We start from the raw sequence: 123,300 nt of genomic DNA on the forward strand, positions 1-123,300 counted from the left end.
AAGTTAATCCGTCATTTGCACATATTGGTTACTGTAGCACTTATGGCTAATCACGTCCTAATTAGGCTCAAAAGATTCGTCTTGCGATTTACTCCATATCTACGTAATTAGTTTTAATTTTCATGTATATTTGATGCTTATTTAGGTGTCCAAAGATTTAATGTGATGTTCTTGGGAAAAGCTTTTGTAACTAAGGCCTGGTTTAGTTTCCAAAATTTTTTTCCAAAAACATCATATCGAATTTTTGGACACCTAAATAAAACATTAAATATAGATGAACCAAAAAACTAATTGCACAGTTGCAGAAAAAATCTTAAGACGAATATTTTGAGCCTAACTAGTCCATGATTAACCATAGGTGCTACAGTAACCAACATGTGCTAATGACAGATTAATTAGGCTCAAAAGATTCGTCTCGCGGTTTCCAGGCTAGCTGTGAAATTCGTTTTTTATTCGTGTCTAAAAACCCCTTCCAAAGTATATTTGACGTGATACTTCTCCTAAAATTTTCTCAATCTAAACAATCCCGAAGCATGGCCTACGTGTAGAAATAGGCTGGGCTGCAGTCTAGTATGGGCTAGAAGTTTTTTTTTTACTGGTTTGACCAGTCGCTTTTACAATAGTACAAACGGATTTGTGAATTGCAATGGAGGGGATCCATACGAGCCGCGTTTGTCCGGTCAGATAAGTTAACTTAGCTTTCTTATTTTCCGCGCGTACGTTTTTCGCACTGCTAAACGATGTATTTTTTACAAAAAATTTCTATAGAAAAGTTGTCTTAAAAAATCGTATTAATTTATTTTATATTTTTAAATAATTAATTAATCATGTACTAATCTATTACTACGTTTTCTGTGTCAAGTTAACTTACCACGCCCTCTGCCCAACGCGGCCTAAGGCCACCTTCTAGCCGGCACTAAAAACATAGTAATAGATTAATATATAATTAATTAATTATTAATTATTAAAAAATAAATAGATTAATATAATTTTTTAAAATAACTTTTTTTAAAAAAATACACCGTTTAGCAGTTCAAAAAGCATACGCGTGAAAAACAAGAAAATCTGAGGTGAGATATTGTATTGCCGAATGCTGCCTAAGGATGAGTTGGGATGGGCCCGCAGTGTAAATTAACTATAAACTGTTATTGGATTTAACCGGTTTTTAACCACTTCTAAAAAACCAAGATTATGGGGTGGTTCCATGCTTTGTGAGGAGGTGAGGAGTAGGACTTCAGATATAACTTCAGAATGAGCTTAATAACTAACCATTTTTAATTTTTTTAGGTTAATAGAATTATAGTACCTAACGAAACTAGCTTAATCAGGTTGGAGCTTGGTTGCACGTCACTCTTGCAGCAAATGGAAGCCGTTGATTAATTATATATTCAGGCTTGCCTGAACAACAAATTAAGCATGAACATTTGGGGATCAGAGAAGCGATATATCGACCCAAAACACATGAGAACGAAAGGGCAAAAGGTGCGAGGTAACGGTTGATGGAAAATGACGGGTCTGGTACGGAAAGCAGCATAGATGATTTTTTATGGCATCAAAGCCGTACCGTATCTTATAATTTCTGTGTCATATAGCTGAACTGGTGGATAATTAATTTTTCATGGAACTATTCTTTTTTAAATTAAATGCATACAACAGAAGGCCAATAATGAAATACACGTGAGCAATATCTGAAAGTATTCAGCCTGATTTAGCTATTTATTACTTACTCTAAAATTTTGATATATTTTGTAAAACATGCTTAAGAGAAGTATGTCTATGTCTAAACATTTACTTTTGGCTACAGGAAGATTGTGCGTCATGTGTTATGATGAACAGTGTACGTGCATCTCTCCTCCATGCCCCTCCCCCCGCTCTTCCATCTAGACTAGGGCTAGCAACGGGACGGAGAGGGGCTAGATTGGGCAGCAACACCCTTGACCCCGCATACCATGTCGGGGGAAATCATCCCCCAGCCTCAATCCCATAGGGGACCTGACGGGTGAGCGGGAGCCCGCATCCCTGGTGATCTGCAGAAATGGGCAGCATTGGGAGGTGTTTGATGGCGTCGGACAGTGTCGACAGGCTTCATCAGGTGGCGACAGTTACCAGGTGGCAGTGAGCGAAGTCAACCAGTTTCTTCAGGTGGCGGCACATCTAGCTATAGGCGGCGGCACCTGCGTAGGCGTGTAGGGTAGTGTCCCAATTCGGGAATTGCCACCCTAGTCCAGACCTTGCACCTTTCTTAAATAAAAAGAAAATTGCAAACATCCCAAATATTGTTCTTAGTTTGAGATTCCCCCATATAAGTTAATATGTTGCAAAAAAAAACATATTAAGTATCTAGGATATATATTGGGTTGAGGATAGTGCTTATGGTTCGTGTCATCTAGGGTATATATTATGTTTGGTCACACTATCAAGTAGTTTGACGGACATATAACTAAGAGGACCGACGAGCTATCTATTTAAGCATCTCTTTTATTCACTACTTGGCATTCCGATTGTTATACTGAAATATATCAACTGTAATCATAGACAGATTGAGCATGAGTGGCTATTTATGCTTGTATGAATCCCATTCATTCAATAGCACAGGTGGCCGCGTTGGGAATTGAACGGTATAATATTTGAGGTTTCCATTCCACGCTCCTAGATATACAAGTTAACCGAGAGGGGCACTGGTCATTATTCATGCTAGCCAAACCTATTCCAAGTTGAGAATGGGCAACTATAATTATCTTATTAGGTTTTCTCCGACAAATTTAAGGTGAGGAAGATGATGTGACGTTGTGTCCTTATAGAAGATGATGTACTATGGAGGCCATATGTACAAAGGAACATACATGACTTAATTAATTATGTTTATGATCTCAACGAGACAAACTCGACTGATGTAGTAGACTTTGCAACCATGCCAACCATGAGATACACTAGGTCATGTCATATAGAATGTGTAAAAACGGATCACTAGAACGTGCGAGCAATGATGGTAGGGAGAATTTCAAACCAAGTTGAATTAGGAGGAGGTATTTGCAATACATTACTTTATAATAGGGGATATCAATCCAAGAGTAACATTCGAGGGCTTTACAATTTTTCATAAATAAGACCATATGTTCTCCCCACTCTTCCAGGGCCTCAGTAAAACAAATTCCCACCCTTTCTCCTCACCTCTGTCGGCCAGGGCCTCGATAAAAACATTATTGATCACCTCTTCCCCTCATCTCAAACCTAATGGTTCCATCTGGTAGTACAATGTTTTTACTACTAGGTATTTTCATAATGTTTGCTTTAGTGATATTTACTTTGTTTTGCTGGAACAAATGATAATATTTTTTACACCATGATAATATGTTCACCAACAATTGTTTAACCATATGTATTGTTGCATTGAATCATGATACCATGAATAAAAGGAGAATTGTATGACATGCCATTAATGAGCCTGAATTCTATACCTATATCTCATTATATGGAGTGTTTTCCTTTCTTATGTGCCATTGTCAAGAGTTGATAGAGTTGAACTCCACAGTCCCATACGGAATGACCATTTTCTCCCTAAAGTTGTAACACACACTCAGCAAGCTGAGATTTAGTCCCATATTTTTGAAACAATAATAAATTTAATTAAGTTGTTTGCAATTGTAAATGGAAGTAGATATTAAACATCCCTCAAGGATATTTTGAGCATTATAAAAATTAAAGTGCCGGTGAGGTTAACTAACTGCACTGGCAAAATGGAAGGAAAACACATGTATGATTGTAGACCGTAGAAACTGCACTTATGGATGGCAAATAGTATAATAGAGTGCTTGACAATGGCAAATCATAGGATCTCATGAAAAATACGCATTGGAAAAAATATAATGCACACTATAACATGACTAACAAAAGACGGCGGCATTGCAGCAAACAGGTGAGAGTGTTTGTGACTGCAACTAGAAAGAAATCAAGACATAAAGCGAAGTTGATGTGGTGGAGGTAGGGTCGAGGTTAGCCATTGGTGGGGTGGCACTAGATCTATGATGAAACGGAGAGGGTGGAGAAGCACAGGCAACAAGTTTGATGCCCCTCACCTATACTTGATACTGATATTTCTAAGAGGCTAAAATTATAATATGTAATTTTTAATAATATTTTAAGTGGGTGCTTGGTCATTAGCAAATTATTATAATAAGGCTGCCTAATGAGAGCGGTGAAGAAAAAACCCTTTTAAATTAATTTTAAATCAAACTCTAAAATTCAAATAAGCATCAACTTAAAAAAACAGTGACTTATGTGGACAAGACAGAAATAAGGATAGATAGTTTGATATGTGGATTGGAATGTGAATCATGTATGCATGCATTCTTGGAACCTGGCAGCCTTAGGTGATATTTTGTTCCCATATTAGCTAGAGGTGCAAACTAAAAGTGTTTGTAGAACCTATTGAAAGTGAAATTACAATTATTTTATGTGAAACCATGAATTAGATTCAAGTTGCTAGACGACCACCCATGCTACTTGGTGTGTTCTTTTGTGGGGTTAGGAAAAGATTCCTTTGGCTAGAGGAATTAGCATATGATTAATTAAGTATTAACAAAAAACACCTTAAAAATAGATTAATATAATTTTTAAGCAACTTTCTTATATAATAAAAAATACACCATTTAGTAGCTCAGGAAGCATGCACATGAAAAACTGAGGGAAAGAGGTTGAAAAGAAGTAGAAACTAACACATTAAGGTACACCTCAAAGCATGGCCAAGAAAACCACCACCATTTTTGTCCTTTACAGCATTTGTGCCATAGAAGCTAATCCCAAAATAGTCTAAGCAAAAAGTAACATGCTATCTGTATTGAAACTTATGTACAATACTGCCGGTAGCTTCAAATGGCCCTAGACAAGATATTCTTTAATTTAATTTGTCATTTATCTGAATTTTACTAAGAGAGAGGCACATATCAGAAAAATAAATCTAGTACTTTCACCCCTACCTTATTCTTTGTTCCCCCATTTCATGTCCTAATAAATCGATCTTGAGTTATGAACTCCATGCAGTGGCCTCTCCTTTGTTTATGAATGCTTGTTACCAACAAAGCCTTCTCCTCTCACATTGTAGCCAGGTCGAGGCATATCCCTACACACTGGATCCCCCATGGAAAATAAGGGAGAGGGGAGGGGGAACAAGAGGGCGGCTAGAGAAAGAATGAGGTAATTAACCAGCCCCCTAGCCTTCGGATCCTGGATCCACCACTACAGCCAGCGCTAATGATGGTTGTTGCCACCCGAGTCATCTACTTATAGGATGGAGGCAAAAGCTCACCAAATCTATGCACTTGCTCATGGTATTTGGATACAGATTTCACATTTGACCTGATAATCATATTGGTGTTTCTATCTCTCTTTCACGATAGACTATTGCATGACATCATGGTCTGTTCAGTATGACTTATATTAGACCACATGTGGGGAGGTGAGTTTTTTTTTCTCTTCTTGGACGACTATCTCTCCTTAGGCTCCCAGCACTATAGAAAGCACTTTGGCACTACTCGAAACAATCATATCTTCTTTTTTCCCTCTCTTACATATAGCTTATGAGCACACATGTCTTCCTCTAAGGTGGAGTATTGTAAATTTCGTCAGAAAGAAAGGGCTATATTAAAGTGCCTTAATAGTTAATTGCTACTTTAAAATGAAGAACTTTTTTCAATAAAAAATGAATGAACTTAAGATCTGATAAAAAATATTTTGTTTTGAAGAATTCATTAATTATTATAGTACCATACTTTTGCTAGTGCAAAAGAAAAAATTTCCGTCATTCCTCTATAGCACTTCGTTGGAGAAAGTACACTTGTGGTCTCTCAATTATCAAAACAGTCCACATTTATCCTTGTTCCATATTTATCCTTGTTCTAAATTGATCTAAATCGGAGAGTGATTTCAACAACTTGCCACCAACCAGGAGACAAGGTGTATAAAATGTGATGATATCAGAATACCAATAAATAGTAAACAATAACAAAGTAAATATAAAATGAAGAAAGCACTGCAACCTACATGTCAACCTTGTTTTGTATTCATCTTTTATCTCTCTAATCCTATATTCTTTTTTTATTTTACATTGCTAACTAGGATGCCTCGTGGTACCAAGTCAATGAAAACTACCTCAGTTTATGTCAAACGATGTAATATAAACAATCTCAAGAGTTGAGGGATTAATAATTATTATCGGTTTATAGTTGAAGGACTAAAAACTAAACTAACATCATAGATGAAAAAACAAAAGTGAATCTTTCCCTACCTTTAAGTGAAGTGGACAACATTAAATATTGATATATCACAAAACAATTATATAAAAAAACTACCTGTATGTTGAACTTATAAAAAAAATGACGTATGTAAGCAATCTTGTCATAAAATTATTTTTAATCATTTTTTATAAAAGACTTTTATAGGCTCCAACAAAATAATAGCTATAAGCGTTTAAAATACTTACATTTTTAGATAAAGTTATTGCTAAATCTACGTACTACCTTCGATTTTCAAAGTATGACGTCCTATAATACGTACAGTGAAACCTAAAAATCAAATCATTAATAGGAACAAAACCAAGCTGATGCAAAACGTGAAACTTATATCAGTACTTTTTGTCATAAAATTTCTTTCATATAGTTTTATTTTAATATTTTGTAATATATATATTATATATTGATAAAGTGATGATATAACATGTACATTGGAGACTATTGACCAAAGTTTACCAAACTACTACCAAGCCATAAACCTAAGTATCATCAGTTTTTATGGTTTTCGTAAAAACTTTTGACTTCAGGTAAAATTTTGTAATTTTGTATAATTCGATTTTAAAACTTGACTGAAAAACCAAACAGTTTGTGTTATCTGGGCAGTCTGAGAATATCGATTTTCTAAATCCTGGTAATCGCATAAATTAACCTTGTATGGACATAGAAAAACGATACCCTTTGAATGCATTAATTATGATTTCTTTTGTTATGATAAACTTTATGCTAAATATGTCTAATATAATACTCCCTCCTAGTATTTGAAACCATTGAATTTTCGTCTATTTGTCCATTCGTCTCATTCAAAAATGTGTATGATTATTAATTATTTAGTTAAGTTTTGATTTATTACTAAAGAAATTTTAAGAATAACTTATAATTTTGCATATTTACAAAGAAAACATTAAATAAAACTAACGGCCAAATGTAGATGCAAAAGTCTATGTTGTTAAATAAAAAAGGAAAGGGTATTAAACTTACTAGTATTATTAGCAGTTTTAACACAATATCTTCCTCTTTTGAAATTTACCGCTCCTTCAGTTAAAAATATTTTTCGCTTAGTACCAGATTTGATCAAATTTCTAAAATTCCGACCATCGATATTTTTTAAATGCTTAGTGTAAATAGAAAACAATTGATACACATAGATTCTCGTTGAAAAGTATGTCATAAACTTATTATATTTTATAAATTTTATATCGACATAAAGTTACTTGTAGAATTTAAGAAGTTAAACCAAATTTTATCTTATGCGATAAATATTTGGGACAATTTTCTTACATGCCCCTATAATTTCATTTGATCCCTTCTACGCCCAAAGATTTGTTAGATCTCTTTATATACCCCTGAGTTTTTAGGTGGATCTCCTCGCATGCCTATTTTGTTAGTTAAATGTTAGTTAAAAATGACTTTATTGTCCTTAATATATTTCTAAAAGCTAAAAATTGTTTGATGTATAAATTATTTGGGTTGCAAAAATAATAAGGGATAAATTATTAAATATTTGTTTTGATTTTTTAAAAATGAAACATAATTTTATTAAAAATTCAATGAGTCATTGTAAAAAAAATCAAGCTCTGCATAGAATTTTAAATTACTTTTCATCGAACATGTAGTGAAAAGAAAGATTTCTAGTAAAAACAAAGGGTTGGAATTATTTTATCACAAGTTGAAATTTTTAAATAAATTTCAACTCAAATTTAAAGAATTTCTTCCATCTTCCCAAAAAAATTAAACATAAATAGTATAATTTAAGTTTTTCACAACAAAAATTATCGAGTAGGTAGCATATAAGTATGAGAGAGGGTAATACAATCATTTTAGAAATATTCAACTAACGGAAATGGATCACAGAAGATCGACATGAAAATTCGGGGGCATGTAAGCGATTGAGTTAAAATTTAGACGTACCGAAGAAATAAAGCAGATTTGCTTTGCACAGTTAAGTAGGAAATTTCTCCGAATATTTTGACCAGATGGAGTAATTTTCTATGAATTAGCACTGTTCACAACTAAAGCAAATCATCGAAGCAGCCCAGCTCAGCTCAGCCGCAAACCGAGAGAAGAAGGAAGGAGCTTGAGCTTCACCACCTCAAACCACCACCCTCACCTCCCACTCCCACTCCCACTCTCTCTCTACTCTCTCTCCTCACCTCCCCCACTCTTCGGTTCATGTCCTGCTGCTCCCCATGTCGCCCCCACTCGAGCTCGACTACATAGGCCTCTCGCCGCCGGTGCCCGCCGCCGCCGCCGCCGCAGATGGTGACAACGACCTCAAGGGCACCGAGCTCCGCCTCGGCCTGCCCGGCTCCCAGTCGCCGGGCCGCCCGCCCGTCGCCGCCACGCTTGAGCTCCTCCCTGCTGCCAAGGGCGCCAAGCGCGGGTTCTCCGACGAGGCGCGTCCGCTGCCGCCGTCCGCCGCCGCCGCTGCCGAGAAGGGCAAGAAGGTGGCCGACGAGGAGGATGACGGGGAGGAGGAGGAGGACAAGAAGGTCGCCGCCGCGCCGCAGGCTCCGGCTGCCAAGTATGTCGGAGCTGCGGGTTGTGGCAATTGCTTGGGGTTTCTTCTTGGTTCTCGCTGAATTTTTGCTGTGGTTTTGTAAATTGTGTTGCTCTGGGGTGCTTGTAAGGAGAATTTTGGGAGCCCTTGGTGAAATTTTTTTCCTGTGTTTGGTTGTTTGGTAGGATGAAGATGAAACATTTTTTCAGTTTTGTAGAGATATGGTTTTCCATGCTGCTATATTTTGATACGATGATATTGTTTTTCCTTTTTCTTTATGGACAAAGGTTGAATTTTTGTGTCCATAGATCCCTTCCAGTATTCATGGATTCAGTTTAGTTTTGCAAACATTTTGCTATGAATTTTGGCTTCTTTACGTTGTTAGAAGAGGGAAGGAAACAAAAAAAACATTGAGTTGCTGTGTAATTCTTCGTGAATTTCCACTTTTCTCTTTTCTTTAAATTTCTCGCTTTACGAAGTTACCTCCTTTGTCTTTTAACTTGAGCTTTCTTGCAACCTTTTTTCCCCCTCAAATCCTTCTATTACCAACTTTTATCTTTTAAGGTGTTCGTTTCTCCTACATTTTCTTGGCAGCCTTTTGATCTGACTGATATTACTTTGCACGAATTCTCTTGCTCTAGAACCAGAACATGCAGTGATCTAACTCTTCCTTGTGTGTGATGTGTTGTGCAGGGCTCAGGTGGTTGGATGGCCACCAATTCGCAGCTACCGCAAGAACACGATGGCTACCAACCAGCTGAAGAACAGCAAGGAGGATGCGGAGGCCAAGCAGGGCCAGGGGTTCCTGTACGTCAAGGTCAGCATGGATGGTGCACCGTACCTCAGGAAGGTCGACCTCAAGACCTACAAGAACTACAAGGACCTGTCAACTGCGCTCGAGAAGATGTTCATAGGCTTCACAACTGGTGAGATGTCTCGGGTTACCCTTGCTCCTGCAAGCGCGCATTTTGCGTTGTAATTGCATTTCCTGATGTGGATGTGGATGATCTTGGAAGTACATCTTAGATGCATATGACTTTAGGAAACAATATACGCTTGATCTGAAGAAGGAACTATAACCCTTGGCATGGATTTGTTCATAGTAGTTTTAAGATCACAAAGAAACTTATGGTTAACATGGAAATTTTGATATCACAAAAAGCAATTTATGGTTCGCTTAGTAGTTAGTAGTTTTAAGATCACAAAAAGTAATTTAAGGTTTGCTGTTTTTTACAAAAAAAAAATGAAAGGGACTTCATTTATTATTTTTTGATTTTATTTATACACGGCATCTTCCGGAAAAGATTGTATTTTTGAAAGATAAATAAAACTATAATTCTCATCTTTTTAGTTATGAATATTACTCAATGCAGCTCATCTGTAATTTTCAATATCAGTCATGTTCAATTTAGATGGCAAATTATTTTGATTGCCTTGTACAAATTTTATTTGAATTATTCCTTACTGTTCATTATTTTAGTTCATAGAAGTGGTACTTACATTATAGTAGATGTACCGCTTTATTTAGACAATGACTAGATACACCACTTTGCTCATCAATTTTGTAAAATCCCAGAAGCGAGAACAAGCGCAATTTTTTTCAGTAAAAATTTTAGTACAAGGAGAGATTCTCTTCTGTTTGTTTTATTTGGCCTTACAGGTTAGTGTGGATGTATTGCCATATCAGGCAAGGATGGCTTATCTGAGGGCCGCAAGGATGGCGAATATGTGCTGACTTATGAAGACAAGGATGGAGACTGGATGCTTGTTGGCGATGTCCCATGGGAGTAAGTACACTAGTTCTTATCTAGTTATCATCGCAATGAAAGAAGTAATAACACCAATGAGATTGAAGAAATAAAAAATGAGCTCATTAGATCTTTATTTCTGTTACTGAAACCTTTTGACTGAAATTGCAGGATGTTTGCCAACTCTTGTCGCAGACTCAGGATCATGAAAGGTTCAGATGCCATTGGACTTGGTATGTTTGTATGTCTATTCTGTTTAATCCACATTCAGCTCATCTCACATTCTCTAAATGCCCTTTAAATTGCACTTGTAGAATCATGTGTTTTTGACCCAGAGTTTAAATTTATCATGTGATATTAGTCTAGGAATATTGGTTTTCCTGTGCTCTCTTTACGACATAGCGGTTCATGCTCAACAGAATGCTATTGAACCAGGATTGAGGACATAACTCAAATTACTCTAAAATCAAGGAAACCATAACTCATTATGCTATGTCGATGTGCTGGATGCTTGTATTTAAGAGGTAGATACGCAATTACAGTTGAAGGTCTCATGCATGCATCTAACCAACTATGAACAGCTAACTGATTGAGACCCTCCTGTCTTACTATTGAAGTTGTTGTCGTATGGTGATTAGGTGATTATGTAAGATGCATTGCTTCTCCATGGGTTGTTTGTGTAGGATATGTGTACTAATCATGGAACGAATTATTGGATACGAAACTTATTATGTGATTGCTAGCTGTTATCGTTTTTAATTTACGCCGCTTGTTTCTTTCTTATGCAGCTCCAAGGGCAGTTGATAAGTCCAAAAACCGCAACTAGAATGGTTTCTACCCCACAGTCACAAGCAAGTTGGAGATCAAATGACTGTAGGGCTTTTCTGAAAACCAAGAACGTCTAACAATTTTAAGATGGAGTCTGCCTTATGGTCTGTACTACATGGTTTGTTATTGTGAAAGTAAAAAAAAAAAGGGTGTCGTATTATGTTAGCTTCGCAGATCTCCTAGGGACATAAACTCTATTTGATTGTGCCCAAGTCTTTGTACGTGTGTTAATGCTATTCGTGTAAATGGTTTGGTACACCATGTGCTACTGCTATGATTGAGCACTCCTACCTACTTTGCAAAATGTTGTCAATGAACTGTTTGTTCGTCTACATAAATGTTCAATGAAGCTTGCAAATGTATTGTCCATCAAGGCATCAACTGTTCATGCTCTGTTCCATACATTTCTATCCTTGTCTTTTTGCTTCTGCTATGATTATATGCCAAAATTTGAATTTTCAACCTTAATTTAGAGCTGATTTTGGGGTTTATTCACCGAGGTTTATTTTACAGCATTTACTTTTAGATCACTAAGAATACGTATATAAAAGTTTTATTTATAAATTATTTCTTGTTTGCTAATATGTTGTTTGTTTTGTTTTTCATAAAGAAACCCAAACTTCATCTGTTTTGGGGTCTGATGAAGCAACCTCTTTTGAAGCAGTAACTTCCTACAGTTATTTCTTTCAATTTCATTTCCGTGCTTTTCATAGTGAAACTGTGCTTCCTAGCCGGCTTTAGTGTGTAGTTGCTGAGTGGGGGCATGTAGTGTATGCAGTTATTATCTTCCAAGGTAATGATGGTTGTCTCTCAAGTGTCATTTTAAAAGGCTTCCATCTCAACCATCATTCAGGTAGGATATAATATTATCATTTCTAGAGAGATGGCAATGGCTTAATGACCCCTTGGAATCAGGCTTTTTCTTTGCCTTGTGTGTATCTTCCTCCCTAGAAATGATGCTCCACTCGCTTCCTTTTTTTGCTGCCTTCTTTTTCTCCTTGCTAGTGTCTGTTAGTTGGTATGCATGTGGAGTGGTGTCCATTTGTTCCAATGAACACATAAAATTCTGATTCTGTTCTTGTTTCAACTCAAAAAGGGCATCTTTCACTAACCCCAAATGAGCCTTCATCTGCATTTGTTTATCTCTTGTAGCTTGCAGGCTGTCGCATCCCCGGAGCTGAATTTATTCGACTAAGCTGAGGCTGAAAGTGACTGATGGAGTTCACCATTACTGCTGATTGGCAGGGTGTGAAGCAATCCTGGATTACTTTGGTTTAGTTTTCCTAACACTTCATCTTCCATTGTTACCTCCTGTTGTTTTCCAGCTCTGAACTTGCTATATATTTAATTCCAGCAGCATCCAGTGCCTTGTAGGCTATGGATTCCTTTGTTCCCTGGTGGTCCTGCCATGCCCACCAAGTTGGTGATATTTTTACTGAACTTTTGCTTGATCCCTTTATTAACAGATAAAGCCACTCATTAGGGTGATAGCTTAATGCATTGGCTGTTTGCTCCATATACCCCTGTGTTTCATGGCCTGCAGATAATTGTGAATGTCTGCACCTGCAGCATTGCTTTCACTTTCATCTTTTTTTTGGGAAGCATGACCATGCATATGTTCCCTCTAGGTTATTAGATATAGCATGCACTGTGTCATTTGTATTTAAGAGATAAATCTTGCATGTCAAGGAAGGAGAGCATCTTAACAACAACAGCTTCTGTGAATGAATGAAATCAGAATTCTGTTTTTGTCACAACCTTTCAGTCCTTACAGTTCTTGCAATTTGTGAACGATTATTCTTGCAATTACAGCTTGATGTGAACTTTCTACATTTCACTCCCTTAATTCTGCATTTCTCATTAGCATGATCACCAAAAATTTCAACATTTTTTTGTCTTCATAGTTGACAAAAAGGGGCCATGTTTGGTGGTATGAGAGACACTGTCAGCCTTTCTTTGTCATCTGTAAAAGCAACATTTGTGCAGCAAATGCTGAGCATAGCTGTTCGTCTCAGTGAAGCGTTTATCCCCAAACTGCCTGCCTGTCTTTGTGGTAGCTCCAGATTTTAAAAGAAGGATGCTGCAAATTGACAGCATTGGTTGTTCACTGAAAAATCTCTGAGACAAATTCCAACGACGTCACATGATCTTTTGTCTCTTCTAGCAGTGTCTCTCTGAAGATGGAAACATTATTTCTTGTTTTAATGATTGTGAAGCTGAAGCAGCCAATGTTTTCTTTAGATGTAAATCTAATAGCCCACATAGAAAGATAGCCTATAACCTAGACACCAGGTGTTAAAAGTTGCACCCAACTTTTCGCCAAACAAGATTCACATTTATCTAGCACAACGTCTGTACTTGGGCATCCTTTGGAACAGAGGAGTTTCAAAAATTCCGAAAAAACAGTTTAGGGCCCTTTTGAATTACAGGAATAAAAAAAACGGAGGAATAGAAAAAACATAGGATTCTGATAGGAATGTAAGTGTAAAACATAGTATTATAAAACACAGGAAAAATGTAGGAATGACTGTTTAATTAGATCACTAGAAAAACACAGGAATTTGAGCAGAGATAAAAGACTCAAAGGATTTTTTCATGAGGTTCTACCGCTTGTTAAATTTCCTCCAAAACTTGTATGGAAAGAGACATTCCATAGGAATTTCATAAGATTTCATAGGGTTCTTTCCTTTTATTCAAAGGACTTTGTAGGAACAATTCCTATAGGAATAAAATAATCTAAAATTCCTATGAATTTCCTTTGAATCAAATGGGACCTTAATTCTCGTAAAATTTCTATAGATCTGAATTAAAAAGATGGGCTAGTAAACCCACAAGATTATCATCTAAAACATCACTCCCTCTCCCTATAAGAGTTTATAAAACTATGGGGAGTCAGTTGCTGCCTCTAGCGATACCGGCAAAAACCGTGCAATGACAGTTAACACACCAAATTTAATCATTTTTATATTATTTTTGAATTTCATTTATATTTAAGACGATTACCGTGGTTTTATCGCTGTCACCCACCAACGGTAGCACGGTTACCACGTAGTCCTCTCAACCCTACTCCTTGTATCCAACATCAAAGAAGTTATAGCCTACAGATGTTCCATGTGCCTCCCTTGCGACATACGAACCGAACTTACAATATCATGCATACAACAGAGACCATCAAAAAGATGAAGAAATCATGATGGGCATCACCAACACTGGTTGCTGTCCCCATTCATTGCTGTAGAAAATTTGACCATATATATCCAATTCTTAGCATAAAAGCTCCCAACAAAGCATTTTTTTTCCTTCAGCCTAATTACCTAAAGCCATGAATTCCTGCCTGTCAAAAAAACACAAAATTTCCTCAGCCTAATTAATTAAAAGCCATGAAATTTCTGTCTGTCGGCAAAAATAAAAATGAGAGAAAACACGAAAAAAAGAAAAAAAAAACAGAAGAAAAAAATAATAAAAAAGAAAAGAGAGCGCAGAAATCATGAGACGGGCCAGGCCGGGCCCACCACCGGCTGGAAGACACAATTATAGCGAGCGAGCATGATGCATTGCACGTCCCGGAAGCACCCCACCACGCGAAAGCGACGGCGCCCACACGCACACCCCCCTCACCACCCCGCACGCTGACGGGTGGGCCCGGAGACTCCGCTGGGCCCACACGTCGGTGGGGCAGGGCCGGATCCGGATCCGCGGGCGGTGCGGTGCGGTGCGGGAGGAGACGGTGAACGGCGAACCGGGTGGGGGCCCGCCGTGGAGTGGCGCGTGGCTGCGGGTAGGGGGACAGCCCCACGCCCGGTGGGGCCCACCACCACACCGCAGCAACGAGTGAGTGAGAGAGAAGAACGACGGGTGGGGTCATGGGTGCGAGGTGGGGCCGTGGTGTCATTGGGTGTGGGGTGCGGGATTGCAGGTGAGAGAATGGGGAGTGCCAGGTGGGCAAACAGGCGCAGCTGTGCAGACGGCGACGCGGTTGGGTGTGGCCGGGTGGGGCCCACATGGGGAAGGCATTTGTGTGTACGTGCTGTCTCCGTCTCGTAACGTTTTTCGATTTAAGTGTCACATGTTTCGATCATAAGTTTTATTTAAAAAATTTAGAAAAACTTAAAAAAAAAAGTTACATATAAAATATGGTTCAGGTTTTTAATAATAAAACTATTAATCGTAAAATATATTTAATTAAGACAAAAAGTTAAAACATTATATAAAAACTAAAAAATAAAGTTAATATGAGACGGAGACAGTTCCAGGTATGTATACGTATGGATGCTTTGACTGTCGGTTGCCCTGTCTGTCTGTCTGTCAAATGGCTGATACGGTATGGTATTCCGTATTTCCCTAAAGTAAAATAATACTTCGTACCTCCATGCCCAAAATCTATACTCTTGTTTTTTTTAAAAAAAAACTAATCTCTCTGAGGATCCGTCGTATAGATATTCTTGTGTTATTTAGTAAATATTATGGTTGCATAAAAATATACCCTTTTAGGCACTTCTAGATCTACTCCCTCCTTCTTCTTAAATGTTTAAATGTTTGATGTCGTTGACTTTCGTCTTATTAAAAAAACTTAAATAATTATTAATAATTTTTATATCATTTTATTTATTGTTAAATATACTTTTATGCATGTACATAGCTTTACATATTTGACAAAAAAATTGAATAATATGAATAGTCAAACATTTATAAAAAAATCAACGGTATCAAACATTTAGAAACGGAGGTTGTAATTTAAAATTTTAATAGTTTAGACACCATTTCTAAGGTTCTTACATAATTATTGATGTGGTGAGAATAACTGGAATCGACGTAGCAATGTTTATATTAGGGTATAAAATCCAATTTTGTAAAATGCTTATATATTCAAACGGGGTTGAGTAGTTAAGTATCTACTATGCGTTACCGGAATAGTTAAAAGCCTTTGAATATATATTATAGGTATCCACCATAAATTGATTGACAGTGAGAGTAGACAGTGGTAGATTTGCAACTTCATGACCCCACGTGTCAGTCGGTGGATGAGGGTGATTCAACACTCACCACTGAAGGAGTACTAGCATATTGCCCACGTTGCGATGTGATTTTATTAAAATAGTATCATTAATATGGTATTAAAGTGAAGCTAATAAAAATTGTTTGATATATAAGCCTTAGTTATATTTTTTTAAAAAAATAAGAGAGTTGGTGGTGGGTAGATGATAGATTTACCATTGCTCACCACCGCCACTTCTCTTTATAAGAGTATAAATAGATCAGTTGTAAGGCTGAATCTGTTACTCATGTGCTCCCAACGTAATTTTGCAAATCATCCATTGAGCGTCTTAATATTAAAAATATTCGAAATGAATAGTCACATGTGGAATCAAACTAAGGTGAGTTTATATAGCAAAATGACGAGTAAATATATTTTTATTTATTGTAAATAATATTATAGCATTTTTCGTTCATAGAGAAAGCACGAGCACAAAACTAGGATAAGAAAATTGATGCACACCTAGATAAAATATCCGATATAACCTCAAGGTCTATATGTTTTCGGCCTGCTGTTAATTACATTTTTTTGTATGAGTCCACCAATCAGATATTAAGGACTCATTTGAAATAGATGGTTGAAAAAAAGATGAACGGAAGAAACACATGATTTTAATTGGAATGTATGTGGAAAAATAAAGAATTGTACAGAAATGGTCGTCCGAATAAATCATAGAAAAAAGAGAGAATTGCATGTATGCACTGAAATTATACCCGGTTCCTTCTATGCCATATAAAAAAATCAAACTTCTCTCTGTGCCATTCACTTAATTTTTTCTTCCTTACGTGCCACTGCCGTTAACTTTTCTATCCAACTCCGTTAACCTATTTTTGCTTATGTTCCTTCTATATCACTACATGGCAAATGCCCCGAAACATAGAATTAAAATTGATATTTTCAAATAAAATTTGAAATTAAGACTGCAGAATTGAAAATTGATATTTTTGAATAAATTTGAAAATTGATATTTTCGGATAAATTTGAAATGACCCGCAACATAGAATTAAAAATTTGAAAATATCAATTTTCCTACTTTGAAGAGTACTAAAAAGCAATATTTGACCTCAATCTCTAACTATCACAGCCTGGATATCTTTTTTTAAACCTTTTGAAAAATTTCAAAAACTAAAATGGTTTCAAATCTCTGAAAAAATTAAACGAGTAAACAAAGTGATAGAAAATCTCTGAAAAATTCTAAGTAGGGAAATTGATATTTTTCAAATTTTTAATTCTATGTTGCGGGTCATTTCAAATTTATCCGAAAATATCAATTTTCAAATTTTATCCAAAAATATCAATTTTCAAATTTTATTTGAAAATATCAATTTTCAATTATGCTGTCTTAATTTTAAATTTTATTCGAAAATATCAATTTTCAATTCTATGTTTCAGGTCATTTGGCATGTAGTGGCGTAGAAGGATGGGTTAACGGAGTTGGATGGAAAATTTAACCGCAGTGGCATGTAAGGAAGAAAAAATTAAGTTAATGGCCTGGAGGAAAGTTTGATTTTTTGCATGGTATAAAAGGAATTGGGTCTAATTTTAGTGGCATACAAAGAATTCTCTTTAGAAAAAATGTAGGAATCGAGAAATAGACTAAGGCTGTATTATTTTCTACGGCTGTAACTAGACGTATGCAAAAATCAAAAATACAATTAGCATATGATTCATGGAGCATTTGTTATTAAAAACTTAAAAATAGATTTATTTTATTTTTAAAGCAACTTATATTTAGAAAGATTTTGCACAAAACACACCATTTAACAGTTTATAAATGATACTCATGGAGAACGGGAAAGTAGCTAAGCCCTTTAAGTGAAATTTCATAGGATTTGAAAAACTCCAATCCTTTGTTCCAAAGGATTATATAGAAAAACAGCAGGATTCCAACAAATTTCTTACGTAAATTCTTTGAATAAAAGATTATTTAGAAAAAAACGCAGGATTCCTACAAATTTTCTACGTAAATTCATTGATTCAAACGACACTAAACATGTAGACATTATGTTCCTTCTAGATCACTATAGACTGAGTTTAAGTTTATTAACATGCTATCTAAGGTCGGGACTACTGTTAATTAGTACATTTCGTGTATGAGTTCACCAGTTAGATATTAAATCGTGTATCTAGTTGCTCAGCGATGGAGTGTTGACATGATAAGGCCATTTCTTTACGAGTAATGCTATATTTAATTTTTTAAAAAATTACTAAACTCTTGTAAACAAAGATCTTGGCCATTTAATATAGTCAATCATTAGTTATTGAAAGTCAAGATATGTGGTTTACCACATCAGGTTTTATAAAACGTTTATAAGAGCGTTTGTACGTGTGCCATTTTCCTTTATTTCCAAATAATATATACTCCGAAATAAAGATGATAGTAAGTCTACCATTACACCACCCACTCAGTATTTATTCTTACCAATTACTTCATATTATATTAATGTTACAAATAGTCCAATGTATTATTGATATCTAAGTGGCTGTTTGGATCCAGAGATTTTTTTAGTCCCTTGTCACATCGAATCTTTAGACGTTAATTAGGAGTATTAAATATACATTGATAACAAAATTAATTGCATAAACAAAGGCTATTTCATTGGACAAATTTTTTAAGCCTAATTAATCTATGATTAGCAAATATTTACTGTAGCATCACATTCGCTAATCATGGACTAATTAGGCTCGATAGATTCGTCTTGTGAAATAGTCCAGAGTATGAGGTGAGTTTTATTAATAGTCTATATTTAATACTTCTAATTAGTGTCTAAACATTCGACGTGACAGTAACTTAAAAAAGCTGATGGGATCCAAACAGGGTCTAATTTATCTTTAGAATGCATGTTTATCATGCATTGACATCTACTTAGACAAAATTATTTAAAAACATCATGATTAGTTTGTTCCAAACAATACTACTGCGTGCATAATTTAATTTTATCCACAAGAATGTGCATGATATTTATATAGTTTTTAATAAAAGACACCGGCTAGGAACAAGTGTTCAACAGTCTAGATTACACATTTAATTTTATCCACGACAATTAATGTGCATGATATTTATCTAGTTTTTAATAAAAAAAACACTGGTAGGAACAAGTGTTCAACAATCTCTAGATTACACATACAAATCAAGTGAACAAACAACAGTTTGGCCATCCCTCCATATAACTTTGTCTACTGTAAGGAATTAAGGATCCTCTCCATAGTGGCAAACAGAGGAAAAAAATTCGCATTTACATGATGCCCATTGCTACGGCCTAACAGATGAGCTTCTAAAAAAAAGAACTAGGGGGTGGATGTTCAGCCTGATTGGCTTATTAAGGAAAAATTCAAATGACAAATTTACAAATAAAAAATATTTTGAGAATTAAATTATATATATATATATACACGTATTATTACTAATCTAAAAACCAAGATAAAAAATAAATTATAATAAAAACCCTAAATCTACTTTAAATTTAAAGTTAAAAATTTATAGTTTGGCTTATGAACATACGTAAAAGCGAAAAGACGATGCTCCCAATTTTCGATGTCAATGCACTTCATGCAATACGCCGACTGAATTGGTTGAGTTCGACGTGTCCGGTAGCAGGTTGATATTCTTTAGCACAGCATAGACCATGGCAGGTAGCGGCACATATTCAACGAATGTCACCATTATATATGCAGTTTCCCCTTAGTTTATAAGATGCCCATTCCAATTTTTGGTCGGATAAGGGTTATGTGGTCGTGTAATTTCCCCTTAGTTATAGAATTGGGGGATATAAATAAAATTGTCGATGTCTTCAATTTCTTTATCCTCTCCCTGTCTATTTTTTTATAATTCTTGCACCCTTTATATATAACCCTCCTATAACTTATTTAGAAAAGTTGCACCATCTTACCACATTAATCCCGTCAGTGTGATAGCATTGTCTTACTGCTCCAATAGAGGTTTTGTTATGTCAGCAGGCTTGCATGGTCAAAAACAATATAATGCTAGTATATTATAACATAACAGTGCTATATTGGTATGTCAGGTGAGATGGTGTGGCCAAATAGTATAGATATTGAAAATAAGTTTTAGGATAATTTATTTTCAAAAATAAATATTAAAAGTTGTATTTAATAAAAAAATATCCGTCCCTTTTCTCTGTTTCCTTCCTTCTTTTCTTTATTCTCCTCCTTTTGTATAAATCACATCAAGAAAAATCCATGGCTTTACTTGTGTTATATCCATGTAAACAAAGTGACAACGTATGACTACATTAGAACTGTTAATCTGGTTTCGCATGTTTCGATTTTAAATACTTGTGCCGTTTAGATGCATGGTTAAGTTGATTATGTGGACTTTCTAAATAGTTTAACAGCCTGAAATGTTCTTGTAGCTTATTTACCTCCAAGGAAGTGGACCTATTGTTTTGAAATGGAGTGGCACTTTTGTTATTTCGATGGACACACTTCTTTTTATAGTGCAAAGAGGATTGGGCTGTTTAGGTTGGGCCAGCGCACTCAATAATTGGCAAAGTTATAGCAAGAGAAGAAAAAAAATACTCACATCTAAATAAAATGTCCCAAGACAATTCGTATAAATCTGGATGAAACTAAGCTCACATAGTAGCTTTTGCTATATAGCATGCCTTCATATGTTTATTGTTTGCTGCATGGCTAGCGGTACCATATCATTGTAGAAAGAGATCACATGCGACACCAATATGATTAACCATAGTGAAAACAATAATGTTCTGATTGTTGATGGAACAAAATTGCATCTTTTCTCCTTACTTCCAGCCTTCCAGGGTGGCCATGGGTGAAGCACTGACATTTCTATTCAGTTGCCAGTGTTTGTGTTCCTCGCTGACTCCACTCCATGCTTACCACCGATCACAAAGCTTCATATTTCATGCCATACAATACAGATCACAAGAAACATGCCTACAACAGGAATACTACATTGGATGTAAAATGGAACAATTAAGAACAATATTTGTGACTTGGTAAACAAAATTTGTACATATGATTTGATTTTGCTAACAAAATGGATTGCGCATCTACATCATTCGAAATGTTCAAACCAAATGCTCTATTAAACTACCAGCTGTAACATGGTAGATTTGGATGGCCTATCTACAAACCTCAGTTCGAGGTGGTGGCTTTTACAAGAATTCAAGGGCGCAAGATGTCAAATCAAGGGGAAAAACCTCTGAATCCTCTGTACCAAGATGAGATTATTGGCAAAACTCATTCTTCCAACTCCTTGAGAAAATCTACATTATCAACGAACACCTGCAATATGGAGATAATGTATCAGAAGGAACAAACCACAGGTTCCTCATAAAAACAGAGAAATGGTACAAAATATGTAATGCATCTGAATCGTAAGTCATAATAATATGCATAATGCACATCATGCACATATTAACCACAAGACATATTTCGACTACTTAACATACTTTGAAGATGGGAAATATCAGAAAGCTGCAAGTCAGAAGAACAGTTGACCCTGTCTAATTCCTTCTCATTAATTTATTTGACATGTACACAGTACTATAAAATTCCTAGTATTTCTGTTCTCAAATCACACAAAGTATGATGTTTTCCTACACATTTTTTACTGTACACTAGGTAATAAACCAACCGTACATCCTTTCTTTCCCTAATACAACGAAAATGACTACAGATACTATGATACACTAGCTAAATAACCATGCATTACAAGTAGGTTGACATGCATTTTACCTCTTCTCTATATGCATCACAATTTTAATGGTCCCACCTGTTAGCTAATAGTGGGAGTAGTTGCTGAGTGGTGACTTGAATTTTTTAAAATATATATATGTATTAGTATTCAAGATATTCCAACCAGAAATAGTGAAAAATCTCATCAAGTTTGGTTACATTGTAAAACATATATCTGAGCACAGAAGTACTTATGTAAATCGTCCAAGAACATGCGCATATGGAGCAGTTGAAAACATCCAAGAACAACCATAACTTCCTTACACACATGAAGAGAGGGAGTTGTAATACTCAAACAAAAAGAAATAGCACATACTGTTTTCCAGCCATCAGGATCTGTGCAAGCAGTTATCTTTGTATTAATTCCAGGTAAAGGGCCAGGTTCACGAGTTATTTGTCCATCGTTTTGTCTAATGACTTCTGCAGTCTTGTAGACATCGTCTGTGCTGATAGCAATCTGGAAGGATAAAAAAAATTAACATCCACCATTGCAATGTAAATATGAAGCATGAACCCTCGTGAAATGATACTTCTCATAAAGTGGATTTCGACCCAAACACTTCTGGAATGCTTCTAATAACCAAAGAATGGCAAGTGTTCCTTGCTGTCTAGATCATAATTGGCTATTTCAATTAGAACTTTGCACAATACAGAAGAGCAGCTTCCAAATCTAAACACTCAATTGTAATATACCTGTGCATACGCATTTCCTTTGTCGTATTCCTTGACACCATAGTTGTAGGTCAACTCCAATACAGCATTTTTGTCTTCAGGACCATATCCCATCATTGCAATGGTGTACTAGAGAAAAGATAAGAGTTATATTTTTAATAATGTCATAAATCACACAAGGAAGTCATAGACTATGACCAAAAGGGTTAGGAACATGCAGCTTTGGTTGCAAAATATCAACAAATAAAAATGTAATAAAAACTGTTGTGTTGAAAACCAGTAGCAGTTAATACTTTGAAGTCTCATTTTTTTTGTCAATCAGGCATCAATTTGGACATGATTAAAGCCAAGCAGTTGTAGCATATTGCTAAACACATGCCGAGGAACTAATTTTTGGGTTGCTAATTACGAGCTTCATATCATAAATAATTTAACAGTTATCAGGACAAAAGGTGACTCAACTACTTAAAATGAGCTTGTGGTGAGGTCAAAATGGCACATACTCTATACCTGACCCTTCACCTCTTAATATAGTTCATGGATATGTATCATCTATGTAGACATATAAGCTATTTGTAGGACCCTTTTTTCTAGAAGAAAAGTCCATTTTACTCCCTTGAACTATTCCACAAGTTCACTTAACCCCCTCAATTATTCTTTTGGGTATCTTACCCCCTACACTACTGAGATTGGCTCACTATGCTCCGTAATAACATTACTTCTTTTTATTTCTCTTTTTACAAATTATATATTAAGTTGAAATCTTGTAGGATGATTGATAGCATTATACTTATATCTCTTGAAACATTTATCACTATCTGCATAGGTTTAAAGCACATATGACATGTTATATTGAGATCTAAAATCTATGTGAAGTGTCATGAAAAAGAAACAAACAAAATTGTAACATAGGCTGTGTTGTCAAAGGAGAAACAAAGCAACGAAATATTGGTTGAGTAAAGTAGGTAGATTTTAGTAGTTTAGGAGGTAAATGGACTTTTTTTTTGTTAAGGGTTGCATTGTCTGCACATGTGTATCAGTAGTTGCATGCCCATATAAGTTATGCCTGATATTTTCTAGATAAAACAATAGTTATTTCTGCATTTTTAAGTTTAGAAGTTAGGATATTTATTTGAGTTGTTAAAGTGCATCTGCATTATGTCAGTAATATAGGAACAAAGAAAATCTGAAACTTTGTTTCAGAAATGAGTGGCATAACTCAAAAAACCAAGGGACACAGAAGAAAGTTAACAAGCATTTGGACTGTAATAATGTCAGACGCAGGGTTCTAGTAACTTTGGTAGCGAACCTTATCATAGCTTGAATAGCAATGGTGCCAGAGAAGTACACAACAAATCCTCATAAAGAATAGACATAAAGTTTGAGATCATCTACCCTATTCACAAGCTACCGGAAAAATCAGCTCGAGACTAGAAGATTTCAAAAGCATTTAGAAGACTTGCCAACAACAGAAGAATATGCCTAGAAAAAAGTTCTAATCTCTACAAAAAATTATAACAAACAATGCCATGTATAATGAAACTGCCAGTAATTGCACATACGGAACTTGTCATCAGTAAAGTTCTATTGATACCATGCCTACTGCCCAAGTCTGAACCCAGTGTAGGAATGTAGCAAAAATCAGGAAACATGTATAATAGCTCAAGTACCGCTACATAACATATGAAACTAATAAAACAATTTACAAATAAAACATACATTTACATTAACATGTTCTCATATTTAGTAGTAGCGCATGTTGAGCCCTATCTTACATAAGCAAGCATCAGAAAAAAGTCATAGCAATGGAGGCGGTGAGGTAAATTGATGGAGGCTCTTTTGAATGTTTTTCTAGTACTTTGTAATAGAGCATAACATTAAAAAGCTGAGCAAACAGAAGTCAAGACGATCACAGGGTAAATCCATGCAATGGTTTTGAAAAGTACCAACCTTATACTGGGGATTGTCTCGCTTCCGAAGAAGTTCCATGCCAAATCCCTTATCATAAAAATATAGTACAAATTAGTAGCTGAACAAATAATGACGATAAAATACAAATACATGTTAAAGGCAGTAAGTTACCTTCTCATAGAAACTGATAGCACGATCAAGATCTCCCACTCGAAGCATTACCTGGCATAAAGGCTCAGGTGTAGGACCTCTTTCTATAAGCTCAAATTTATAACCATCAGGATCTTCAACAAAAGCAATTACTGAGTTGCCACCTTTTACAGGCCCTGGTTCTCTTGTTACTGTTCCTCCCTTGGCTTTAATGAGATCTACTGTTTTTGCAACCTACAATTTTCTAGTAATTCAACTTATCAACCAACCAAGCACATATTCATCTGTGCGAAGGAATATTAAAAACTAAATAAACAGAAACATTACTAACTGATGGCATGTTTAAAACTCTAGTTGTAATCCAATCCACAAGAATAGAGTTGCACCATGATATGGATGTTTGCATGAATTTTACCATTATTAATGTAAAAGGGAAGATTATCCCTCAATTTTTGGAACAAAAACAAGAGTAAGCAATCCACAATTTACTTTACTAATACATTGGTACATTACAAAAATCTTTTAATCCATCTCCATTGAAGAAAAATAAGGCATTTTAACCTATTTACATAGCTTGGCATTGAGATTAATCATGCCAAAATCCAGTCCTTAAAAGGCTATTTTTCTATTTTTTTTAATTAGCTCCCTACTACATGGTATAATGGAAACTTGGGTGAAGCAATTTAAGCCAGATCCCCTGGCTTAAGGTTGTACAATGCTCATGAATCATGATAACCCCAATGTAACTAAGAAAGTCTATTAGTTGTAGGCATCAAAATATGAGGAGAAAAAACATGTATTGTTAAGTAACAACCTCAGAGAGAAATCTTATCTGGATGATATATGGATAGGTCTGGTAAACACTAAAGCCTCATAATACAATGAGAGATAACTTGAACTTCTAACAGAAAGGGATTATACCTTTTTTATCAGCCAAAACAGAAATACTAGTATGCGCAGTTATGTTGCCTATAACTGATCTTCTGTTGCATTGATGCCTATAAAATTAAACCACATGTATCCCAAGAAAGCGATAAACAAAATGTTCATACACCATTACTTCATTCCCAGTAGAAAGAAAGTGGCAACTATAGTACTATACACACAGGGCTGAATGTGAAACAACTCAATTACTCAAGCAAGGTAACCCAGATAAGCAATAGAGTCTTACGTCCTCAACAGCAATCCCAAAATGACCGAAACCAGTCCCGATGTCATAACTTTCCACACCATAATCTGCCAATACATGCACATCAGGAGGGGCTTTTGCATACATAGATACAAAAGATAATAATGCACATTCTCTGAGATATAAACATATGACAAACCGTAGAAGCTTACTGTAAGTGAGCTCGACAACGAAATGCGAGTCCTCGGGCCCGTACCCAAGAAACGCGTTGGTGTACCTCTCCTCCGGGATGTCCCGCTTGCGCAGCAGCTTCATCCCCAAGCACTCGGTGTAAAACCTGCAGGACAGCAATCCAAAACCAAGGCTAACAAAACACACGGCGCAAAATTTCACCCAGCGAAACTCGGGGTGGGAGTGTTTAGAATATACTTGATCGTCTTGTCGAGGTCGCCGACGCGGTAGACGACGTGCAGCATGCGCCTCCGGTCCTTCCTGACCCACTCCGTCGCCTCCTCCTGGCCGATCACCTGCGCCGCCGCCGCCGCCGCCGACGACGACGACCCGCCCGCCTCCGCCCCGGCGCTCACCCCTTTCCTCGGCAGCCTCGCGGGCGCCCTGGCCGCCACCCTCCCCCCGAACAGCGCCTCACGCCGCGCTACTGCAACGAATCAAAAATAAATAAACAAAATGATAACCCATCGAAGCGTCGCACCAGGGGGGGAGAGGGGGTACCGGAGGAGGAGAGGACGGGGAGGCGGAGGCGGGAGGCGGCGAGGTGGAGGGAGGAGGCGGCGATGGGGAGGGGGAGGAGGAGGCGAGCCATGGGCGAGGAGGGATTTGGGGGGCGGGGGGGGGGGGGGGCGAGAGGCCGCTCGCTCGCTGGCTGGCTCTATCTTCTTCCTCCTCGTGTCCGTCTGCTGCGCTGCGCCGGCTGCTGCGGGTTTGGTTTGGAACTTTGGATCCGTCTGTCTGTCCGGGGGGATGTCTGACAGGTGGGCCCGGCTCCACGTGGTGAAAGCTGAGGCTCTTTGGTTTGATTTGATTTGACTTGATTTGATTTTCGACGGGTTTTTTGGGGCCGTCCGTTTGCTGTCGAAATTTGGAATAAAGGAATGATCAATGGAATTTGCGGTGGAATAAACAACAATTTTCTTTTGCAACAATTTTCTTTTACGTATTTATTATGTGAATTTGTTTCATACACAACATGGCAATTGTCCAACATGATATTTAGGGTTGTTTGGTTGGTTGTCTGCTATTTGGCTATACATAGGGGTAGATTCACCTTCCGGACAGGTAGAGCAGCTTCCCGAGCTTTAGTATTAGCAATTATATGATATGAAACACTGCTGATCAAATAATTAAGAGTATAGATTATATATTTGACCACTGCCCAGGCTTTAAATAATTTCTAGTTCCGGCACTGGCTATAAACCAAAAATTAACAAACTTATAGAGAAAAACATATTTACTATTTGGGTAGCTAAGATCATATCCAGCATGACTCTTAAACAAAACTTATAAACAGGTTTTAGGGACAAAGGAAAAAACAAAAAGAGGTCTAGCGAGACCCTAGAAAGATGGTGTTAACATAAAGGCCTCCAATTCTTCTCTAGTAGACCTCGATCCTAGAGGCTTTAGGCTTAGCCCTTATTTCTTTTTTCACATGGTTTACAATTACATAGTGTGCGATCCTCTCCTCTAAATTGTACCCTCATAGCGTCACCACCCTTTCATCTACTGGGCATATCTCTATTGCAGCTATCACCTTTACCAATGTAGAGGACCCCATGTCAACGGCGCCAATCCAGCAGCAACGATAAGGCTTGTTGTCTGTGTTAACCTTCTCATGCAACTGAGTGCTGAGCACCAACATCGTCCCATCCAGTGGGTCGACCATTACTGTAACGAGTTGCTTGTTTGTTTGAATAACCTGTTTTGAACAAATGCTAAATATGAGTCCATGGTCCATAAATACTCCATGAAAGCGCAAGAATTAAATTCCATTTCATTAGAGATTTCACAGGGGAGGCATGCAACGTATTTTGAATATAAATTTAAATTGTAGTATTTAAAATTATGAATTTGAATATAGTTGAAATCTATTCATTAAAAATATTAAATTATTATGATGCTTAGTTGGCCATAAATATAAAGTTTATGTTGAATGAAGAGAAAAAATGAACAGGGGGTAAGAAATGGGAGTTGTTGCTGGAGTTGGAGGCATGTTTTGGGCTCCTAAAAAATGAGAGTAACTCACATTTAACATTTGAGGACGCTGAAATACGAGGTTATATTGTTGGAGATGCTCTAAGCCATCCGCTAGGCAAATCAAAATACCCCCCTAACCCTTGTTGGCCAAATCTAGCCCACTGAATCTGATGCGTGAACATGTGCATGAGTCATACATAAGGCTAGAAAAAAGGCTTGGGCTTGTGAGCTCGGCTCGGCTCTGGAAAGCTTCACTCGGCACAGGAGCTAAACGAGCCGAGCCCAAGACGCCTCCATGGATTGTTTCCAAATCGAGCCAAGCCCGAGCCAGCTCGCAAGCCGCTCGTTCGGCTTGTCGAGCCAGGACAATTTATGGCTTGGGCCACCTAGCCGATTAATGACCCATGAGATGTAGTAAACCGTAACTTGTGTCCCTCATAGGCTCTCCATCTCTCCCGACTCCCCGTTGCCTGTTAGTTGTCACATGGTGCAAGGCAGGAGAGATGAGTCCACGACCAGGTCAATGTCGGCAGCTCGGCGCGACGGCGTCTAGGTTCCTACGTCCTGGGTGAGACCACGACGGCAAGAGGAGTGACCGCCGCGGCGACGCCTCCCTCCCCTGCACCACCAGGCCACCGCCCGTCGCCTCCCTCCACTATGTCGTGGCATCGCTTCCCCCCGCGCCACCGGTGTGTCGGCCGCACCCGGTGCCTCCTCCCCTCTGCCGCCAGGACGTCGCCCATCGCCTCCCCCTGCACCGCCAAGCAAAACAAGCCAGCTCGAGCTAGCTCGAGCTTTTCAACAAGCCAAGCGGAGTTGGCTTTTTTGCTCGTTTCCATGACCGAGCCGAGCCAAGCCAAGCCTCTTCGTGACCGAGCTTTCACGAGCCGAGCCGAGCTTGGCTCGTTTCCACCTTTAATCATACTCATACATGTGCGAATCAGGCAGAGATAGTACGTGGTGGGTTGTTTCTATTTTTTTTTTCATTGGACCTCTTTTCTTTTATAATGTTTTATCTTGTTGTGTGGGCCTAAGACATATGAAGTTTCTTTATGATGTATAGAATATTTAAATACAAAAAGTTTATATATGACATATTTGTGTATTGAATGTTTATAAGTATAAAGTTTGTAATTATAAAGTTATGGGTATATTTTTTATGTAGGAACCTTATCTATATCATCGTATAAAACATATACCTATAATATTTAGTGTATAAAGTTTAAATGTATAATATTTAAAGTTTATACTTATGAAGTTATATGTAAAGGTTTATTTGTATATTTTTTGTAGGAAAAGTGGACAAGCTAAATATATAAGGGACTTGGGCCTTTTACGTTTGTTATTGGGCTATGCGATTCACTGGTGTGAGAAGCACACGAATGCGCGCACATCAAACCTACCCAATCTAGCCACCTTTCATAGCTAGCTAAAGGTAGGTCCCATGTTCTCTCTCCTCATTGTCCATCTCGTGGCGTTGCTTCAGCCTCTCCTCTTGCTTGTTATCTTCTCAACTCTTGTACTTCTCACCGTCATCGTATTTGGCTGCCTCCTCTCTCCATCGGCATATCTCCTCTCGACCTTCTTCCTCTGCCAGCTTAGATTTGTCGGTAATCCGTTGCGACATTGTCATCTCTAGTGCTATCTTCCCAACTGCTAATCGAGCTCCACCATTGCCTCTGCCACCAGCTAAGCTCTATCATCCTTTTGTACCACCGGTGGTAACTCCATATTTGGAGCTCCGCCACTGCATTCTGTCACTAGTCAAGATTCGTCACTTGCTTCCAAGTTGTTGCACCTCGACCACCCTTCCTTTCGCCCCGAGCACACTTCTACTACCAACTTCCCAGCCTATGTTGGTATTTCTTACTTTCATAGATAAATTCACAAGCGCATGGATACCATTATGGCATTTCACCGATGAGTATTCTAGGTATCGTTATTTATTTTTTTCATAGGGAAGACGACAATTAAAGAGGGGCCAATATGCTCATGATTATATTGTGATTAATAAATTAAAGTCTAAACAAGGGTAAGTAATAATTTGTAGGTAGTGTGACACATATAAGAATGAAGTCTACAGTAGATAAATTATGGTATGTAGAAAGATAAAAGAGAGCTAAGGTTTCTAATATACTTCTATACTTGTGATGCAATGTTTACACATGTGTGTATTCATACTTCAACAAACTTAGAAATTAGTTATATGCAACCAGGCACTCTACTGGTCTGCCAGCGTGTTATGGTTAAGTTACAAACTATTACGTCATGCCTAAACATGAAGGATTACATGTCATGGGGCACACCTGCATCCAAATGGCATTTAACCAACCCAAGCACTATGCTTATGTTGCCAAGCAATACTCTAATTTCCTAGGAATCCAACTCTCTAGATTAACAAGCACATAACTAGAGCAGTCGAAAAAAGAAATCTTTTTGGCAGGTCTATCTCCTTCATCAGGTATAGAGAATGACATTGCTCGAACTAGCTAAGTATTATCACTTGGGACATATGGGTAGGGACTATTCATAGCTAGGGATGGCAATCGGGCATGACGGGCACGGGTAGTAACTACCCATACCCGTACCCGTCAGCCAAAACTATGCCCGCGGGTATACCCGTTACTATATCATGGGTATAAAATCCGCACATACCCGTTACCCGCGGGCGCCGTATAGCCGGGGGCGCCATATACCTGTGGGTGTACCCGTTTACCTGCCTCTACACGGATACAAGATACCCGCAAGTATACCCGTGGGTACAGACAGACAACCACAATTGCATATAACAACCACAAGAGTACAAGACTAAATTTGTATATAACAACCACAACCCACAAGACTAAATGCATATAGTTCAACAATCCAACTTAAATTCAAACGGCATAGTTCAATACAATAAATAGAATTCTCAAACGAAGTACTTGAAATGTTCACACATAGTAATGTTCACCATTCACCAGTCACCACACAGACATAATAGTTCTACAAAGTTTTACAAACAACCATAATACATAAATAATGGTTCAACAATCCAAATTATTTAGAATCAACAGTTAACTGAAGATACTTCATTTCCTCCTCAGCATCATCAAGGCATGTCCAGAAGCTTTGAGCATTAAATTCACGTACAAGCAAACATAGTCACATATTAGTCACTGTCTGCATACAAGACAGTAATTGCAACAAAATTATGGTCACCTTCAAGCTAATAACGAAGCCAATCTTGGGAACACATCAAGGCCTCTAACATTTTTGGAGTGAGACGGCTACGATGTTCACTTAGAACCCTTCCGCTAGTGCTAAAAGCCGACTCTGAAGCAACTGTTGATATTGGAATAGCCAAGATATCACGAGCAACCTTTCTTAATGTTGGAAAGCTAGTGCCAGCAACCTTCCACCAACCAAGTATATCAAATTCCTCATTGGGTGAAGATGGGAGTGTTCCTTCTTCTATGTAGAGATCCAACTCATTTTTTGTTTTGACAATAGAAGAAACTTGCATGATAGCATTGATAGAATCGAATATTGAGAAAACCTCATTTGATGAATTAAGATGTAACAGCAGCAGTAGCAGAGGTACCTTGCCCCTCTTCAAGTAATTGATACTCATTCATCAAACTAGTCAAGAAATCATATCCCTCCCTAACATATTACTCTGAAGTTTCTTTTCCAAACAATGCAATGTAGCAAGCATGTAACATTGTCATTTTATACCTTGGATCAAGCATAAAAGCAATAGCTAAGACACCATGAATGTCCAGCCAATACTTGTTGTATTTCTCTGCCATGGCATCAGACATTCTCCTAACCAATTCATTTTCAGATTTCTGCAACTTCTCATCTTAAGTTTAAATCTTGTTCAAGTGGAGCAGTGTAGTTTTTATGTACTTGTTGGAAGCGATCAAAAGCTTTCCTATATGGTATAGCAACACTAAGCATGTAATAAGTTGAATTCCATCTAGTTTTGCAATCAAGACATAATTTCTTAGTTAATTCAATCTTATGGTGTTGAGTTGTCTTTTCAAATTGTTCATACCTCTTTGGTGTAGCAGTCCAATAAGAAACACTATCCCGAATGCTTACAATTTCATTCTTTATCACATCCATCCCATCATTGACAATCAAATTAAGGATATGTGCACAACATCTCATATGCAACATCTTCCCATCCAAATGAAGATTACCCAACCCAATCTTCTCTTGCTTTTTGTCAACAAGACTATCATTTATGGAGCAATTGTCAAGAGTCATTGATGATATCCTACCATCAATATCCCAACTCTGGAGGCAATCATACAAAACATTGGCAATAGCAGTAGCCGTATGAGGGCTTGGCACATATATAAATCTATAAGAATAATGCATCATTTCAGAAATTGAATAAAAATTGCAATAAAATCCTGCTGAAATAACAAGCAAAGGTTAGAAAAAAAACCTCATGATATAACTTCTAAGGTTCCAAGAATCATCAATGAAATGTCCCGTGACTGCCATATAACCCCTTTTTTGGTTTTGGGCTGTCCAAAGATCAGTTGTAATAGCAATACAACAATTCATCCTTTGTATGTACATGAAACCTTTCCTTTTCACCATCGCATAATAAGACATGATATCCTTCCTAACCGTGTTGCGAGTGATCATTTTAAACAAGGGTTGCAATGCACTCACAAATTTTCTAAAGCCATAATGGTCAACAACAGATAGAGGGTACTGATGAAGAATAATCATGCAATAAAGAGCTTTTCTAGCTACTTCCTGATCGAACACATAATCTTCCACAACAATATGTCCTTGTTCATTTGTCCCAAGTCTTAAAGAAGATTGCCTTTTTTGTCCATCCCTCTTTTTATAGATGCATGTTTTTAAATGAGAATGCAGATGTTTGGTTTCATTCTTAGTATCACCTGAAAGAAGCTTGTTGCACCACATGCACTTTGCTTTGTCAACTCCTTTCACGTTCACTTGTGTGAACTCAGTCCAAACAGCAGAAGTCAGCTTCCTCTTTTTTCCATGTCTCCCGGTTGCGGTCTCATCTCCTTCAGTTTGTTCTTTTGTTCGAGTCGCAGTTGGATCCAACTCTCCAGATGTGACCAAAACAGGAGGAGACACATTAGAGCCTTGCTCTTGTTCACATTGGGCACTGCTAGCCATAGTTTCCATCGTTGGACAGCCTACATGGAAGTAGAACCAAACAACCATGCAAAACAATTTATCTACAAAGTCTAAAATCTAACTAAATCTGAACTGAGATTTTGTACAATGAGTAAGCTACCTTCACGGCCTCACCTCTACAAATCCAAACTAGACGGTGGTGTCAGTGAGACAGGGATGGGGGCGGCGGCCTCGGGCGGCGTTGGGGGGACGACGACCTCGGGTGCTGGCGGGTCGGGGACGGCAGCGTCGGTGGGACGAGGACGACGTCGGGCGGTGGCAGCGTCGTTGGGAGTTGGGACAGGCACGACGTCGGGGGGCGCCGACGTTGTTGGGACGGGGATGGCGTCGGCATCATCGAGGGGATGAGAGCGCATGTGGCTCGGCGACACCGACGGCGAGGGGAGCGATGGGATCGGCGTGGGGGCGAGGCAGCGAGTGGAGGCGGCGAGAGGAGCGACTGAGCGAGGGGAGGCAGCGGGGAGGATTCGACTAGGTGATGGGGATTGGGGATGAAACCCTAAAATTTCCTATATATACCTATACGGTTAGGCCCACCTGTCAGTGTTATATACAGGTAAACGGGCGAAGCGTGTGTGGGTAGTACCTACCCATACCCGTACTCGCTTACCCGTTGGGTACTAGTTTTGACCCAATAAAATACCCGCGGGTATTAAATAGGGAACAAACCTGACCCTATTAGGGTTTTTACCCATGGGTAAACGGGCATAATTGCCATCCCTATTCATAACTGCGTCGTTCACTAATGCGTGGAAATTGTGTTCATTCTGTTACAATGTTGGGCTCTTCGGGTTTGCACTTCTGGCGATCCTTTCATCGATTTCGATCATCAAACTCCTTCTTGCCCTTGTCTTTCTCTTTGGACTTTGAAGGTATCTTTTCATCACGTTGATCTCATGAGGATGACACTACATTTGCTGAAGTGACATAAGAATTTGCCATATCAAACAAGGTTTTGAGAGTAGTCGACTCTCTTTGGGTGAACTTGGTGATAACCAGGTCATCCTTGATGTCGAGAATTGTGTTGCGTACTTCAGAAAATCATATGATATATGCATATAATGATTCCCCCTTTCTCTGTTGAACTTGGTATAGATCATATTTTGTCTCCGGTCACTTGTAAGTGACTTGAAAATTTACGATAAATCATTCTTGAAGCTCTCCCTGGGATTCAATATACCTCTTAGGAAGCCCCGACAACCAATTTCTCATTAAATTTACCAAAGGTACTGGTAGATAATTTGCCATCGCTTTGGAGTCTCCTCCTGCCGCCCTTATGCCTATTGAACATACTATTAGCCATGACTAGGGTCGGACGTGCCAATCGGCTTAAAACCGGTTGGCTAGTTGACCTAACTCAAGTTTCTAGTGAAAGCCAGAATTCCATCATCAAAATCGTCATTTGAATCTAAAGAGCTCCGACATCTTGGAGAACGATTCCTGGTTTGATGCTCGACTCGTTGCTAATCCTGTTCCTCCCGTTCACGTCATTAGAGTTTGATCTTTTGACAGATCATATCTGGCGTCTTGACGTAAGTTTTCTTCTTCAACCACTAGTTGATGCCTTTCCCCCTCTAGTTCTCATCGTTCCTCCTCCGACGTCATTGCTTTTTCCAGCTAGTATCTGATATCAAAACTTATAGACTGTGTGCCCAAATGGTTGGCATCTGGGGATCTGCTTCTAGTAGGAATCCTTCAATGTGGTGACCTAGAGAGAAGGTTTCCGATCAAGTTGGAGTATGTGATTATTGAATATCGACCATGGTCACCATTACTTTTATTTTATCAACTATTTGGACAATAAGGTGACCTGGAAGTTGCTCTAAGATACCATCTAATAGCATAGCAGCCTCATCAATATTGTGTTGCAGAGTATTGGAGATATCATGTCCATTGACTTGCTTTGCAATATAGCGTCCTGCAACCCTATTGACGTCAAAAGTTGACCCGATGACGTGTCACACATGAAGGCCTAGGAGTCACACTAAAACCGCTCCAGTGTAGGACCTAAATTCTTAGAAGGTGTGCGGGCGTGCCAGTCAGTTTGATCCTGCAACTGACAAGATAAATAGTAAAACAAGCCGATTGGCTATTGAGCCGATAGGTAACTGAGAAACCAGCCGATCGGACATTGATGTAACAGTATTTAGCCGATAGGCTAATCGATCGACTGTTGAAAGCTTGGATTGGTTGAGAATCCGACACATATAAACTCAAATAGTTAAATAAACAATGAATCAGGTATTACGATCGGCCAAAACCAACTTGCATGTAATCCTCATAAGCCGATGTAACATAAATAACTACCGATCTAAATAAATCAAGCTGATTGGTGTAAAAGTAATGCAATATATGATTTACAATGACCCCGAACGTATGTATTCATACCCACGGGTGAATAGGAGTCAATGTCGAATATGGCACACATTTCCTAATAGATAAAAGGAAATAACACAAGTCCCCAATGAACTCTAACTCTAATCCCTATTAGATACGACACATGTTTCCTAATAGATAAAAAAAACAAACAAGTCTCGACCAGACTCTAACTCGCTTAAAGATAAAGTAAAAATCCTAACTAACTCTAATTAATAGATAAAATTATGCTGCTATGCCTTGGTCTTCACGACACCTTGTTTAGTTCGAACTCTTTCGGATAAAACTTCCATCTATGATTGTGCCTTTACTTATCCGAATCCAATAAGGAGTTTTACCAAATTTTGGTGTTAATAAACCCAAGAGACGTGTTTCTTAGATCTGTATGAGTTTCATCTTCTTGTCGCCTTGTGTCCTCCTCCTCTCGACGGACTCATTCCTCTTCTAGACACTTCTCCTTGGCCAATCGTGCAACTTCTTCTTTTTTTTTCATTTCTTTTTAGCTTCTATTCTGAAGTAAGAATTTGGGAAGTGACAAAGAATTCTCTTAGTGGAAGGAAACTTTACATACTGCTACAATTGTCCAATGCTTCCATCTGAATAGCCTCCTAGGCTTCATTTTCACACCTGACTGGTTATGCGCCCGACTCGATTTGGATCTTTTCGGTAGATTAGATCCTGATTGAGTTGGAACTTAGTTTGGCCTAGATGAGATGGGTTGGGAGAACTCCTCCTCTGACCTATTTGGATTTGAGTTAGAGAAAAGTAACAAAAACTTGTTGGTTTAAAGTCGAAATCCACCAACCTTGAAAGTTTGTTCGATAGCAAGCTTTGTCATAGCAATCTTTTGAGCTGGGATCCATCAATACTCAATGAAAAATCTCACCACACCTATACATAGCGTGCCTACTATCGATGTTTCACACTGGCTATAATAAAGGAATTGGCAAGTGAGATCGAAACAAAGATGGTATGTAGGAAACATGGGGTTTATCCAGGCTTGACCCTTTGAGTATGAAGTAACACCCTAGTCTTGCCTTGTGAATTTGTGTTGAATAGTAAAGAGATCTGAATATGTCCTTAGAACCCCCTACCTCCCCTTAAATACAGGGGGATAGGGTTACATGAGTCGGTTACCGAGTTAGGTACATGTATTTTTGTGAACTGACATATCACATATTACTCTATCTTTTCATTTTTTTGATTTTTCTATAACTATTTGGATGACATAAAAAAATAAATATCCCATCGAGAGATTAGAGTTCATTTCCGTAAACATCGGACGCTTAGTTTACTCTCTTTGTCCTGAAAAATTCTGTTGCCAAGTAAGTCAACGTGTCATTATAATATGTGCCATCTTGTTGTGTTTGACCAGCTGCACCAATACCCAAAGTCACCAAGCTTAGCATTATATACATATGACTCATCCAGCATCACATTGTCTAGTTTAGGGTTGTTTAGATGGGGCTAAACTTTTTAGCCCCATATCACATCAGATGTTTGGACAATAATTTTATTAAACATAGCCTAATAAAAAACTAATTTCATAAATAAGTGGTAATCCGCGAGATGAATTTTTTAAGCCTAATTAATCCATAATAAGAGCATGTTTACTGTAGCATCATATATGCTAATCATGGATTAATTAGGCTCAATAGATTCGTCTCGTGAATTAGTTCAAAATTACAGATGGACTTTATTAATAATCTATGTTTACTATTTATAATAAGTATCTAAACATTCGATGGGAGAAGTGACTAAAAATAAGTTCCTGGTCCAAACACCACATTAATTTGGTATCCCTTTGTGGGACACACTCCGTGCAATCATTCTGTAGTCATGACAGAACTAGCTGAGGACATGCCTAGTATCTGGTACCTACACACACAAAAAAAAGAAGAAGATCTTGTCATATTTATCATGGATACTATTTTTACTAGTCACCGAATTATGCATTTATATGCTTTTAGAAAAGAAATTCTAATTGACCATAAAGTAAATTATTTTAGAATTTGGCGATTATATTTAATAACATGCACTCCAATATATCTAAGATTAGAAATCATTGTATTTGATACTCGACTCCTACTCATAATTTAGCGGATAAGGTATGTTTTCACTTTATACCATGAAATTTCTGTAAAGCCGATTGTTTAACGTATTGGCTAGAGTCTTGAAACGATATCGGTTGTCTGGCCGATAGAGTCTTTAGGTTTAATAATTTTCATGTCTTTTTTGTATCTTATCAGTTACATGGTATCAAATTAACTGCCACGCCTGGTTTCTAAAAATTTAGATCCTGCAAGTGACTCTCAGACTTTCACGTGTGAAACGTCATGAGTCAACAGTATGTAAGTCCCTTTACCGACATGTTTTTTTATGTGACGCAACCTTTCTGTTGGGAAAAAATTTCAGGACAAACCAGATGAGGATATAAGTGTCCTTTGCCAACAGATATGTTGTCGGTGCATTTAATTACGTCACCATATAGTGTTACATTTTGGCACACACGTTTAATTATTCATTCTATCAAAAAAAACTTATATGATTATAATTTATTTTGTGGTGATTAAATTAATTACTAAATATATTTTAATAATAACTTACATATTCACATATTTATATAAAATTTTTGAATCACACAAAAATGATCAAACGTAACCTACAAATCAACAGCGGCATATATTAAAATACAAAGGGAGTATATATCTATCTACCTTTACTACACAGTAGTACTCTCTCCGGTCAAAATATTTATCGTTTATGATAAGATTTGGTCAAACTTCTAAAATTTCGACAACTAATTAAATGCAAAGCAAATGATACACATAGATTCTCCTCGAAATGTATTATCATAATATCATAATCTTATATGGTTTTACAGATTTATTCTAATACAAAATTACTTGTTTAACTAAATCTCCTACTAAACGATAAATATTTTTGACCAATACTATAATGCTATAATATTATAGTGGCTTCTTGTGATTACTCAACGATCGAAATTAAAGAATGCACAGCTTGTTGGTGACGCGAGGTCGACGATGTCTCTGCGCCTCGTCTGGGAACCTTGATCTCAAGCGGAGGCACGGGCAACCGGCCCTGCAAGTAACCCAGCACCTCCTCGCTGGAGGGCCTCACGCGGTGGTCGAACTGCACGCAGTGAAGCCCCACGAGCGCCAGGCGCTCCATCTGCTCCTCGTCGAACTCCCCGTTCAGGCGCCGGTCCGCCGCGTCGACCAGCGCCGCCGCGCCGCCGCCGCCGCCGGCGTACAGTGCCCTGAACCTGTCGACGACGGCGTTCCGCCGCCTGCTGGTGGCGAATTCATCAGCCGCCGGCGCATCGCCGGAGGCGATCTCGAGGAGCACGGCGCCGAAGCTGTAGACGTCGGACGCGGCGCTGGCCCGGCCGGTGGTGCAGTACTCCGGGTCGATGTAGCTGGAGGAGCCGAAGACGGTCATCGGGCAGGAGGCGCCGTCGGCGGGGATGATCCTGACGAGCCCGAAGTCGCCGACCTTGGCGTTGAACTCCTCGTCCAGCATCACGTTGCCAGGTTTGATGTCTCTGTGCAGGACGCGCGGCTGGTTGGAGTGTAGGTACGACAGAGCTGACGCCATGCCAAGTGCTATCTTGTACCTGCAATTAATTAATATATATATATAGGGAATTAATCTCAAGTTACTCCGCCCGGTCAAAAGTATCTGTCGTTTCGGATAAGATTCAGTTAAACTTATAAAATTTCAACAAGCAATTTTGTGTTCGAATGAATTTATAAAATCAAATAAGTTTATGATAATGATAGTACATTTTGAGGAGAATGTATGTATATCATTTGTTTTTGCATTTGTACTAAGCATTTAAGAAATAATTGGTTGTCGGAGTTTTAGAAGTTTGACCAAATCTTATCCTATACAATATATAAATTATTTTTACCAGATAGAGTAGTTTATTTGCAAGTGCCATCAATCCTTAAGCTACCGTATTATGGAGTTATTTAATTGGATGTCGTATTTGTAGAGAATATATATATATATATATATATATATATATACTCTGTCCGTTTTCATAATGTAAGAGGATGTTACAGGTAAACCTAAATTCAGACAATGACTGAAGTCTTATATTGAAAAACAGAGATGATATATTACAGGTGTGCATGGTTATCAACCAGGTAATTAAGGAGCTAGCTAACTTAATCAAACTTGCATATATAAGACGAGGGGCAGTGCATCCATACCTTCTTTGCCAAGTTAGAAGCGCAGCGGCGGCGTCGCTGCCGTGGAGATGGTAGTCGAGGGTCCTGTTGCGCACCAGCTGGTACACCAGGAGCAGCTCCCCGTTGTCGCTGCAGGAGCCGACGAAGGGGACGAGGTTGGGGTGGCTCAGCGCGCCGATCACCCTGATCTCGTTCTCGTAGTCCTGCAGCGCCCGCTCGTTCACGCGCAGGATCCTTTTCACCGCCACGGACACTCCCACCGGCTGCTGCTCCGTCGTCGTCGTCGGCGGCGGCGGCGGCAGGTCGCCTCTGTAGACTGCACCGAAGGCGCCCTCCCCGAGCTTCCTCTCCGGCGAGAAGTTGTCGGTCGCGGCCAGCAGCTGCGCGTACGAGAATCGCCTTTCGCTTTGCATGATCGCCGAAGAATAATTCACTGTCAGAAAGGATTTAATTATTGTTCACATTAATTGTATCATATGTGTGACAGTTTATTAATTAGGAATTAGTCGTAGAAACCAATTATATATGTTTGATTCGTAATCTAAAATACTGCTATCTTGGTTTCATAATTCAAAACTTTTTAACATCATCTATGTTCATATTGATGTTAATGAATAGAAATAACTAAAATGCCTTATAATATAAAACATAATGATAATGATAGCCAGTATAATTAGTACGGAGTACCTTTTTGTTGTTGGTTAGGCATCTCGGTCTCTGTTATTTTTGGCATGCGCTGGTGGCCGAATGGGTGCTTCGCCCGCTTGCGCATAAAGCAAACCAGTAACACAACCAGGATCACCACCGCAGCTACTGCTCCAATGATAACAACCACCATGCTAGAAGAACTGGACCCATGACCTATTTGGTAACCCCAAAACCAACAATTAATGGTGCTTATTATGTACTGAATTGAATGCACATGTACTTTGTCTAGAAAAATGCAAAAATATACTTTATGGCAAACAAATGCAAAAATATAAACAATGCGCACACTTGATGCAAAAATAAGTGTGTATACTACTACTGTCTCTTTTTTTATATATATTTTAAAACTTTCTGATCTAGTTTAAATTTATATATAGGTCAATGTATATATTTTCTATGTATGTGCTACATTCATTACGGTCCATACAAAAAATCTAGATAAGATCGAAATGTCTTATGACGTGGAAAGTACACAGTAGCCTGTATAAACGTTTGTGATAGTATATAATTATTATCTTTATAGAAAAAGGAGCATGTTAGGATCAGGATTATAAGTGAACCATCTGCAAATTAAACATCAAGCTTCATGCATGGTACGTGGCATCCATGATCCCCATACCCAATATGCATGCATATGCAGTTAATTTACAGAGACAGAGCCATTGATTTCAGGATGCAATCGGAAGACTATGATTGCTGTAATCATCAGGAAACACATATTCGATCAGTCGGTAGATCCAGAAAAAAACAAGACAATATGCATGTTTTATAGCTTGCAGTGTGTACTCACTTCGACCGCTTGATGGAGAATAATCTACACTCTGAGCCATCCGCCTCGTCGTCGTCGTCACCGCCGTGAAGCTGTACCTTAGGCGGCAGCTGAGGCTCTTCAGCTCGCCCTCCGCCGCGGCGGCGGCGAGCAGGCCGGCCGAGGCGTTCGCCGACAGGGCCTCGAGGCACGCCCGGCACCTCTCGGAGGGCAGGTCCCGCGTGCACTGCGCCACGGCGTACGGGCGGCGGCTCGCCTCGCCGCCGCTCGCGGCGAGCCGCTCCGGCGAGGCTGCCGCCTGCGCGCTCAGGAAGGCGAAGCGCTTCCTCAGGCTGTCGCTGTAGGTGATCTTGGAGTTGGAGGAGGAGGAGGAGGACACGCTGGTTGCACCGATGCGGATGAAAACGATATCTGCGTTGTACATTAATTTACATGTATATTCGTTTCAGTTACCCAAAATGTACTTCTAAACGTAAATTGCAGTATCGAGTAGGACGTTTTGACAACTACTAAATCAAATGCATAGCAATGTTTATAACAATAAATTATTTTTATTAAATCTTTCATAGGATATGTTTCTATATATATATATATATATATGTTTCTATATATATATATATATATATATATATATTTGTATTCGAAATTTTGGTTATAAATTTGGTCAAACATAAAAAAACGACTTAAAAAATATCAAAATAGTCCGAAGAGCTATTTTAATATGTTCACTCTTACCGTAAGAAACAACGATAAATCCTAGTCTTTTATATTTTTTTTGTTTTGTCTAATGATAATATATTTTCAGCACATAATTAATTGGTGAAAACAGAAAAAAAGAAAGCATTAATTACTATAAACATTCATTCTTCCAAAGTTAACTACATGAAAGAAATCCGGTTTCAATAAAATTCTAAACATCAAAGCAATTCAAATGAACCCGCATGTTACTATTTCTAACATTGTGAAGTGGTTATTTAAATTAATTTGCTTGCTAATCATAGTTCGATAATAAATCATGGTAAAAGCATGAAATTTATATTTATAGAATCAAATTTATATTTTACAAATCAAATAGACTGCAGTTTCGAATTTTCTGAATTTTGCCAATTTCATTTAAATTTCACCAAAATTATTTAAATTTCAAATTACCAAAACCCCCGTATATATTTAACACGGCCGTACCATTGTGGTAAGCCTGGTGCATATATAATTTTTTTGAACGCTGACCAACCATGCACAATTTGGCCTTAAATTCTGCATATAATATGAGGGTCGTTTTTGAGCTGCCCTATCTACGACCTAGACGGACGGACCTGTGTCGGCGGTGCCAAAGAAGTTTCGGTCGGAGTACCGGAGCAGGCACCGGTCGAGCATGGCCGCCGCCGTCGTGCTGCCCGGGCAGCGTTCCACCAGCGCGCCGGCGCCGGCGGTGAGGCAGCCCTTGCAGCCGTCGGCGCCGCGGGAGAACAACCCGGCGGAGCACATGGCGAGTCCATAGACGACGGTGCCGCCACTGCCCTGACCAACGTCGACGGCGCCTTTGAAGAAGCCGCCGCCGCCGCCGTCGTCGATGCTTTCCGCCATGGCGGCGAGCAGCCGGTGCAGGCTCGCCGCATAGGCGTCGCCGGCGCTGTAGTTGCCGGCCGTCGAGCAATCCAGGGCCTGAAGCTCACCGCCGGCCGCATCCGATAACGCCGCGTGGAGTAGAACCAGACAAGAGAGGAGGATGACTGCTGCTGCCATGGCGGCGCGCTTGCTTAATATTTGCTTGCTTGCAGCAGCTAATTAATTTGAGCTAGATATATGGAGGGAGCCAATTAAGATGATATGCTGATGCTGCAAATTAAATTGGAAGGAAGCAGATTAGCAGATGGGTTAATTTATACATATAATTGCGCGGTTGAGATCAATCCACACAATTACATTCATGCATCTTCGGACGACATTGACAAGTACGGCTTAATAATGTACCACAAGCTGTGTTTTAAGTAATTAATTAATCCTGCAAAAGACAGATGACGTAAAACATGCATTTTTTGTTCAGCAAGTGCACGAATGAATGTATGCGTATGCGGGTGCCAGCCAGGTACTCCCTCGGTACTGTGCGTAGAATGGAGTACATTCGTTGTACTGGAAAAAGAATGGGTTGTTTAGATTCATTGTAAGGACTCACACATCCTCTATATATGTTGAGTTTTTTTTAAGGAACTAGTGCATTGTCATAGGATTTAATTTAAAAAATTATAACATATTATTAATATTATTATTTTTTATGTGTTACATATATTTGTTATTGACATATGGGTCTATTAATGTTACGGATATTTTCTTCTCATAATAAGTTAGTGGGAATGGTCAATATATATGTGGAATCCATCATTTTTTTTCTTTTAAAAATAGAGTATAGATAAAGAAAAGCAAAGAGTTGGTAGACCACTAGTAATAAATAGTAGTATAGTCGATGGAGTGCCCTTTACCTGCAACTAAATATGTTCGTAGTTTCCTACATTTTTTACGACAAAGCAAAGCTTTCACATTATGACACATAAGCAAGAATGCACGTACGGATACTTTGATCGCTCAGCCTCAAAGCCCTAGGTGGTGGCATGCTTCTGTTTTTTAAATGAAAAAGGTAGATAAGTATTTGAAAACGAAAAATAATTTATAAATAAAAATTTTATATATTTTTTCTTATTGAACATAAGTCAAGACCGAAAAATAAAGTACGATATGACGAATTTTTTTAAAAAATTAACTTAAAATTTAAGATTGAAAATATAATTTTCGTATATAAGAATAAGAAAAACGAAAAGATGGGCTGGTCACTTTTGAATCGAACCGTTTACTTATGTGTTTGCTTGTTTATGTCAAAAGTCAGACCAAAACATACAGTTTACACGGCAGGAACAGTCGTAATATGGATTATCGAATGATAAAATTTTGAAATGTCACATCGGCTGGACGTCAACAAATTGACATTACCCGCCGCGTAGTCGTCGCCGTTACAACCTAAACGACTTATAAAAATCACAAGAAGATGTTGATTAAATAGGCTAGGCTCAATTAAGTTAGTTGAAATCCATTAGCCTAGAATAAATGGTAAAGACAATAACACTATTTTGGAGATTTAAAGTGGAGAATCTCAACTTAAATAAAGAGTTAGTATAGACTCCTTGTTGACTGGTTGAGATGGAGGGAAGACCGGCATGCGCGCGCCGAGCCGGTCGGTCTGGTCCGGGACGAGGCTCCGCCCGCCTCCTTCCTTTTGCAACGGCTGGGAGTTTAAGGGAATAAATCCGAATCTCCGTAATTGTCTCTTGTAACGTCCACAGGCAATAATCACGTAACGGAATTAGGGGCGCGGGATTTGGTTTCCATATTCTCCTTCTTCCTCCCGAGGCCAACAGCGAACGCCTCCTCCATTCTTTTGCTCATCTATGGTTCACAAGTTCTTGCACTGTTCTTCTTATTTCCCCGGTCCTGTTCACTTGCACGCACGAGTGCTCGGGATGAGCAGTCCTCCGGAACCCCACTCACCAGTACCTGCACGGGGGTTGTTCTTCTTGTTTCCTCGGTCCTTTTCACTTGCACACACGAGTGCTTAGGACGAGCAGGCCTCCGGAACCCCACTCGCCAGTACCTGCACGGGATAGGCGGGTGCTAAGGTTTTTAGGGAGTACACTTGCACGACTGCCCGCTGCACATCCTCGTCATGTCTTCCGATGGCGGCAATGGTGGTGCGCATGACGAGGGCGCTCACAATAACGGCAAAAGGAACGGAAACAATACCAACGGAGGCAGTACTGCCTCAAACACCTGTGGAGGACCATTCTCAGGGTATACCTCCGCTCTCTTGTTCTTTATGTTTTTAGATTTAACATGCCTATTAGCAATGGTTTCATTGCTATATGATGATCAGATGATGGTTTATGTTTATTATATATTAAGCATGTTGTTAGATGTTCTGTTCTTAATTTTTAGATTATTTCTTATGAATTCCATGCATGTAGTCTTATTACTTTTGATTAAAATATGCCGAAATGTGACCATATTTCCAACCATCTAAAAACCTATAGGTCCTTTTCGGTAGTTGGTTTTGTTGCTGCATTAAAACCGCATGCTTTTGATGGTTCAAACTATAAAAGATGGAAAGCATGTGCATTGCTGTGGTTGACAACCATACAATGCTTCTTTGTGTCACGGGGAAATCGATCGAAATAACTCTCTCACTTGAGGAGGAGGCCAAATTTGAGTCGATGGATTGCCTGTTCCGTAGGGCATTGATCAGTATATTGGCGGAAAACATCGTGGATGTGTATATGCACATGCCTTTAGGGAAGAAGATGTGGGATGCACCTAAGGCCAAGTCCGGAGTTTCCGATACTGGCGGTGAGCTATATGTTATGGAGCAGTTCTATGACTACAAAATGGTCGATTATCACACCCCAAGTTTCTGTCCCAAACCAAATTCAATAAAAGAAAATGTTAAATAAAAACTGGCCTAATTAAACTCAAGAGAAATACCCTCTAAGGAATTAATTTAATTTAAATAAACCGAAGTCTGCGAAATCATTAACTGGATTTAAAGTTAAAATTCAAATTATAAAACTTGCCCCAAAAATTAATTAAAAATTGCCAAGGCGAGGTTTTTCCCTCCTTTTTCCTTGGTTTGGGCCATAGCCCAAACTTCCCTCCCTCCCTCTCTCTCCCTTCCTCTCCTCCCCTCGGCCCAGCCCACCGCACCAGCGGACCAACCTCCTCCTCCCACCATGGCCTGCCCTGCCCTCCCCTCCGCTCAGGCCAGCGGCCCACCTCCCCTCCTCTCCACGCCGGCCCGCGCATCCACCCATCAAGCCGCCTCCTTCCCCCCTGCGGCCGCCTCGACCGCCGCCGCCCTGCATGACCGCCACCGCCGATTGCGCCCTCCAAATCCGCCTGGATTGATCGCTTTCCATGTCTCTCCCCCTTTCCAAACCGGCGACATTCACCCCCTCCTATTTAACACCACCCCCTCGCCGCCATTGATGTTTTTCCCACCGCCGCCCGAAACTCGTGCCCAAATCCTCACTGTCGTCGAATGTCGCTGCCGGCCCCCATCACCCTGTGTGCCACCCTCTCGCTGTTGTCGCCGTTGTCTTCCCACCGTCGGTGAGCTCTCCGTGCCCTCTCCATTCCCGTTTTCCCCGCGTCACCGCCGTTGGGTTGGCCGCTCGCCGTCATTGGGCGTCCCTGCCATCACCGTCGCCCTCGCGACATCATCACCAAGCCGCCACCGCCGCCCATGCCCGAGCATGCCCGCGCTCGTCGCGCGCCGTCGCCCTCGCGTCGGTCCGTCGCCGCCGCCCTCCCTCCCGTCCGCACCCTCATGCCATCGATCCCTGTGTCGCCGTCGCCGTTATGGCGCCACCAGCCGCCGCCATTGCCAGTAGCTGCCGCCGCGCTGCCGGCCTCCCTCCTCTCCGCTGCCCTCCCCTGTTCTCTCCGATTGGCCGGCGGGACCCAACAACCAACCAGCCTCCCCCTCTCTGCTCTCAGCCGGGCCCACTAGCCAGCCACCCCGTCGTCTCCCCCTCTATCTCTCCTCCCGGCCCCACGGGGCTAGCCTCTTGGCTCCCCTCCCCTCTAACCGATAGATGGGGTCCACCTATCGGCACCAGCCCTTTCCCCTTGAACTGACGTCAGCAAGGCTTCATTATTGCGCAATAATTCATTTAAGATTTTTCTGTTTAGTTTAAAAACCCAGAAAACTTCTAAAATTCATAACTAATTCATCTAGTCCCCATTTTATTCCATTCAAATTTCATTAAATCCAGCAAAAATGCCAAGAATCCATTAAAAATAGATTAGGACCATTTATGGAGATTATTTCACTCCAGTTGTTTAGTTCTTGCTAGTTTGCTGTGTTCTCATGGTACATGCCAACCATTGTTGCTGACTCATTCTGCTCGTCGACGGGGAGAGAAAATGGGATTGAAGGAAGTGGGACCACTGACATGTGGGTCCCACTATTTTTATATTTTGTTTTACTGCCAATGGCCCCTTATTATTTTTACTTATTTTTGTATTTTTAGAAAATTGCTTTCACTGCCACATACATGCCACGTAGCCAAAAACCGGTCTCAAGACCATCAAACGACCTAATTTAACTTAGTTTTTCAAGTTGCAGGGTCAAGATCTAGTTTAGGGATGTGATTAGAACTCGACAACAAGATGAGAGACCTAAAGTGAACCTTTTTCTACAAAGAAATTAATGATGCTAGACGTATACTGCAGATGGTGGACTAGCAGCCAAGTAAGAGCGGTGGATTATCTCAGTCCATGAATCCAATGCAATGACTCAGGTTCTAAAAATTCACTATTGTAGAATCCATCGGCAAAATGAACCGTTACGCAAAAGAAGCCCCCAACCCTAAAACATGCCCTAGTGTTATTGCCATGGCTGACCTGGCATGTTTTCAGGACACATGCATGCTATCGAGTTTCCGAGGATGTGGGCATCTTGGCTCCCACTTCATAGGACCATGTAATGTTAACACTTCAGCATGCAAAAAAAGCCATGCACAAATAGGATAATTAAGCCTACACATGATGATGATAAATCCAACTTGGACCCATTTATTTTCTTAACCCATCAAGAAATATTTTGACTGCCCATGACAAAGTTCATACATAGAAATTTTAAATATAACAACTTTGAACATATTAATATATACCTAAAAACGTTTATATATAAACTCTTGTATATACAAACATTTATATGCAGATTTTATATGTATAAAATATAACGTGTACAAACTTTATACATAAAAATATTGTATGTACAAACTTTGTACAAATGGGCATAAAAACTTTAAATGAAATTGAAATGAATTCTTGATGGGGCATGAGACCTGTGTCGCGTAGGTTGACACTGGATTTGGGCCTCCATGGTACACTTCGAAATGAGCAGCCTAGCTTAGCAAAAAACATGCCAAAAAGAACAAAAGAAATTCAATACGGAAGAGAAAAAAAGGACCAAGTATAAAAATGAAATGGGCTGTAGCTCACTTAGCATCGGCCATAAATTGCAAAATCCGACATGATTGCGAGAGACTCATGCGCGGTCCAGGCCACTAGTGTGATGGGCTTTTTGTCAGCGGCGGCTCACAGGCGGGCTACCACACCTCCACTATTTGATTCTTGAACCTATCCGCGACCTCTTACAAGTTTTTCATGGTGTCCAACACCTAAGCTGGGCATGTGGGCAGTGGGCTCCATGAAACCAAGGGCAAGCCTGGCCTACCAAACAGTCCATAGGTGCAGGCGCTTGATTGAGCTTTTTTTTTTATTTTTTGTTGAAAAATTACAAAAATAAATTTTCGTTTGAATAAACTGCAAATCTATACTCTCAATGCCAGCTAGTGGGTTCTATTAGCTAGGCATAAACTCTTACGCGACAAATGGTGCATGGGAGAGAGGCAACGGTCGTTCGACGGAGGAGTCTTGGCTGTCCCGGCAGATTTCGCGCCCAGCTAGCCAGCGTTTTATATATTTTATCCACTAGCTGCACATGAAATTTGTCAGACAACGCCTGGGAGAGAGGCAAGGGACATCCGATGGAGTTAACATTTGCAGGCGATCCCTTGCCTAATATTCCCTCCATCGGTAGATGGTTATTGTTCAAATTTCACGCCTAGCTAGTAGGGGTTTTATATATTTCATGCACTAGCTGGCCATTGAAAGTATATATTTATAATTTTTTAAGTAAAAATATATTTTTTAAAAAAAAATTAATAAATATATAAAAAAAATTTCCAGGATCGACGCATCATTGTTCATGCACGAGACGACAGGATTTCGGTCGATCTTATCCCCGAACGTGTGCTAGTATGCCTAACTGGCGCGTTTTTTTTTTTTTTTTTTTGCATTGGCTGTGTGCTGCGTCCGGTTGGGCAGAGACCGCTGCTAGATTGTGCATGCTCCAACTCTCGTGTGGGTTAGCCGGTTGCCATCCAACCATCCAAGCGCATGTGTCGTCTTGGGAGGGATCAACACCCTCCCTCATGAGCGCAATCTAGGACATGGATCGATCTCCTACCGTATAATACCAATACCATCATCCTTGACACTGGTGACTGTCTACCTAAATTAGTACTAGTGCACACCACTAAGATTGGTTTCATTCATTTCTGCATGCCATGTTAAAAATCACGGCAAAGATGCTTAGAATGCTGTCTTTACTTTGACTAATATTAGGAGTGCCATATATATAAAAGAAAGCTAACGGTTTATATATGTTACTCTCAAGAGATTGACTTACATTAGGCCTGGGCGTTCGGTCCTCGGTTCGGTCTCGGTCTCGGTCTTCGGTCTCCAGATAAAATTCAGTCTTTCAGAACTCGGGCCCGCTCAGTCTTGAAAACAACGCAAGACCGAGAAATTCAGTCTTGGTCTCGGTCCTGACCGAAGTGCTCGAAATTTCAGTGAAGTTCAAAAATCACAGGAAATTTGGGCAGCACCTCCCCAGTTTTTAGGAGGCTGCGGACAACGACGAGGGCAGGCGAGGGAAATGGAGTTGGGGGAATGGAGCTAGGATTGCGGCGCCGAGGGGGAATAGCCGAATAGGGGGAAGTCGCGGTCTCGCAGGGGCAGGCACTGTTAGTTCGGTCTGTTTGGGCATTTCGGTTACCCGAGCCCTGTACCCGAAGACCGGACGAATTTCTTGGTCTCGGTCTTTTCTGTCTTGATCTTTTTGGTCTCGGTCTCTTGGTCTCGGTCTTTTTGTGCCTAGGCCTAACTTACATGTCTCGGTTATCTTATTTTGTATGTTTGCTTCGTTATACCGTCCAATAACCTTCTTTGTACAATGTACTTTGGCACATCAAACGGCCTGGCCACACTATCATCACTATCACCCAGTACTGTTGGACAACCATTATTTAATGGCATGGTCTCCCTCTGTATCAAGCATCAGTGAACATCACAACAACTTCTTCCCTCTCCCACCTCCACCATTGCTTAGGAAAATCTAGTGACCTAATTCGGCCACGATTGCTTACGAAAATACCACAACTTCTTATGCGATTTCTTGAGAGGAGCACAAACTACATGTCTAGAGGTGGAAAACAATAATCTTATTATAAGCTAAATTTCAATTTTCAACCTTAGATTTGGAGTTGATTGGCAGGGTTTTTTGTTGTAGTTTATTTTGTAGTATTTGCTTTTTGATCGTTAAGAAAACGTATATAAATTTTTTATTTCACAAATTATTTTTTATTTACAAATATGTTGTTTGGCTTTTTCATGAGGGCCGAAGCCTCTCGTCGTCTTTTTGCTAGCTTATTAGCCGCAACCAAAATTTAAATTTTAAAACTTAAATTTTAATTTTTTTTAAGATTTCTTTAGTCTATTTTTTACACTGACTTTCAAGGCGTAGATAACATAGATATAACGGTTTTAGTGTTTTACTTATAAAATATTCTTTTCTCTCGGAATCCAAGCGGCAAACTATTTTTTTAAGATGGGTATTTTTATCAGGCCTCTGTATCCACTCAGATATATCTATTTTTTTTCATTTTAAAAACTTTAGAAACTTAGCCCCTTAAACAGTCAATCTGAAATCCATGCTCTTATGGAGATTTGAACCCAGAAGCTTGAGTGCTATTTAGGCTACTGCAACCATTAAGGAGCCGCGAGCCAGCTGACCGAGTCGATTGCTAATTAGCAAAAGCTGCAATTAGTTCTGAAAGAGTCCCAAGTAATCGTGGATGTAAGAGAGATCGTCAAAACCGAGGCTGCAAACGCAAAACCATGAATATCTCTCACGCATCGAAGCAGAGCGAGTTTCGCTTTCCTAGCCTCTCGTTCTCATCGCGGTGGGCAGGAGGGAACGCAGTCATGTCGCCGCCGGGGACCATGGAAATGCAATTGCAATCACAGCGCTGGATCTCTCTTCTCTGATATTTTCAGATATTTGCGTTCAACTGCAACGCATGCAAACGTTGTTCAGATATTTTCCACGAGGCCGGGAGATCGATGATCTACTTTTCGATAAGATGGAAGTGACTACTTCTCCGGCTGTGGCAATTACTACGAACTGATATATATGGTCGCTGCTGTCCACTTCTATAGTCATAGGATATGCTAAAAAATATTTTATATTGCTATATTTGAAAACAGGTGGAGTAGCTGCTGGCTAATCCATGCTCTACTGCTGGCAGGAGATCAACTGCTCCGTGGCGATCTAGTACGAACGTAACATTAATGATTGATGATTGATGAGTCAAACGTTTCAGAGATCCCGCCGTCAGCAGCTGGTTTCGGAATGTGACACACAGAGTGCCAGGCTGCCAGCAGCTGGAAATATCTCATGAGCTTATCTCGTCTTATCGATAAATGTATGATACTAACTGGGTGACTCGATAATATTATTACCGTTTGTTCTAATTCTACCTTATAAGTCCTTTTAGTTTTATCAATCGTTTTCTTTTTTAAAGAGCATATAGCCTGATCTGAGTAACACTCAAGGTCTTCTGAAATTTAAAAAAAATAGCTGCATATATCCAAGTGGATATAGAGACCGGGTAAAAATACCCTTCTCTAAAAAAATCAATCGTTTTCTTAAATTCAACCTATTTTACAATTAGAAGAAAAAAAATCAACCGTTTTCTTAAATTCAACCTATTTTACAATTAGAAGTATGTTTTCTCTCAGTTAATAAATAGGAGTATAAGAGGGAAAGAAAGTCCCTGGTCAAAAAAAAAGGGAAAGAAAGTCTGAATTATCATCTCGAGAATTGTCCAAATTACAACACATTCCAACTACAAACTAAGATATTTAACACTTTTAATTTTTTGTACTAAACGAGTAATACCTCTAGACATTGTTTTGATCCGTCTCAACCTAAGTTGACACACGTGGTAATCCAGTCGGTGAAAGAAAATAAAGTAATATCAAAGGACCCACCTGCCATCTCTCTTCCTCTCATACCTGACCCTTGTTCCTGGCCCCCTTCTCTCGGTGGAGGTGGCTGAACCCATGGGGCGGATGCATGATTTAGATGGAGGAGGCCTCATTGCCTTCTCACCTTTTTTTATCCCTTCCCATCTTCTCCCCTATCTTTTTCTACCGATCTCCATAGGATTCAACATATATAGAGGGGGCTGAAGCCCCTATAGCCACCATGTTAGATCCACCCCTAGCTGAACCCAAGAACATCCCTGCGTCTAAGAGCTCAACAACTCGACTATCTCACACAAGAGAAATCTGCCTATAGTGAGGGTGAGGTTGAGGAAGATCTAGCGATATGAGCTCTTGGAGGACATCGCCAAGCAAGCTCATTTGGAAGGAGGTCGCTACAAACTCACCAGGAAAGTGGAAGGAGGTGGAGTTTGGGAAGGCAGCGGTGGAGACATACCTTGGTACGGGAGGATGGCAGTGACATCCATGAGACAACAGAGGAAGAAAATGTGCCACAAAGCCTTGACCTCCTCCTATCCCTGCCTTCACATCGATTGGTGTTGTTGTGGTGGGTAACATCCTTGATAGGATGGGGTCTTCACAAGGGTTGTAGCTTCCATAACAGAGTCCAATAAAATGCGAGGAGATTGAGAATGATAGTGAGAGAGATAGAGAGATATGGGTGGGGGGAGGGAAGGGAAGAAGGTTGCCAAGAGGGCTTGAGATGGAGATGGAGGTGGTATTTGGGCTCACATCCGCCTCTATCATCGACTTGTCATTACTGTCACGCCCAGAAATTCCTCACACGGATTTCTGAACTTAATTGTGTATTGAAATCCCTGTCCAGGACCAGCCAGGGTACACAAAAAAAAATGTTGATTACATAACCATCGTTCTTAGAAACAACTGAAAATAACACTTATTCTAACGAAAATGCAGCAGAAAGAAAGGTAGACTAGCTCCAGCGGGTACGGCTCTAGTCCACAGGCAAAGCTTCAATGGTAGAACAGCTCACTTCAGAGAGTCTTCTCTAGCAGACTCAACTTCTAACTCTGAAGGGGGAAATTGGGCAAGACTGAGTACAAACCACCGTACTCAACAAGTAGCACGGAAAAGAGGGTAATAAATGATGCATAAGGATCATCAAGGACAGGCTTAGGGTTAGTTGCAATAAAGCAGTATTTAAGTAAATAACAGAGAATAAATCGAGTAAAGGTAATTAAATACGTTAAAGGATAAGTAAATAACAGTTGTAAAAGTACCGCAACACTGTCCAACGTTACACCACGTTGCGACAGGCCCAACCACTACTCAACGTTACACCGCGTTGCAGTAGTCCCAAGAGAAAACCACTTTACCCAAGTCATTAAAGGAGGGCGACGACGGCGACGGCCGGCGCAAGGCGACGGGCGGCGGCGCATGGTGCCGAGGGCGACGGCGACAGCGCGCGGGAGGGAGAGACGACGGTGGGCACCGATAGCGGCGGCTTGGCGACCGCGTGGCGACGGCGACGTTGGGCAGAGATGCGGCGGCGAGCGCCAGCAGCGCACGGCACCCGGCGATGACGCGGGTGCGAGGAGACCCGGCGACGGCGGAAAAAGAGAGGGAGAGAGAGGAGGGGAGGGCTCACCGGCGGCGACGGAGGGCGGCAGCAAGTCGGCGTGGAGGAGGAACGGGTGATGGCGAACGAAGCGAGGGCGGCGTCGACCCGAGCGCGATCGGCGACGCGTGGACGGCGAAGTCGGGCACGACGGCGAAAAGGGCGAGGAGGCGGCGAGGGTGCTCGGACGTCCTCCGGCGGCGACGGAAGCCGGCGGAAGGTTGGCGAGGTCGAGGCGGCGGTGGCGACGCGGGTAGGAGGCGACGTCCGACGAACGGCGACGAGATCGAACGGCGGTGGCGAGCTGCGGAGCGTGGCGGTGGTTCGGTCGAGTGGAGGAAAGGCGGCGGCGGCACGAGAGCGAGGGGGTTTTATGGGGGAGGAGTGCCGGCTAGGGCGGGCGGCCGTTAGGAGGAGTTCGGTTCGGTCACGGGCGAAGGAGGCGGCGGCGGTTGCGAGCGCGGCGGCGCGATGGCGCGACGGAGTCGGGCTCAGCCGGCGCGGGGAGGCAACGCAGACTTCGGTGGCGTGGGCGAGCGGGCGTGGAGGCTGGGCCGAGGCGGCCCGGCCGGGAGGAGGGGAGGGCGCGCGGAAGAGGGGCGGCCAGGAGGGAGTTGGGCCGGCTCGGCTGGGCCGGCCTAGGAAGGAGGAGAGGAAAAAGAAAAAGGAAACAGAAAAGGAAGGGGAGGCAAATTGGACTTCGGCCCAATTTGGGAAGGAAGGGAAACAGAAAGAAAAAAGGAGGGAAAAGAAAAACCCCACTTTTGCCGAGTTTTAAATTAATTTGTTTGGCCAAATTTTATATTTCTTTAATTTAAGTTTAAATCCCGTTAAACGATTTGGAACCTCGATTTAATTAAATTAATTTCTTTTAGAGAAATTTTTCCTGAGTTAATTAAGCCAATTATTATTTACGAATTTCCTTTACGAATTAGGCTTGAGATAAAACTCCGGGTGTGACAATTACTCTCTCCCCATAATCGTGAAAATCCTCCTCCTCACTGAATAGGCAAGCTCCTTATTTTTTTCCTTCGTGCTAATGGAATTCCATATTCTTGGTCCCTACTCATCACCGGTAGGGTAGTGAAGGGGAGCTGAGAGCGCCTATTTACTTCGTGCGGACCCAACTCCTTTAGGCAACTTCGGCTGTGGGCTCAAACTACTAAGAAACGAGAGGAAGAGGCAGTGACAGACAGACTGCTGATGCGGAAGGACAGAGCGGGGAGGAGCATAGAAAGGAAAGGATGTGTGGCCGATAGGAATGACATCGAATTGAGGAAGTAAATCAGATCATCATAACTAATAGTTGAAGAGCAAAATCCAGACGTTTTATTACATATAAATAATGAAATTTCTACGAATAGATGATATGATTCATTCTCTTACGACACATTACAGATTGAGAGTAATAAAAATGACCTTGCTTGAGCACATATGCAAATCAACTCCTCTTTCAAATCATACTAATCTCGATCGAGCTAGCTAGGTAGGTCATGAATCCATTCCATTGGGCGCCACAATATCCCCATCGTCTTCTAGCAATTAACACACCATCATCTTCTTCTAACAAGATTTAGATTTGAGAAGATCATTATCCCAAACCCTATACGCATGCATTAAATTGTATCAAAATGCCAAGTTGAGCCTCAACTTGCAGCCAGAGCCAGGAGCCGAAGTTTGCCGAATGGCCCGCTCTATTGTCGGCTCTGTCACGTATACATGCACGCACGCAGGTACAACTGAAATTAGGCCCCGTTTAGTTCCCAAAAATTTTCACCCAAAAACATTATATCAAATCTTTCGACATCTAAATAGAGTATTAAATATAGATAAATCGAAAAACTAATTGCACAGTTACGTGAGAAATCGTGAGACGAATCTTTTGAGCCTAATTAGTACATGATTAGCCATAAGTGCTACAGTAACCCATATGCGCTAATGACAGATTAATTAGGCTCAAAAGATTCGTCTCGTGGTTTCCATGTCAGCCGTGAAATTCGTTTTTTCATTCTTATCCAAAAATCACTTCCGACATTCGATCAAATGTCTGATGTGACACGCAAAATTTTTTATTTCATCAACTGAACACCCCCTTAGATTGGCTCTCCTCCTACTAGCACTACAATCATCTCATCTGCAACCACCACCATCGATCCCAGATATTTTTGCTGCTACACATCTGCACTGCATGCTCTGCACCGTACGCAACACACATTGCTACGGCCTCACTCACTCAAACATGTACAGCTCAACTAACTAATGGAGCTAGCTAGCTTAATTAGCCGGCCCCCAGCTAGCCCACTTGCTTGCTGCAAAACCACAATCAACAGTGACGTATATGCAGCTGCCACTGGTCCTGCGTATGTATTTCATGCAGGGCATGCAGGCACCCTGACAGTACCTCTATTGTAATTAAGGTATTACTAGTATGTATTTATTTATGTATGTAGAGATGCATGCTTATGTTAATTGTACCTTTTGTGAGTAAGAGCACTTTTCATTTGTTAGTGCACGCACTGGCTTGGGCCGGGGTGATGTGCATCCAGAGTGATCATCAACAAAGTGACACCAACATATTGCTGTATATGTGCATAGAGCCCTTGACTAAGACCACGTTCGACACCTTTCTTCTGGACCAATTCTACAGAAAGTTATCTTGCAAAATCATATCAATTTATTTTTTAAGTATTTTATAGCTAATAATAATTAATCATATATTATTCTGTTGTTGTTGTTATATTTTTCATGTAGGTTAATAACCTACTACCAAACGCATTCTAAGTGGCACTTGAAACTGACACGACCCCTGGCCGGCAAAATTTATGGAAGCATTTGCAAATTGCACATTGGATTACTCCTGATAAGAAAGCGACCATAAATAAGTTAAACAACGGCGCTGTTCAGTATGTTTTGTCAGAAAAGCACATCACTGCTCACTTCTCAAGTCCACAAGCCATCCGTCACTAGCCATTTTCTCTCTTCTTTTTTCTTCTTTTTTCCTTCATTAAATCAATTGTCGATGGTGACGTGGAGCAGAAAAGTCGAGCACTGAAACCGACGTGTACCAACGGGAGCTCATCATGAAATGAAGGCCATTTGGAATTGGTGAAGAAGAGACTTCTGGTTGGGCAAAGGAGTTGCTGCTAAGTAAATGGAGGGTATTTTTGGAATTTTATATTGGGTTAGTTAGTAGGACAAGCAGAAATTTGGACACCTGTCGTGTCCTATACTCATTTGGTATCCAATATGAAATTATCAGTACTTGAAAACTAAGTATAATCTAATGAAGAAATGCTTAGTTTATTTTATTGTGCCCCTGGTCGCCATGTGGAGTATTTCAGTGAGCAGCAAGTGTCCAGTTCGAAGGATGGCTCACCCATGGATTTATGTGATGAAAAAAAATGTGATTAGAATTAATGTTGTAGCAAAGAATTAGGACCACATAAAAGCAGAATTCCGTGATTGAGTGATTATACATACTGAACAGTCCTGTTGCCCACGGCTAATAATAAACTATAGCTGTTTATTACCGTCAAAAAGGTAATTTATACTTTTTCCAGAACTAGGGACGTTTTGGCACACAATTTATAAACAATATAAGCCAAAAAGTCCGTCTTCAATGGCAAATAAAATTGACCGGAGGTAATAAGTAAAATTCTTATAAAAACAAAATATCAAAAAATAAGCTATGGTCAGAATGCTTTGAAATCAACTAAAAATTGGGTTTTAAGAGCTTATTCGTTTTGAAGTAAAATAAATGATTGGATTCGCAAGCAATAATTCATATGATTGTTGTTTTGTCTGTAGGGTTAAAGTATAAAAAAATCAAAGAATTTATTTATTTCCTGTACGTGGTAGAGAGGAAATAAAGAAAATTTTACGCCCACCCTAACCTTTTAGAAAACACCTGAATTTCTTTTATTTCACCTTTTCTATTCGTATGTTCATTCAAACCAACCTAACCCTAAAATTTTAAATATTCGCAGCAGCTCGTAAACCCAAAAACAAACTCCAATTAGAGACACTTCTAGCGATAACAACGACTCAGAAACATTTCTGAAATATTCCATCTGATTATCCTACCGATAAGAAAACAACCAAACGCGCACAAACAGTTTCGCTTTCTTGACAGTAATCTCGCAGCCACAACGTTTTTTGCCAGACGGAGACACCCTCGGCCACATGCTTCGCTAATCCGCTATAAAAACTGAGCAAAAGCAGCAGGTCGATCAGGTCTCTTTACTCGAGAAGCCCCACCCCGGCTAAAAAAGAAACCAATTTTCTGCACTTTTTCCTGCGCTTTTTATCCTCTCGAATTGACGAAGCAATCTCTGCATTTTTTTTTTTACTTCATTCTTGTGAATCCTGGTCGCGAAAAAGGCGAGAGCTTTGAATCGATCTGCGGATATCCTGGTCGCGGAAAGGTGGGAGCTTTGGATCGATCCGGCGGGCGGCGGCGGCCATGGCGAAGCAGGTGGATTCGTGCGACCATGGGGAAGTCGCTGACGCCGGCTGCGTCCGCGCCGTGCTGGCTGAGCTGGTTCTCACCTTCGTCTTCGTCTTCACCGCCGTCGCCGCCACCATGGCCGCAGGTACGCCGCCGGTGGCTCTCTCCGATTGGTTCTTTTCGTTTCGTTTGGGTTTTGAAAAATGGAATTATTTTTTTGGGGGGGTTGCGCAGGGGCGCCGGAGGTGGCGGGGGCGGCGCTGCCGATGCCGGCGCTGGCCGGGGTGGCGATCGCGACGGCGCTGGCGGCGGGGGTGCTGGTGACGGCGGGGTTCCACGTCTCCGGCGGCCACCTGAACCCGGCGGTGACGGTGGCGCTGCTGGCGCGCGGCCACATCACGGCGTTCAGGTCGGTGCTGTACATCGCCGCGCAGCTGCTGGCGTCCTCGCTCGCCTGCATCCTCCTCCGCTACATCACCGGCGGCATGGTAAGCCACCGTCGCCTCCCTCACCGCCGTTGATTCTTCCATTCTTTGGCTGTCAAAACGAGGATCCGTGAAAAGAGGAGGAAAAAGTCGATTTTTTTTTCTCTTTTTGTTGGAATCGTGTCGTCCTCTCGATGTGTCCGTGGCCATGAACTCACTGACCAGTCATACCATGTTCCTAATTTAATTTGGTTAGCTATTTTTTGGGGTCCAAATGACCTATTATTTAGGAGTACCTGATAAAATATTGTTGGGCCTGGTTTGAGGCTGTGTGGTGTGATTATGTGAGTCAGTTGGTTCTGTTCAAAAACTACGGAAAACTCTGGAGGAAAATTCAGTAGTTACACTTTTTTTTTTTTCTAAATCAACTTGTTGGTAAAAAGTGCAAAATACTATTCAGTACTTGAATTCGTAGTTTCTTGGGGTCGATTGCTTCAACAACTATAAGTAATAGTTATCTACTGTCTGTGATAATTCTCCTTGCCAAAAAAAATGTGTTAGTTCTTTTCTGTATGAGCTTCCAGTCTTATATTCTGCTTTAGTACCTGGAGTCTTGCTTTGTAGAGCCATATGTATCACAAAGTAAGTACAAGTTACTAGCAAAGTTCGACAACCTGATAGCAGAACTGTCCCTTGAAAACGGGAAGAGCTGGTTTAAAAACACAAGTTGAATTAATTTATGAGTCACTTAATCGTACTTTTCCTTTTAGTCAAAGACAGATACATATGCAAATTCATCACTCCTAAGTAAGAACATCAGGCCTGTGCAGTGCTGAATAACATAAATTAATGGCCACCTCACCATCTGGTTTTCTGTTCTTTTCAAACCTCTTGCTTTCATGTGTAGGCTAGCTGAACACGACAAGTATCTTCCTCACAATCTAACCAACTGTCCAAACATGAAATGCAGGCGACCCCGGTGCATGCTCTGGGCTCAGGGATAGGGCCCATCCAGGGCCTGGTCATGGAGATCATTCTAACCTTCTCACTCCTCTTCGTCGTCTACGCGACCATCCTTGACCCGCGGAGCGCGGTACCGGGCTTTGGCCCGCTGCTCACGGGCCTCATTGTCGGTGCCAACACTATTGCTGGGGGCAATTTCTCCGGCGCGTCCATGAACCCGGCCCGCTCATTCGGGCCTGCACTGGCCATGGGGGTCTGGACTCAGCACTGGGTCTACTGGCTTGGGCCGCTGATCGGCGGGCCTCTTGCTGGGCTGGTCTATGAGACATTGTTCATGGTCAAGAGGACATATGAGCCTCTGCTAGATAACTCGTTTTAGTAGTATGGCCCCTCAGATGGCCCCATATATACAGAATGCATATATTGCCAGGTAAAAAAGCTGCTTGTGCAGCTTGTAGGGTTCATAAGGTTGTATAATTATTTTATTTTTTTCATTTTGCCCTCGAGGATTTTTATTAAGGTTGATAATCAACCTTGTAAAAAGATTGTTTGGGATATGGAATTTTTTTCCATTAGTTAAAATGTACTATAGTAAGGTAGTAGGTCTGTTGTAAATCAGTGAATGTAATGTGGTCTGTTTTGTTTGAAATTGGAAGATCTCAATTTTTGACTTGCGTTCTTCCAAGTCACAAAAATTGTTGAGCTGACTATAGTTTTATATACTACGATCTTTGCGGTGGTTCATGCGATGCGCGGAGCTTTTTTTTAAAAGATAAAATTCTATGTAAACGTTTACAGATGAAGTCGGTGAAATTCATTCAATTCAGATGGGTACCACCTTGAGCTTAAGCTGTTTGTCTTTGCACTAAACTGTATTATGGCAACATGGAAACCCTCAATGGTCAGCCACACTTTGACATCATGAGCTAACAAAAATTGTCACATGTATAAAACTTGGGTGATCAAATTCTTAGCCACACCATATCAAGCCTAAGGCCTAAGGGAATCTAGCCATACTTTGTGAGGCTAACTTGCTAGAAGAGAATCTTATCAAAACTGTGGCCGTACCAAACAGCTACCAAGTTAGACAAAATTATCTAAAGTTAGGCATGACAAACCGTGGTAAAAATATGGTTAGAACCAAACACCTCCTAAATATTGACTTCAAACACCCCCTAAATATCGACGGTGAGAGAGATTAAACTCATCCACAAAGAGGGGCAAAAAGTTAAAAAACAAACCACCTTCTTTCCATGCCTCAACAAATTCTATAGTTTGTCCAGCTAACGCAGCCAAATGCTTGGCCCATTGTTTTGGGCCCAACTGTTTTTGGACATGATGATTTCATCAAATTATTGGTGGGTATTGTTTATGGGCCAGTTTTCTTGAAAATACCACTAAAGTTTTGGTTTCACCAAAATTTCACAATGTAGGAAATCAAAATCCTAACCGGTTTGTAATGGAGCTGAATTGAGATTCTCTACATGGACTTCATATTTGATCTAAAAACATATAAATTCCATTGTTGACAAAGTAAAACATCACTATTCCATTTCATTTAATTTTATTTTCTCCAATCAGCGGACCTGTCGTCACAATCATCTTTAGAGTTATTTTACACGAGATACCAGTTTCATGGTGTAAAATTCGTTTAAAATTTGGTGGATTTTTGAGTAAAATTTCTCCTATTTTTTAAGATCACATCTTCAATTGTTGACGACGTCGCAGTGCTTCCTGATCTCCCCTTCCTCTCCGGTGAGCACCCCGGTCATGGCCAGCTTCACGAACGCCGACGAGAAGGCCTGGAAGAAGCGGCGCCTGTCCGCCGCGAACCGCCGCACGTAGCCCGCCGTGCGCGCGTCCGCGGCCTCGTCGGAGTCGACGACGAAGATGCCGCGCCCGGCCGCCGCGTTCCAGTAGTAGAGGTTGTCGAACCAGCTCGGCGTGGCGTCGCTGAGGACGGGGACGGGCGCCGCGGCGGAGGGGCACGCCAGGCGCAGCGCCGCCTCGAACGCCACGTCGCTGCGCCGGCCCCGGCGCGTGTCGACGTTGACGCAGTGGCCGCCGCCGAGCGTGTGGCTGCCGAGGATGGCGACGGTCTCCTCGACGGTCATGCCCTTGCTCTGGAACATGGCAAGCGCGCCGTCGATGCTGAGGAAGCTGTCCGGGAGCATGGCGTCGGCGTTCTGACGGCTCGCCGCCGTGGCGTCCCTCCGGCCGAGGGGCACGCCGCGGAGGCGGGGGCCGCCGGTGTGCGCCACGGCCGCCCTGGCCGCCAGGACGACGATGTCGGCGCACGACACCTGCCCGGGGCAGGCGCGCTCGACGGCCGCCTTCACGAGGCTGATGGTGGTGACCTCACGGATGCCGAAGTTCTTGTCGGAGCCCAGCTCCGACGTGATGTTCCGCCGCTCGTCGGACTTGAGCAGTATGGAGCCGTCGCATCCCTGAATCACTCAGTGCAGATGATGAAATTCAAAAAAAAAATTTATTGCATTCAGCATAATTTTATTTGAATTCAAAAAGTTTCGCTGAAAATGTTTGTGCATTCTGAGATGACTTCCATCTAAAACATAGGGCCTCATACTTTCGCTTTTGATGCATATAAGCTAAAATTTGAATTTTTAATTTTAAATTTGGAGCTGATTTTAAAGCTTTTTCGTCATAATTTATTATCCAACTTTTGTTTTTAGATCACTAGAGACATATATAAATGTTTGAGTGATTTTATGATCATTGAGAAGGTACTGAATGTATTATTTTTTCTATGTAAATTTTGTACCTCTAGGCATGTTAGGTACCGTGAGGTGTAAAATTTTACATTAAAATTTTAGTACCTCCCGGTATCTATTCAAAAACCGTAAAATTGCTCTTAATGTTTTATTCATAAATTATTTTTTGTTTGCAAATATATCGTTCGATTTTTTTAAAGAAAAACAAACAGTGATGTGATACTCCATTTAACCATTTATCTGCAGTTAAATTTCGATGACCAGTACACACAAATCTATTCACACATGTTTAGTTAGGGAAATTTTTTTTGAGTGTCACGTTAAATGTTTAATCGGATATTAAAATGGGTTTTTGAACACGAATGAAAAAAGTAATTTCACGGCTCGCCTAAAAATTGCGAGACAAATCTTTTGAGCCTAATTAATTCGTCATTAGCACATGCAGGTTACCGTAGCACTTATGGCTAATCGTGAACTAATTAGGCTTAAAAGATTCATCTCATAATTTCTTTCATATGCAATTAGTTTTTTTGTTTCATCTACGTTTAATGCTCTATTTAAATATCCAAATATTCGATGTGATGTTTTTGGGGAAAAAATTTTAGGAACTAAACAAGAACCATACGAATATTAGTTTGTCCATACAAAACAAAATCTATCCACAAATTTTCTGAAACTATTGGCATGCAAACATGCCTGCTGGCCCGTACCTGTACTTGGCAGTCGTGGAAGAGCAGGCGGAGGAGGGCGGCCGGCGAGGTCTGGTCGACGGCGAACACCGGCGCGAGGGCCGTCTCGACGACGAGCTCCAGCTGGGGGCACGACCGCTGGTAGTAGTCGCCGGAGAGGCCGCCGGCGGCGGCGGCCGCCATGGTCGCACCACCAGCTTGTGCTAGCACAAGCAGCACTGCAAGCACGGCAAGAACCGTTCCAGCAACGCTAACCATTGCTCTAATACTAGTGTCCATCTCCATCTTCTTAAGCCCTCACTAATTAATTAACTCGATATCAAGGAGAGGAGTTGCGTAGTATCGTTTGTGTGATCTTTATATTTTGTGTGTGTGGATCGATGAGTAAATTTTAGGCAAAATGATAGCGATATATAAGGGATTTGGAAGATTGGAGAGACTTGGAGGTGATTAACGGAAAAAAACAAATGACATACTTACGAAAAAAAGTAATTTATAAATAAAATTTTTATATACATGTTATGTTATTAGCTATTTAAAAGTAAAGACTAAAAAATACCCACGATAACAAAAACAAAAATCAACTCCAAATTTACTGCTAAGAATTTAAATTTTTGTTTATAATCATAAGCAGAAGCGAAAAGACGAGTTGCGTCGGTGCAAATTAACTCAGGTCAGGTTTTGCTTTTGATTAATTGATTTAGATAAGGGGGTATGAACTAAAGTGGAATAAGATGATGCTAGGAAGCTTGACTCAGATTGGGAGATTCTTCTATATATATATTGTTAGCTGGGGCTATAATTAAGTTGCTGTTTTGATCAAGAGCTTGATACATTTTTTCTTTCTAATTACGTAGAGATTTGAATATCATAGCTAGTAATTAAAATGCCAAAGTAAGTAGCTGCACCCACTTAACTGAAAAACGAAAAGAGGAAAGAACAGTTGATGGTGTGATGGACTGGGTTTACACCTTTAAGGCCAGAATCTGAAGAAAATTGCCATATACATGCAGTATGCAATTGCTCTTTCACAACTTGAATGCTGGAACCCAGTTGAATGCTGTTATCCCAATTGCTGAGATGGACTGACTGTCTAGCTACTAGAGCTCAATTGAATGCTGTTATCCTCGGAAAAGTAGAGGATGTGAAATGTTGGTGCAAACTTGCAATCAGATAATGCTGATACCAACACTTTTAAGCCAATTAGTGACAGCCAGCTTATGACATTGTATAGCGTCTCTTTTGCTTACAAGTCAAAATTCAACTTAAAAAATCAATCCTGAACATTAATGTCTAAAAGTTTTACTTAAAAATTATTTTTTGATTGCTAATAAATCGTACGGTTTATTCTTCTTTTAAGCGAAGCGATGGGAACATGGATCTTTTAACATCAGAGTCAGTTTCCCTTTTCATCTCTCTGCAGTTATGTCTCTTTGCCACACCATATCAACAACCAGGTCACGAATGAAAGGCATATACATAATTCTGTCCACTACTAAGATACAGCAAAACATTAGGATTTTAGGTTATTTTCGTTCCAATTATGTACGTTTGCATGGTCTACTGTTAGGTAGTTGCTCCGACCATATCTACAGTCACCAATTTTTGGGTTAGTTGGCACCACAACCGTATTTTCGCTTATACTTATGTTTATAAGCTCAAATTTAAATTTTTAACTTTAAATTTAGAGTTGATTTTAGTTTTTTCACCAAAGTTTATTTTCTAGTATTGGTTTTAGATCGCTAAGAATATATTTTTTATTTGCAAATATATTATTTGGCTTTTTTATCGCCCCTTGTATCTGATCGTCATCGTAGACCTAAGCCTGACAAAAAAACAAGACTTCAGACGCTACAGGAAGCTAGAATCGTCAAGTTCCAGGTCCATCATCAGAATAAAAACTGGAGTTGCATATGGCTTTCGTGCATACTAGGCAATTGGCATATGGATTATGGATAGTTAATTGGATTGCATGTGCATCCCTGACCACAAGCCTGCAAGCTCTACCGGCTGCACATACTCAATTCCTTATCCAATATCCATAAAAAAAGTAGCAGGAGAAACAATAAACTCAAAATTATAAATAAAAAGAACAATGATATCATAATTATATAGTAGCAAATAGTGAAATGATGTGTGTGTATATATATATATATCAAAACTAATATGTGCACCACTTAGAATAAGTTATTATATGCCCCATCCTCTCATAAGGCCTAAACCCTCTCTCACCCACTTCTAAAGGCCCAAAACGTCTCTTCTAGCCTGGTCAAAGCTCTCTCCCGCCGGTCAAACCTGTCCTTTGACTTTTCTTCACACCTCACCTTTGTCAACTCCCATCTATTTGAAAAGTACAGTAACACGAAGGTAAAAATACAATAACATGCCTTATAAAATACAGTAACAACGTCAAAATATAGTTATGACAGGCCTAGTTTTTTAAATCACATTTTTTTAACCAATGTGGTTAAAACGGTTTTGAAAATAATATAAAACACATGAGATATTGCTCTTTGAAGATTGAGAATACAATATTTTTAGCTCTCTCACATGCATTAGTTGTACTGTAGCAATAGTATACAATCATGATGTTACTGTACTTCTATCGTGATGTTACTGTATTTCTATCACGATGTTATTGCAATTGTGCAACACACATGTTACTGCACGTATATCGTGATGCTATTGCATTTCTATCACGACGTTTCTACAATTGTACAGTAACAATACACATATTTTATAGCAATATAGTGTTATTACTACATAGAAGACGCACTGTTACTGTATTTATAGATATTTCTTAAGATTTCGAACTTTAAGCAACTTTATCTCTCACCTTATATATTATTTTTAAGAACTTTTGTACCATATTATTGAAAAAAATTGTTTTAAAAAAAGTAGATCCCTCACGGGTATGTTTCGACGTTCTTACCAAGGGGTGAATATATTAGTCTTTATATATATATATATATATATATATATATATATATATATATATATATATATATATATATATATATATATATATATATATATATATATATATTCGAGCTTGGTGCAGGTTACCTACGGATAAAAATTAAAATCTATCTACTGCCCATTAGTAGTCGAGTCATAGCCAAGCATGCCCACAGACAAAATTACATTCATTCCCATATTCGTCAGGTTAGGTACCCACGGATACCATACCTGTGGGCAAAGTTCCCGTCCCTATGAACAGGTGTCCACACTGTTAAGTTCGAACGCTCTATTGCTTTAACACGCTTTGCAGAGTAGAACAAAATTCACATTAGAGATACCGTAAGTGACTAAAATTGCTATGATTTAAATTCATTAGCACTTACGCATACAATAAAAAAGTAAAAAAATACATTTTATATCCCTAGACTGCAAAACTGGACACCATTCACACTTCACGTTTCATCTTTTGACTAAATTCAAAGAGTTTTTTTATGCCATGACACTAATGCGGGAATGTGCTGTAATGCTGAAATATATTAATTACTAAAAGTCATAAATGATCTAGAAAAATTCTCAAAAATATAACTTTGTCCATGGAGTATACATAACCATTATATTCCTACAAGCAACATAAAATATAATTTTACCACAAATGCTTAAATCTGAATAAACCATATTTTAAGAGAATACTAAACTTTAATCACTTTGGACAAAATTGATGTAACCTCTAATTTATCCAATTTGTTGCTACTACTTTTTAAATTTCTTTACTTTAGTAATAGTTTTGAAAATCCACATAGATAACCCATGGCTGAATTGCACTTGAATTTAAAAAATGCTAATTAAGCAAAAAATATAGAAAGTATTTCAGTTGCACACTTGTGTATGTTGAATCTGCATAAACTATAACCATTGCAAGACAATGGCTATTCCAAGCAAAAAAAATCATTTTATACTCCATACTTTCATATTATAAGTTACTAAGTCAAACCTCTTCAATTTTGACCAAATTTATGGAAAAATTTTCTCAAAAATAAATATACTCTACAAATATATTCAATTGTAGATTTAATTAATGTAATTATGTGTTGTGGATGTTAATAATTTTTTTTAATAAAGTCGGCCAAACTTGAAGACATTTGATTAAGGATACACCCAAAGTAATTTATAATATGAAATAAAGGGAGCACAAGTTATATACCCATTTCATGTAGATCAATTATTACTTTTGCAGCTCATAAAAACAAAATCAGTGTTCTATATACCTTATAGAATATATTCTTGAATCCATTTACAAATTTTTAAAATTCAAAAGAAATTTTAACCTTAAAACATGATGTCATGTCATCCCAAACCACTTTGAATCAAGTCAAGCAATGAAAAGTTTAAGAGTAAACAGTATACGCCAGAAAAATACTATGACCTATTCATGGTCAGCTTTGATTGGAACGAATTGCTGAGGTTGTTAGAGCATCATTTGTGTGTGTGGCCGTGTATGAGGCTAGGAGACAAATATACTCTTCCAATGGTCCCATTAGAACAAGTGGTTACAGATAGCCAGAAGTCCTGCTTGCCCAAATAATATCCACCAGTTGCAGCTCTTCTCTATGCTCTGGAATGTTAGAACTGGAAGGCTTCTGAGCAGCACCAAGCAGGAGATTTTCAGGAACTATGCCTGGCAGCATCCATGTATCAGGTATTTTTTTTTTCTGTTATGGTTTCAGTATCTGGAGAAAATCATCTGAATATTCTATTGGAAGCACAAAATTGACTTTCTTCAGTCTCTTAATCTGCAGCTGCTCAACCATCAGCTGGCACAGCTCCTCTGTTCTTGCAAGGTTTGGCCTCAATAATCACCCATTTTTCCACTGGTATTTATTACAACATTGCAAATAAACCAAAACGAGAGTACACTGGGTGCAGTTGCATTGGGCAAAAGAGAGTACAGTGGAAGCATAGGACAAGGCGAATTCTCATTGTGAGTTCTGAATTTCTGCTTTCTTTCATCAAATTGCATTAAAATCACCCTTATTGTATGCAAAGGAAAATTTGCAGCATGTCTCACACAAACTATATATGATATGTGAGCAGCCCAGTTACATCACTGCGTGAAAGTATGGTGATGCTGCTGTACAACACAGACAAGTCATTAATATCACAAGCAGGTTTTTTATGTTGGCTCATTGTCCTTCTAATTCTACTTAGCCCTCATAAATAATCAAACATCAAATGTTCACTGTTTTAATCTCCCGTAAATCTCCACAGAATTAAAGACTAAAGCGGTTGTTGAGTCAGGAACTATGGATGTTGTTTTCAGTCTTGACAATGGAGGAAGCATTATTCTCAGGCTTCAGTTCCTTCTCAGTGATGAAGACCGCAAACGGGTCCAAGAAATGGTAATGTGGTCCTTTTTAGTCTATTTTTATGTTTAGTTCAAACCACAATTGCCTTTTTGGATTGGCTAATAGAATTCTAAGTTAATCTGACGTATTTCGCATGTGTTTATACCTTTATTCAGAGGAATTCTGCAGTGAAAAGAAAGCAGCAAGAGCTGCTTTCTGATGGCTATGGACTTTCTCAAGGTAACTTGTAAAATAGTGTTCCAAATGTCTCATTTTTTTGTAGCAAACACACTTTGGAGATCCACTGTACAGACTATATGCTTCAGGAGTGCCAATTTTAATCAGTTAATGTCTTAGTTAAAGGGCACATAATAATTAATCCATATGTATTGGTACTTAAAATAATGTCAGATGTATACTATATAAGTCTGTGCAACTGATAAATACATAATTTGTATGGACAATTTTTTTCTCATATAGGTTACTTTCAACTTTTTCAGACATTCCAAGCGAAGGATGTCAACCTACACTTAGGAAGAGCATGTCACTGGATGATTTGCAGGAGAAGGCTGTTTTGTCTGCAAATACTGCAGATTCGCAGATGGAGGACGCAAGAGACTCACTAATGCAAAGTGAATTAAGTAGTGCAGTGAAGAAAATGATAAGTGCCCTCGAAAGCAGCTCTCCACAGGTAAAACATCGATTCAACAGACCAATAACGCAGAGCAAAACCACTCCTAGTATACTACCTTGATCATAAATACTTGATGTTTATGATAAGATTTAGTCAAACTTAAAAACTCTGACCATCAATAGTTTCGCAAATGCTTAGTTTAAAAGGAAAGAAATGGTATGCAGATATTTGACTTGAGAAATATTGTAATACTATCGTAAACTTATTAGATTTTATAAACTACTCTAATACAAAACTTAAGGTCAAAGTTTTAAAAGTTTGACCAAAACTTACCATAAACATCAAATATTTACAATCAGAATGACTACAATTCATCTATACAATCTTCTGTCGTCTTGCAGGTTCTGACGAGGATCAAATCAGAGAGTTCATTAAAAGGACCGTCTACTTCTTCAGAAAATTCCACCCAGTATTCTTCGGACAAATCATCTAGTTCAGTTGCAGCACAGCAAGTCTCAGGCCATACAGAGGCTGGGACTTCAGGCAAAGCACAGCTTCTTTGTGATGATAAAATTTCCAGTTCCAGGCCAGGAAAGCAGATTCTGCTCAGCAACAAAAGATCAAATGCATCTGGACAACAGGCCACATCCGAAGGCAGAATCCGTAGGTTATTCAGAGAAAAGGACATGGACAATTCAGAGACGGTGATGATCACAAGACAGAACCGAAGCAAGAAGCGATCGACGCCGAAGCGTCGTCGCGCCATTGGTCCTTACTGGCTTGAACACATACACCCCCATGTCTGCATCACTACTGCAAGCAGGCAGCTGAGAGAGCTTGTGGAGCTCGAGCCACCCTTAGACTCGTTCCTGTTGATAGGACAGTTTGATACCAAGAAGCCAAATCTGAAGGTAGTTAGTATGCAAGATCAGGTATGAAACTGTTAAGCTGGTGTTGATTTTGGCTGCTGGTGCTGTGTCAGTTTCAGCTTAGGTAGCCTGCCTGCTACCTGAAACTTGTGCTCACATGTCAAAACTTGCTGAATGTGAAGCAGGGCACATGTGAGGATAAAAGCAAGAATTCCATGGTTTCTGCTCGAGGTGGCCATGGCTTTCCAGTGTTGGATGGGTGGTTGATCAATCAGGCAAGTCATTCTGTCAGTGTCAGTGTGTCTTGGTCTTTTTCCTGTCTGGGTAGTAGCATTTTGTTATGGCTTTGTGTTGCAGAGCTGGTCATTGAGTTGCTAACTGCTGTAGTTGAATCTATTATGATGTGCAGGGCGTGCGTGTTGTTATTGTGATTATAGCTTGCGGAGCAATATTTCTGAACAACAGATAAGAGCGCGTAGCAGGATGCAGCAGCAGTTGCATTTTCGTCAGGCCAAGGGCAATGAATTCAGTTGTTGACAGTACTGTAACTAGTGCCTGCATCTTTGACGTGTAGTTCATCACGGCTTTGTCAGATTAAAAATTTACTCTTTTAGAGAGAGAGAGAGAGAGAGATGATTAAAACTATATTTACGCCTGCCTAATGGTTGTGCATCGCATGGACACATCGTAATTCTCCTCCTGTGTTCAATGAAATCTTGTCCATGTATGATCTGATTAACTGTTGCTTTGGTTAATTCGCCCAAAACTCTCAATAACCCTCTGATGATCGGATCACCATGATGCGTTCAAGACCCTATTAATAGATGATAATATCTCTCTCAGGCAGAGAATTGTTCCGTCTTCATCATGTACCTCTGCTTATTGAAATACGAGCATTTTTCCCAGACTTAAAAGAGGTACCATGAGTTATCACTGTTTTTTTATATAAAATTTGGTATTTTCTCGTATCTAAGTTACCAAAAGATATCAAATTTTACATAAAAAACAGTGATACCTCCTGGTATCTTCTCAGGTACAGTGAAATTCTCATGAAATATGCTACTGCCTGTGCTATGTAAGCGCCCTAGTAGGACAGCAGTGGTGCACAGAAAACCATTTCATGTGAACAGATAATGTGAAGTAGGCCGCATTCAGGAGTTAGTTTGTAACCGGCCAAAAATAGTAGCACCTGATTAATATATAATTAATTAATTATTAATTATAAAAATAGAAAAATATACTAATCTGATTTTTAAAATTAACTTTCAGATATATCTTTTTTTTTAAAATATAATGTTTAGCAATTTAAAAAACGTGCACATGAAAAAAGATGAAATATGAGTTAGTAGTGTAGGTTGCCGAACACGGCCGTAATGTATGTGGATTGACAATGAATTTTCATAGACGGTAATACTGAGACATAATATAGGATAGCCACTCCAATAGGGAAGCCCTTTTATGGGCTTAAAAGCGACTTCAAGATTTAACATATGCCTCCGCATAGTAAAATTTGGTAAACTTGAGAAAAAATGGTTTCTAATGGACTTTCCAAACAGGTTGTCTTGCTATCCAATTTGGCAAACTCATCTGCTCACTAGATTTCACAAGTCATTCAACCTTGCTAAACGTGTGCCTCACCACCTCTCTCCCCTCAACCACCCTCTAGACTTTTTAGTGACATATGTGACCTAGTAAATTTGGAGAATAGAGAGGTTGTTGTAGCAAATAAAAATATGAAGAGTAATCTTTTGCTAAGCTTGATAAACGGGTAAATGGAGAGTAAGATTTAGAGACGGTTGGGTTTGCTCTAATGTGGGTTGATTGGCGGTACTGACCATTGATAAGGTGCAACATTGTATCTATGAACTAAGGTGGTGTTTAGATTGAGAAAATTTTTGGGAGAAGTGTCACGTCAAATGTTTGACCGGATGTCGGAAGGGATTTTCGGACATGAATTAAAAAACGAATTCCACCGCTAGCATAGAAACCGCGAGACGAATCTTTTGAGCCTAATTAATCCATCATTAGCACATGTTGATTACTGTAGAACTTATGGCTAATCATGGATTAATTAGACTTAAAAGATTCGTCTCAAGATTTCTTTCATAACTGTGTAATTAGTTTTTTGGTTTATCTACGTTTAATGCTTTATTTAGGTGTCAAAAATTCGATGTAATGTTTTTGAAACTAAACAAGTCCTAAGTGAGATTGGATATAAAGTGTCCATGACGTCCGAGGTAGTTTGTGCAAAGGTAAACTGTACTCGAGATGCTTCTTCTTCTCTGCCTCTACTAGATAGCGTTAGCGACTAAATATACTAGGGGTCAGAAGCTGTCAGATCTGAATCGATTGGTTCCAGCCAAAGCTAGGGACAAGGAGACGAAGGAGCTAGTTGAAGGTGGATGTGAACAAGGGGTTCAAGATCAACTCAGTGCAGTTCTTTTTAGTTGGCAAGGCTTGCCAGTCAGCTGAAGATTGAGGCATAGTCTTCTAATATTTTATTTTCTCTTTTTTTTTGTTGTTCCTCGGTTATGAGATTTGGAATCTTAAGTATTCGTGTAACCTTTGGCTGTCTGTATCAACTTGTGGATATACAGGTTATATCCATTATCTAAACAATTATAGAAAAAATTGCAAACAAATATGGGAGCGAGGGCAATGGTGAGCTAGGAATTGACTGCCAAATTGGCTTGATTGATGTTTTGTAGGCACGATGGCGTACAACGTTGAGATGGGCTCATGGTGGGCCAAGTGAAGGCGCGTATTCGGATTAGTGACGAGAAAACATGGAGACTGGCTGGGCTGCAAGAACAATGTTGATTAGATGCTAGGACTAGCCTTCCCTTGCTTCTGCCATTCGAGAAGCTCTTATCTTAGAGTATGCTCAACAACTCATCTTAATCTGGTCGTTTGAATTACCATCTAAAAAATTCATCCTTCATATTTATTTGTACTCCAATATATTATCTATATCGCGTCCTCCATATCAACCCAACCATATTCTATTAATCTATATAAACTATTCATTTTCCTTTAAACATATCCTACTCGAGGAATAGTCTTGCATCCACATTTGGAGTCAGGAGAGACACTTCAAATTTGAAGTTCTCTCTCCCCATATGAATGATGGCTAAAAGTACAGGGATGTGCTGGATAACCTGCTAGTTTTTGCCCTTCATACAGTATGACATATATGAGTTGTTGGATATGCTCTAGGAACCATGATTTTGATGGCTTTAATGTCGATGCACTTGTAACCGGTAAACCATAAACCCCCTAACCTTAATGAAATTTGGCTGGCCTTTTGTTTGACCGACTTGGCAAAAAGAAAAAAGACCATGCCACAAGGAAGGGAGCTAACTAGTGATAGGAGATACTACCTCCGTTTCATAATGTAAGATTTTCTAGCGTATCCTACATTCATATAGATATCAATGAATCTAGACATATATATAAACAATATATATTGGTTAATAGATAAATCTAAGCATAGCTAAAACTTCTTACATTATGAAACGAAGGGAGTAGCAAATGTAGGGGTATACATGGGGATTACCTTGCACCTCCATGTCACATGTTGGGAGTGGTCATGGTAATTTTCTTAGGGCCATGGGCGGAAATGTGAGAGCACGGCCCATAGGATGCACTGTGCATATCTTTTATTTGGATATCTTTTATTTGGATGCAGATTTAACAATTGCTATGTTCATTGTTACCGCTTTGCCCACGAAGGATGGATCATCAATTCGGTAGCTTGTTTTAAAGCTTGAAGTATTATCTAAATTATTAAAAGCATGGTAAAACAATATGATCGTGTCTTGGACATCCAATCCTTATCAAAATATCAGATGCTATCAATTGCAATAAGATTCGTGTCCATCCGATTGTCTTGCACTTTCCTCCATTGATAGTCTTAATTAACATAACCACAACAACAAAATCAGACTTGTTTGATGACACCATAACAATGCATCCTATGGCCTATACAAGTGCCTTGACCTATGCTTCTCTTTTTCATTCACCAACCCTCGATTGCTTCCCGTTGTTGACTTGTTGTCATAGATACCTCATAGGTAAATAGACATTATCGATATTTTGTATCGACAATAATATATGGGGTGGCACAAGAGACTAAAAGTACAATGGTGCACAGGAGATGTCACGCCCAGAAATTTATACCAATTTCTAAACAATAACATGTATTAAATCTCAGTCCAGAAATCAGCCCGAGTACATACTATGACAAATTAATACACAGTTCCACGACTTAAAAACAAACAAAAACAATTATCTATCGAAATGCAGCGAAAAAGAAAAACAAGACTAGAACCATCTAATCTTCAGCTTCAGCTGCCGATGACGGCTCCACACCACATGCATTCTTGACAGTGGACTAAACCTCACTTCAACCTTCAGAACCAATACCTTCTGACTCAGGCTCTGACACTTGCTCTGGTGGGGGAAAAATTAAGCAAGGCTAAGTACAAACCACCGTACTCAACAAGTAATACCCAAGAGGGGAATGATAATGAATGCAATTGGATAATAAAGATAGGCTAAGGTTAAATTGCACAAAAGCGGCAGTAATTTAGCAAAACAGTAAATAAAATAGACTGAAATAAAGTAAAGTAAAGAGTTAAAATAAACATCCACTGTTCAACATTACACCACGTTGCAACAGACCCAGACCGCTGTCGAACGTTACACCACGTAGCGACAGGGTCAACCCTCTATCCAACGTTACATCACGTTGCGACAGACCCAAACCACTGCCAACGTTACACCATGTTGACAGAGTCAAACCATTTCCAAGATTAATCAGGTTATTAATGGTTCAACTAATCCCAGCGAATCTGTCAGTTCGCCCCATAACCGCGGGCATGGTTATTCGAATAGTTTCACTCTCCAGAGGTGTACAACTTTACCCATAAGACATGGCTCCCAAGCATGTTACCATGCCCCAACGTATCACCACGATACCTCAGTATGGAAACCATGATAAGACCTTTCACCTAATCCTCCCTAGACAATCGCACCACACTTCAGGTTTCGCCCCCTCCTTTACACCAAGTCGGGCAGCCCCCTCTTGTGCCTAGGTGAACCCGGAAGCAGCATAGGACCATTGCTACACCATGATTCCCATCCATACTCCATCACGCCCACCCTTGCCTAGTTACGTCGAATTGGGACGAGCTAGACTACAAGTCTCACCGTTGCCCACTCTGGCTTGTGGTTAGTACGTGTAAGACTTCCAGGGTTTCCTGAGATCCGGTCCTTAATTGCTATGGGCACGACTCTCAAAACCATGCACCCATAGCCCACCATAAGCAATATTTTAGTTGTATTAATACACATCGGGAAATTCATCATGACCATAACCATTAAAGGTCTATAAAGTATAACAGTTATTAAATGATAATTGGTGAGCCAGTTGAACTAAGCATGGCTAACCATTGCCTAGAACTATTTCTAGTCAAATTAACCCTAGGATAACAATAATAATAAGTGAAAATCAACGGATATAAAAGTAATTACCCAATAGATAAATACAATAAATAGATTTGCATAAAACAATGCATGTTTGAATGTAAAGCGGGGGAATTTTATAATCATGGGATCAATATGATCAAAGAAGAGTGCCACTTGCCTTGCTCTAACCCATGAGGAACTTCGGCGATGAATTCGGGAACGAGCGACGCTTCAACGGGGTCAAAACCTACGACAAACAGAGCAAAACAAGCAAAAACAGGCTATAAAGCTACTGAAACAGAGAAAGAAACTATTTTTAATGGATTCTTGGCATTTTTCTGGATTTAATGAAACTTGAATGGACTAAAATGGAGACTAGATGAATTAGTTATGAATTTTAGAAGTTTAATTGTGTTTTTAAACTAAACAGAAAACCTTAATTATTTATTGCGCAATAATTGCTGACAGCTGGGACCCACATGGCGGTGTGAGAGAGAGGGAGAGGGAAGGCTGACACGTGGGCCCGCGCGGGAAAGAGAAAGGGAGTGAGCTGGCGGGCGGGTCCACGAGGCAGTGAGGAGAGGGAGTATGACGGGTGGGGCCCGCGGAGAGAGAGGGAGCTGGCGCCCGAAAGATAGGCCCCACTGGCCAGTGGCACAAGATAGAGGAGAGGGAGGGGAGATTGGCTCGGCCAAAACAGAGAGGGGGCGGCGACAGCGCCGGCGGCAGCGCCGGCGATAGCCGAGGAACAGCGGACGGTTGCGCAGCGGAAGCGGACGACGGCGGAGGGCGGGGAGGTTGTTGGCGGCGTGGTCGGGGAAAGCAGGATGGCGGTTGGCAACGCCTGGGGAAAACGGAGGTGGTTGTGGGATGCGCGTGGCGCGATCGGGATGCGGCGGCAACGCGGCACGGAGAAGAGCGGCGGCGGCGAAGCGGCACCGGGGAAAGGAGGGAGGAGCGGCGCGAGCACGGCGGGGTGGCACGGCCGAGCACGGCGGCGGCGGCGCGCTAGCGGTGCGGGGCGAGGTGGCGAGGGCGCGGCACGGTGGCGAGCGCTAGCGCGACGCGGCGGCAGCGGAGAGCGGCGACGTCGCTGGGTGGTGCGGCCAAGAGGAGGCGGATGACGACGGCGTGACGTGGCTTTGGCGTGGGCGACTGGAGGGAGACGACGGGGCTGACAGGTGGGGTCCACCTGTCGGCGACCAAGAGGGAGGCGAAGGGAACCTGGGCGCGAGGGAGTTGGGCTGCGGCCTCTGGACGGCCCGGTGCGGGGGAGAGAGAGGAAGGGGAGAGCGGGCCGAGCTAGGCCGGGAGAAGAGCTGGGCCGGCCCAGAGAAAAAGGAGGGAGGATGGAAGGCGCGGGAGGCGATGAGGACTTCGAGCGCAAGTTGGGCCGCAGCTCGAGAAATTTGCGAACAGCACAAGTATCCGCATAATAGAACCAAATCGTGAACAAATCAAAGATTCGTGCGACGAATCAGAACTGAAACGTGAACCTATGAACTGTTAGCGGAACAGCGACAGGAGTTAACGACCCGTTAAATTGATATTTAACGACTCGCTAAACTGGAAACTAAACGACTTTAACGTAAAATCAATCTACGTGTACGAAATTGAATTTCATACTGTAGATCAATCTCACGCTAGCTAATTAGATTAGAAAATCTAAGCAATTAAACAGTAGATGAAGGATAGATTTATTCGTATGAGTAAAACGTACGCGAACCTGGGATTTGGTGGAGTGATCAGCGATGGACTGCTGCTGTTCCTCGTTGTTCGGCTAGGAAACCTAAATAATTAAACGGTAGATTAATTTAGATTGATTCGCACGAGGAAAAGACATGCAATCCTGAGATTCGGTGGCGAAAAACGGATCAGGGCTGCTGCTAACATGGATGCAGCAGGGGAGCAGGAGGTGCACAGGAGAGGGAGACGGGGAAGAGAGGTGAGGCTCTAGGAGGTATTTATAGGGGATATCTAGAGATAAATCTAGTTATCCATCTCATATTAAAAATGAATAGATAAAGTTTCAAAGGGATAAGAATTGAAGTCTTAATACTCCCTCCGTTTTATAATGTAAGAAGTTTTACCTATGCTTAGATTTATCTATTAACCAATGTATATTGTTTATATATATGTCTAGATTCATTGATATCTATATGAATTTAGGATACGCTAGAAAATCTTACATTATGAAACGGAGATAGTATATTGGAATTGATTTTATAAGAGAGGAGGTGGGGCTGCTCACGGCTGTGGAGGGGGGAAGGATTGTGCGGCACTGCATGGGGGCAGGGGAGACGTGCGATCGTGAGGCAGGGTGGGAGATCGCACACGCAGGGGGGAGAGGAGGTGCGACCAGGGAGTAGAAAAAGGAAAAGACAAAAAGAAAAGAAAAGAGAAAAAGGGAGAAAGAAAGAAAGGAAAAAGAAAAGAAAGAAGGAGGAAAAAAGAAATTACCTCTAATTTTGCTGATTTTTATTAAGTTTATTAGAGCAAATTTTATTTACTGCAATTCAAATATAAATCATGTTAATTATTTAAAATGTTTTTGGGACATCTTAGAACATCCAAAAAACTTCCAATTAATTAAATTAAATTTATACACTGCTTTTCTCCTGAACTTTAATTAAACAAATTATTTTTAATGCATTATTTAATTGAGTTTTAGCTAGGGTAAAACTCAGGACGTGACAGGAGACCAGGGGTTATCCAGGTTCGGACTCTCAAGATGAGATAATGCCCTACAATGATCCCAAGTATGGCCAGGTCAAAGTCCTCGTAAGCATCACCAAAATGTGGCTCGGTGAACGCCTGATAAACATGATGTGGTGTCTGTCACACCTATAAATTCATTTAATTTCCAAGCTTTACTAAAAAAACACTTGACATAGTACGATTGTGAGTCATCCATAAATGATATATTTAAACAACCAAAGTGCAATATCACCTTATATGTCCATGTGCAGTTTCTTTTGCAAAGTCCACTGTCATAGCAATAACTTACAAAACATCAATCGTTTGAGCCAATACAGAGGTAATCCACGTCGTTATCTTACTTGTAAAGTGAGTGCTGAGTCATATCATTAACCTGCATGCTATCCATGACATATGTGAGATGGTTATAAAAGTTACTTTGAGGATGGTATGTAAGGACATTAGTAGGACTAACAGAAATATCCAAATGTTATGACTCATTATGATCCTAACAGAGCATCCAACTAAGATGACTCATTATGATCCTAACAAAACATACCATCAAAACTAACTCTCCAAAACAATCAAATGAAAATTCTAATCATCACATCTATAAATGCACAAGCACAACGATGACTCTTTGCATTCCTCAAGATCTCAAATTGTAGAGCAAACCCACAACACTAGAATTCCATAGCAATGAAGATCATTCTCGTCATTGCTCTCCTTGCTATCGTCGCAAGTAGCGCATCTGCACAATTTTATGCTTCTAATCAAGCTTATTGGCAATATCCAGTGAACCAGCAGCTCCTTCTGCAGTAGCACATGCTTAACCCATGCAATGAATTTTTAAGGCAACAATGTATTATAGTGACAACTCCTTTCTTGCAATCAACTATGTTTCCACTAAGAAACTGCCAGCTCATACAACAACAATGTTGCCAACAACTCAGGCTAATGGTACAACAGTCTCACTGCCTGGCCATTAGCAGTGTTCAGGCGATTCTGCAACAGCTAAAACTACAACAATTTAGTGGTGTGTACTTTGATCAGGCTCAAGCTCAAGCCCAAGCTCTTCTTGCTTGGAATTTGCCATCTATGTGTGGTATCTACCCTAGCTACTACAGTACTCTTTGCAGTGTTCCCACTGTTGGTGCTGCTTGGTACTAAAGTGTAATAGTTTAAAAGTCATACATCATCATGTGTGACTACTTGAAACATGAGTGACATAAATCTAAATAAATTCAAATGTCTTGCACATTTAAATGACATGTCTGTCTCAATAGATATCCAACTACATTCTGGAAGGCAATTACCATCTCCATGAATCATGTTTACCTTTATAACTTAACGATATGCGTGTTTGGTTTCTTGCATGGAATATGGCTCATATGAGAACATGGGAAAGAGTTTGGTACTCTCATATGCTCACAAACTAGCTGAGCACGAGTATTTCGCTACCACGACTTAACAAAACTTCTGATCTTTCATCCATAGCAAAAGAAATCAACTAGAAACATGGGAAAGCAATACTAGCGCATGTAGGATGTTTCTTCCTAGACACTCTCCACATAATTTTTTAGTGCAAGTTGCAGTCATAGGGATTGATGATACACTCATATAGATGCACACACCGACCTTCTATCAAACCTGACGGCTTCAGGCATGTTGCCATTAGATCTAGTTGTGAACAAGGTTATTTTGCATATGCGAAGCCACATCTGCCCAATCCAACAAGCAGCGATCTGTAGAGATCGAGGTAGATTGGACTGGTTAATGTGCCACGATCACGTAAGACATTGTGTCATGTTTTCTGTTCCCTTTTCTTTTTCTTTTTTTTTTCAGGTTCATATGTTTGTTTGTATTAATTTGGGCAGATTTGATTGATAATATGCCACCTGTCATGCATCTTATTCACAAATTGATCTAGATCATCGTATATATATGGTTCATATACATGAGTTTTTGGTTGGTTTGGCATTGTATACTTTTTTATGGATCAAGAGGTAATGTTGTGCAAATGGTTACCGTCTAATTCAGTGATTTTGTGTAGTCATGATGTCATTGTTTTTTATGTTTTTTCTTATGATGTTATATACATAAAAATCCATCAGTTTAGAGATATATTAACTGTGTCATTGGTCAAGAGGTATTGTTATGTTGTAATCCTATCTTTACAAATGCATTTATTAAGAAATATAAGTTTAACAAACTACAAGATTTTAATATTCTACCAAATGCAAATATTAGCATACTAAAATATAAATATTTATATGATCCTCTAACAAATGAAAATCATGTTGGTTAGCTTAGGTAAATATATGCAACTCGAATTTATGAGTTTTGCCATAAAATTATTCTATACTACAAATTTTGAATTTAGCATCAATTAGCAATTAAAAACACCTAACATACTATGATTATGAGTCATCTATAAATTATATAATTAAACAACCTAAGTGCAATATCGCTTTATATATCCATGTGCCATTCTTTTTTGTAAAGTCCACTGTCATAACAATAAGTTACAAAACATCAACCGCTCGAGCCAATATGGACATAATCCACACCATTATATTTCTTATCTAGTGAGTGGTGAGTGATATCATTATCCTGCATGCTATCCATGACCTATGTGAGATTGTCATAAAAGTTACTTTGAGGATGGTATGTAAGCACATTTGTGGGACCACCTAACATAACATCCAAATGATATGACTCATTATGATCCTAACAAAGCATCCGACTAAAATGACTCATTATGATCCTAACAAATCCCATCAAAATTAATTGTCCAAAACAATTGAATGAAAATTCTATCCATCACATCTACAAATGCACAAGCACCACAATGACCCTCCACATTCCTCACACATCTCAAATTTTAGAGCAAACCCACAACACTAGAATCCCATGGCAATAAAGATCATTTTCATCGTTGCTCTCCTTGCTATTGCCACAAGTAGCACCTCTGCGCAATTTAATCCTTATAATCAAGCCTACTGATAATATCCGATACAATAACAACTTCTTCTACAACAACACGTCATCATGTATGACTATTTGAAACCCGTGTGACATAAATCTAAATAAATTTAATTGTCCTGCACATTTTGATGAACACATCACTCCTTCAGATATACACAACAATCCTTCGCTAGTCATTCAAGGTCCAATCATAAGAGCTTGTGCATGACAATTGAATTTAACGGTGAGCTCATTCCTAATTTCTTCTTTATATGTCATACAATTGTCGTGCGCGAGCTCTTGAGCTCTTGTGATTGGACTTTGAATCACCAACGGAGGATTGTTGTGTATATCCGAAGGAGTGATGTTCTCATCACAGTTAAATGACATGTTTGTCTTAGCATAGATCCAACTACATTGTCAAGGGCAATTATAATCTTCATGAAACATGTTTGCCTTTATAATTTAACAATATGCCTGTTTGGTTTCCTACATGGAACTTCGCTTGTATGAGATGGGAAAGAGTTTGGTTACCCTCACTTGTTTTCAAACTAGCTGAGTATGAGTATTTTGCTGCCTCGAGTTAGCCTTGAGAGAAATGTAACTTCTAGTCTTTGATCCATAGCAAAAATCGACTAGTGCAGACGTTGATGTTGTGGATTTTGTATGCAAGTTGCAGTCACAAGGATTTAATTTATGATATGTTCATATAGATCCCAGGATGCCCCTCTTCTTTTCTTGCCCATGATCATTTTTCTTTCTCTTATTTTTTTGGGTTAATTAGATTTATGCTATTACAAATTTGCCAGTTTTAAAATTTGCCATTACTATTCAACTAATTGTAAGGATGCTATTATAATTTTAGAACTATTTCAGATATGCCATTTTTGGACCAAATTGCCCTTTGCATATACCAAGGGCGCGGTGAACAGCAGAGGGACAATATGGCCCAATTTTTTTAAAAGAATACACCGAAAGGGTATGGAGTGGCATATTTTAAATAGTTCTAAAATTATAATGGCATCCTTACAATTAGTTGAATAATAATGATATATTTCAAAACTAGCAATTTTATAATGACATGGATCTAATTAACCCTATTTTTTCTTTCGTGTGGGCTTCGGAGTCCTTTTAGGACTCTATCCATTGTCCCTACCAGAAGTTCTAATCTAATATATTGTTGGGGGGTATTTAAGCAACCGGGAACCCATGATTTCTCCCTTCATCTAGCCACCGCCACTATGCCTGTTTGCGCTGCACTGCCCCAATAGTGGCACCGTCATCGCCCGGTTGTCGAGTCAATCCACCAGTTTGTGCCGCTGCAGTGTCTACCATTTGTTGTGCGAATTACTTCTTCGCATGTGTGAATCTTCTGTTTCACAATGTGCAGCCACGGGTCTGGTTTCTGTCATTGTTTCTTCCATCTGTTTCATGATCCATGCGACATATCACTTCGACCGTGCGAATATGGGATTTGTGTGTGGTTCTAGTCTGTCTGTGCGAATTTGAGTTTTGTGTGAGATTTGTCGCTGATTTGTTACTATTCATGGAAGTCATTAATGGGTTGTCATGTGAATCTAGTATACATACACAAGTCAGTAATTATGTTCTGCCAACAATCTTTTTTAGCCATCGTTGGATGTTCTGCCTCTGTCACCGAGATTGAAATGGCGACAGTCGTGAACTGTGTTTTCGATAGAAATTATTAACGAGTCATTTCGCATTCAGGGTAACGTTTCATTTTGCTTGCCTTTTCCTTGTTTCATACTCAAATTGCAAAAGAGGACCATGAGTAATAGCTCATACATGAACCCTACCAGACTGTTACCACAACGATTTCGAGGAGTCATTTTTAGAAAAAGAAAGGGAGAATACCAATAGATGCTAAGAGATAAAGATAAACAAAATAAATAACATGAAAAAGGAAACAATAGCTTTATGCAATAAAATTTTTGCATGAAGAAAGTAAAACCTATACAACCTGGTTGACATGAAATAATGCTAAGATATCCTACATAATATAGAGAAAGAGTTCACAATAATCCCATGCATCCCAAAGTAAGACTAAGCCTAACCCATCAACTGACTTTCCCAAATATTTCTAATTCATTAGAAAATTTTGACTTATTTTTCTCTATTCGAAACTCAACAAACTTTTTAACTCTAAGTAAATAAGAGCTTTAAATTACCCAATCCAAGAGAGCCATCCTTTTTTTTTTTCAAATGACTCCAAATTTTGTAACTTCAAGTATGCACATGAAAGGGGGAAGGGTTCCTTAGGGATTTCCATTTGGCTTTCCCTACATTCAAGGTCGGCTCTAATACCAATGTATCATGCCTAGAAATTTCTCCAATTTCTGAAGTTTAATATGTATTAAATCTCGGATCAAGACCAACACCGGTACACAAAATGCTAATTAATTCGTTCCAAGGCCAGGTTGTGATATCTATGTTCAAAAATAGTTGGTTTATCTTTGTATGCACAGGTGACTTGAGGACAACTTCCGTCCATAGTAAGGATTGAGATTAGATTCATGGAGGAACCGAGGTCTAGTATGGTTAGGATACCATGTGACATGGTTGGACTAGCATCAGGATCCATGGTGATCAATAGCAGTCAATTGTTAGTACTGGGCTTAGGGAGGAGCTGAGGTTCAGACGGTCAAGTATGCTGGGTGACAGTGTTGGATATAAGGTGACACATGATATATGGATAATATGGGGGATGGGTTTGTAACGTGCTTCACAAGTGGTGCTTGCAAGTATTGGTGAAACTATGAAGAAATATGGATGAAAAGTTGAGAAAGAAGAATATGATTTGGATGCTAGAATTTGAAAGGAGAGAATTTTATTTGATAAATTAAATTAGTTTTGGAAATTGAGGGTTTGGTTTTTACTAGGACTAGGAGTCCTACTGCTAGTAGGACAAGGAGTCATACTCCTGGTTGGTAATAAAGTTTTTTGTATAAATAGAGAGGTTGAGGCCGAAGAAGCATAACTTTTAGAGTTTGACAGGAGTGATTTGCACGCACTTTCTAAATATATACTGATGTAATAAAATTGATCTATCATCAAGTTGTGTTCAATACACAACTTCTTCCGCTTTGGTTCCGACTTCGCATGATAACAAAAGGTGATCGCATCAATGCTCGTTGGATTCCCAGAGAATTAAACTCAGTAGCAAATGATCTAGCTTACAAAGGTCGTTTAGCTTGGGAGCATATCAACTCAGTTCCTTCTTTTTTGTGCCATAACCAGAAACATTCCTTGCATGTTTCCCAATGTCCCTTTGGTAGGGATCTCCCTCGATCATTTCTTAACCCTCGCTCATGTTCTTTGCGTTTGAAATAAAACATGAGTTGTTACCAAAAAAAAAAGTTGTGTTCTCTTGTTCTTGAGAGGTTGGATGACTGCATAAGAGATACCAATATCGACATGTCAGTCCATTAATTTTGGGTTTCCTTTACTTACGCTAAAAGATTTGGTCCATTGATTTTTCCTACCATTCACGCTTCCTCTAGTAGGCTTAGTCTTATATATTAATTCTACGGTTTGTTGAGGCAGACAGACTTAGGAATTAGGATAAAAGAGATCCAGTTTGCTGCAGTCCCTCTAACAGAGATGTGATCATTGGGATCCAAACTTCCATAAAAAAATTATGCATCGATCCCTTAATCTCTCATTGTTTATGATTTGTCATTCGATAGAAAGTTCCTATCATATATATATTGGAAGTTTCGAAGTGAGAATTTGATCCCGCTATCAGTTATCCGTGTTCTGCTAATATCTATTCACCATATATATGGCATCAAGATTCTCTTGAGGTGGTCCCATCTACCAGATATATGCGCTTAGTATCTTTTTAGACCGTGTACTCAAAAAGCGTGTGAATCTCATAGAATATATGGATGTTCAACGTGTAGGTGCGCACACATGTAACAAATCCATACTCAAAAAATATTATCCACACATGTAACAAACCCATACTAAAAAATATTGGGATATGATCAGGATGCCTCTTATCATTTGTTTACCGTGTCACTACGACGCAGGAAGGCTGCACGTTGGTGAAGTGGAGTATTTGTGAACCGGTAGAGTAGAGACAAAAACAATGACACAACACATATGACTATTGCATTAAAAAATATAATAAAAATAATTCCTGCAAAATCATAGTTGTTGAGTCATGCCATTTTTCGAAGAGTGCTCAGCGAATTTATTTAGAAGTAAAAGAGGAATCGGCATAGATTTAACTTTGTAAACAAGAAAAAACAAACGTAAAGTTAACTTTCGCAGATAAACAAATTATAGACAATAGTATACTTATATTTGGAAGGTTCAGATTTACCACTCCATTTTTTACTTACTTGAAACATAATGAAAATGAACTGTTATGTTAAAAATAATTTATAGATAAAACTTTTACATTCTATAAAAATACTCTAAATTTAAAATCTTAATAAACAAATTATAGACAATAGTATACTTATATTTGGAAGGTTCAAATTTACTACTCCATTTTTTACTTACCTGAAACATAATGAAAACGAATTGTTATGTTAAAAATAATTTATAGATAAAACTTTTACATTCTATAACAAATACTCTAAATTTAAAATTTAAATATAAATTCTAATTTATACTTGTAACTATAAGTATAAGCTTAATATAAAAAAATAGGGTTAGTTGGGTGCCAACTACGGAGTACGCGTGATCCGTTGGGATATGTGGAATGGTCTTCCCAAACTGGAAACCCGTATCCTCTCCGTCACCGAAAAGCAAAAACAAGGCCGAGCCTCTCCCACTCCCACCCCCACCCCCACGCTCTCCCACTGACAGCTGGGCCCCACCAAGAAAACGCGGGGGGCCCACCTGGCAGCTGGAGGGGGAGGCCGCCGGCGTGCGCGGTGGGAGAGTGTGGGCCCCACACCCCCGCAGGAATAAAATTGGTACGCGCACGCGCCGAACCCCTTCGCTCTGTGCGATCTTCTTCTCCCCGACCCCTCTCTCCGCCGCTTCTCCTCTCCTCTCCTCCGCCTCGCCGCCGCGTGCGCGCGCGCGCGCGTTCGCTCCCCGGCCGCCATGGACGCCGCTGGGTAGGTGTTCTTTTTTTTCTTCTCTCTCTCTCACACCGGTGTGCGCTCGGCATCGGGAAATTGCGGGAGGGGGCGATTCTTGGGGGGGTTTTGTCTAATCTGTTTTGGTTTGGTGGGATGGTTTTGTAGGTATTCGCATATGCAAGGAGGAGGGGCGTCCTCGTCGCCGGCCTCGGCGTCCTGCCGGGCCGCCGACGCCGCCGCGTGGGACGCGGTGCAGCAGCAGAAACGGCAGCGGTGCCAGGTACACCCTCTCCCACCGCGTTTCTTGGCGCCCGAAAAAGTTGTGGCCTCTATTATGGCTGAGATCACCGGAAAACCGTTGGTTGGTTGTAATCTAAGGTGGTCTCTGCCCAATCCGGGATGCGATCGCTGTGTTTGTTTGATTTACTAGACCGCCGATCCGATCCGATCGATCAGGGTTTTGGGGCTTTCCTTGTTCTTGCCACGTCTAAAGATTCGTTCTTGGCGAGATTGTTGAATCTAGGTTTTTTCTCCCTGGGACTGAGTTGTTCTGGGATCAAATCGGTGGGGCTTGGGGTGCCATGGTTTTGATTGAGGTGGGATTGTGGTGGTGGTGATAGGGTTTTGGGTTTTGGGGGTGATTTGATTTTGAGTCTGGTTTTAATTAGTCCATATATATATATATATTCGATCAAACGTAGGACGCAAACGCACGCGCACCAAATGCAGGTGCGCCCCGTAAGTCCAACTCAAATCGACTGAGTAGAGAACAGTGGCAAATCGGTTTTGTTTGGATTTACTATGGTAGATTGAGCCATTGAAGTTCCATTTTTTTTCATTGTTCTGAACACCTACCTCTATCACTACTCGGTCCTGTAGTCAAAATTGTCTAGGATACTAGATTTGTGATGATTGGCACTGTTCTTTGTCTGAATCACGCAAACCATTGAATTGCCATAGTGTTGTGATGGAAACCCATATCATGTAACAAGTGTCATCTTTATCAGATTATGTGGAAGCTATACTAGTGTAAATTCTTTGTGATTGGTGCGCTTTTTATGCAGTGTAGACCTAGTCATCAGCTGTAATATTGTATTTGAGCTGCATTTACATGATTTGATAGATATTGAGACAACCTGTTGCTTGCAATAAGAATTTTGTGCTGACCTCCAGCATCATGGCTTGCATTACATTATGTTCTCAAGTAAAATTAGTTAATGTCATATCATGACATGTGAAGCTAAAGTTATACAAAAGTAATTAAGGTGGACTGAAATCCCATGTTTTTTTTTGTTTCAGATGATCCCTTTTTAGTTCTTATAATAACATATGATATACTTTGTAGGGTTCTTCATCCAATGATCCAGTTGGATCCAGTACTGAAAATAATTCCTTCCAAGCATCTGAACCTGAGTTACAGAACTTTGACTGCGGGAAAGATGATGAAGAAGATTACTATTTGTATGATGAGGAGGAAGTCTCCTATGATGATGACGGAGACTATGAATTTGACGAAGCTTACTTCAATCAGCAGCTAGCTGATAAGTTCGATGGTTTGGATTTGCCTCCAGGAGTGGAGGCTTCTGTTCCATGGCTGCAAAAAAGGCCTGCTGATGGGCCTGGCAATTTTAAGTCAATGGCAGAAATAGATGCTGAAATTACTAAGAAATATGAGTTCTTTAAGCAGTTTGATGTTGTTGAGAATTTTTCTGATCATTACTATGCTAAGAAAACTGTTGGAAAGGTAACATCATATGCATATTTGTATCTTTTGTACTCTTTTTGAGAGCAAACACTAACTTCTTCTTTTAAAAAAAATATCAGGCAGGGAAAGATTGGACAAAAAGGATTCAGCATGACTGGAAACTCTTGGAGAAAGATTTACCAGGTCAACTTTGTCAAGAATAGTTGTATCATTATTTCTATATAAATGTGGCATCTGCAACATATTCACTGAAATTTCTTTCAATCTATCTATTAATCAACATCTCATTCTGCTTTGTACTCATAAAAAGAATTGTTCAGTAAAAGCTCGAAATCTTCTTTAGAGCTGCAATTGTTTGTTGGTCATGAAATGTTCATGTTGTTAGTCCTATTGATGCATACATAACTACACCTACTTTATTTACACCGATTTAGAATACCCTGGGGCTCACTGCTATAGGAGCTCCAAAGGATTAGAAATTACAACATCCGTGACTCGCAAATACATATCTTGATGCCATGTAGATGGGGTTACAGATATACTGTTTTATTTTCTTTCTCTCATCATTTGTTTATTCCCATAAATACACAATTCTTATTCTTGGTGTGCTCTACAGCATCCATATATGTTCGTGTGTCTGAGAATCGAATGGACCTTCTGAGGGCTGTAATAATTGGACCACAAGGAACACCTTACCATGATGGCCTTTTCTTCTTTGATGCTCAATTTACTAGTACTTATCCTGCTACTCCTCCAGTATGTGTTCAAATGCTTTTTTCAACTTTTATGTACTTAAATATTTTGATTGAAGTATCTAAGCTGATATTTTTTGCCAGGTGGTATATTATCATTCTGGAGGGCTTCGGCTCAATCCAAATTTATATGCTTGTGGAAAAGTCTGTCTTAGCCTGCTAGGCACTTGGACTGGTAGTGGTTGTGAGAAGTGGAACCCTGCTCAATCAACTATGCTACAGGTGTTAATCTCTATTCAAGCTCTCGTACTGAATGAGAACCCATACTTCAATGAGCCAGGATATGAGACCTTTGCCAACAGTATTTCTGGACAGAAGAGTGCCATGGATTATAATGACAACACGTTTCAGTACTCATGCAGGACGATGTTATACTCACTCCGTAGATCTCCAGAGGTATGTTGTACTACTTAGGCTCTTGTAGATTTTAATGACAATTCTTTTACAAGAGTTGTTATGGCATGCTTATCAGTTTCCTTGATTATGACCATGCACTCTGTTTTGTCTGCACCGCTGGCAGCTGCACCTTATGCAATTCCAGAGCTTACACACAAGATCACTGAATAAAATCCCTCTTTCATTTATTATTTGTTTCAGCACTTTGAAGACCTTGTTGCTGGTCACTTCCGTGAACGTGGTCATGCCATTCTGGCTGCATGCAAATACTACATGGAAGGTCATAAGGTTGGGTCCATAGTCCCGAACGAGGATGAGGATGGCAAGCAGCAGGACAACACTGACGCAGCAGGATCCAGCAGCAGCAGTGGTGGAGCGAAGTCGCAGCCTAAAAGCATCGATCTGTGCACTGGTCGCGCCGAATCCTTCAAGACCAACATGACCGTTCTGTTTGAGGAGCTCTTGATGGAATTCAATGTGAAGGGTGCTGACACCAAGAAGTTCTGTGTTGAGAAGTTGAAGAAGAACCAGCAGGCTGCCGCACCCTGAAGAGACCCAGCTGCAGCTACAAAAACAGACATCTTCTCTCTAGTTCTTGAGGTTTCATAATGAAGCGAAAACCATAGAAGGGGGTTTTGCTCTCCTGACTATAGAAAAGCTGTGTAGATAGCTCTTTTTAGTGTACAGGTTGGCTGTGTGGACCTTTTATTTTAAAGGATGCTGTTAGGTGCTGACTGAAGTATCAACCCACCCCTCGTTGTGGTGTGATCTTAAAAAAAACTGACACCTGCACAACTAGCATGGTGTTACTTGAGTTTCTCCATCATATGGTTGGATTTGACATTTTCCTGTGGGTTAATTTTCTTTTTGCTGCTAACATTGCATTAGTTTGTGACTTATTTACTGATGATGGATGTAATCCCAACCTTGAGTTGACCTATATCTTATCTGAAACATATTAACAACAATTGGTGTGGTTTAACTCTGAGGTCAACATGGTCCTTATTCTAATTTGTCCAATTTTTCCAAACATTAATTGTTCTTAGTCTAATGTGGTCACTAGCCTCGCTAAAACTGTCAGGCGGGTGTCGAGGAAAAAAAATCATACACATCACAATAGGAAATTGAATTATTTGCCGCTATAAGAAGTAATCTTTACTTTTACTACTTTAAAAAAGAGGAGTTTCATCCTCTGGCCGTAGTTTCGTCCTCTGTCCGTTTACCCCTATCTCCCCACAAGCACCCAGGTCGCACACTTGGTGGGATTCTGTCGGCATCACTGAGGTTAATTAAATTAATGTTTAACTCCTCTTAAAGAGGAGATTCATGAATTGATTCATCTTGAAACATGATTAAAAATATTTTAGCCTGCGGTGTTAAAATTAATTCTCATAATAATTTATTATTACCCTAACTTTTTAAGTAGATTATTTTGATTATTGTATAAAGTTGACAAGCAAACAAGTTTTTACATATAAATATTTTATTTATGTATAAAGTTTATGAACGAAATATTTTATTTATGTTTAAAGTTTGACTAGGAATATTTTATTTATGTGTAAAGTTTATGTATATTTATGTAAACAATTTATGAATGGAAATATTTTATTTATATATAATATTTACGAGTAGAAACATTTTCTTTATATATAATTTCCAGTAGAAGTTTGAAATTTTTTGTTCACTTTTATTTGATAAGAGAGCCTAATCTAAAAAAATACAATTTACCTTTTAATTTTTTATGTCTAAGTAAAAATACAATTAACAATAAATCTAGAACCTTAGCACTGTGATTAAATTCTATCTTTTTATATAAAAAAGAAATCAAAGAGATGTTTTACCTGAATAGGATGAGAAATTCATGTTCTATATGGATTTTGATCCACCAGTCTAAAATTGCATGACATATAAGGTTTATGTGGGCGGAGAAAGGGCTTGCATAGGGAGAATAAATGGAAAAGAAAGAACAAAATGAAGGATAAAAGAAACAAAAGAAACAAAATAAGAGAAAAGAAAAAGAAAAAGGACAGAGCGTGTCTCGAGATTTACGTGCGTGGTAAGCTGCAATCTCCCGGGGTGCTCATCATCCTCCACCGATGACAACGTCGGTGGGGTTGGCGGCGCAGGCACGTAGCTAGGAAATACAACCTCGACCGCCAAGTACACGTCAGCTAGCTTTGTGCCAAGTCATTGGTTGAGCAATCCTGTCGTGCCGCCAACTGCTTCTTCCTTGTCGTCGTCTTCCTTGTCATCGCCTACGCCTCCGTCTTGCTCCTACTCGTCATCGTTGTCGGGGGTCGCCATGGGCAAGACGACGTAAAGGACTGGTGGCGTAAGCAACTGGTGCTTGCCTCTGCCACTGTAATCTACATGTATCTTTGCAAATATAATCTTTTATGTTTTATTTTTTATAAAAATATAGTTTCGTTGCGAAGCATAGGCATATAACTAGTAATTCTTAAAATGCATGTCTTAGGTTTGCTCTTAATCTGTTGCCATCAAAGATACAACTTTAACTACTATTGACAACCACGCACGCTGGATCCTCTTCAATCAGTGTTTTTTCATCCCTGATGCAGTTGTAGAGAGAGGAGCAACGGGTGAAAATGATAGGGGAGTTGGTCTCACGGGGTTGATGGGTTTATTGTCGGAGCTCACCAGCACCCTGCCGCCATCGACTACAGATCGCTAGGAGTTGATATTCCTCTCCGACCACCGACCCTAACCGAGGCATATATACCTCCTCCTTGTGCGGCGTCGCAAGGTTGAAGATAATATGAGCAGAGACAGGGTAAAGTGTAGGGGTAGTTGTGGTGAGGCTAACTAGAAAGGGAGAGAAGCTAGGCTAGAGGAGGAAGATGATGCCATATCATTTCTCGGCTTCATTCGTGCATCACATTAAGTAAGTGACAAATAGTCAATGAAGTCATATCTTGTTTTTACATAATGAAATTTATTTGACCTTTTCTTCAAAGAAGCTACATCCAGAATGAATGAATTATAAAATCGTAGCTCGATTAAAAACAAGAAAACTACTTAGAATTTCACCTAAAATGACAAATAGTACATATTATTAAATTTATCTATCATTGGCAAGATTATGCATAACTGTTGTTTTTATCCAATGACTTACAAGTTATGTGCCATCGTTGCCTTTCTCAAATAAGAGAAGAGAATCTTCGAAATCAGTTATTGATCATTGTGTTGATTGAATATCAATCACATCACCAATTACATCACCATGACCAAGTAACGTTGAACTAAAGCTGAAGATAACGTCGAATAGTATCTTAGATACAACTCAATCATGCATCATATCTTGCCACTGTCATAGCCATTGAAGCGGATCAGATAGAGTTTCACACCAAAAGACTCCACATTAATATGGAATCACCAATACAATGCCTCCAAGAAGGTTGTAACATATAGGATGGTATCATCGTTATTTTGGACATCTAGAGTACAAAAGTGCTAGAGGGGATTTTGTCACATCATATTGATGAAGGTGTGTGACACCCACGAGCATCACCAATGTTAGTATTCGGTAAAGCAAAGATGGCAGCAATAGCCTCCTTGCACACTACGCACTACCACTTGGAACCCTTTTAGGAGCCTCACCACCTTATGCCTATTGCTCATCTAGCGCCCCAACTCGTCTCCCTATAGAGCAACAAGGACTAAAGAAGAGCTCACTGGAGACAAGGAACCCTGACTAGTGGATGTGTTAAGGACGTTCTCACCGGCACAAGTGGAGGATGGAGCATCGAGACAAGGCGGTAGTGATTGAGCTTGTGGCAACACTGGAAGGCTACTATGCCCATGGTGGCAACAAGCAGTGAAGGGAGTAATAAGGCCTAAATGCTCTGTTGCAGCGACAATGCCACCAATCAACCCTACTGCTGCCCTTCTTGTTGGCGACATCACTGCAGTGAAAAGGACGAGATAGTCAATGGGCAACTGCTAGGGTTTCTTTATCTTTATATCACCGCTACACAAAAGTTAGTCGTTCTAAGAATTTTGTCTTTACATGGCAGAAAAAACATAAGAGGGGATTTAAGGAGTTGCCAGTTATTAAAATGGCAAATAGTTAAATATCCAAGAAAATGTACCAGCTAATCTATAGCATAGGGCATAAATGTAATTTTTTTGTATATAACAGTTCCTTGTGTGAGATCAAATCTGAAAAATTGGTCAAAATTCCTAGAAAAAGAAATCTAATACATATGTTCTAGAATATAAACATTTATGGGTGGTTTAACATAGAATAAGATTTAGCGGGGATTAAGTTTGCACATAAAAGACTACCGTGACCGTTAATAAATAAGGAATGAATGATGTTCGAAGGGTAGTATGATAAAGTGGTAAGGATTTTGAATGTGAGGTAATGGATAGAACAAATAACCGTGAATAGTATTGTAAATGTTTATATTATAGAAAAGAGCTAAAACTATTTCTATCATTGAAAATTACAAATAAAAATACTTATACTTAGTATTTTAATACATGACACAATTGACTTTTAACACATATTTAATTATTCATCTTATTAAAACACTGACATAATTATCATTTATTTTATTGTGATTAGATTTATTACTAAATATATTTTAATTATATCTTATATTTCCATAAAATTATATTTTTAAATAAGACAAACGTGTGCGAAGAAATCAAATATTTTTGGAAGGCAAAGATTATTTTTAGGGAACGACTCTCGAGTCTCGACGCAAAGGCCCCCAAAGGCCCAAACGCGCGCCGCAGAACGCAGCGCAGGACGCGACATGCTCCGGCGAGCAGCCTCCTCGCTGAGCCGCCGCGGCGCCACGGCGGCGCTGCTCCTCCGCCGTCCTCCCCGGCGGGCCAGCGCCGCCGCGGCGACGACGCTGCTGCTCGGGCGCGACCCTACGGTCCACCCCTGCCCCCGCCCGGCGGCTGCGGCTGCGGCGGCGCAGCCGGTCCGGCGCCTCAGCGACTTCGGGCTGCCGGTGGTTCGTCGCATGGCGCGGCGGAGCCCTCCCACCAGGCCCGAGGGTTACTCCACCTCCGACGACGGCGAGGCGGGCGGGCCAGGCTCGTACTTCAGCTCCGACGAGGACGACGACGAGGACGTGGAGGAGGTTAACTTGGAGCCCATGTCTGTCGAGGACGTCGCTGCGGGGAAGGAGTGGATGGGGTTCACGTTGGAGTACGACCACGGCTCCGACGAGGACGAGGATGCCGTGGAGGAGGAAAAGAAGTAGCAGCGGCGCTGGAGGTGAGGATTCTCCTCGTTTTGCGCGGCGCACGCTAGGTGCTTGAGCAAATGCCTGTAAGATTTCGCGATTGCTTTAATCAATTTTTTTATCTTCTGATCACTGTTCCTGGATGCTCATATGAGTCGAACCTAACTACCATCATCAAACATAACAACTGCTACTACATTATCGTGGTATGCATTGTTGATTGTTGCTTTATTGATTGTGTCATTTCAACAGCTCATGGATGGATTGTTCAAATGGGCAAATGTTGCTTGTCTTGTTTGGTATGCCATACTGAGTTTGGTCATACTTACGATAAGTTTAGAATGCCTCGTTTCCATGTGATGAGCTGAACTATTGAAGTGTTAAAAGTAGGGCATGTTTGGTTTGCAGACAGAGCCACATATTCATTTTTTTTATTTGGTTTTGAGTGCAGCAAAGTCGTTCTCTTTCTTGTAGAACATGCAGGTTTAGAGAGACACATACTAGCCCTTTTGTGAATGCCAAAAAAAACTTTGTTTCTAAAGACAACTGCCACTGAGCAAATTATAAATGGAGTGAAAAGTGACCATCAACATTGCACTATACTTATTTTGCACATGGTATGCTTATGGGCATTTTCTTTCTGTTGTCACGTGTTACTATGTGCTACCAAACAGTTTGGTGGCCTTCATTTTGTTCAGATGGGACAATCCAGGTCCCAAGTTTAGTTACACTTACAATTGTTATTACGATATGCTAAAACACACTATCCTAGCCAGCTTCGGTTGATCACACTCATACCATGTTTGACATTTATTAGCTCCAGTAAGAATAGTCTGATGTTTTCAGTAGGATAGTCTCTTATTGTCAATCTCTTAACTAATCCGCATTGAGTGCTTTCTCAATGATTTCAAATCTGAAACCGATGAGGATTTTGCGAAACCTGAGAATGCTTACATGCTACTACTATTGAACACGATGCTAGTCTGAGCAAAGCATCTCCTCTGGTGATGCTAGTCTGGGCAGGCAGAAGAGGTAGGAGACCAAGGTTGTGGCGAGCGAGGTGGCTTGGTTAACAGCTGCGATGGTAACGCAGTGGTGAAGTACTGATGTAGGCATGTGTCTGCTTGTCCTGGGTAAAAGAGGAGACTGTCCAGATTTCATGAGGGGTGGATATGGACTGGGATCCAACTAAAAATTGGGCAGTGTTTCATCGCATATAAAATAGAGTTAAAATTGTTTCAATTATTAAAATGATGAAACACAGTTGAATCAAACTTTCAAATATTTTCACTTGAGGGTACTAGCTAATATGCAAGTGCTAACGCTACGGCAATATAAACAAATGCAAATAAAAGAGATAACCATATAATGATATAGAATAGATTAAAACTGACAAAAAGGAGTTATTATAAATCTTGCCTTAACTTAGTTAAACAATTGAAAGGCTCAAAGCAAGAGGGTTATGTATAGATTAAAATTAACAAAACAGGAATGATAGAGTTATTATAAATCTTGCCTTAACTTAAACAATTGAAAGGCTCAAAGCAAGAGAGTTATGTGTCGGTGGCTCTCACAAGAATTCCTCTAACTAAAGAAAGAACCCCATTATAGATGTTAGAAGAAAAGAATGCCAGTACCTACACATTAGCTTCATGTCATCTGCACCACTATAAACATAATTAGTGTTTGGCATTCATATCTTGGAGAAACTTCCCGTGTTGCAAGCACATAATCAGTTTCTGTTAGCTCCACCAAGAATGTAGTTTGGCCAGCCATAATATGACCATTGCTCTCATTTCTGCACATATGTAGTCAAAGAGAAAGATGGTCAATTCTTTCGGTGGGAACATTTGCTCCAATCTACTCTACAAATTTGAAGTATCTGAAAAGCAATATTCATATTTTTTAAGAAATCTGTGAGGAAGCAAAATTGCAAAGAGGCCAGTGAAGAAATCTGAAGAGGAATTACATGAATCAATGTCTTCAGGCATTGAAAGAAAGTTAGACCACAATATCTTACACGAGGCGTATTTTTGTCCACCAATAATTGACGGTATAATTGATTTATTTGTATATTCATATGATAGATATCCAGGTGTATTTTACAAAATGGATGAGAACTCAATATTTCAGACATATAGCCTTACTGCACCATCAGTTAGAAATTTACAGTGATTTTACACTGAAAAGGTTGTTCAGGATGAAACACCAAATGATGATAAGGCCAGCCACAATGCTTTGAATTACAGTTTATGGGTAGTTCAACTGTTGTCCTGCTCACTAAAATCATAACATTCTTCTGGACATGGACAAATAAAAGATGATGGTGTTGTAAACAATGAAGCATAAAAAAGGTTGAATCTGGACCTGAAATAATCGAGTATCATACTTAGGTTGTGTTATTTTTGCAGATGAAAGATTATATGTTATTAATGCTATTTAATGGTATAAATGATGAAATTTACTATTATAAAGTTAAAAATCAATGTTAGAAATGTGAGATGATAAACTTTTATATAAAACCTTTTGCAAAAATTACATTTAATAATTTGAGAAGTGTGCACACAGAAACCGAGGAATAATCTAAGGATAAGATGTAGGAAAGAACAAAACCTTAGTGTGTCAAATAATATACTCTACATGGTTAGGAGCACCTAAATGAGCTTAAAAGGCATGTTACTTAATTACATACTCCTTAGAGTTATTGATAGCAATAAAGCCTAGAGCCATTTTATAGATTTTACCAATAGATTGGTACATCTGAACAAATTGAGTACAATACCTAGAGTATCAAATAATTTACCCTACAAGGTTAGGAGCGCACCTAAGCCAGCTTAAAAGACATGTTATTTACATAATAATGAGTGCCTAAAAGCAGTTGATTGAAACAATATTTGTGATGACAAGACAAAATGGGTACATCACATTAACCATGAGAGACAGATTATAAATGGAAGTGAGTGCCTTGGAAGCAGTTTGATGATCCAGTATGTGATTAAAAAGGTAAATGAGCAGAAGTATCCAACAGCTAGTGGGCATGGCAGTACGGCAGTCATAGGGTTTCGACTCTTCCTTTCAGTAATTTTCTATTGGGAGTATAATCACCAGCTCTAAAAATTAATGAACAACGAGTCATGTAAATTACATTATACTTATGTAGTATTTCCCCCGTTCCATATTATAAGATTTTCTGACATTGCCTAGATTTATATATGTGCTAATGAATCTAGACACATATACAAAATATATATATTGATATACGGATGAATGTCAACAACCTTAAAAAGTCTTATAATATGTAATCGAGGTAATAGTATTTTTTGAAAGATGGCATTGTAGAAGACATAGAAACTGAACTTGTGAGACCAAAGCGTAGGCACGCCATGCAAACTCTAATAATTTTTTTTAACATAACTGTGATATTTCATTAAGCATGTAGCATGATGCATCCATGATCCATCAGCAAATAGATTGAGCAAGATGTTGCTTGACCAGTGAAATTGCTAGCGAATAATTTCTTCACTTTGGATCAAACCAGCCACCACAGAGCTGCCATCAGACAAGCTTGGTAGCAGCACATGGGATTAAATGTAAGCACACAAAAATTTTGTTAGCATAGTTAATATACAATATAAAAGTAAAAATTAAACTGGACCCACCTTTTCTAAGAAAGTACATGATAAAAAAAAGCACTAAAGGTGGAGCAAACAATTTTTTGGCTGTGCATATGAACCAACCATATTCTGGCACTAAACGACCATAATAAATTCTCTTATTGAACTCAAGGTTTATTATTTCCTAAAGAAAATAGAAGGACAAGATATCTTAGGGTCTCTAAGTAACATTGTTGAGATAAATGAAAAGCTACCATCTAGGATCAGAGTGGACTTATACTTGTATGTTCATCCATCAGAGTAGCTATGAAGGACTAAAACGAGAACATTATGCTACATGTTTGGACTGTTCAATCCATGTAATTTTGGATATATACTTATCTACATAAGTTGGTAATTATGCTTTCACATGTGGGAGAGAGATCCCAGGTTCAAATCACCAATCAGTTCAACCTCAAATATTCACCGTTCTAGGATATGAGCAACTGCTAGACGAAAATTGTCAGTAGCTATTCACCGTTCTCTTCAACCCTGGTATCCAACCTTAACCAGCTCATTCCAAACTGAGGAATTGTGAATAATTACTCAATTGGATTGCAATGTCAATTGGATAAAATAATTATTCTTCTGGGTGATTAAACCACTCTACAAGCAATAACTCAAAAATAAATATTGGTTTCATTCAAAAACTAACAGCAAATCCATTGGGTGTAATAAAAAAGGGGAAGGCAAATTATATTTATGGCCATCAATAGTAAAATGAAAAAGGAAACCACATTGACAAATGAAAGATTCTTCACTGCTTGATACGAGCACCATGGAATTTGAAGATATGTCCTGAATTCTCAAAACTTTTTTTACATATCTAGCTATTCAAGTCACATATCTGGACTTATACTTGTATATTCATCTATCAGTATACGTAGCCATACAACATTATGAAAAACAGTAGTACATATATACCTGCGTGGAGGCGACCGCGGAATCGGTGTAGAGGAGGCGGCGACACACTTGGCGTAGAGGTAGGGGCAGATTTAACGTGAGGGAGATAGGGGCTCAAGCCCCCGCTACCCCCCGTTAAATCCATTGAAGCCCCCACGAATACCCACTAAAATTTTATGGCAAAGATCAACAGAAATAAAGGTTGAAACTTGTTCAGACCCCCTAGTCTCGTTGGCTAGATCTGCCACTGCGTAGAGGAGTTGGCAGCACCCGACAATGACAGTAGGACGGGAGGGTGGTGGCAGATGGTGGGCATAGAGGAGGCGGCGGCTGGTAGGACGACGACGGTGGTGACGGTGGGATGGGAGGGCGGCGGAGGAGGGAGGGCATAATGGAGGTGGCGGCACTAGTTGAGGCAACAGTTGGTAGGGTGGCAGCAGCGGTGGCTAGGGTTTGTGGAGGCGATTTGAGGAAAGGGGTAGGGATGAGGCGACGACGGGATGAGAGTACGGCAGCGGAGGAGGGAGAGCATTGAGAAGGCGGGAGCTTGGGTTTGGGGGAGGAGACCAGTGGGAGCTGGTGTAGAGGAGGTAGCATATGGAGGGTATCAGCGGGACGTGGGGAGGGAGGCAAGTCTGATGGACCGTCCGAGTCTATGTAGGTAGATTCAGGCCGTCCGATCCGTCGCACGATGATAATGAGGAGTAAATCAAGTTGGTGCACTGTAGGTTATGATACATAGAACATCAAACATTTTCACTTGAGGGTTTAAACCATCAAGTTACAACTATTGAGACAAATATGTTTTATCCATCAAAGACAAGAAAATTAAGAAACATCATAATTTTAAATAAATAATTTTTACATGATCTAATATTAACATAAAATTTAAACTCTACAAAACTTCTTTTTAAAAACATGTTTAGCATCGAATATAACATTTCATATTCTTAATAAATGAAAAATTTTTTACGTTTGTATATTTCAAATGAACAAAACAATTGTGTAATTCTCAAACAACACGCCATTCAAAGTCCACAAAGCAAAATTTAACGAAAACTACTTTATACAAACATGTGTTGCATCCAATACAACTTTTCGTCTTCTGATAATAAATAAAATTTTATTTATATTTGTATATATCAAATAAACAAAACAACCGTGTCATTCTTCTCAAATAGCACATAATTCGAAGTCTAATTCTTTTATGAGTTTAAAACAAACTTCATCATGTCTTCTTATATTATATACAAATATATTTAAATTAAATATTAAATGATCATATAATACCTAGTAAATATTTATGCACTTGTTTTTTGAATTTAAAAATATATGATAATTTTTAACAAAGTGAAATTACTAATGATATTTTCATTGGTTGCGTTTTAGATGGTTATTATTAAGAGATGCATATATTTTTTAATGATTAAAAAATATTCTATGTGATGCATCATTTAATAGGTCAAGGAATCTATTTAATTATTTTATATAAAAAGATGGCGCCAATAAAATATTTCTGGAACACAAATACTCATTTCCATTACCAGAGAATTATTTTTAATGTTATTGTCAGTGATTTGACTATTCTGGCATCCAATCAAAATGGCTTACAACATTAAAAGTGTTGTTTTATCTTAAAGCTGGCAATATCCACATTCAGCGGGTCAATTCCATGTATACCCTTGAAAACTGACTTAATCTCTTTTATATCTCTGAAATTTACTCGATCCTTTCTATGCTCCTAAAATTTTAGCTTCATCCTTCGATGCCCCTCTCGATACATTTTTCTTCATTTCACCGTTAAATTTGTGAAAATGTTTTTCGTTCCCTTGATGATTTAGGTTGAATGTAAACTTGAAAAACAATTAAAAATTTTGTTTGCGTGCATAGTATGTGCATTTTGTGTAACTAATGAGACTAAATAATCAGTCTAGAAAATTCTGGCATCAATTTTAAAAATAAAACAAATGACATAAATCAAAAGTTTTATTCAAAATTTAATAGGACAATAGATTTTTGATCTGGAGCATTCCTTAAAAATGTTGTGAGCATTAGTAGTCCTATCTTTGTATATGAATTCTCCTCATTTTTATGATTTTTTTTAAAATAAAATAAATACATATTTTTATTTCATTATCTAAAAATAAATTTTGTCATAAATAAAGTATCACGCAAGGAACTCATAGCTATTAATAGTCTCATACAATAAACTTTTATATTTTTAATAATATAATTCATAAATGTCTATCTAGAAACTAGACGGTCAACTTACAGTCACCTGACGGGAAAGGCATGGAAGGGATCAAATTTAAAGTTAGAATATAGATAGGATTAGCTAAAATTTTACGGAAATATTATACTACGGGATCCCGTTCAACGAGATCCAACTACGCTGTGACGCGACGACGATCCCAACTAGTGATCGATCAACTTGACTCCTTCCCTTGGAGCTCTAGCTGCACGCGGAAAGCGCTCCAGCACGCGGCACTCATCAGTGTGACGGCTCCCTGCTGCTACTGCTACTGCGCCAACGGGACGGTACGACGGCTGCTGCTGCGCCTATGACCGGACGCCGCCGAGACAGGACAACTTGAGTGACCGGAGCTCCGCTATCTCAGCGGCCTCCCCGTCAAACACCCTGGCGCGGGCGTCGACGACGACTGCGGCAACAGCGATGGCAACAACGACCAGGAGCAACTAGCGGCGGTCGACGGCAACTGCGACATCGGCGATGACTACGGCGGTTGCGACAATGGCGATGACGACGACGACGGTGGTGGCGACGACGATGATGAGGATTCATTAGTTTTTTGGCGATACTAACCAAGTATCAGATGTTACCGCACTGGTATCACATGTTACTGGTGGAGTATCAGATCTGATACTGATGAGGTATCATGTTTGATACCTCGTCGAAATTAGGTCGTTTCAGTACCAAATTTGGTAACAATGAGGTATCATGTTTGATACCTCGTCGAAATCATCTCGTTTCTAATATCAGATCTGGTATCGTTGAGGCATCCTGTTTGATACTTCATCGGAATCATCTCGTTTCTAGTATCAAATCTAATACCAATGAGGTAACGTGTTTGATACTTCATCGGTGTCATCCTATTTCCAGGATTAGATATAATACTGACGGTATCATATTTAAGACCTTATCGGAATCATCCCATTTTAAAATAGGATCCCGTAGGGTAGCAGTCCCCAAAATTTTAAGGATATACAAGAAAGTTTAGAAGCGTAGCCTACATGTATACCAACCTTTCCACCTCTTCCTCCTTTCTTGTCGCTATTGCCGCCTCCTCTGTGTTTTTGTGTTTTGCCATCTCCATGGTATATAAAAGAAAGTTTATACACGAAAACTTTATACATCTACATGTGACCAAAACATTATACATGAACGGACGTTTTATGTATAAAGTTTACTAGAAAAATACCAGCGCGTTGCATCGGGTCAAGTCAATTTTAACTGTGCAAATTAAAATAAAATTTGAAAATACATTGGACGTTGAGTCAGAAAGAAATAGTAAATTACAGTTAATATCCAATTGATTTTGGAAGCACATGTTCCATCGATAAGCTTATAATTAAGAATGATAAATTATGCTCAATATTATAAATAAAATTAAATAAAAATGGGTAGCCTTTCGATAGTAAAGAAAGATAGAGCCTCGTTAAACCCTATTATGGTATTTTCAACCAAGTTCTCTATGTGTTATTCCTTTTGATTTTTTATTTGATGTAAATATATAATTTTAAAATGGTGCAGAGTGATTGTTACTAAGAACCATTCTACTTTTTTTTACCTTTCTCCTTATTTTCTATCTCTTGTTTAGTCTTTTCTCTTCTCTTTTTTCTTTTCCTTCTTTTCTCCTTTTCTTCTTCCTTTTCCATTTTTTATCTTCTGCTGTCTTGTTATCCTCTCTTATCCGTGCAAGCATTCTATATCATGTAATTCTGGAACGTTAGACTAAAAACCGAATAGGACTTGAATTTGACATCCTGTTTAGGCGAAACATTGCTTTTTTTTCTTTATAAAAAATAGAAAGATAAGAAACATTTGCTTGGTTTCTTTTTTTTTTAAGAATTGAAATGGAATCATAACAATGTTGTGATTCTATTTTTTATCCTATCTAGACAAAACATTTGCTTGGTTGTTTTTTCTAAAAAGAATAGAAAGGAAATCATAACAATGTTGTGATTATATTTTTATTAATAATTGTATTTTCACTTATATTTTTTTCAAATAATCAAAAATAAATTGTGTTACCCTTTACTACGGGATAAAAAAAGAGAGCAAAAGCTGGGGATTGCTTTGTTGTTTTTGTAAAAAAAAGTAGAAAGAAAATCCTAACAATGTTGTGATTATATTTTTATTGCTAATTTTATTTTCACTTATATTCTTTTTCAAATAATCAAAAATAAATTGTGTTACCCTTTACTACGGGAATTAAAAAAAGAGAGCAAAAGTTGGGGATTGAACCCACTGTAAATAAGTGGATAAAAGAAAAATAAATACAGATTCGGTAGGGATCTAACCGAAGATCTCGTCTCGTGTAAACATCCAAACATCGTCCCCATCGGATCACGACTCGTATAATTTTTGGCAGTAGAAATAGTATGAACTTGATTGGAAACCACAACTTCCTACCCAAAATGTATATATATTATCTAAAAAGAATAATGTTTATATTCATATATTGAATGTTTATATATTTAATATTTTTGCTGTAAAGTTTATAGATCAAATTTAAATTAATTATATGTTATTTGATCGACGTTATTAGGAATATAGATTAAAACTTTAACCAATCGTGATCTAATAACAAAACAACCAACCGTAGCCTATATACACGGACGGTGGCCGCGCCTTCCTCTTCGGCCACCACGCACCTCCGCCTCCTGCCCTTGTCCCCCCAACCGGAATGCCATCGTCGCTCACCTCCTCTCCGTGGCGCTCGGTGAAGCTGCGCGGCCGGCATATTTGGCCTCAGCACTACTGCACACCCGCCGCCGTCCTGTCCTCGCCCAGGAAGTAGCTGCTTCCGCTGCCGTTCGCGCCCCCCAGGCGTTTCGTCGAACACCTGGTGGGCTACTCCGTTTGGCCCCTTTCTTTTCCCCCAAGAACTCGATTGGTTGGTCGGTATGACCGTCGTTCCGTTGGACGAGGTGTCCCGATCAATCTTGCTGCCCCTGCCCTTGGAAAAGGAGGATGAGAAGGGTCACGGCTCTCCGGGAGTAGGATGAGGCGGCGCCGGCTGTGCAATGGAGGGAAAGGGCCAAGAAAATGCTGCGGATTTGGGGGCGATGATCTCTGTGGAAGGCCTTGGTGGGGTCCTCCGACAACCTGAGGTGGGCGTCGTGGCCATCGAGTTGCCGCCTCAGTTGGTTCAAGAACCGGCCAACCGTGGGCGCGACGACGCCATTGTCTTGGAGGCAAACTGTCTGGGCAAGAAGCGCCGCTCGGCTGCCGCTACAGCGTGCGAGCATCCAACTGCGGTGATGGTGGAGGCGAGCAGCACAACGAACCGTGAGAACAGTTCCGTGTCGTCTACATATCTTCCCGTCGTAACCGCAAGATCAATCTGCCACGAAGCAGTGTCGACGAGACCTTCGATGGGAAGAGGGAGGAAAAGGTCAGGCCTTGCAACCTCGCTGTTGCATTTCGCGGCCAGATAGCTCGAGAAGCAGCCACCGCTGCAATCCCCGAAGGTGCTCGTCGCGCCGTTGATCAGGTGCTCACGAAAATGCAACAACTGCTCAAGCATGGCTCTGGTGACAATGCCAAGAACATGGTCCGACCTTCGAGAAACACATCGGACGTCGTTGCTGTTGGGGAGAAGGAACTCGAGGAACACATGAAACAAGCTACCGTCCTTCCCCAGGAGCTCAAGGATCTCCATAGCCAACAAACAGACGCTGCGTGTGGCAAGATCACCAATTAATCTGATTGCAAGATTAAAGAGCCTTCTGAGAGTAGCATGCCCATGTCCACCATTGTTGGTTCTGATGACGCCCACTTCAGTGGTCTATTCACTAGGTTGCAAAGCTTGGGCGTCAGCCTCACCGATGTGACACCAATCCTTTCCAAGAATGTCACTGGTTTTGATTGTAGTCCCAACCAGGCGCGACTGTTGCTACCACGCGTCTTGTTGGAAGGCTCGCCGCTTGTGGGGATGCTCACACAGACAGAGGACAAGCTTATGAATGGAACAGGGCTACCCATCGAGGTCCTCGACCGATATGGCGTCTCCTATGACATGTTTCTAAAATATCTCCCATGCAACAAGTCATACCGCCTGATTGTACAGTGGACGAAGTTCTTGGAACTGAGCCACATGATCCAAGGTGATTTGGTGAACCTGGGGGCGTTTCGTTTTGAGGGGCAGCGGCTTGTTCTGATACTGTTGCGTTATGGGAATGCTAGTAAGGTGAAGGAGGAGGAATTGACTTTCAGGATGATAGAGCCAAACAATGAGGAGAGCGCTTCAAGAGTGGCGGAAGCAAGCGAGGAGGAGTTGGAGGCAGCTACTGCCTTATTGATGCTGTCAAGATCTGGGATCCTTCGACCGAAGAGGATCATCCATGACGTGGCTAGTGACATGTGGGACCCACCATCCGCAGGCCCATGTTAGCCGCAATGTCATGTACTCATGGTAACGTAATGTCAGAGGATCCGCTTCCATCAACCAAAACCGAAATGATTCTCAAAGTGTCCAGGACAATGTGCAAGTAGTTTAGTTTATTTTCAGAACTTATTCTGAAGGATTGGTAGTTAGCTCCCTGCCTTGCTGGTTTCTGTCCTGGGCTATCTAGATTAGTAATGGTAACAATTATTAGTATAAGGTATACCATCAAGTGTCAATATATACCTAGTAAACAGAGAATAGCAAGAAAGTGAGCATTTGAACATATGATTTGTCTATTGCATTAGTTTTACTAATCTGAAACACTCTCTTTGTTGTGCATATTTTGTTATCCTCTTTTGCTACAGTTCATTAATTGCTTTTAATACTTCCACTCTGTTCTCTTTTTTTTTTCCTGATTGGCATGATTGTTGTGCTAAATCTTCAGAAGATGATTTTTACTGTTCTTCGTAGCCTGATTTTTGTTCCTGATATAACACTAATATGAAATGCTTAGTGATTACTTATGTTTAATTTCTACTGTAACTGTCCATGGTTAGGAGCTTGTTGTTTTGCCAATATAGGCCTCTAGTATGACCAGTTTTGCTTCACTTTAATAATGTTATCTGTTTGGGCTGTAGGACCATGCGTGAATTAAGCCAATGTCACTGAAACATCAAAACAAACCTTTGAATTGTTTGTCTTGACAGATTTAAGTGGCCACATGAAAGGCTACTAACCTTTACAGCTTTCAAGATGTCTGGGTACTGATTTCATGATACATTAGCACTAGATACACTGTCTCATGGACATTCAGAACTGTCTACTTATTTAAGTACGCATTAGAATTATATACATTGTGTCGTGTGCATCCAAAACTTGTCAAAAATGTCACACCTTTACAGGTTTCAGTATGTATGGCAGTTGATTTCAATTTGTCTCCATCACATTTATTCTTAGATTCTGATTGATCAACTGTTGTGATGGTAAGGATTGGATGAACTGGAGATTATTTCTGCTGAAAAAAAATGTGAGGCAGAAATGAAAAATTCCTGGAGAACAATAGTGATAGTCTCTACAAAGGTTTCATAGTAATAAGTTACTGATACAAAATTCCCGTATAACACTGGTCATAGTCTCTATAAAATTCCTGGAGAATATTATTATGGAATTACTGATACATTGGCACTAGATATACCATGCCGTGTACATACTGAGCTTCCAAGGCCGCGTTCGGCGTGATAGGGATAAGTTAACTTATCCCTAATACGAAAAACGTAGTAATAGATTAATATATAATTAATTAATTATTACATAAATATAAAATAGATTAATATGATTTTTAAAACAACTTTTCTATAAAAAATTTGTGCAAAAAATATACCGTTTACTAGTTTGGAAAACGTGCGCGGAAAAACGAGGGGATAAGTTAACTAAGCGGAGGCTGCCAACGTGGCCTGGGAAATGCACAGGATTCTAATGAAAGAACTGATTAGGAAGAAGGAATCTGGAGAGGAAACTTGCGAGTGACAAATATTTTCCTAGAGATATTTCATTTATATTCAACTTAAGAGATTTGCTCCGGTCCAACAAAAAGTAACTCGAGGTACTGGTATCTTGATGTACCAAATTGTTTCCCACCATTAGATCTAGCTAAGTATGATATAAACTATTAAATCCAATGATCATAAATAATTTGGTAACGCGAGGTACCGTACCTTCATATACTTTTTGTTGGAGTGAATCAAATCTCTCAGCTTAATAGTGGAAGGGTTTGAAAGGTCATATGGCAGGGGATTTCTAGTAACATTTTTTTCTTCTGCAGTCGTGATACTGATGCATGCTCTTGGACAGATAATTAATCAGGTCAGGTCACTATCGACCCTTGATTTGTTTATACTTCTTTATACTATTCCCAATGTTTGTTGTTTTGCTGAATTTTTGGTTTTGTCATTACCTGATATTTTTATTACTATGTAAATTGCACAGTCAGTCTGCACTGATGTTGCCCATTTTCCACACGATGAACAGATGCTGGAGGATGTGGATTGCCCTGATTGCTGGTGCAACCGCCTCCCTGACCTGGAAGACAAAATTCTGGTAACTTACAAAATACTCTTATCTTTTCGCTTCTATTTATGTTTATAAACTAAAATTTAAATGTTCAGTATTAAATTTGGAGTTGATTTTTGAGTTTTTTCATCGAAATCTATTTTTCAGTATTGGCCTTTAGATCGCTAAGAATATATAAACAGCTTGAAAAAGTAACTTAAGATATCATACTTTTTAGTGTAAAATATGTGGTATATTGAGTTATATTGTACCTTGAGGTACCAAAAATTTATACTAAAATTCGTGATAGCTTGAGATACTTTTCAAGAATGATAAAAAAACCGATACACGAAACTTTTCTGTTTGCAAATATGTCACCCCCTTGCCATTGATTTCTTAGCGGTCAAACATTCTCTCAACAGCGTCCATCAAAGGCCACTCACTCTTCGAGAAGATTGCGTGAAGTCTTGGTGTGAATTGGATCCAAGATGTTCTTCAGAGGTTAGCAGGGCAGGCAAACACGATCTTCTGATTATCATGATATCATCATCGTCATCAGCAACTTGTTCTTGCCGTCGTCATGCTGGCAGAAGCCTGCCCATGTCACTCCGATCTCGTCACTGGGAATTCATTCCAGGTCGTCCCTGATCGATGAGATGAGCGTGCTCAGTTTGTTGTTACCTAGCTCTGAATCATTCCAAGTCAAAATTAAAACTTCCTTTCGCTGTTAATCGTGTGGATGGGGAAGTATATAATCAGGAAAGCTACTGCCGTTCTGCACCGGCCCCATGGAGGAAAAATGACCATTGCTCAGGACAAAACTTCAGTGTCTGTTGGTCTTACACGGAGATATTGGCTGCAGACATATCTGAAAACCTGCAAATGCCTACCGTTTTGTTGCCTGGTGCCGACATATTGCAAACAGTTTGATATCTTTGCATTCCATTCCCATTGAATGGATCAGCATTGACAGCTCTGTATATGCAAAATGTTTTATACATTGGAGAGACAAGAATTCTTCATCACCTGTGAGATCGCAAGTTGGATGTGAGCTACCTCGTTTTCAACCATATTTCGTAAGCAGTGTTGTACCCACAGCTGAATTTGTGAACTTTATGACTGGCTTAATTGCTACTTTTTCTTTAAACATAGCTTATTAATTGTCCCTTTTGTAAAATACACCTGTGGCCCTTAAACTTTATTTTGTTGTGTCATCCAGGTCCCTAAACTTTTAAATACATATCCATGTTTCTAAACTTGACAGTGTGTTATTAGATTTTTTTTAGCATTCTTCAAAAAACACTTAAGATATCATATTTTTCAGTGTAAAAGTTTAATATCTTAATGTACAATGTACCTTAGGTTACTAGAATTTTATTCTAAAATTTTTGGTAACTATATTACTTAAGTATGGTAAAAAAAACCCATGTTATTAAGGTCTTAAACCACCACTTGATCTTCACGAGCCTACCTGGAACTGATGTGATCAACACTTTACTTCCTTGTCTCTCCATGTTCGCCACATTTCCACATAGGCTCCTAGAGGGCCAGATGAGCTCCTGAAGGAGTACACGACGGTTTTGAGCTGAGATGACACATTTCAACAAGTTTAGGATATGGATCTATACTTCTAAAGTTTATTAGGGACTTATATAACACCAGGACACAATTTTAATGACCGCCAGTGTATTGTACTCATTATCATTTGTTTAGTTGTGAACTAGCTGTACCTTTGTTGTAGACTAGACTGAACTTATCACCTTCAGTCGTGATTATTAGCCCAAAACTGAAGTCTGAACTCTGAAGGGTCTACTGCTTTCTATGTCTGCTGATCAGGATTAACATTTCTAACACCTAAGCGCAGGTACAATAGCAGACTATAAGCTAACTATAAATATTTTTAAAGAGATAAAAGAGATGACAGAAGAGTAGTGAGCTACTAATTTGTAACCAGCTGCAGCACGGACTTCAAGACACAGTGTGTATGATATGTGGGACCATGTATTAATGTTTTATAGGTAACTATTGTATGAATTGACTATAGATGAATTGGAGCTAGTAATTGGTATACTATAGAACTTGCTCTAAGGCCTTGTACGTTTGAGAGAGGGTAAGTTAACTTACCCCGGTATGGAAAACGTAATAATAGATTAGTACATAATTAATTAATTATTAATTATTAAAAAAATATAAAATAGATTAATGTGAGTTTTTAAAACAACTTTTCTATAGAATTTTTTTTTAAAATACACTATTTAACAGTTCAAAAAACGTGCGTGCGAAAAACGAGACGGATAACTTAACACTTATAGGGCAACGAACTTGGCCTAAGTGGTCCACATTCCATGCAGTATATAGGTAACTCTTCAGTCACAGTCCCTGTTACTGACCCTCTTACCCAATAATCTTGTGTTGACTGTTGACTGGAATTGTTCTTCTGAAACCTAGTTATGGGAATCATTGGAGGGTACGTAATGATGTAACGTTACTAGTGAGACTGACATATTATTGGACATGTCCCTGTTTGCGAGTCACTATCATGTACTCCAGTACTATTACCCAAGAATCATATTTTGACTTCTATTTCTGTCATCTTTTCAAACCCAATATCGAGAGTTATCACAGACTAACAATGTGAAGTGTGATAGTATCTCGTAGTACCTCCATATATTAATTAAAAAAAAATCATCAGCACAGTAGCCAACTGACGTTTTCTGAACTAAAATAAAAGGGAATACGTGTACTCCACACTGTTGTGACACATGGTATTTAGTACAATTCTGAATTTTGAATGGTGATTTAGTACAATTCCAACACCGAATTCGTGCATCCGGTAAAGCAAGGACATCATCCTGCGAGACTGAAATCATGGCATATATATTAACCTAATTAAAACCACTGTCAGAAATCAGAACACCATCTGTAATCAGAGAGGTCGTTTGGATCAGGAACTTTTTCATAGTTCTTATCACATTAATGTTTGGACGTTAATTAGAAGTATTAAATATAAACTGATAACAAAATTAATTGCATAAATAATGGTTATTTCATTAGATAAATTTTTAAGCCTAATTAATCCACGATTTGCAAATGTTTACTGTAGCATCATATTCGCCAATTATGTACTAATTAGGTTTAATAGATTCGTCTCGTGAAATAGTCTAAAGTATAGGGTGAATTCTATTAATAGTCTATATTTAATATTTTAATTAATATCTAAATGTTTGATTTGACAGAAACTAAAAAAAACCGAAGAAGTCTGAATTTTCTGCACATATATCCATATGTGTGTTCCTATCTACACATGCAGCTCTCTCTCTCTTCTTCAGCACATGCACTGGTGCACATACACAGTGACACACACGCCTCAGGAGTTGGTAGCTAGGGTCCATCAGTCCATGCACATCTCAACCCCCTATATATACACAAACACAAGACCTAGGATTATTACTACCATTCAACAACAAATTAATACCAAATCACTTTTCTCACATAAGTTTTCAGTTAAAATTTCAGCTATCTCTATATATATATATATATCTGAAGAGACAGAATTCGAAGTAGCAAATTAAAGCTAGAGAAGATGAAGAACAAGATCAGCAGCAGGTACCCTCTTCTTGCTCATTCTTCGCTACGCGGCTCTACTGCCGCCGGCGACGGCGACGGCGACGCCAAGTGCTTCCGCTGCGACCACCGGCCGGCGATCGACGAGATCGTCAGGGAGCAGTCCCTGGTGACGCAGCTGCGCGCCGTCGTCCTGCCTGCGCTGGAGACGAAGGCCGACGAGCGGGCGGAGCTCGTCGCGCAGCTGTTCGGGAGCATACTGGATTGCTCCAGGAAGGTGATCTCCGCCCTGAGATCTCACTACGTCGTCGGCGAGTCGCCTCCTCCTGAAGCTGCCGACGTCGTCGACAAAAGGAGGGCGAAAAGGAAGAACAGCGAGCACAGCAAGAAGGGTGATGATGATCAGGCGAAAGCGAAGTCACATGAGCAGAAGAGAAGGTATGAACAATTAGCAGCAATTTTTGCTGTTCATTGGAGTAATTTCTGTGATTTGTGCAACACTAGCTCATCCATGTTCATTAACTTTCCATTGTCTGAAAAGAATGCTCATTAACTTGCTTAATTTCTGTGTGCAATCATAGTTGCATATATTATAGTTCCATTAATTGTCACATATTAATAGGATAGGGACATTTTTTTTATAGGAGTGATGCCACTAGCTGTACTATCTAGCTACTAGTAGCTAATGTTTTTTGTTTGAAAGATCATTAGCTTGCTAATTTTGAATGTGATAATGACACAGGTAGCTAAAGCATCAGTTGCGTTTCATATATTGCAAGAAAGAATTGATGGTTGTTTCCTTTTCTGAATATGTGCAAGAAATAATTTACATATCATTCCGATATATTACTGCTTGTAGATACATACTCCATATATTTGTTGATCGGAGTTGCTATCTCTAAAGTTGAGTTCCCTGTCCACTTTGGATCAATACATATATGTTATCAGTCTTGAAGGCTTGAAGCTAGAATTTGTGTTTACATTTTCCATTCCTGTAAATATTTCCTAATTATTTTTTTTACCCCTCATGTTTCAGCAGGAGATACACTAACTCCACATCACAGGTGACACCTGTTCCACATTATGATGGTCATCAATGGAGAAAATACGGCCAGAAGAATATTAACAACTCAAAGCATCAAAGGTATGCACATATACTCTCAAAACACCTTAATTACCTCATCACTCTCACTCATACACACACATCAAGGTTCCCTTTTTGTGCCCAACACGCAACTAATTAATAAATTAATTAAGTTGGCATAGATAAGCTTAATGGCACAAAACACACAACTAACAATTTGCAATATAAATTTAATCAAGCAGGAGCTACTATAGATGCACCTACAAGCATGAACAGAACTGCAAGGCAACCAAGACAGTGCAACAGCTGGACGGCGCCGGTACTGAAACCATCATGTACACTGTGGTCTACTACGGGCAACACACCTGCAAGACCAACCTGAGCAGCAGCAATGCTTCTCCCCATGTTGTTGAGACAAGCACACCCCAGAGCATCTCATCAGCATGCTCTGATCCTGGTGATTATTACAGCCATAAACTAGAGAGCATGCACACACCAGAGCTGGCAGAAGTGTGCTCTGAACTTGGTTCCTCCTGCCATGCCCTGGAGGTAGGGCACAGTGCACTGGGGCTGGAGGATGAAGACATGCACAAGCAGCTGATTGAGACATTTGCCTGTGGATCTTTGGATCTGGACAGCTGGGAGATTGATGCAATTGTGAGATCTGGTTTCTTCTGCTAGTTGAATTTTGGTATAAGTTCTGATTAGTTTTGGTGATTAGATGAAGCTTTAATCTGTTCATATGTAAGATAAGGTTGTGGTGCTTGCTATACTTTTGGTGAATGTAAAATAAATAGTTCACTGCTTGCTAGATAGCAAGTTATGTTAAAAATATATGGTTATATGTTGGTACTGTAAGATGTAATCAGCAATCTTGAAGAGCTTTCCCCTTAAATTTTAATAGTGTGCATATTGAAGATATGAGACACGCTATTTATGGGGAATGATAATATAGGCTATGAATTCGGTGCAATAATGGGTCGGTGTGCTATCTCTCTCATGATACACAGAAAACAATTTCTCTAGCTTAAAACATACAAGGGACATGTAGAAATAGTTGGATGAGACATATGATTATGTTTGATAGGATATGTCAAACCTGTATATGATTTAACTAACCCTTCTTACGTCCATGTACAGTACGTACGTCGTTTCTTATATATTATAAGTCAATTTTGTTTTATGTAAAGTCAAACCTCTTCAACCTCGATCAAGTTTATTAAAAAAAATAGGGCCTCATTGTTTGGGCAAATTCATATAAGCATATGCCAAAATTTAAATTTTAGAGTTTAATTTTGGAGTTGATTTTGTTTTTTCTCTGTATTTTATTTTAAAACATTCACTTTTAGAATAATAAATAGACATCTACAAAAAATTTTACACATTTATAACAAACCAAAGGTGACTTATAATGTGAATGAAATGGAGGAAGTAACATGGGTTGATTGTTTGTATTTTTCATGGAAAAAGCCAAACATCTACGTATTCGCAAACTAAAAATAATTCATGAATAAAAATTTGTATATACATATTCTTCGCGAGCTAAAAATTAAGGCTAAAGAATAAACTACAATGAAAAAACCCCACAATCAAGTCCAAATTTAAGTTTGAAAACCCCATAAACATCTTGTAATAAGATGCTAGGTTTATCTTATAAGCATATATAAGAAAAAGAGAAAAGATGGAGGTGGCAATTTTTTTTATTATTTCTGACGTTCATAAATTGTCCCATATGTGTGAGAGTAGTGATTGCTCTGTATATCTCATTCAAGTCGACAATAACATAAGTTACTACCCTCACATTTGTTTGTGTACACATTTATTTCCATGGTGCTATTTTTTTATTTAAATATAGCTTCCTACTTAATTAGACAAGGGTAAATGCTTTGACAGTTAATTAATATGATACTCCTATGTTCGAAACACAATAATTAATATTATAGATAGGATTTCCTATTTTAATTTTTCAATTCTATACCGTACACATTGTATGTTTTTCTTGTGATTTTTTGAAAATTTAATTGACCATTTAGTCCGCATTTCAGTTTTTTGGTAATAGTTAATGTTTCCACATCATGTATACGCCTTGTTAGAGTTTTCGTAGAAGAATGAGTTTAGTTATCCACACATGTGTTTTTTACTTTCAGAGTTTTCTATAAAAAAAACTCATACCATGAAATAGAAATAATGAACCACTTTGGCAGATCGTATGAACCAATTATAGGAGGCTTAGATTAATAATCGTTCTGTCCCTACACAACTGCTGAACGATCTATCATCTATGAATGCACTTGATAACATGTCTCATGAAAATGTAATGATTATATAATATTAATTGATTTTTGTTCAGTAGTAGCGGTTCATAAGACTGATGGTGCATGTACTGTGGGTGGTTTAGTCTCACCTATAAAGTTTAGATATTTAAAGTAAGCTTGGCTAATTTAAATAATTTATTCTATAAGGCTAGTCTCAATGCTCAGTTTCACTACACAGTTTTCAAAATAGCTAACTCAATGAAATGATGCATTAAACAACTACCCACAACGCAATATTTCATCGTACTATTTTAAAGTTAAATAAAGCATTTAATTACTGTTGAAAGTTTGATTGTACGTAGAGAGTGTTTGATTGCATGAAACAGCTCAAGCCTCTCAATACATGTTTCACTGCATTACAAGGACTTGGTAACGGTGCATGTCCAAAGGTTTCATAGCCATGAAACTAATTTTTTCTCTCTGCTCATAGTTTCATGCAAATATTTTTTTTTGCTGATGTGTCACTTAATTAATGTGCATGACACCTCCATAAAGTTTTCATTGAGACTTGCCTAAGTTTTAATAGTAGAACTTCTAAGTTATATCTACGAGGGTCCATGCGACGTTAGAGAGCTCCTAGAAAGAGTTGCACTAATGCAGATTTTTATAAGTTTATGTTTTTCAATCATAGTGAAATGGTATTTTTTTTATCAGTCTACATGTTTTATGATTTACTAAGTTCCATTGAAATTTAAAAGCGCAGTTACATATGTACATGCATGAAAAGGTTATATCCACATTTAAAATGTTGCCATTACTGTTATTAAAAGATCAATCATTTGTTTAATTCACTATCCCAGAAATGATTCGCTCATGGCTAAAATGGATTCCCAAAAACGGTTTAGCCGACCGCCTTTAACAAAACGTAATGTTGCATTTCCCACTGACAAGCTCCTCCCATGTAGCATTTTCACAATCAGATATATTATGAGGACTGTGTATAAAAGTAGATTTTCATAGCTTGTGGCTTATGAGGTCTTATCCATGTAAAAATATATTTTCATAGCTTGTAAAAATATACTGCTCCTAATTAATTATATATTACTAATTAAAGTACTCTTGATAAAGCCTCTTTACCAATGGCTCGCCTCCCAAAGGTGTGTTGTTTCAGACGCCGCATGCTCCTGTGTGTTGGCTGCTTCGTCCTTCTCCATGCTGACACTGTGTCCTCGTATAGCACAACGATGGTTGCAGAGGCATTGCCCACCGCGTGCCTACCATTTTCCTCTTCGTAGCCAACTTTATAGTCTCCTAGTTTTGTCACTGTCACGTTCAGAGTTTTATCTAAACCCTAAATTCATAAAAAAAATTCATAAATAATAATTGACTTAATTAACCTAGGAAAAATATCTCTAAAGAAATTAATTTAATTAAATCAAGGTTCGCAAATCGATTAACTGGATTTAAACTCAAATTGAAGAAGTATAAAATTTGGTCAAACAAACTAATTTAAAATTTGGAAAAAATGGGGCTTTCCTTTTTCCCTTCCTTCCCAAATTGGGCCAAAGTCCAATTTTCCTCTCTCTTTTCTTTTTCTTTTTTTCCCCTCCTTTTTCTTTTTCCTTCCTCTCCCTTTCTCCTTGGGCCGGCCTGGAGCCGATTGGCCCATCGCCCTCCTCCCTCCGCCTGGGCCGCCGGCCCAGCTCGCTCGCCCCCGCCTCGGCTCAGCGCCCGCGCGCCGCCTAAGTCCACCTCGCCTCCCTCACTCGCCGCGTCCGAGCCAGACGCCACGCCGCCGCCGCAACGGCCGCCGCCGAGTCCCCGCCGCGCCCGACTCGGTCTCCAATCGCCGCCCCGCCCTAGCCGGCGCCGCCACCCTATAAAGCGCCCACCTCTCCGCCCCGCCACCACTTTTCGCCACACCCGTGCGCTGCCGCTTCCTTGCCGCCGCCGACCGATCTCGCCGCCAGCCATCGGACGTCGCCGCCTATCCGCGTCGCCATCGCCGCCTCGACCTCGCCGACCTTTCGCCGGCTTCCGTCGGCACCGGTGGTCGCCCGAGCTCTCTCGCCGCCTCTTCGTCCTCCTCGCCGTCACACCCAACCTCGTCGTCCACGCGCTGCCGCCCGCGCTTCGAACGTCGTCGCCATCTCCCCGCTCTCCGTCACCCGTCTCGCCTCCTCGCCGACTCATCGCCACCTCCGCCGCTACCGGTGAGCGTCCCCACCTCCCTCTCCTCCTCTCCCTCGCGCTCGCCGTCGCCACCAGGCCACCCATGCCGTCGGGGGCGAGTGCGCCGCATTCCCATCGTCGCCGCGTCTCCGCCCGTCGTCATCATCACCACGCGGTCGCTGTGCCGCCGCTGTGGACGCTCGCTGCCGCCTCCCACCGCCGTGTGTGCGAGTCGCCGTCACCCAGCGCCGCCTCCTGCACGCGTGCGCCGCCGCCTCATTGTCGGCCGTCCGCCGCGTCCTTCCCCACCGGCTCGCGCCGCCAAGCCGCCGCTCACCGCCACCGCCCACTCGGCCGATCGCCGGCACTCTCCTCTCCCGGCCGAGCCCGCTCCCCGCTCCCCTGCTCTCTCTCCCTGACCGACGGGCCCCACCCGTCGGCCTCACCCTCTCTCCCTCGCCCGTGGCCCACCTGGCAGCCGCTAGCCGGTCACCCTCCCTCTCTCTGCCGTGCGGGCCCCAGCCGCCAGCCCGGCCGACCCCCTCTCCTCTCTCCTCTCCTTGGGCCACACATGTCAGCCCATCCTCCCCTCTCTCCCACCGACACGTGGACCCCACCTGTCGGCGCCACCTTCCTCTCTCCTCGCTGATGTCAGCAGCCCTATTAATTGCGCAATAATTGGTTTAGGACTTTTCTTTTCAGCTAAAAAAACCCAGAAAACTTCTAAAATTCATATCTAATTCATCTAGTCTCCGTTTAGATCCATTCAAATTTCATCAAATTCATAAAATTGTCAAGAATCCATTAAAAATAGTGTCTTTCTCTGTTTCAGTAGTTTTATAGCCTGTTTTGCTCTGTTTGTCGTAGGTTTTTCGCCCGTCGAAGCGTCGATCGTCCTCGAAGTCGTCGCCGGATTTCCTCGTGGGTTAGAGCAAGGCAAGTGGCACCCTTCTTTGATCATATTGAACCTATGTTTATAAAATTCCCCAGCATGCATTGTTTTAATCTATTTATTTTATTTACCTATTGGGCAATTACCCTTATTTATACCCGTTGATTCCCACTTATTATTATTGTCATCCCAGGGTTAATTTGACTAGAATTAGGGTTAGTCAATGCTTAGCTATGCTTAGTACAACTAGCTCACCAATTATTACTTAATTATTGCTTAGACTCTGATAGACCTTTAATGGTTGTGATCATGATTAATCTCCCGTTGTGGATTAAATACAACTAAAATATTGCTTATGGTGGGCTGTGGGTGCATGGTTTTGAGAGTCGCACCCATGGCAATTAAGGACCGGTCCTCGGGAAACCCTGGAAGTCTTACCCGTACTAACCACGAGCCAAAATGGGTAAGGTGGGATTTAGAGCATGGCTTCGAACTATTTGACGTATCAAGGCAAATGTAGGCGTGTTGGAGTATGGATGGGCAATCGTAGTGTAACGAAAGCCTCTGCTGCTTCCGGATCTACCAAGGCACAAGAGGGGACTGCCCGACTTGGTGTAAAGGAGAGGGTGAAACCTGAAGTGCAGTGCGATTAAATAGAGAGGGTTATGTGACGGGTCCTATCACAGTTTCCTTTCCGTGGTATCGTGGTGATACACCGGCGCACGTTCAAGTTTAGTAGAACTGTGTCTTGTGGATAAAGTTGTACACCTCTGCAGAGTAAAACTATTCAAATAGTCGTGCCCGCGGTTATGGGGCGAACTTACAGATTCATTGGGATTAGTGAACCTTTTAATAACTTGGTGAACTTGGATTTGGTTTGACCATGTCAACGTGGTGTAACGTTGGTAGTGGTTTGGGTCTGCCGCAACGTGGTGTAACGTTAGGCAGATGGTTGACCCTGTCGCTACATGGTATAACGTTCGATAGCGGTCTAGGCTTGTTGCAGCGTGGTGTAACGTTGGACAGTGGATGGTTATTTTAACTGTTTACTTTACTATTATCTCAGTTTATCTTATTTACTGCTTTGCTAAATAAATGCTGCTTTATGCAATTTAACCTCAGCCTATCCTTGTACCCTATTGCATTCATTATTCTTCCTCTCTTGGGTGTTACTTGTTGAGTACGGTGGTTTGTACTAAGCCTTGCTTAATTTTTCCCCACCAGAGCAAGTGCCAGAGTTTCAGTCAGAAGATGGTTCTAAAGGTTGAAATGAGGTTCAGTCCGCCGTCGAGAATGCCTGTGGTGTGGAGCCGTCATCGCCAGCTGAAGCTGAAGATTAGATGGTTTAGTTTGTTTTCTTTTTTCGCTGCATTTCGATAGATAATTGTTTTTATTTGTTTTTAAGTCGTGGAACTGTGTATTAATTTGTCATAGTGTGTACTCGGGCTGATTCCTGGACCGAGATTTAATACATGTTATTGTTCAGAAATTTGGTGTAAATTTCTGGGCGTGACCATCATCAAAGTCTAATTTCGTCATCTATGGGCGTTCCTTCTCTTCTCTTGTAGTGACATGTTGTGGTTTGTGTAAAAAGTTCACTATGACCGAAAACAGAGAACGAGAGAATGCCATAAATAGAGGGATAAGAAAGAAGGAGAGAGAGTGCAAAGAGAGGCAATATTGCCCTCTATTTAGGAAAAATAGGAGGAAATGGGAAGGTGAGGAGGCAAGTGACCGTGGAGGATATGAGCAGTATTTGGTAGCTCAACTTTCAAAACTCCAGTGAGATTACCGAATTTTTATGAGAAAGATGAATACAAAATTCACAGACAACAAATTACGATGGCTTTAGGAGGAAACATTTTTTGCTGGTTGGTTTACGTGGTGGTTTTTAATAATAAAAATTTTAGTAGGGGGTTTTCCAGGCGGTCTTATTGATCCCCATCTACCCTCGATATACTGCACAGACAGTGGCACTTGTCGACTAGGGGTGCAGTCTTGCTAGGGGTGCCTCAAAGAGCCATTTTTTCCAAGTAGATATTAAATTAAGCTTTATGCATAATCAATAAATTAAAATTCATCACACACCATCAATCACGTTCCAATGTTTCCATATATGGTTTTGTCGTTCCAACACCCATGTGACAGCATGCATAATTAATGAGTATACAGATTATTTAAATGGTGCTAATTATATATCATGACTAGAATGATCTGATCCACTGTGAATTGTCTTATGTGTGTTCTCTTCACGTGCATAAAGCGTATAAAAGTACCCATGCTTAAATAATAGAAATGTACGATGTATACTTCTAAAGGTAGAAACAATACCATTTCCAAAGAGAAGACAAGCATATTAATCAGCATGCTACGAGCTGCTACTATTGTATATTTCCTTTTCAGTTGCATCAATAATTAGCCGTTAATTACATTTTATTTTAGCATAATTATATATTTTTCATATTCTATATAAGATTTTTGGCAAACTGCACGTGTGGTACACAAAATGGATGGGTTGGTTTGAACTAGTACACCAACTTAAAAGTTGTGTATCGTACTCCCTCAGTCCCAAAATACATGAGATGCTAGGTTTATCTTCAGTTAAACTATTCTAAGTTTGATCAAATTTATAGAAAAGAACAATAATATTTACAATGTAAAATGAACATAAGAATATATTTAATACTTTACTTGTTTGATGTGGTAGATCATAATGTTAATACTTGTCTATATCTTGATCAAACATAACATAGTTTTCCCTTATATTTTGGGATAGAGTGAATACAATATAATAAATTATTAGGTTAACAAGTAATTGAACTTTTTTTTCAAAAAGTGGGTCACATGCACATGCAAAGATAATGACAATCTCAACGTGTCATTGGTGGATGAATGTTTCGTAAGGCACACATGTTTGGCGCAGAAACTCGCAATAATACAATATTTGCACTTAATAGATGTGTGCGTACAACATACATATAAGTAAGTAATTTTGCCAGAGGTTTGTCCAGCACACCAAACAGCAGGTGATGCTGATGGCGTCCAAGGAAGACTATTTTGTTTGCATAGGGATTATTTATATGTGTGTCTACTTGCTAAACTAATCATATGGGTCTTATGCTGCCAACACGCCACAGTTTACTTTATGACCAACAAAATCCAATGAAAGTTTAATTGATATGAACAACAATATAAGAAAAAGAAAAGGTGATGGACCTCAATGGTAAGAAATGTACTCAAATGCGCACATGTGCATGTGCAATGATCAATATTGTTCTGAATGATTATTTATGAGGGAAAAATCCTAATTCGATATGCTGTAAAATATATCCATTTGCAATTAATGCAACTCCCCCTTTCAAGTACCATAGCAGCAATATGACCTTAGGCTACAATTTTTTTGGTGTACTGTTCCTTATGTATCTCCCATACATATATATGGATGATCATGCATGTAGTTTGTATATTGTCACCTCATTAACTAATTCATTCCATCTACCAATCTTCATGTCATCATTTATTAATTTCAGGAGGCCGTATATACTAAATTGTGCATGGTCGCCGTTGTGCAACCCTTGTGAAGAAATTTCATCAGAACAATATTAACCCTTGCTGACTCTGCAACCATCCTTTTTTATCTTTCCACCACATAGATGCATATCCCCTTTAATTATCCATCTTGCTGGTTGAGGGTCCCTCTGTCTCAATTTTTCATTTGGATTTTCTTTTCGACATGCACACATCTTGTCCAGGATTTGCATTCTCAGGATCCAATTTTGGTCTTGTGGAAAAAAAGAATTCACCTCCTTACGTTTGATTTCATTCCCAGGCATGACATCAACCAGTTTATAGCACTCGTGCTATAAACTTTGATATAGTTTTTAACACAACTTTGAATTTTTAGAAAAAAATTTACTCCTAATTAACTAAGGAATACACTAGAGGAGAGAGCTTTAATTCTTCCTCTCTATTTATATGTAGTGTTAGTTTTCAGTTTTATCATCAGTAAATTACTTTTCAATATGTTGATTTAAAGTTTACTATATTTTCTGTTGTTGTTAATTTGTTTTGAATGTTCTGTGCTTTATCAGTTTTTTGTTCATTTATGATAAAACAATTTCTCATAACAACCACAGTTTGCCAAAATGAAAAGGAGAATAGTTAATGCAGGGACAGAGAAAGATAGAGAATACTACTAATATATACTAGGTATATATTGTTTTAGTCGTAAGAAGATACGTTATCTTAATTAAATTTCTTGACCCTATTTTACAGTGTTCAATTGACACTCCTCTTATCTGAATATATATATATATATATATATATATATATATATATATATATATATATATATATATATATATATATATATATAAGCTTAGCTTATAAATTATAATAGCCACTCGTATGTATATCTATATATACATACACATGGATTCTGGAATTCATGGAGATCGATCCAAATTAATCATATATAAATCGACTATATATATTTGTTACTCTTATCTAATATTGTTGTGTGAAGCATCACCATTTGTTTCAGTAAAAATGAATTAAAAGTACATGACAACTAGCTCGATCGACCTATAGTGGCCGCCACAGTATTGTCTCCTGAATGCAGTTATTCTAATCTCAGGAATTAGCGGATAGACAACCTATAGACCTAATTTTAGTCTGTACTAGTAATTTAGTGCCCAAGTTGGGTGCTTAACTAATACAGATTTATATTTAATTAACATAGTGATCAGCTGGCTTCGTCAGATAGCGAGCTTGATTGGACTCAACTTGTAATTTCAGAAATGTACTATGTTAAGGTAGCTGGATCGATGCATCATATGCATGCATGCATGCATCAATGGACCAGTACCCCTGCAGATGATCAGCATTAATTAACCATACATGAAATGTCGCTTTTGTTTATCCACCTGACAACCCAACTAATATCTGATGGGAATCTAAGAGGGACAGTGACTGGGCACTCGTTAATTACGACTATTTGCGCTGCATATTGTTCTAGTAATTAAATTGTCTCTGCTGCTTTTAGTTAGTTTATACTACCTGATGGTGTGTGTCGCCAGCCTGAGGTAATTACTTGTGACGCTCTGACGCCACTGATCAAATCGTATATACATTTGTCTATAGCACTACCTTTGTCCCTAAATATTTGATGTTATTGGTTTTTTTATACCCTAAATATTTGATGTTATTGGTTTTTTATACACGTTTGATCATTCGTCTTATTTAAAAATTTTATATAATTATTAATTATTTTTAGATCATTTTATTTATTGTTAACTATATCTTTATGTATATATATAGCTTTACATATTTTGTAAATTTTTTGAATAAAACAAATAGACAAACATATATATATATATATATATATATATATATATATATATATATATATATAAGTTAATGTCTAATACGAGGGAGTACTTAGATACGGAATAGCTAGAAAGAACATATCAATCAATCAGTGGATTTAATCAAAGCATCCTGTATGGATCGATATCAGCGATCAGCCAAGAGTTTTTTTTTTAAAAAAAAAAACGCCCGTACAATCGAGCAATGTGCTTGCCCGGGAATCCATGCAGTGTACAGCCAGCTAAAACCTACTCCCTTGTAAAAAAAAAACAATTCTTACCGTCCCTCTTATTTAAAAAATTTTCAGAAAATTAGAAGAAAATTAGTCACACGTAAAGTACTATTTATGATTTATTATCTAATAAAAACAAAAATATCAATCGCAAGAAAAATTTGAATAAGACGAAGAGTTAAAAATTATAGG

General features: G+C 39.6%; 9 protein-coding genes and 2 pseudogenes across 15 annotated transcripts; 8 read left to right on the plus strand and 3 right to left on the minus strand.

Moving 5' to 3' along the window:
- Positions 1-8,335: 8,335 nt before the first annotated feature.
- On the plus strand, positions 8,336-11,729 carry LOC102705625 (auxin-responsive protein IAA17). Its single transcript, XM_006654104.3, has 5 exons — positions 8,336-8,808; positions 9,478-9,710; positions 10,472-10,571; positions 10,704-10,765; positions 11,321-11,729. Exons 1-5 carry the CDS (start codon positions 8,474-8,476, stop codon positions 11,356-11,358), a joined length of 768 nt encoding a protein of 255 aa, XP_006654167.2. The 5' UTR covers positions 8,336-8,473; the 3' UTR covers positions 11,359-11,729.
- Positions 11,730-20,925: 9,196 nt separating this feature from the next.
- Positions 20,926-26,804, minus strand: LOC102707495 (lactoylglutathione lyase GLX1-like). 3 transcript variants are annotated; one of them, XM_040524051.1, is made up of 10 exons: positions 26,714-26,804; positions 26,411-26,639; positions 26,194-26,318; positions 26,024-26,088; positions 24,874-25,086; positions 24,742-24,789; positions 22,813-22,920; positions 22,436-22,576; positions 21,582-21,666; positions 20,926-21,315 (listed from the first exon to the last, which is right to left on the minus strand). In XM_040524051.1, the coding sequence occupies exons 1-9, from the start codon at positions 26,802-26,804 to the stop codon at positions 21,622-21,624; spliced, it is 1,065 nt and encodes a 354-aa protein (XP_040379985.1). In that variant the 3' UTR covers positions 20,926-21,315; positions 21,582-21,621. The 3 variants fall into 3 exon arrangements, with proteins under 3 accessions (XP_040379985.1, XP_040379986.1, XP_040379984.1); XM_040524052.1 differs by having other exon boundaries at positions 20,926-21,329; XM_040524050.1 differs by lacking the exon at positions 20,926-21,315 and having other exon boundaries at positions 21,317-21,666.
- Positions 26,805-38,584: 11,780 nt separating this feature from the next.
- Positions 38,585-53,037, minus strand: LOC102705909 (probable serine/threonine-protein kinase PBL11). Of its 5 annotated transcripts, none has more exons than XM_040524140.1 (7): positions 52,833-53,037; positions 44,585-45,077; positions 42,751-43,273; positions 41,459-41,848; positions 40,648-40,821; positions 39,982-40,393; positions 38,585-39,380 (listed from the first exon to the last, which is right to left on the minus strand). In XM_040524140.1, exons 3-7 carry the CDS (start codon positions 43,178-43,180, stop codon positions 38,732-38,734), a joined length of 2,055 nt encoding a protein of 684 aa, XP_040380074.1. In that variant the 5' UTR covers positions 43,181-43,273; positions 44,585-45,077; positions 52,833-53,037; the 3' UTR covers positions 38,585-38,731. The 5 variants fall into 5 exon arrangements, with proteins under 5 accessions (XP_040380074.1, XP_040380075.1, XP_040380073.1 ...); XM_040524141.1 differs by lacking the exon at positions 44,585-45,077 and adding an exon at positions 49,737-49,875; XM_040524139.1 differs by lacking the exon at positions 44,585-45,077.
- A 5,146-nt stretch (positions 53,038-58,183) lies between these two features.
- LOC102708060 (probable aquaporin TIP4-1) lies at positions 58,184-60,505 on the plus strand. Its single transcript, XM_040524114.1, has 3 exons — positions 58,184-58,567; positions 58,657-58,910; positions 59,818-60,505. The coding sequence occupies exons 1-3, from the start codon at positions 58,438-58,440 to the stop codon at positions 60,187-60,189; spliced, it is 756 nt and encodes a 251-aa protein (XP_040380048.1). The 5' UTR covers positions 58,184-58,437; the 3' UTR covers positions 60,190-60,505.
- Positions 60,506-61,310: 805 nt separating this feature from the next.
- On the minus strand, positions 61,311-63,515 carry LOC102708341 (peroxidase 29-like). The gene is made up of 2 exons (XM_015837032.2): positions 63,253-63,515; positions 61,311-62,257 (listed from the first exon to the last, which is right to left on the minus strand). Exons 1-2 carry the CDS (start codon positions 63,508-63,510, stop codon positions 61,517-61,519), a joined length of 999 nt encoding a protein of 332 aa, XP_015692518.2. The 5' UTR covers positions 63,511-63,515; the 3' UTR covers positions 61,311-61,516.
- Positions 63,516-67,756: 4,241 nt separating this feature from the next.
- Positions 67,757-70,764, plus strand: LOC102706101. The gene is made up of 10 exons (XM_006654105.2): positions 67,757-67,888; positions 67,989-68,030; positions 68,116-68,170; positions 68,284-68,357; positions 68,458-68,588; positions 68,711-68,774; positions 69,035-69,225; positions 69,570-70,100; positions 70,223-70,312; positions 70,447-70,764. The coding sequence occupies exons 1-10, from the start codon at positions 67,864-67,866 to the stop codon at positions 70,504-70,506; spliced, it is 1,263 nt and encodes a 420-aa protein (XP_006654168.1). The 5' UTR covers positions 67,757-67,863; the 3' UTR covers positions 70,507-70,764.
- An 8,138-nt stretch (positions 70,765-78,902) lies between these two features.
- Positions 78,903-79,373, plus strand: LOC102708622 (annotated as a pseudogene).
- Positions 79,374-86,161: 6,788 nt separating this feature from the next.
- Positions 86,162-89,960, plus strand: LOC102706382 (putative ubiquitin-conjugating enzyme E2 38). The gene is made up of 7 exons (XM_006654106.3): positions 86,162-86,266; positions 86,396-86,510; positions 87,576-87,974; positions 88,055-88,118; positions 88,552-88,691; positions 88,772-89,083; positions 89,285-89,960. Exons 1-7 carry the CDS (start codon positions 86,253-86,255, stop codon positions 89,630-89,632), a joined length of 1,392 nt encoding a protein of 463 aa, XP_006654169.2. The 5' UTR covers positions 86,162-86,252; the 3' UTR covers positions 89,633-89,960.
- Positions 89,961-93,802: 3,842 nt separating this feature from the next.
- Positions 93,803-94,853, plus strand: LOC121054541. The gene has a single exon (XM_040524574.1). The coding sequence runs from the start codon at positions 93,865-93,867 to the stop codon at positions 94,321-94,323; it is 459 nt and encodes a 152-aa protein (XP_040380508.1). The 5' UTR covers positions 93,803-93,864; the 3' UTR covers positions 94,324-94,853.
- Positions 94,854-104,009: 9,156 nt separating this feature from the next.
- LOC102708899 lies at positions 104,010-105,792 on the plus strand (annotated as a pseudogene).
- Positions 105,793-111,112: 5,320 nt separating this feature from the next.
- LOC102709179 (WRKY DNA-binding transcription factor 70-like) lies at positions 111,113-113,152 on the plus strand. Its single transcript, XM_015837499.2, has 3 exons — positions 111,113-111,544; positions 112,143-112,250; positions 112,433-113,152. The coding sequence occupies exons 1-3, from the start codon at positions 111,126-111,128 to the stop codon at positions 112,869-112,871; spliced, it is 966 nt and encodes a 321-aa protein (XP_015692985.1). The 5' UTR covers positions 111,113-111,125; the 3' UTR covers positions 112,872-113,152.
- The last annotated feature ends 10,148 nt before the right edge of the window (positions 113,153-123,300 follow it).

Source organism: Oryza brachyantha, chromosome 5, assembly GCF_000231095.2.
Source record: "Oryza brachyantha chromosome 5, ObraRS2, whole genome shotgun sequence".
Lineage (NCBI taxonomy): Eukaryota > Viridiplantae > Streptophyta > Magnoliopsida > Poales > Poaceae > Oryza > Oryza brachyantha.

Excerpts from the sequence above, each read along its gene's own strand:
- LOC102705625 (XM_006654104.3), top strand. The coding sequence starts at position 8,474 with ATGTCGCCCCCACTCGAGCTCGACTACATAGGCCTCTCGCCGCCGGTG. Across the intron at positions 8,809-9,477 it reads CCGCAGGCTCCGGCTGCCAA|GGCTCAGGTGGTTGGATGGC; the intron begins GTATGTCGGAGC and ends TGTGTTGTGCAG. Across the intron at positions 9,711-10,471 it reads GTTCATAGGCTTCACAACTG|GCAAGGATGGCTTATCTGAG; the intron begins GTGAGATGTCTC and ends TTGCCATATCAG.
- LOC102707495 (XM_040524051.1), bottom strand. The coding sequence starts at position 26,804 with ATGGCTCGCCTCCTCCTCCCCCTCCCCATCGCCGCCTCCTCCCTCCAC. Across the intron at positions 25,087-26,023 it reads TTGGGATTGCTGTTGAGGAC|GTTGCAAAAACAGTAGATCT; the intron begins GTAAGACTCTAT and ends AGAAAATTGTAG. Across the intron at positions 24,790-24,873 it reads CTATCAGTTTCTATGAGAAG|GGATTTGGCATGGAACTTCT; the intron begins GTAACTTACTGC and ends TTTTATGATAAG.
- LOC102705909 (XM_040524139.1), bottom strand. The coding sequence starts at position 43,180 with ATGGCAGCAGCAGTCATCCTCCTCTCTTGTCTGGTTCTACTCCACGCG. Across the intron at positions 41,849-42,750 it reads CTTTGGCACCGCCGACACAG|ATATCGTTTTCATCCGCATC; the intron begins GTCCGTCCGTCT and ends TGTACAACGCAG. Across the intron at positions 39,381-39,981 it reads CTTCTAACTTGGCAAAGAAG|GTACAAGATAGCACTTGGCA; the intron begins GTATGGATGCAC and ends AATTAATTGCAG.
- LOC102708060 (XM_040524114.1), top strand. The coding sequence starts at position 58,438 with ATGGCGAAGCAGGTGGATTCGTGCGACCATGGGGAAGTCGCTGACGCC. Across the intron at positions 58,568-58,656 it reads CGCCGCCACCATGGCCGCAG|GGGCGCCGGAGGTGGCGGGG; the intron begins GTACGCCGCCGG and ends GGGGTTGCGCAG. Across the intron at positions 58,911-59,817 it reads GCTACATCACCGGCGGCATG|GCGACCCCGGTGCATGCTCT; the intron begins GTAAGCCACCGT and ends CATGAAATGCAG.
- LOC102708341 (XM_015837032.2), bottom strand. The coding sequence starts at position 63,510 with ATGGACACTAGTATTAGAGCAATGGTTAGCGTTGCTGGAACGGTTCTT. Across the intron at positions 62,258-63,252 it reads TCCACGACTGCCAAGTACAG|GGATGCGACGGCTCCATACT; the intron begins GTACGGGCCAGC and ends TGAGTGATTCAG.
- LOC102706101 (XM_006654105.2), top strand. The coding sequence starts at position 67,864 with ATGCCTGGCAGCATCCATGTATCAG. Across the intron at positions 67,889-67,988 it reads TGGCAGCATCCATGTATCAG|CTGCTCAACCATCAGCTGGC; the intron begins GTATTTTTTTTT and ends CTTAATCTGCAG. Across the intron at positions 70,313-70,446 it reads ATGGGTGGTTGATCAATCAG|GGCGTGCGTGTTGTTATTGT; the intron begins GCAAGTCATTCT and ends TATGATGTGCAG.
- LOC102706382 (XM_006654106.3), top strand. Across the intron at positions 87,975-88,054 it reads CTAAGAAAACTGTTGGAAAG|GCAGGGAAAGATTGGACAAA; the intron begins GTAACATCATAT and ends AAAAAATATCAG. Across the intron at positions 89,084-89,284 it reads CACTCCGTAGATCTCCAGAG|CACTTTGAAGACCTTGTTGC; the intron begins GTATGTTGTACT and ends TATTTGTTTCAG.
- LOC121054541 (XM_040524574.1), top strand. The coding sequence starts at position 93,865 with ATGCTCCGGCGAGCAGCCTCCTCGCTGAGCCGCCGCGGCGCCACGGCG.
- LOC102709179 (XM_015837499.2), top strand. The coding sequence starts at position 111,126 with ATGAAGAACAAGATCAGCAGCAGGTACCCTCTTCTTGCTCATTCTTCG. Across the intron at positions 111,545-112,142 it reads TCACATGAGCAGAAGAGAAG|CAGGAGATACACTAACTCCA; the intron begins GTATGAACAATT and ends CTCATGTTTCAG. Across the intron at positions 112,251-112,432 it reads AACAACTCAAAGCATCAAAG|GAGCTACTATAGATGCACCT; the intron begins GTATGCACATAT and ends TTAATCAAGCAG.